This window comes from Zingiber officinale, chromosome 5A, assembly GCF_018446385.1.
Source record: "Zingiber officinale cultivar Zhangliang chromosome 5A, Zo_v1.1, whole genome shotgun sequence".
Classification (NCBI taxonomy): domain Eukaryota; kingdom Viridiplantae; phylum Streptophyta; class Magnoliopsida; order Zingiberales; family Zingiberaceae; genus Zingiber; species Zingiber officinale.
The window spans coordinates 138254147-138398325 of NC_055994.1; the positions used below are offsets into that span (position 1 = coordinate 138254147).

The 144179-nt window shown below is 38.6% G+C and overlaps 8 protein-coding genes across 15 annotated transcripts in view; 5 read left to right on the top strand and 3 right to left on the bottom strand.

Moving 5' to 3' along the window:
* The first annotated feature begins 18936 nt into the window (after positions 1-18936).
* LOC121982065 lies at positions 18937-22799 on the top strand. Its single transcript, XM_042534940.1, has 3 exons — positions 18937-19249; positions 21013-21093; positions 22180-22799. The coding sequence occupies exons 1-3, from the start codon at positions 19091-19093 to the stop codon at positions 22540-22542; spliced, it is 603 nt and encodes a 200-aa protein (XP_042390874.1). The 5' UTR covers positions 18937-19090; the 3' UTR covers positions 22543-22799.
* Positions 22800-24573: 1774 nt separating this feature from the next.
* On the top strand, positions 24574-50448 carry LOC121982066 (protein PHOTOPERIOD-INDEPENDENT EARLY FLOWERING 1-like). 3 transcript variants are annotated; one of them, XM_042534942.1, is made up of 21 exons: positions 24574-24723; positions 26513-26615; positions 29553-29633; positions 29741-29848; positions 29960-30040; positions 30138-30226; positions 30344-30459; positions 30544-30605; positions 33043-33178; positions 33277-33348; positions 33440-33573; positions 33846-33983; positions 36193-36228; positions 36958-37026; positions 37569-37631; positions 37711-40822; positions 41600-41664; positions 41748-41815; positions 46742-47507; positions 48327-48835; positions 49670-50448. In XM_042534942.1, exons 2-21 carry the CDS (start codon positions 26556-26558, stop codon positions 50049-50051), a joined length of 6147 nt encoding a protein of 2048 aa, XP_042390876.1. In that variant the 5' UTR covers positions 24574-24723; positions 26513-26555; the 3' UTR covers positions 50052-50448. The 3 variants fall into 3 exon arrangements, with proteins under 3 accessions (XP_042390876.1, XP_042390875.1, XP_042390877.1); XM_042534941.1 differs by lacking the exon at positions 24574-24723 and adding an exon at positions 25264-25568; XM_042534943.1 differs by lacking the exon at positions 24574-24723 and adding an exon at positions 25264-25568 and having other exon boundaries at positions 33277-33342.
* Positions 50449-65819: 15371 nt separating this feature from the next.
* On the bottom strand, positions 65820-67688 carry LOC121982067 (3-ketoacyl-CoA synthase 17-like). The gene is made up of 3 exons (XM_042534944.1): positions 66901-67688; positions 66370-66819; positions 65820-66246 (listed from the first exon to the last, which is right to left on the bottom strand). The coding sequence occupies exons 1-3, from the start codon at positions 67605-67607 to the stop codon at positions 65934-65936; spliced, it is 1470 nt and encodes a 489-aa protein (XP_042390878.1). The 5' UTR covers positions 67608-67688; the 3' UTR covers positions 65820-65933.
* Positions 67689-67803: 115 nt separating this feature from the next.
* Positions 67804-94757, bottom strand: LOC121982068. The gene is made up of 3 exons (XM_042534946.1): positions 94554-94757; positions 69612-69789; positions 67804-67918 (listed from the first exon to the last, which is right to left on the bottom strand). The coding sequence occupies exons 1-3, from the start codon at positions 94719-94721 to the stop codon at positions 67908-67910; spliced, it is 357 nt and encodes a 118-aa protein (XP_042390880.1). The 5' UTR covers positions 94722-94757; the 3' UTR covers positions 67804-67907.
* A 2586-nt stretch (positions 94758-97343) lies between these two features.
* LOC121980078 lies at positions 97344-99879 on the top strand. The gene is made up of 3 exons (XM_042532045.1): positions 97344-97689; positions 97982-98355; positions 98887-99879. The coding sequence occupies exons 1-3, from the start codon at positions 97344-97346 to the stop codon at positions 99877-99879; spliced, it is 1713 nt and encodes a 570-aa protein (XP_042387979.1).
* Positions 99880-128129: 28250 nt separating this feature from the next.
* Positions 128130-134911, top strand: LOC121982070 (serine/threonine-protein kinase PBL34-like). Of its 5 annotated transcripts, none has more exons than XR_006111992.1 (10): positions 128781-128918; positions 129976-130096; positions 130173-130495; positions 130748-130883; positions 131440-131576; positions 131668-131791; positions 131989-132568; positions 132728-133169; positions 133269-133336; positions 134851-134911. XR_006111992.1 is itself a non-coding variant. In XM_042534947.1 (6 exons), exons 1-6 carry the CDS (start codon positions 128729-128731, stop codon positions 132378-132380), a joined length of 1317 nt encoding a protein of 438 aa, XP_042390881.1. In that variant the 5' UTR covers positions 128130-128728; the 3' UTR covers positions 132381-132618. The 5 variants fall into 5 exon arrangements, 1 of the variants encoding a protein (XP_042390881.1); XR_006111993.1 differs by having other exon boundaries at positions 129976-130034; positions 130158-130495; XR_006111990.1 differs by lacking the exon at positions 129976-130096 and having other exon boundaries at positions 128130-128918; positions 130158-130495.
* LOC121982071 (mitochondrial outer membrane protein porin 1-like) lies at positions 133009-136286 on the top strand. Its single transcript, XM_042534948.1, has 6 exons — positions 133009-133169; positions 133269-133336; positions 134851-134961; positions 135181-135270; positions 135373-135581; positions 135691-136286. The coding sequence occupies exons 1-6, from the start codon at positions 133010-133012 to the stop codon at positions 135995-135997; spliced, it is 945 nt and encodes a 314-aa protein (XP_042390882.1). The 5' UTR covers position 133009; the 3' UTR covers positions 135998-136286.
* Positions 136287-136948: 662 nt separating this feature from the next.
* LOC121982072 (alpha-amylase 3, chloroplastic-like) overlaps positions 136949-144179 on the bottom strand; it is a 9993-nt gene continuing 2762 nt past the window's right edge. For both annotated transcript variants that reach the window (XM_042534949.1, XM_042534950.1), the window contains exons 6-13: positions 143325-143674; positions 142120-142790; positions 141261-141450; positions 139592-139698; positions 138551-138800; positions 138071-138193; positions 137617-137784; positions 136949-137417 (exon numbers count right to left, since the gene is read on the bottom strand). In XM_042534949.1, the coding sequence (XP_042390883.1) occupies positions 137259-137417; positions 137617-137784; positions 138071-138193; positions 138551-138800; positions 139592-139698; positions 141261-141450; positions 142120-142790; positions 143325-143674 (2018 nt within the window). In that variant the 3' untranslated portion in view covers positions 136949-137258. The remainder of the gene's footprint in view (positions 137418-137616; positions 137785-138070; positions 138194-138550; positions 138801-139591; positions 139699-141260; positions 141451-142119; positions 142791-143324; positions 143675-144179) is intronic.

Consider the following 144179-nt stretch of genomic DNA (forward strand, 5'->3'; position numbering starts at 1 on the left):
TCCCGTGCCAAGCTCCCTGCTTGGACTTTTCCGTGCCAAGTCTCCATACTTGGACTTTTCCCGTGCCAAGTCTCCATACTTGGACTTTTCACCAGATGTCTGGTCAACCTTGACCTATCTGGATTTCCCTTGCCTGGCTTCACTCACCAGGACTTTCCAACTGCCTGGCTTCACTCACCAGGACTTTCCCTTGCCTGGCTTCACTCACCAGGACTTTCCAACTGCCTGGCTTCACTCACCAGGACTTTCCAACTGCCTGACTTCACTCACCAGGACTTTCCCTTGCCTGGCTTCACTCACCAGGACTTTCACCTGGCTCCACTCACCAGGATTTTCCGAATCAGGTCGACTCACCTCGGGTCAACCAGGTCAACCTTGACCAAAGATTACACCCACAATCTCCCAAGTTTGTATTCTGTCAAACATCAGAATACAACTTTTCTACTCTCGTCAAACATCAGAATAGAGCTTTTCTATTCTCGTCAAACATCAAAATACAACTCGAGTCAGGTCAACTCGAGTCAGGTCAACCAGGTCAACCTTGACCTAAGGTTGCACCAACAATCTTCCCCTTTTTGATGTTTGACAAAATCATAAACAAGTTAGGTTAACCCGATAACCTAACTTAGGTTTCCCAATATTCTTCCTTGAACATTCTCCCCAAACTCTAATGTTCTTCCTTGAACATTCTTTGGATATTCTCTCATTCTCCCCCTTTTTGACACACATCAAAAAGAGTGAATCAAGGTCAAGAGTTTATTCCTAATGAAAGTCCTATACCTCTCATTGAAACCCTTAATTCCACCTTGATACTAAAGTCAACAATCAACTTAGTGATAATCCCATATCACTCAAGTCTTTAGAGTAAAAAACTCCCCCTAAAAATCAACTCCCCCTTGACTAATAGGTAAAACTCCCCCTAAAGGTCAACTCCCCCTTGACCATTGCACCAACAATGTCTTGGAGAGTTTCAAACCTTTAGAAATCCAAAACACAAACTGTGTTTTAACTTTCAGCTGAAATTTCAGACAACACAGTCGAAAATCAGCATTTTGGCATGCCCGATCAGTCACCAGACCGATCAGGAGCTCCCTGGATCGGTCCAGTGACCGATCCAGCATCCCCTGGACCGATCAGGGAACCTCCTGATCGGTCACACATCTGATTTCTGAATTTCTTCCTCCCGAAATTCAGAAATCCCTACAAAATTACAGAAAATTCCAAAAATTATAAAATTTTGAGGATACATTCCTCATAACATATACTATCATGGAAAAATAGTTTTCTATGAAAATAACTTCCATTTTCAAATCTTGATACAAAGTTCGAAAAGTTTTGAAATAGCTCAAAGTTTCAAAAACTTTGTATTAACTTGCTCAATGATGAATGCTATCACTAGAAAAGCTTCATCAAGGTTTTTCAAATCAATTTTGAAATGATTTTAAATCATTTAATTTAGGACCACAATCTTAGGGCTAAGTGTACATGACTTGTACACAAGCTTTCCCTATGATCCTCCATTTTGAATTAGGCTCATCTAGGTACAAGAACTATGCACATTGATCCTAACTCATGATCCTAATATCTCACACACATCTAAGGTGTATCAAACACATCCAAGTCAATTTTGATGTGAGATATGGTTTAGGTCATCTTAATCTAAGTTCTCATGCATTTTCTAAACAACAATTTGATCTCCATATCAAATTGAGTTTTTATCCTTAAATCAATTTAATTGATCATTAATGCAAGAGATGATGACATGACATACAATAATATCATAAGTGAAAACATGTGCCAATGTCATGATGGCATGTCATAAAGTATGAAACTTAAATAAAGCATGACATATAGCTAACCTAAGTATTATCATGACATTTCAAATGATAATAAATTAAATATGATGTCATGACATGGCATATGGCAAACAATATATGGCAAATAATATATAAAGGTATAGAAAATACCTAATTCTAGCCTTAGTTGCCATTTTTGATAATTTTGATCATTTTGTCATAAATTCCATATTCCTAAGTGTAATAGACCTAAAATCATATACTAAAGATTTTTAGATCACTATGTGCCAATTAGATTGACCCTAGAGAATTCCTCAAATATGATTGGCACATCCTAATCACCTTAGGAATAACTTTTAATTTCATTTTCAAGGCTTGATTACACCTTGAAAATTCCTAAAGTGCCACCTTTTGTCATGAATAGATTAACTACCTATTCAATTAAGGTTGGCACACTCTAATCCATCTAGCGTGATGGAATCATGCTCTTAGGAACCCAATACCTATTTGAGCTCATTGGGTTCACTAAATATTCACTAGGGATGACTTCCCTAGCAACCCTCCTAATGACCCTCTTAGGCTTTAAAGCCTTGGCCATTTGGGACTCATCAAGATCAACTCTAGGGGTGACTCCCCTTGTGACCTTGGTGATGGTCTTCCTAGCCCTAGGTCTTGTTCCATAATCGAATGGAACATTATGATAAGTGGGCTTGACCACTTGAGACTTAGGTTTGTGACTCAAACCTCTCATGTCCTTGGGCTTTTGCTTTTGACCCTTAGACCCTAGAGTTGACTTCTCCAAATTCTTAAGGGTCTTTTCTAAGGTGTCAAGTCTTGACCTCAAGACTTGATTTTCCTTTTCTAATACCTCAAGTTTTAATTTGTCATTTTTCTTTGAGGTATACCTAGGCATATGTCTAGTTGTTTTGGGATTCCTACCTAGGTTTTCCTTAACCTTAGATGAGTTAATTCTAGGGTTGGTTTTCCTAGTATTGTCCTTATCTAGGCTAATATGTTTGACACCTAAGCACGTGTATCGGTTACTATAGTTATCATGCTTATTATTATTGACAATAGCAATAAGGCTACTAGCATGCATCCTACTAGAATTGCAAGAATGTAGCCCTCAACTTCTAATTCCTTACCTCCATGATGTGAGCTACTTGGCTCACTTGACTCCTCTTCATGACTTGAATTGGAGCTCTCCTCATGGAACTTAGCCAAGTTGTTCCACAACTCCTTGGCATTGTTGTATCTACCTATCTTACACAAGATATCACTAGGTAATGAAAATTCAAGGATTTTCGTTACCTCGTCGTTGATTGTGGATTGGTGGATTTGTTCTTTCGCCCACTTCTTTTTCTTGAGAAGTTCTCCCTTTCTATCCACCAGAGGAATAAAACATACTTGTACACAATTCCAATTTGCTAGGTTGGTCATAAGAAAATACTTCATTCTTACCTTCCAATACGCGAAGTCGCAGCACTCGTAGAAGGGTGGAATCGTGATGTCTTCTCCGAGTCGATCCATTCTCTAGCTTGTGCTCCCCGGGTGTTAATCCGATGAAGAGCAACCTTGCTCTGATACCACTTGTTAGGACCTTCGGATAGCGGCTAGAGAGGGGGGTGTGAATAGCCGACCCCAAATTCACGTTTCTTTCTACAAATCAAGTTAGCGCAGCGGAAAAATAACAACAGAAACGTAAATGGAGAAATCAAACCTCAAGCACAGCGATGTAACGAGGTTCGGAGATGAAACTCCTACCCCTCGGCATGTCTGTAAGGTGGACGAAGCCTATCAATCCGTCAGTGGATGAAACCCCGGATAACCGGCTAATATGAACTCCTTCTGGGTGGAGAAACCTCACCACAAAGTCTTTGCAACAGCAAAACAGAGGAATACAACAATAGAGGAAACAAACAAGAACAATAGAAATTGTAAACACACTTGCTTGCCTTCTCGTCGGAGTCCGTTGATGAAGCAGCAGCTTCACGGCTCCAGCAGCTAGAAAACCAGCACGAAGCTCACGCGAAGCTTCAGCAAACCGAGAGCTCAGCAAAGCTCAAGTCGCAGTTAGGAGGAAGAAGCGTTGTTACTGTAGAGGCCCTCGACCTTGATATATAACCTGCGAAGAAGAAGACAGATAAACTAGCCGTTGTGTCGCAACGGCTGGGAACTGAACCGATCGGCACACTCCTGATCGGTCCAGAGTGTTCTGATCGGTCTTGGGACCAATCAGAACTTAGCGATCGGTCCCCAGACCGATTAGCCAACTCTCTGTGAGAGTTGGCTCGTCTCTGATCGGTCCATGGACCGATCAGGGACGGACAGAAGGGTTGCCCCTCTTCTTCTCCCGATCTTCTTCGCTCCTGACGGTCACCGATCGGTTAATTCCGAAACACCTGTTTGGTTCCGATCGGTCACCCGATCGATCAACCAACAGACTATCCGATCGGTCACGGACCAATCCGGTTTAGAGCTCCCCCTAAACCCTACCTAGTCCGGAGAACGAGCTACCGAGCCCTCTTCGACTTCGTCTGGTCCAGAGAACGAGCTGCCGAGCCCTCTCTGACCTAGTCCGGAGAACGAGCTGCCGAGCCCTCTCCTACTTCGTCTGGTCCAGAGAACGAGCTCCCGAGCCTTCTCTGATCTAGTCCGGAGAACGAGCTGCCAAGCCCTCTCCGACTTCCCATGCCAAGCTTCCATACTTGGACTTCTCCCGTGCCAAGTCTCCATACTTGGACTTTTCCTGTGCCAAGCTCCCTGCTTGGACTTTTCCGTGCCAAGTCTCCATACTTGGACTTTTCCCGTGCCAAGCTCCCTGCTTGGACTTTTCCATGCCAAGTCTCCATACTTGGACTTTTCCCGTGCAAAGTCTCCATACTTGGACTTTTCACCAGATGTCTGGTCAACCTTGACCTATCTGGATTTCCTTTACCTGACTTCACTCACCAGGACTTTCCAACTGCCTGGCTTCACTCACCAGGACTTTCCCTTGCCTGGCTTCACTCACTAAGACTTTCCAACTGCCTGGCTTCACTCACCAGGACTTTCCCTTGCCTGGCTTCACTCACCAGGACTTTCACCTGGCTTCACTCACCAGGATTTTTCGAATCAGGTCGACTCACCTCGGGTCAACCAGGTCAACCTTGACCAAAGATTACACCCACAATCTCCCAAGTTTGTATTCTGTCAAACATCAGAATACAACTTTTTTACTCTCGTCAAACATCAGAATAGAGCTTTTCTATTCTCGTCAAACATCAAAATACAACTCGAGTCAGGTTAACTCGAGTCAGGTCAACCAGGTCAACCTTGACCTAAGGTTGCACCAACAGTCTATACAATTAAAAATCATCCTGAAATTATGAGAGACTCTGAGATGCTTGAAAAGAATGATCAACACCTTGCACGCTTCTATAATCAAAATTTTGATAATCCATCCAATCCTGATTGTAGTGCTGAGGTGGGTCACAGTTCTGCTGCTGGGAAAATGATTGCTCACTCTGCTCTAGAAATAACTGAGGTTGAAGGTTCTGAATTTGATAATCTCCCCAGTCATAGCCATAAGTATCAGGAACTTGCTCATATGTATCTTGATGTTGAGATTGAACCAAACATTGAAGTTCCGGAGTTATAGCAGTCTTTTGGAAAAAAAATGGCAAATAGCAGCTGGATGAGATGTGCTACTACACACTCCACAAAAGAACTCAAATTGATCATCTTCTGAATCATAATATTCATCAATGGAAGATCTTGCGCTCATGGGTGTGAAAAATTCTCTTGAAGCCCTGCTTGACATGTTAGTGCTCAAGATATCTAAAAAAAATTATAAGAAAAACTAAAAATTCAGAATTAAAGACAAGAAATAAAATGCATAATGAAAAGCAAGAAGGAAAATGCAAAAAGAAAAAGAAAAATGTCTAGAGTAACTCATATGCTAACCAACTAATATTAATCGAAAATAGTCCCCGGCAACGGCGCCAAAAACTTGTTGACCTCCGCAAGTGTATGAAAATGTCGTAAGTAATAATAAAAGATATCGTATCCACATGGACTAAAATAAGCACTAAAGATGTCTCAACGCGAATTAGCTAAACAACTAATCAACTGGTTTACAGAATCTAATCGTAACTATGAAAAGTAAACAAAAAAATGAAAGAATAAGAAACACGAATAAGGGTGACGATAAAGGGTATGTTCTAGGAGTTTTGGTTTCTTTGTAAGGATTGTTCAATGTAAATGATCTACCAAATCTTATTCCTCAATTATCCATCATTTGTAGAAGGTTGCCGGTTCTCTCTTGCAATAGACAACCGGCCAAGGATTGAAATCTATACCTAAATGTGATCAATTAGGAATGAATCTATGTTGTCCTTACACGGGCTTGCCTGTCACGTGCATCCCTCGGAAAATCAACATAGAATCCATCACTCCTCGACCGCATTGAGATATAATATATAAACACATACAATCTATCCTACTCTCTTGAAATACTTAATTTCCCCTTCAAGATTACCCCTCAAACGTCCTTACATGGGCATGTTCCTGTCACGAAAGTCCCTCGAAAAATCGAATGAGGAATTACTTCTACAAGACCCACAAGTTATCCAAACATTCAATCAAGCATGGTAATTAAGCCCTAATCACAATAATCCACACATGAAAGAATAGATTAAACATGGCAAAATCATATAAATAGGAAATTGGCACATCCACAAGAGTTTTACATCAAATCATCCTTACAATTACTCCCTCCATCTTAGAACAAGAAATCTACTCCATAAAACAAGGAAAGAAATCCCAAGAAAAGAAGATTACAAGCATTCTTATCCCTCAAATCCAAGAAAAGAGAGAAAGAAAACTTATCTACAAATAAGAACGTCTTCGGATCCAATCCTTGCTTTCCCTGGGTCGATTCGGTGAAGATCCGCCCTTAGATTGCTAGAAATCCCTCTAAGAATGGTAAGGAATGCCCCAAATCTTATTTCCCCCCACCCCAAAGGGGAGAAGATCCCTTTTGAAATGAAGAAGAGACCTTTATATAGAGGGGGAAATTCGGACGCTACACGACCCCAGGACCCGCCCGTGTGTGGGACACGGCCTGGTTCACTCCCCTCTATGCCTGTCTCACACGACCGTGTGTGAGACACGACCGTGCCTCGCTTCTGCCAATGCTCCCCTTGCACGCCCGTGTAGATCTACATGGCATGCACTGCCTCCGCCTCTGGAAACCTGGCATGGTCATGTGGTGTACACGACTAGAGCCTTCTTGCTCATTGGAAACCCTGCACGGCCATGTGGTGTACACGGCCAGGGCCTCCTTGGTCTCTGGAAATCTTACATGGTCGTGTGATGTACACGGCCTAGCTCCATTTGGCTTCAAATCTTAGCATGATCGTGTGAGGTTCACACGGCCAAGTCATCTTCCTTTCCTGCTGCAGCTACACGGCCAAGGATCTCCACACGGCCTGAGCAACCCCCATGGCAGGGTCGTGTGAGGTACAAGAATGGTGCCTTCCTGCTTTGCTTCGCTTGTGGATTTGGCCTTGAACATGAAACCTTCACCAAATTCGACTCCTGTGTACAGAAAATGTACAAAAGCATATCTCCGAACAGAAAGATTAAATATGCTAAAAGAAAAGCTGGAAGTATGAAAATATGTAGACAAAGCATGTACAAAGTATGCTAATGTGCGTCAAAACATGCTAAACAAGTGTATACAATCTACGCACATCAGCTATCATGCCTCCTATTCTCATGATAAATAGCATTAAGATGTTAAAAATCATTTCTAGCATGTTTTTTTATCATGTGTCAAAGGAATGGATTCATTAAATGATACCTTGGTTTTTACCTTGGAAGCTCCCCCTAGACTTGTGCTTCCTCCTTTGACTTTGGTTGTTTTCTTCCCCTTTGGATATTAGCTTCGATAATGTCCATTTTGGTTGCACAAGAAACACACAATATGTTCCTTTATTTTCTTTGTTGTGGAGATTGTCTCCTTGGGCTTCTCCTTGCCCTTGGGTACTACTTGACCCTTTTTCTTGGCTAATTTGGGACACTTGCTCTTGTAGTACCCATGCTCCCTACACTCAAAGTGAATGATATGATTTTTATTTTTTACAATTGAAGTTTCTATACCTTTGCTTGTAGGGATGATATGCTCATCCACTTCTTGACATTTGGTGGGGTTCTCATGATAGGCAATGATTTTTTTTCAAAGATCACTTGCACTCGTGCATTCACCTACACTCAAAATTATGTTAGAGGGTAATAAATTTAACAAAAATTTTGTTACCTCCTTATCCGCCTCTGCTTGCTCTCTTTGTTCCTCGGTCCAATGTCGAGGTCAGAGGCGCTTATCCTTCTTATCCGTTGGAGCTTCAAATGGGTCCTCCAAAACAACCCATTGGTTCCAATCCATTTGGAACCATGTCTCCAACCGAGTTCTTCAAAAATTGAAGTCTTCTTTGTCATATGGTGGTGGAATCTGGATGTCCCATCTGAGCGGTCCTTCGGACTCCATCTTCTTCTTCCTCTAGCTTCTTGCTCTCTTGGCGGTTAGTCCGTAGAAGAGTGGCCTCGCTCTGATACAAATTGTTGAGACCTTTGTGCTCGCTAGAGGGGGTGAATAGCGTTTCGTTACGCACTTGTGCTTGCTTTGTCTTGATATGCAGCGGAAAATAAAATACAAACACACACAATACTAGCAACTAGGGTTTACTTGGTATCCACCTCAAGAAGAGATGACTAATCCAAGGATCCACACACCGACTCACTCCTCCACTATGAAATACTCCTTCTCGATCGTAGCCGGAGGCGGAGAAGCCTCATACAAACACACACAACACTACAACACTCACACAAGAAGAAAATACAAGAATACAACTGAAATACACCCTTCTTCTTGCTTACTTGTTGCTTGTTGTTGTTGCTTCTTGAATCTTGGAGATGCACTCCAAGAACCCTCAAGAACTGGCAAGAATCTTGGAGGAGATCGCTGGTGAAAATCATAGAAAACTGCAGGAGAAGAACGCAAAGTGCTAGCGAAGAAAACGTTCCGCCCAGGCTTTAAACAATGCTCCCAATCGATCGAATTCATCCTCAATCGATTGTCACATCAGCACCGCTCCATCGCAGCCGTCCATCACCTGCGTCCTGCGCAATGGTCACTTCCCAATCGATCGATCGATCGGGACTTCCTGAATCGATCGCCCGATTGATTCAGAACCTTTCTGTGCGCCCGCATCCGCGTGAGAGCTTCTGCTGCCCAATCAATCGACTGATCGATTGACATCTCCTAATCGATCGCCCGATCGATTGGGGAAGCCTCTGTGCTCGCGATTTCACATCCCAATCGATTGGTCGATCGATTGGGTCTTCCCACAATCGCAGCACAATCCAAATCAATCGACCGATCGATTTGGACCCTGTTCAATCGATCGCCCGATCGATTGAACACTCTGAACTTGACTCAAACTCAAGTCCAAAGTCTCAAACCCAACTTCCGGTCAACCTTGACCTGTTGGGTCTCCATGCCTAGTATTTGGCCACACCCGACCAACCTCGAACTAGCCTTCTAGCCTCCTCCATCAGCCTCGTGTCCCTCGGATATCTCCCCATCCTTCGCCTTGCCTTCAGGAGCTTCCTTCGGCCTCATCCTAGTTGTTGGGTCTTCCTTGCCAAGTCATACCAGGACTTACCTTGCCAAGACCGCATCCTTGGACTTATACTCTTTGCCAAGATCACACTTGGACTTTCCAATTGCTTGGCTCCTCACCAAGACTTTCTCCTTTGCCAAGATCACACTTGGACTTTCCAACTGCCTGGCTCCTCACCAGGACTTCCCAATTGCCTGACTCCTCACCAGGATTTCCAATTGCCTGGCTCCTCACTAGGACTTTCCACTTGCCTGGCTCCTCACTAGGACTTTCCAATTGCCTGGCTCTTCACCAGGACTTTCCCTTGCCTAGCTCCTCACTAGGACTTTCCAAATGCTTAACATCCAGTTAGGACTTTCTCAGTCAAGTCTCTTGTCAACCTTGACCTACTTGATTTGTATTCTCATCAACCTGGTCAACCTTTTGACCATCTCCATAACCGGACGATTGCTCCAGCAATCTCCTTATATTATCAAACATCAAAACTCAAATCCCGACTCAAGCTTGACTCAACTTAAGTTTAGTCAAACTGGTCAAACTTGACCTAGGGAAATTGCCCCAACAAATAATACGTACCTCCGTCGATGCATGAACTCCCTTTATATAATGCTCTAGTGTGTGACGTGTGCACTTCTCTCGAGACGTGGGTTCGTTCTCCAATTAATCGTGAGCATGTTCTCCAATTTGTCTTATGAAAGGATATGTCAGAAAAGTACCTCTGACACTATACATTAACAGGGCATGCATATCCCTAACAAGACAGTAAAAACTTTTGTCGTATGATCTGCCCATTGACCGTGTCTTGTGTCAGTGACACTATCTCCCCGAAGAATACGTCAGTGATCCATCTGCTCGGCCGAGTAGGATAGTCGCTCGGCTGAGTACTCCTCCGCTCGATCGAACTTGGCTGCTCTTCCGCATGGTGATAGCTTTCGATAGTTTGTTTTCGTCCGACCGGACTAACACTTCGGTCATACACACGCTCTTCTGCTTTGTGACAATCGTCTGATGGTCTTGGTTGAACGGGCGTTTCGCTTCGACCGACCCTTTGTCGATCGGGCAATACATGCTCGATCGGCCATTATTGGAGAGATGCGCTTGGCCCCTCAGCGTTCGACTCTTTGCCGTTGACCTCTTTGACTTGACCTTCACGTTGGTTGCTACCTTCGTCGTTTGACCGATATTTAGTGGGTCCCTCTTTATCTAGGTCAGATCCTCTGGACCACTTTTGTGGTCCAGAGGATGCTCCCTTATCATGCATTGGTAGGGATGCATGGTCCCCACATGTAAAATAGATGGGGACCATGCATCCTCACCAATGCATGATAAGGGAGCATCCTCTGGACCACAAAAAGTGGTCCAGAGGATCTCCTCTCCTCTTTATCATCGCATCAGGGCTAATGACGAAGATGAAAACCAAGCCGAAATTTTTTAGTATTGAATCCAAACTAAAACTTTGCAAAAACTATTTCGGTTTGGTTTGCAACCAAACCAAACTTTGTATTTTGCAGTGAGTTTCTATATGACCTAACTTTTAGGAGCAAGTTAAGCAGGGTAAGCACGATCGGGGACTCTTGTTTTTATAACATAAAATCCATTAGATACATACACTTGCTTTTGTATCTCCTTTGCACTAGCAGCTTTTGGAACACAAGCAACTTCGATAAGAAAGCTCATGATACCAAATCAATGGCACGCTTAGAAGGGCAACTGATTCCTAAGTACCTCCTGAAACCATCAAGCATCTTGTGATCTCCCTGTTTAGTTACATGATCAATGACCATCCAAATGAGCTTAGGCCTTCTATGGTTGCTGAGCTGCATCAGTGTTTTTAAATTTTATTTTTTGCTCTCTTTATGAAAAACCTTTTGACTAGCGGATGAAGTTTCCAGTTGAATGACAATTCTAGAATGTTCTCTGGATAAGTCTTATAAGCACTTCTTTTTGTAGGTAGTGAATAGAAAATTTTGGTAGGACGAAATTAATTACCTTCAAAATTAGACAGTTAAAAAAAATACTTAGATTATTAAAAAAAAATCTCTTTGAAAAACCCTGAGAATTGAAATTTGTGGACAGAAGCATTGAAGCAATGGAGTCAAGCTTATGTGATTTTTTTATTGGATTCTCAAAAGTTCAGAGAGATTTTTGTTGAATTTTCCTGTTAAAATTATTTGTAATATTACTTTTGCAGCTTAAGACTTGAGGAATATATTTATACACTGGGATGTGGAGATTTTGTAAACCATGACTGCAAAATCAATTTGGAATATTCACTTTTATTTTAGAAATAAATTTAGAATTTTTATTTTCTAGGAATATTTATCGTCTTTTCAACTTCGTTCTATTCTATAATAAATTTTAAAAATCTAATAATCAAATGTCTTACCCATTTAGGCTAAATTTAAATTACTAATAATTGAAATTCATAGATGGATAGAATTTAGATAGAAAATTTAGTATCAAATGGATATTTAATCTTAGTTTGGTTCGGGCCCTATGTTGGCCCGAAAGGAACAACTAAAAAACACAAGTAATTCACACACAATCCAAATGTGCAATCGGATTCCCCATAGCTGCTGGGAGCGCAGCGCCCAACCACTGACATGATGTTGTTCGCCCTGCCTGTTGTGAAAGCGGCGGTGCTGCATCGTAGTGCGCCATCTCACAACAACTGTCGGGATCGATTTCTAAGGACATGTTTGGTTCAGGGTTATTTTTCATAACCTTGATTATCCAATCAAGATTATATTATTTAACCTTGTTTGGTTTAGGTGATGAATGATTTCAAAGTTATATTTGATTCCTGCCACATCAGCAAAAAGGGGTTATATCCCGGAATCAAAAAACCTCCAAATCGTAAGGTTTTGGACGATTCCGGGGTTAAGTAAATTATTTTCTCAAATATAACCTTCCTTCTTCGCTGTTTATCTCGACACTTTTCTTCTTTTTTGGGGCAAAGCCTAGAGCAGCGGCGATAAACCAGCGGCGGCAGACTTCAGCTTCGTCTCCCACTTTGTTTTCTTCGAACCAACGGCGACAGACTTCTCCGCCTTCTTCATCGAAGCAGATCTCGCTGCCGCCGCCGACACAATCTATATATATTATAGAAGAAGATCTCAAAGCAGATCTCGCTGCAGATCTCGCTGCCGACACAATCAGCCTTCTTCGCCTTCTTCATCGAAGCAGATCTCGCTGTCACCGACGACGCAATCTATATATATTATAGAAGAAGATCTCGAAGCAGATCTTGTTGCCGCTGCAGAGTTGTCCTTCCGCCTTCTTCATCGAAGCAGATCTCGCTGCCACCACCTTCTTCACTTTTTCATCTTTCAATTGTAGGAGATGAAATCGACACCTTACCCAAAAAAACAAAAATGCTTGTGAAAAGAAATTTACGATTTTTGCTACTTGTTTCCATTGCTGAAATCATCTTCCTAAGCTGTGTTTGGAATTGGAAGTGATCCGTCGATGCCTTATTCTTGGCCGTTTAGTTTAGTTTGGGGAAGATAACTAAATATTAATATTAATAATTTATTTTATTTTAAAAACATTAATCAAATATTAAATTAATTTAACTATAAAAATATCTATTCAGGGTATTAAAGTAAATGTTGAATTAGGTGATACACTAAAACCTCCAACCAAACAAATTTTTATTACATTATCTAGGATTGAACCAAACAATATTAGGTTATGTTGTATTCCCTATAACCTTGGTTATGTGATTACCTAGTAATCACATAACTAAGGTTATAAATGATGACTTGAAACAAACGCACCCTAAGTGGCATCCTTCAACACCTGGGCAGAATGGTAGCATATCTATGCTGAGATTTAATGTTGATTATTTTAATAATACTTTAATATTTTTAGATAAATCAAAATGAGTAATAAAGGTTATTATTTGACTTTTTACTACTTGAGAAATCCACATAATTTAAAATAAGTTTAATCGGACTTATCTAAGTCTATCAGTGAATTTCAGTCAAAATTCACTGATGAATCTAGACAAATTCGATTAGACCCATTTTAGATATTGTAAATTTCTAAGATTGTAAAAAGTCTAATGATATCATCTATGACTTATTTTGATTTATCTAAAGGTGTTAAAATATTCTTTGAACAATCAGCTAAAATATTTCAACGTGTGCATGATATAATTCATATCAGGTAGGATCAACTACACGTTGTACATTGTAAATTTTAAAATATCATAACTTTTGATTCAGTTTGAATCATGAAACACGTAATATATAAAATCGAAGCTCATTCAAATATCTTCGATTTGATATATTGTACATCTTGTGTATCAATCTGAGTCAAAAGTTGTGACTGTTGGTGCATTCTTCCTTGGGTCAAGGTTAACCAGGATGACTGCGTTTGGGTTGGCTTGAGCTCTAGTTTCGGTGTTTGGACAATATGTGTGAATGAGAAGTCAAGCAAGTCAAGATTGACCGGAGACTTGACGAGCAAAATCCTAACTGGAAGTTAGGCAAACAAGAAGTCTTAACTGAAGGTTAGACAAATGGAAGTCCTAGTGAGACTAGGCAAACCTAGTTGGGATCTAGGTTAAGTCTATACTAGGTTAGCTGGGAGTTAAATACTTGGCATAAGTGAAGTCCTAGTGGGGCTAGGCAAACCTAGTTAAGAACTAGTTTAAGTCTAATGTAAGTTAGCTGGGAGCTAAACACTTGGAACAAAGGAAGTCTTAGTGGGACTTGGCAAACCTAGTTTGTTACTAGGTTACGTCTAAGCTGGGTTAGCTGAGAGCTAAACACTTGGTACAAGTGAAGTCTTAGTGGGACTAGACAAACCTAGTTGGGAACTAGGTTAAGTCCAAGGTGGGTTAGCTGGAAGCTAAACACTTGACACAAGGGAAGTCCTAGTGGGACTAGACAAACTTAGTTGGAAACTAGGTTAAGTCTAAGTTGGGTTAGTTAGGAGCTAAACATTTGGCACAAGTGAAGTTCTAGTGGGATTAGAAAAATCTAGTTGGGAACTAAGTTAAGTCCAAGGTGGGTTAGTTAAGAGTTAAACACTTGACACAAGAGAAGTCCTTGTTGGGAACTACATAAAGGAAAATCTAAGTTGGTTAAGGGTTGACTGGACATTTGGTAAAGAAGTCCTAACATGTCCATGTTGACTGTATGCTAGGTAACAGGAGTCCCAACAAGTCATGGAAAGCTTTGAGTTGGATAAAAGAACCCTAAAACCAAGGATTAGAGTTGGACAATTGATTGATCCAAAGTCAATCGATTTGGTGATCGATTGAGAACTTTCCTCGTGAAATAAAAGGGCTCTAGATCAATTGGGTAATCGATCAAGAGCATCTCCAAACTATTGAGTAATCAATTGAGAGGAGTTTTTCATGAAACAAAAGGTTTATGGATTGATTGGATAATCGATCAAGAGTATCTCCAATCGATGGGGAGAAATCACGAATAAATAGTAGCTTCCCAGATCGATCGGGAAGGAGTTTCTTTACGAATAGAAGCCTCTTAATCAATCAGCTAATCGATTGAAAGTTATTCAATTGATTTCTGTAGGGCTTAATCGATTGGGAAAAATGGAAAAGAGTCGTTCAAAGGTTTAGACAACTGGATTCAATCTGATCTGATGTGGTAATTGATTAGGAGTAAGGTCAATCGATTGGGAACCCTAAATCAGCGCGATATAAAAGGATTTTGTGAAGGAATGAAGCCAACTCTTCTCCGCCAGTTCTTGAGATGTTGAGAAAGAAGTGATGCTGCATTTCCAACCGATCAAGAGACATTTTCAAGCAATAAGATAGCAAGATAAGCAAAATCTTAATGTAAAGTGGTTACTTTCATTTTCGCTTGTATTTTTGTTATATTTCTCGTGTTCGGGATTGTACGAGGTTTCTCTACCTTTGAATTGTTTCTAAGAATGAGTGTATTCATAGTGGAGTAGTGTCCATTGTATGGATCCTTGGATTAGTCACCTTAAGAAGTTGGAGACCAAGTTATTCAGAGGTGTTAGTACTGTGGAGTCTTCACTTCGAGTATCTGCTGCAAAATCATCATCGAAAAAGTGAACGAAATATTCCCCCCCCCCCCCCCCCCCTCTGGCTCTCAAAGTATCATAACAATGACCTTTTAAAGTTGAACTTATAGTTGTAGCAGCTATAGTTTTGTAGTTGCTAGAACGTGTATGCTAGGTAAATTTTGAGAGACTATTATTTTTGACCGGGTTGATCCATAAGACACACAATACATCAAAGTGAAGATATTTGAATGAGTTTCGATTTGATATATTGTGTGTTTCATGATTCAACCTGAATTAAAAGTTATGACCTTTTAAAGTTTACAACGTGCATATTACTAATCTTAGAGGACCAGCAATAAGCTATTGCTGACACGTTGTCGATCCTTTAAGATCAGCACCATGTTATAAACTTTAAAAAGTCATAACTTTTAATTCAGATTGAACTACAAGATGCATACTATATCATATCGAAGGTCTCTTAAAGAATTTCGATTTGATACATTATGTATTTCATGATTCAATCCGAATAAAAAATTATGACATCTCAAAGTTTACGATTTAACACATTATTATTAGTCTTTGTTGCTGATCTTCTGAAGACCAATAACACGTTGTTGTTAATTTTTTAAAGACTAACAACACATTGTTGTTGGTCATCTAAAGATCAATAACATATTGTTGTCAGTCTTCTAAAAATCAGCGACACATTGCAGTAGCCGAGAAATCATAATTGTTATAACTATAAGTTTTAACTTTTGATTTGGGTTGAACTAGGGGACGCATAATATATTAAACTGAAAATCTCTGAATGAACTTTGATTTGATAATTTTTTTTATTTTTGAATGTCCCAGGTTCATTAGTTGGTTTCATCCCAAAAATTGACTAATAGATCTAGAGAACTCAAAATGATATAAAATCATGATCTATGTGCTCTATTTCTCAAGACTAGAGAGCCATATCCTTAACCATAGATGTAATATACCGTATTAAGAGCAACTTTTTTTTTAAAAAAACCAATAATACAAATTCATTCCTTAATATGCCATACTCAATATCATTTTATAGAAAAAGTCATATGAGAAAGTATTATCAATAATTTAATTACCAATATATATTAAAATAATAATATTTTTAAGTACAAGTACAAGATTATTTTATAATATACTAAATAATAATTTACAATAAATAAACTAGTAACTATAATATATCAACAATAATAATAATCTAATAAAAAATAATTATCATACTAACATTAATTTACAACTGCTATACCATAAAATAGCAACAATAGTTTTATTTAATTTTATAACAACATCACACATTACAACAAATACACAAACAAGAGCACAATAAGTTAGAAAAAATAACAATTAGCTATATATATATATCAATAACAATTATGTAAACAGCAATAACAATAAAATATTATGAATATTTCTCTTCAAAATTTATAGTAAATCAGTCATGTTTGCGATTTTATTGTCTAAGAAGAGCAAAGTTCTACATATCACTCAATAAAAAAAATCAAATTCTCTAGTATTTTCAAATAATCTAGATGATTTTTTTGTAGTAAGATAACTCAAGTAGTCATCCTTGGTATGACTCTTACTTCAAATCTTTTATTATACTTACTCATTTGTAAGAAGAGATAAATATTATGCAAATAAAAGTTAAAGAGGTTTATGCTAATTCAGAAGAAAAAAAAGAATTAAGTAGGATTAGTGTTACTATAATTATAAGAATAAATAATCTCTTAGTATTATTATATAAATTTAGCACAAGATTATAACATTTTATAACATAATTTATTCCATGATTAACAATTAAAGAGGTTCTGATTAATTAAAGAGGTTCCTCTCTGGTATGTCATTTTTTCTCTATATTGTTTTCAAAAGGTAGAATATTTGAATAACAACAATAAAATATAAGAATAAAAAAAGAGTTAAACAATCGATATATTGTTAATGAGACTTTTACATATGTTAAGAAAATCAGTTTAATTCAAATAATTAGCTTGAAAGTTAAAGTTCTGTTACTGGACTTCATTAGCTTTGTTACCAAACTCCATCAACTCAGTCACCCTCGGTTGGGACAACTTGGACACTCGACTCCTTCAACTTGATTACCAAACTCCATCAGCTCAGTCACCCTCAGTTCGGGCAACTTGGTCATCTGGTCGACTCCTTCAGCTCGATTACCAGACTCCATCAACCTAGTCTCTTCAGTTCAACTATTCTCAATTGGGGCTATACATCCTACGTGGCTCACTGAGAACGCGGGGTGTATGGATAAGGAAGCAACAAAATCCTAGTCATGTAGCCATTTCTCCCGGAGGACGTTGACAGTGTAATCATTTTTCCCAGAGGACATGAGCAATGGAGTCGTTTCTCTCAGAAGACGTGGACAACATAAGTGCATAATGTAAGAGAGCACACTCATAGTCATAGCCCTTTAAAAAATCGCCTGCTTCTACGAGCACAGGTGCACATAGACATTCAAATTCTTCTCCTCAACCACTTGTTTTCCTTCTCCAACCCTAGTGTTAATTTTAGCGTTAGAGTGGCTATGTCGAGTTCAACCTTTCAACTGTGTACCTGTATTTACCTCCCTGAGACGTACGAAGGGAGCTGCTGACATGATGTGATAGTTTAATATTTTTTTGATGTTCATTTAAACCTTTTACTGAGTATTTATAGGAACCCGTCGCCACCGTGGTCTCTATAGTTTTTTTTACTCACAAAATCACGATTTTAAATAGGAACAATCTAAATCTACCGAAAGAAAAAGAACAACAGGATAAGAAAAAGGAAGAAATGCGAATTTTCAATTATAATACAGAAACTTCATGCATGTTTCCTGTTATCAGAGTCCTCAAGATCATCGTTCCACCAAAATATCTTCACATAATTCTATCAGAAAAACGTGAAATGAGATACCATTCCAAGTCACTCCTTCGAATTGGTTTTTTGTGCAGATTGCTTTGTCATGCATCTATCTATCAGCGTCTTGATTGTTGACGTAAAGCGAAACTTATTTTTCAGGCACAATGTCTTGATTGTTGACTAAGCAATAATCATATGTCTTCTATTTCTCAAGAGAATAATAACTTACGTCAAAGATTGAACATGTTCTCTGTATATAAATACATTGTTCTTATAATTAAGCTGACGATCAGTCTCAAGACATAGTCGAGTTGACATAAGTCGATGAAAATAATGACTATGGATCCACGTAGAATGTTCGGGATCAGCGCATGACTGTGCGCAGAAATACAGAAATTATAAGCTATCGATCGGACATTGAGACTTGAGAGAGAGAGAGAGAGAGAGAGAGAGAGAGAGAGAGAGAGAGATGGGCTGACGGCCGCAACGAGGGAATTTAACGTGGTTACGGGCTTGTATGGGCTTGAGCCGGCCCAAAATGTGATAGATGCTAGGGAGCGGCACCTAATTAAGGTTTCTTTAGTTGGCGGTTTGGTTTACCTTTCTTGCGAGGGGAAAAGGGACAGCGAGCATCGGCGTCCACGGGATAAGGTTGAGGGTTGTTTCCTAGGGTTTCTTCGTCGACGGAGACTCTCTCTGCTCTTTCTCCATCTTCGTCTCCATCTGGATCTCCTTGGAATCATGTCTAGGAAGCGGAAAACGGAGGCGACGCGGCTCGACGAGGTGGATCGGACGATGTATTCCACCTTCTGCAGCGCTGCCAACTCGCTCTCGCAACTCTATACGCAAGCCATGAATCAACAGAAGGTCTCCTTCCAGGCCGGCGAGCGCCACGCTCTGGTTAGACCTCTTTCTTGCCCGGCTCTATATTATTTTCATTCATGTCATGTATCATCAAATTACTTTGATTTCAGTTTATTATTAGATATCTTCATCTGATAAAATAAAGAGGCAAAGATGTTTAATCTCAGTGCGCATCCCTTTGCCAATGCGATAAGAACACGCTACTCTAAAATTGTCGAGGACACGCTTGACTGTAGGTGCTTTTATTTGTCTGTGACATTACTTTGCATATAGGCGTATGCCACGGACACCTATATACCTTCTATGATAACTTAAAGGATCGCATTGTGCATATAGCGGTACACCTGTTCTCTTTCTTCCAATAACGACCTTTCCATGGCTTGAGAAGATAGACTCGTTTCGATTGTAAATTACATAAGCAATACAGGAACAGTGCAACTCCTTTAAATTTAGTGCAAACTGTTTTGTTTTTGTTATGATGTCAAACACGAACTTTCACTTTGTTACTTCTCCATTTCTCTTTCTTTCTCTGCATGCATATCATCGTGATTTCAATTTTTGTGCTTGCCTCAACTATATGAATTTTATTTTAACATTGAGCTCTATACAAGGTTGTGACTAGTGATACTCCCATCAATTAAATCATTGTTACACTGATTAATATTTTCTCTCTCAGCGTTTTTATAATGTATATGTTTCTTATCTCCCTCTGGACTCTTCTTCCATTGTCATCAAAGTCATTCTGAAAGATGATGGTCAACCCACATCATCACACATCTATCCTTTCTCTAGGGTATTAGTCTACGCAAGGTGAGGCAACAAATTTTACTACTTGCACTGCACATGACTAATGCACATCCCCTTTCTAGTGGCACGCAAGGGAGATGTTAAGGTTGGAGTTGTCTGGTTAAAGGAAAGGAAAGGAAAGAGAAGTTATAGAAAGAGGGCTAAGAATGAATGATGGAACAGAAAACAAAAGGATTAAAAAGGAAGAGATTTGATGCTGACTTGTTTTACTTAAAAAAAGGTTTTTTTTCTTACTTAAAAATGTTGATTTAGTGCATGAATTAGCTTTCCAGGCAAGAGAAGAAAAGGAAGCAATTTGATGGAGAAAATTTGAAAAAAAATAATGTATTTTTGATAAACATGTCCTCATTATGGTGTCCAACTAGATTTCCATTTGATGTCAAATTTTTTGGAATGACTGAACTTGCACCATAATGAAAGTTTATATATGACATTATCACGTCACAAATACAATTATTTGAATACCATAATTAATTGTGACAACATAGTTTGTGTATCATTCATAAAATTGTTTTGCTTTAATACTGGTAAGTGCGAAATATCTCGAAATTATAGTTCTGTTGAAATGCTAACTCTTTTAAGATATAAGAGGAGTGAAACATAGTCCATATTTATTTTTAGCCATTGATGTGCTTGGCCTCTCACCTAGTCTTGGTTTTTGTTGTTGTTGATGTGCTTAGCTTTGCCTACTCAATTACTTGTTATTGTTTAGTGAGATTGTAATCTAATATATTTGGTGTTTTCAGTTGGAGATCTACTTATTATTCTCTTATCTTATATAAATAACAAAAATAATCTAATTTGATTAACTTGTTAGATCACTTTCCCCCTTCCCCAATTTACTCATGCTTTATTATAACTTTCATTGACAATAACCACATTTGAGCCTTTCTATTTCTTTAGTATATTCTTCTTTATCTGAAGCCTCGTGCAGTTTTTCAAAACTTGCATTGGTTAATTACTTAAGTATTGCTTCAATTCTTGTTGCGCAGGAAAAGCTTTATCAGTGGATGATGAGGAAGCAAGAGGAAGAGTCAAGGATTACCGTAGCTGATATTGTTGCCCATATTCAGGTTAATCATCTTTGAGATTTTTTTTTATCAGGTTCGATGAAGTTGCCTTTTTTCCATGCCAATTCTTTTAGTGTTTAATTTTCTGAACTTATATCACTACAATGGACCAACATGGAAATTGTTTCTGTTTTTGTGCTTGAATTTGATGGACCAACATGGAAATTGTTTCTGTTTTTGTGCTTGAATTTGATCCGTTTATGTTCATAATTGTTCACATTTTTTTCTTGATTTATTAGCTATAGTTGATGGGAGGTAACTATAAGTCCTTTAGTCTAATGAAGAATGATTTTACTCTGTTTGATCAAATTAATCATTAGAAAAAACCTTCTGTTACATGTTCCCTGAACTTAAAGTTAAGAAACTGAGGGGCATTCTTAGCATGGCTGGTTTATTTGTTAGTATTAGATGTTTCTAGAGTGTCTGATGTTATGCCTGCTTGGTTTCTACTGCTGTCGTTAGACTTTCATTCTTCACATTTTGAACTCCTAATGTTGCAGGAAGTGGACTTAAAGCGATGGTTTGATTCTTCAAAGTAGTGTTAGCTATAACTATAGGTTGCTTATGACCTGATTACATGTGAGCCAAGTATATAGAATTCTCAGAGTTGTATTGTCAGATCAATACCTATACTTTTTAAAATTGAGTTGCCCCTCAGAAATCATGAAGATTTTCATCAAAATCCTTTACCATGACACTTCCTACACATCTAAAGGAATTAATTGAAATATCTAATATTTGCAAGGACACAGTGAAAGCAAACGCATTCCTCAAACTAAATGACTTGATTGGTTTCTTAGTGTTGGATCCTGCATAAAGCTTCCTTAAAAAATTGAATAGTGGCTGTGATGCCTACATGTAACTATTCTAACTTGTATTGTCAGATATCATCCTCATAGCACATTCACCCGAATATAATTTTTCGTTGCAATTTTGGTTGCATGTGGCATCCTTTTATTCTGCTATGTGGTTGCGTCATCTTTTAGTTGCCTTTGCTAAATCCTTTTGTTGGAACCATTTTTCTACAAGCATTTCCCTTTATTAACTGTTAGAGGAGTTTGTTGTATTAATCGGATATTCTTTTGACAGAATGAGATGGATTATGCTGTAGATGACGCAATCGGTTCCAGGTCATCCCAAACAACAATGCAGATGACAAACTCAGGCATCCACCATCTGTCCGCTTTGTTTGGTCCGCCAACTGCAGGACTTGCCCCTCGAAGTGCTCATTCTGATTTCTCAAATGCTCTTTCCAGTCCTGTACGCAGAAGCCTTCAGCCATTTCACCCTGATCATGGAGGAGGATTCTATACCAATGGTGGTGGCCTAACAACCGCAAATACTGAATCGAGAAACCATGACCCTTGTCAAAACCGTGAAGCTAATTCTCTCGATTCAAACTATTCATCCATGGATATTCACACAGATAGTCCACCTCGGGGATCTTACTGAGGGATGAATGGTTTGATCATAACTAATGCAACCTTGGGCCCCCTGTTCTTCAATTTGAACCGAGGATATGGTTAAGGATAGAAATATATATACCTAGCAAACTCTGATTATTCTTTCTTAGCAATGCATGTGTCATACAATGCTAATCATATGTAATGAGAGTACTTATATCTTATTTTATTTAAGGGTAGTTTAGCTATTTGAATGGTTGGTGAGTACATGTTATATATGGAATTATTTATATTTGGTGATTTTTATATGGATCGTAGTTCATGGATGGCTTGAGCTTATCTAAAAAAGTGAGATGAAGTTTGTTGATACATTTTTACTGTCACACCTGCTAAAAAACATCATAAAGGTATACAAATGATTGTTTTATTTAATACAAATGTGATGATTGAATTTCTATTAATTCCCTTCAAACCATTCCTAGCAACAATGTCCTTCTACTGTTCTACTTAGGAGGCTGCTTGGTTACCTCCCTCCATTTCGATTGGGGCCGAAGGGGCGTTTTGGGAGAATGCAATTGAAATTTGGGTGTTGTTTTATGAATGGGGACAGTGTGGCTTTTATTTATGTGAAATTAATACTTTCAGCTTTAATTTTCCAAAGTTTTCACGCGTGTGTGACTTTGTGAAATTTCTTTAACCGTATTAAATTTTACCAATTAAAAAAAATACAGCTGTGTCAAAAATCTCTGTGTATCTAATTCTCATTTGAATTGGAAAATAAATAATGAATTAAATATCGAACATGGAATGATTGATAAAACTTTCTCATTGGCTATTCAAATAAATCGAAAATACTTATTATAGATGTCTAAAAAATTTAATATTTCATGGTTGCATATTCTATTTAAAGAAAAAATATTTACAAATATCCCATAGTTAGAAATAGAACCGTGAGTATTTGAGAAAATAAAATAAAATATATTTAACATAAGTAAACTCTTTGAAATTAATATGTAATTAACTGTAGAATTTTTTAAATGAGAAAATTATTATCATTATTTTTTAAAATTTCTATTACATTTAATTGAAGAGTTAAGGACAATATCACAAGATTTTTTTGACTACGTAAATATATTTTTTAATTAAATTTATTTTTAATCAGTCAATTTAAAATTTTAAGAGAAAATAACTAGATATTAATTTTAGTAAACTATATTCTATCTATTTTTTATCATTTGGTCGCGGATTTTAATAACCTCTTATCTATTATTTAAATTAAAATTTTGATAAAAAATAAGTATATAACAATTTTAGTCTAGTCCTCTTAAAAACATAGTTAAACTGTAATTGTCTCCTGGAATACATTTATATATTTAGATTCAAATTTTAATCAAAACTACTATATCTCTATTTTTTATATTTTCCCTTTAAAACTATTTATATTTAATATTTTTATCTATAATTTATCAAGTAGTTTTTTAAAAAAAATATAATATAATTTAAATAATTTAAAATTATTTTTTAAAAGATATATTTTAAATAATTTTTAGTTTTTTTTTAAATTTTAAACTCATGTACCAAAATTGTTACCCTAGTTTACTTAGAGTTAAATGACTGATGTAATTGCGTTAAATGGGTGGAGAAAGGTCTAATCGTTAGTTTAATTTACTATATCAGATTCCATTAGATATGCTTTAACTTAAAAAGATGTTTTTTTATTCTATTTTTTTTCAAAAAATGTTTGTGTTTATATTATTGGCATATATTAGTATTCAATCCAAATAAAAAAAATCACTTTGCAATAATTTCTGACAAATATGATAACATTATCATGATTTTTATTATGTTGTTTTTCATATAAATAGTTTTAAATCGCATGAACTTGTTTAAATATTAGGAAGTAAAAACTCCTAATATTCAATTTAAAATCCTCTAACCCTACACGCTTCGACTTCCTTCTTCGTATTGTTATGTTAACGGATCGGATTTTTCTATAACTATCGTTCATTGATATTCACACCCTATTTGACCGAGCGCTGATCCTTAAATTGTTCCAGCTACTGGATCGGACAATAAGCAAAAGGAGCGTTATTTTATCAAGTCCTTGTTAAAAGGTCGAAACCCTCCGTCGCCCCCGATATCCTTCTTCCTCTTCACTCACATTTCTCTCACGCCATCGCAGACGGCAGCTCCGCCCGCGACATCGCACCTCCGGTCCGCCATTTCACAGGTTCGGGTTCCTCCCTCTCCTTTCCCTCCTCTTCCTCTTCTCTCTTTCTCGTTTTCTCCTCAGCTCCGTCTTTCGTCGCCTCTCTTGCAGTCGTTTTACTTCTCGCCGTCTTATCTCTCTCTTTTTCCCGCTCTCCGATCGCGATCTGTTTTCTCTTGCTCCGGTTTTCTCTTGCTCGCGCGTTGTCATTGAGTAGACTTGGGATTTGGGGGAATCGAGAGGCTGGACTCTGGAGCTCGGGAAAGGGGGCGGCAGTGCTCGAGACCTGCTGGGTCGGTCGATTCCGGGTCGGATTTTTCAAGATTTTACCCGACAAGGGCTAATTGGATCCTTGCCTGGCATTGTCAAAATTGCCGGGTCCACCAACTCCTGAGGTGTAGATTTTATTAGCTGTTTTGGCCCCCGTAAGCTCCCCTTTTTCGTCAGTTAAACTCGCGATCCTGGCCGTCTGCTGCCGCGTGGACCGTTGATACGAGTTCGGTGACACAAGCTGCCTCGCGAATGCCCGACGCCTTCTTATCAAATCGGCTCTCTTTTCGACTTCTCGCTTTCTCGCTCTCGCCCATTCCCTCTCCCTTTTTCCGCCTTCGCACCCCGGAAACCCTAGCACTTTCCCCTCCTTTCGTCCTCGTCGTTTCGTCGTCGCCGGCGTAGCCTCTCCTCTTCTGGATCCGTGGCCCTCTTGCTTCTGGGCGCTTTCTGTGGTGGGTTCCTTCGAGGATCGGTATCTCACTAGCTCTCGGCGTCTGGTTGCAGTAGCGCTCGGCGACCCTGCCACAAGGCGCTGTTTCTTTGTCCTACGGTGCCTTGTCTCCGCGTCGGACCACTTTCGATTTGTTTATCTGGTACTGTTCTCTCGCACTGAATATTGAACTTACCATTCCTCGGTGTTTGGGCCTTTCGTCGTGTTTTACTTTTTCTATTTTTTATGGCGGGTGTTTCTTATTTTTGAAAATTGTTATAAGACGCCGAGTAAATGGTGAGATGTGTTTAGAACGTGTGGCATGCAGATTCAGATTATAGTTATCTAATATTCTTTCTACTGGGTTTTTTTTTCATGATCATTTGCAAATTCTTCTCTTATTGTTTGGGATTTACCTCTTTTTTTTTTCTGTGCGTGTTATTGGATTTTGGTTTGTTTTTCTTGTTCATATGCTTTCTTGATAGCTAAACTAGTTTTGGTGTATTCTTTTATTTTCATTTTATTCTTTTCCTCCTATATAATGTTAAATTTCAAAGCAATTGTTATTAGCGTTTTACACACTAGCAAGGCCCAAGCTTTTGGAGTGCATCAGTCGTAATTCTAATTGGATCGATGTTCTCTCTTATGATGTGGCTGTTTTGTTACTACCTGGCATCATTTGTTGAGACCACTTCCTGGTAGTGGTAGATGAATTGCACTGCTTTTGGTTTAATCCTCTTTGATTCACAGTAATAAAGATCTCTATTTCTACCTTTCTTCTTGAGCTTATTCTTAAAACTTTTGATCTTCTACAGGATTGTTGCATCAGCTTCTTTCTCATTCTGATTTGAACATCCTATTCACGAGTAATTTTCATATAAGCATGAAAGCGGTCATGTTAGTTGTGATTATGCATTTTTCATTTAAATTGTACTATTTACATGAAATTCAATGTTTAAATTTTATAACATGATTTGAAGGAATATTAATATTTCAGTTAATGTACTATTAACTTTTCTCACAGGAATGTTTTTCTGTTTTAATATCGCTTGTTAAACTTTTCTTTCAGTTAATGTTCTATTAATTTTCTGAATTATGCTTTCGCAGATTTCTTACATAATGAGGTAGTTACCTGCAAGAAAATATTATCATGGCCTCAAAGGGTCCCAGATCAAAGTTGGATCACGAAACAAGAGCAAGGCGTCAGAAGGTTATACTTAAAATTTCTCAGCCATTAGCATTCATGCTTGTGTTTTATCCATTCTTATCATTATATGGTATTTTTGATGGAAATCTTTCCAGAAGCTTTTCACATTGCATACACTTACAAGTATCAACTTACTATAAATGCCAAAAATGATGATAGTTAGTTGCCTACTTTATTTTCAGGATAAAATTTAGTTCAAAAATCATGTAGATTCTTATGTGTTTGTGTGTCTCTGACATGACTAACTTTATTCATACAAAGTAATCATCTTAAACTCTTAACTATTAAATAAGTAAATAACATTTGAAATTTGGAAGATGCATTAACTCTTATCTATAATCTACTAGACATTTCTGTTCAAAATTTGTTATGTTATTGAAATCTCTATCCTATATGTGTCACTTACAAACATCTACCCAAGCTTTAAAGTGTTATGTGCTAATCTCTTGTTATCCTGTACTGCTTCATACCCCCTTCCTGCTATTGCATCTTTCCAGTGGTCACCCTCTTTGTTTTTGTAATTTTTTTCCCTGAAAGATGTTGCCAACCAGGGACAACTAGTTGTTCTTCTCCTTCCTCATTTCTAGCGGACCAAAGTCAAATCATCCTTTAAACCAACAAGATAAGAATTATTCACTTCCCTCTTCATCCGACTGCAAGCGTTGTGATCTGCAGTGTGCATTCGTCATCAAGATCCTGTACACCTCCATTTACCTAAGTGATCAAAAGATTTTATAGAGTTATTCAATTTTGCGCTTTAGGAAGAACACACTTTCCAAAAGGATATTAATCTTATGTACTTATCATGTCAATGATGATCTACATGAGAAGTAAAGAAGAATAAACAATTATTTTACTGCTAATTAGATTTTGAATTACTGTAATGAAATTTAGTATGGAGTCTTTACGCTATGGACCAGAGTATTAGGAAAGTTTCTTTTATTGGGCATGGTTCAAATAAAGCGTCTTATAGATTGTGTGTATTTGGAAACCGCCTCTTGCAAAGCAGGGTAAGGCTGCGTAACCCTTCTCCTGGACCCACATTGGCAGGAGCATTGTATGCTGGGCTGCCCTTTATAGACCATGCGTATAGAATTAGACCAAGTTTTAAAAAGAGCTTAAGGGGGCGTTTGGTTCTTTCCTAGGAATAGGAATCGGAATGGGAATCATTGTATTGTGGAATGGGAATGGGTATGAGCATGGATATCACTCTTAAAAATAATGTTTGGTTAGTTGTATATCTTCTATCGGAATAAATCAAAGTTTCCTTTTTTACCCTTAAAGGAAAATAAGAGAAAAAATTAGATGTGAGAGAAAGATGAATGTGAGAGAAAAATATGATGAAAGAGAATGATGAGAGAGAAAGTATTATGAGAGAGAAAGTGTGGTAAGAAAGAATGAAGAGAGAGAAAGTGTGATGAGAGAAAATGAAAAAAAAAGAGTATGATTGGAGAGAGCATGATGAGAGAAAATATGATGTGAGAGAAAGTATGATAGGAGAGGATGAAGAGAGAGAAAATATAGTGAGAAAAAAATGAGGAGAGAGAGTGTGATGAGAGAGATTGAGGAGAGAGAAAGTATGGTGAGAGAAAAAAGAACAGTGAATATGAAAAAATGTGGAACCGCCACATCAGCGGCCCCCCTAGAGCCGGTCCCACGGATATGGAGGGAGGTAAATGCAGGTACACAGGTGGAAAGTGCATGGCGGAGACGTTAACCCCAGGATCGACCCCTGGACCTTTCAGCCACAGAACCATGCACTCCCCATCTGTGCTACGCCCTGGGGACAAAAAAAAAAAAGAACAGTGAATATGATGGAAGAGATTGAGGAGAGAGAAAGTATGATGAGAGAGAAAGTGTGTTGAGGAAAAAAGGAGTAAGTGTGATAAGAGAGATTGAGGAGAGAGAAAGTATGATGAGAGAGAAAGTGTGTTGAGGAAAAAAGAGGAAGTGTGATAAGAGAGATTGAGGAGAGAGAAAGTGTGATGAGAAAAAAGAGAAAAGAGAGTGTGATGGGAGAGATTGAGGAGAGAGAAAGTGTAATGAGAAAAAAAGAGGAAAGAGAGTGTGATAGGAGAGATTAAGGAGAGAGAAAGTGTGTGATAAAATGATGAGAGATAAACTATGATGAGAGAGAAAATATAATGAGAGAGAATAAGGAGAGATAAGTGATATGAAAGAAAAAATAAATAAATATATTTTGATATTTGATATTAATGGAGAAAATTTTAGTTTTAAGTCAAGGGTATTTTTGGAATAATGGAATATTTTGATTGATGAAAATAGGGTAATGGCTCATTGAAGGGGAGGTACATGGGAATGAGTCATTACCCAATTTCAAGGATTCATTCCCTTATTTGTATTCCTATTCCTATAATCCAAACATTAACAATGGGAATCAATGATTCCCATTCCCATTCCCCATTCCTATTACCCTAAACCAAACGCCCCCTAAGTTTATGTGTAGTGTATTTCCATCAATGGTGCACCAAGCAAGTCTGATCTCAAACACTTCTTTTATCCTATTGTATCCTTTATGTGGATTGCCAAAAAAAATCATCAATATTTTTTGTAATGCTAAAAGGCAAAAAATTCTCAATATAGAAAATTTTCTCAAGTGAGATGATCTGTTGGAATGAAAAAGAGTGTTTTTGTAATGCTAAAAGGCAAAAAATTCTCAATATAGAAAATTTTCTCAAGTGAGATGATCTGTTGGAATGAAAAAGAGTGTTCTATGAAACTTCTTTTCTTCCATTTCAAAATTTTTGCAAACAACATTGTCTTCTCTTAAAAAATACTTGATCTTGATGGATGCTTGTTCCTGAAAAAAAGGAATACAATTTTTAGATTATGTTAACTAGTTGCATCAAAATCTCTAACTACGCAGCATAGTTTTGATGTACTTCTAAATGTTAATTGTCTTTCTTGCCTATTTTGTAGGCGCTTGATGCGCCAAAGGAGCCTCCTCGACCAAAGGCCCATTGGGATCATGTTTTAGAGGAGATGGTTTGGTTATCCAAGGTAAGCTTATAACTTTTAATGTTTGTATTCTATCACACAACACTTTTTTTCCCCTTCAGGAACCTATATCTTTATTATTTCCTGCATTATTGTTTCATTCTTAATAGGATTTTGAATCAGAAAGGAAGTGGAAATTGGCTCAGGCAAAGAGGGTTGCAATAAGAGCTAGTAAGAATGTTGTGGATTATGCCACTAGGGAAGAGAAAAAAGTGAAGGTTAGATTTGTTATTACATATATTTCAATAAATGATGTGCAGTTTTCATTTATTCATTTTATTCCTTTTAAGATTTGCATGTAGCCTGATAATATCATTTCTTAAATTCAGGAAGAAGAGCAACGTCTGAAGAAAGTTGCACTCAATATATCAAAGGATGTAAAAAAATTTTGGACAAAAATAGAGAAACTAGTAAGTTTGTTTTTTCTATTTTATAAATAATTTAGTCTTGGCTCTTTTTCTTTCTTTGTTCTCTGACAAATTAATGAATTATGGGTGTTTGATTTAGGTTCTCTATAAGTATCAATTGGAAGCAGAGGAAAGAAAGAAGAAAGCGCTTGATAGGCAGCTTGATTTTCTTCTTGGTCAAACTGAAAGGTTGTATATATATATTTCTGTGCACATTCTACTGCTTTATGAATTTTTGCATACAACTTCTCTGCACACCACAATATGATAACTTTGAGGTATGTGTATTTCTACCTTATCTCACAGGTACTCCACAATGCTAGCAGAAAATCTTGTGGATATGCACTATTCTAAAACAGTAGATGTAGACTCAAAAATCAAGGATGATGAAACTGTGAACAATCAAATGGTCAATACAATTGGTACATCAAATCTTGATATTTGATTGTTTATCACGTATGTTTACTTTCTTTTTATCACAGTAAAGTTTACAGTTTGTTTAACAGCAACTCAGTTGGATAAGGTGGAGAGTGACATTGACTTTAGTATCAGATCTGCGGATGATATTGTAAGTTTCTTTGGTGATGAGTTGACTATGTGTATTTATTCTGCTAGAATGTGACTACTTCATGTAGTATTTTAGGTAATGTTCTATTTATTTTTTGGGTAGCAAGGCTTATCAGTGATGTAGGTCAATTTTGCTGGATGAGATACATTTAGTCTTTCCCGATTGTTAGGGATCTATCTAGGACTTGTAATATTTTTGCTGTTCTATTGAGATCTTTCTCTTCTTGAAGATAACAGTAAGACAATGGGTTTATGCCAATGAAGTTAATGCCTAAGTTAAAGACATTATCGTAGATAAGATGAGGTTGCTCTGTGGTAGTGAGTAGCTGCTGAATTTTTGTAACTATGGGCTGTGGAGGAATGTGATGATGGCAATAAAGTTGTGGACATATATATACTTTTTAAATTTGACTAAGGTCTGGGTGCAACCATAATAGCACTGATGCATCATATCCCAACCTAATTTTAAAGAAAAAGCATTTATTGGTTGAGATTTGTGCTAGGATGAGTGACTCCCTCAAAGATGTTTTGTTGCTAAACAGAAACGGAACGTATCTACAGTTTAGGTGCTTATGAAAGTGTCACTGAGCTAGAATTCTGGGCCATAGATTAGTTTGATGGCTAAAAGGATTCCACATCATAAATCCTCAATATAATCACATTGACTAGAGTCTATCACAGGTCAACTATATAAAAAATTACATGCTCCAAATTGATTTGATGACCCTTTCACTATGTGCAGCTATCAGCCTATCATGAGTCGCCTAGTATGCCATACCATAGATTTTTGTGTGACAGATGGATCATGTCAAGTAATATGTTCACGTATCATCATCATTCATATATTTAGCATGCAACTCTAATCTACATAGTTATGATAGTATGAGTTCGATATATGTACATAACTAATTATAACGATAGAGATAAATGGTGTTAGAGCAAAGCAAAGAAGAAAGTCAAAATGGTAATATCTGTTTTCTAATTAGGGGTGGTATCTGCAATTTGCAGCCCTTCTCAGACATGTGGATCAAACCCTAATCTATAAACTTCGTGATATAGACTTGAATCTTAGATTAAATTACACACAATATGTGGCTTACCGATAATGTTTCTTTGGACACCTTTGAACTGCTGATCTTGATTAGAATAGATACACAAATACAACTGCTAACTTGCTGTTGGAATCAGCCTTCACAGGTCTACTGATCTGTGTTACATATGGGCAACTATATCAATCCAGATCAACCATGTTAAACATGGCTGGTACCATATCCAACTAGGATGTTAAGAATAAGCCACAATATCCAAATATAACATTACATTCTGGGTCCATTTCAGACAAACAACTGATCCCCCACTGGCAGTGTCATCATAGCTTGTTGGTGACAATGTAAGCACATCTTACTTCCTTAAAAGTGTACATTCTTAGTGTCCATTTCGGACAAACAATCAATCCCCAGTAGCAGCATCATTGTAGCTTGTTGGTGACAACGTGAACACACCGTACTATCCTAGGAGTTGAGTGACTTGGTGTTGTAGATCGTTTCCTGCATTACCAATACTTGATCCCTTTTGAAATGAGGTAGTATCGATCACCTACCATGTAGCGACAAAGGATTTTATTTACATACTTGTTTGATCTCCACGATGGCCAAACTACCTATTCTGACCAAGTTTACCCCCATCACCATAACAGTACAAATAAAAAAAATAGTCAATCTTCTATCTCCCATTCGCACTGCTGTTAAACCTTTTGAATTAGGGTTTGTGCATGGATAATCATGCTAATAACCACCTTTGGTGGAAGAGATCTTATTTCGAAGGAGCCCATATGTAGGAGAAACTTGGCAAACACTGCTGCAACTAGGATCTTCCAGAAATGTAGATCCATCGTAGATTTACTGCTAACTGTGCGGTCAGTACTGAAGCTAGCCTGCTAAATCTTGACTTCACTGTTAATCAGATCTTGTTGAAGGGTTCACAAGTTAGGGGGATTGAGATGCAGTGAAATCTGTTCAAGCCAGTCTAGTTTGTTTCCAGTTAAACCTGTTCAAGCCTTAAGCAGCACATTTGAACCCCTAATAACACACTATTTAGTTCTAAATTATCCCTAGGTGTCCAAACCCACATACCAAAGTCAGTTCATTAGCATTACGTCTAAACTTTGATCAAGCCAATTTCCAATAAACCCCCAGGTTGGCTAGGTATAAGCCTCAACTATGTTTAATAAACTCAAATTATAATCAAAGTATCAATCAAATTTAGACATAGCACTATATTTCCTTTTCCTACCTTAAATGTACTAAAATTTGTTTTATCTGAAACACAGGATATTTGTGCTATTTGCTTATTACCTGAATTTTGTGTTATTATTAATTTAAGTGAAAAGTCTTTATTTCTTTGATCATTGTGCTCTGGTCCATTTTTTGCTATCACAGGAAGATGATGACCATGCTATTGTGGTAGATGAAGCTCATATTAATGAGGAAGAGAAGAGAGAGGAACTAGAGGCCTTGAAGGTTGAAGCTGATCTTTCATTTGAGGACCTTCACGAATTTCACTCAATAAATAACTGTAAGCACAAACTTGAAGTTTACTACGTGACAACGCTAATTAATTGCTGCCTTTTGCCTATTAATTCCTAATTTGTTGATGAACATAAATTTTCTCAGTTAGCACGAAAAGGAGTCCCGATTTCGATAAAAGCTCAACTATGTTTGTTGAGCAAAAAGATCAGAGTAAGGGTGAGATGTCAGTAAGTTGAATGATCATCAATAAATTAAACCAAATCTCTATCACTGAAGCAATTAATTCTGTTTGTTAGTGATTCTGCAGAATACTGGAACCATGTTAATGGGTCCAAAAATGTTTCAGAGAGTTTGTTGCGTAATTCTTATTGTTCAGAAAATGTGGATCATCCTACACCTGGAATCAATCATGCACAATACTTTATAAGTCAGCTCTCGCATGTGAGTTGCATTGACTCTTTTCTGCTTCTAAATCATGGTTTCGTATTTGGGTCAGACTGGTTATCATCTGCTAAATTGTAAGGGGTTTGATTATTCATATATAACCTGCAACTTCGTGATCTATTATTTTTTTATTTTAATTATTTTTTGTGATTTTGACAAATTAGTACCCCACTCACACATTATACTTCCCATCAAGCAACTTGTTAAAATTGACATCATCATTGTCTCCTTATGATAATTAATCTATTTAACTTACAAATTTATGGCAGAGAGAAAGTAATGGTAATGAAGACATTTCCTCCTTTGAAGGACAGTTAACTATCAAGAAATCACATTCAAATCCTTGTTCAGAAAATGTCGACTCATGTGAAGAGGGACATCCAAATCTCGATGTCAGTGATGATGTGGTGAGACAATTTACTTATTGTTAATGTGTAATTGCTGCTTTCTTTGTGTAAAACTATTTTATTCTTTTTCTGCTTTAACTACTGCAAAAATACATTGACACGGAGACTGTTCTTTCAATAATATTTCCATTATTGTAAATTATTAATATTTCAGTTTTTTCTGTAAGCTTTTTGAAATGCATATTTTGGTGGAGTACACTCACAACAGCAAACATTGGTGGAAATGACTTGAGTTCTTAGTTTTCTTTGAGAAAAATTGACCTGGCCTGAGTTTATTCATCTCATCCTGCAAAATAATCCTGAACTCGAACCTATGGGAATAATTCGGGTTGGTTTTTGTTTCAATTTTTATTCCTAATTTCATAGTGTTTTTACTCTTTTTCTCTCTCCATATTCAATTTTGCTTTTCATATATCATATAACTATTAAACTCATGCATATATAATATATGTAGAATCAGGTCGAGTTCATTTTTTAGGTTTTGTAAACCAATACTGGACTCTAGTCTGATTTCAACTTTTCAAGATCCAAAACCCTAAAATAGTGGGCTACTTTGGATCAATTTTCTGGCCTATTCAGTGTCACTGGATTTTCTGCCCACTCCTAGATATTGTGTAGTACACCAGTAAGTTGCTTAAGGTGGCGTTTGGTTTAGAGGTTTGGGAATGAGGTAATGAATTCATTCCCAAACCTTGTGTTTGGTTGATGGGAATGGAATCAAGATTTTGGAATGAAACCCAAAAATTTGGGTATGGATGAAATCCACCCCCTCCCTTGGGTTTTGATGGAATGAGAATAAAAATTAAGTTTTGGATGAAAATATCCTTAGTATATTTGTTTAATTTTTCTTTCATTTCACTCTCTCTCCTTGTTCTCTCTCCTCATTCTATCATCATATTTTCTCTCTCAATATACTTTCTCTCTTCTTATTTTCTCTCTGTATTCTCTCTCATCACACATACTCTCTCTTCATTCACTCCTCATTTTTCATCATACTTTCTCTCTCTTCAATCTCTCTTACCATACTCTCTCTTCATATTTTATCTCATCACATTTTCTCTCTCTTAATTCTCTTCCATCACACTTTCTCTCCTCATTCTCTCTCATCACATATTCTCTACCATTTTCTCTCTGTATTCTCTCTCATCACACACACTCTCTCATTATTTTCTTTCTCTTCATTCTCTCCTCATTTTTTTATCATACTTTCTCTCTCCTTAATCTCTCTTATCATACTCTCTCTCTATATTTTCCCTCATCACACTTTCTCTCTCTTTATTCTCTTCCATGACACTCTCTCTCTTCATTTTTCCCATCACACTTTCTCTCTCATCACATTTTCTCATCATACTTTTTCTTCTCAATCTCTCATTTTCTTTTATCACATTTTTTCTCTTTTTCATTTTTTCCCATCACTCTTTCTCTCTCAACACACTTTCTCTCTCATCATACTTTTTCTCTTCTCAATCTCTTGTTTCATGCTCTCTCTTCTCATTTTCTCTCATAACATTTTTTCTCTCTTCATTTTTCCCATCACACTTTCTCTCTCATCAAACTTTCTCTCTCATCATATGTTTCTCTCACATTCAACTTTATCTTCCATCTAATTTTTTCTCTTATTTTCCTCTAGGGTAAAAAAGAAAATTTAAGTTCATTCCGATTGAAAATATTCAACTAACCAAACATTATTTTTAGGAATGATACTCAAGCTCATACCCATTTCCATTCCACAATACTATGATACCCATTCCCATTCCAATTCCTAGGAGAGAACCAAACGCCACCTAAGTGTCCATTTTAAAAATTTACTATCCTTTGGCACTACCAATAGTGGAGAATTGGGTTCCCATACAGAAGGTTGCAAAGATTGATAAGGAGAATGATTATAAGTAGAAATTCATTTAAGATTTTTAGTTTTAACACATTCGTTCCATACTTGTTTTATTTATTCTTTAAATTGAAGATAATTTTGATCAAATTCTTCATCTTTGACAAAGAAACCTTTTTTAAGCTATCTGCTTGTATGATGTTGACCTAGATCCACTGGTTTGTGCATGCTCAAAATAAGGGTGCTTTTCTTTTTCAAGGCATATTTTACTTATTTACTTAGATTCATTCTTTTCTAATTATCAAATGTGCAGTTATGGATTGTCGATGATACTTTCTCTTTGCTGATGCAATCCTGAAAAATTAACATAGTTTTTTACAGGATGATATGGATTACAATCTTGTAGGAGAAGAGAAGGTATGATAACTTGTGTATGCAAAATTAATATATTGCAAAGTTCATTTGCTTCAAAATATTGTTTTGTTTATCTAAGCAAAATTTATAGTAGTATTTTGTTCATGCTCATTCATAGTAAGCTGTATAGGATCTATGTGCATGTTATGGTTTGAAATACTGGTTTCTGTGATTCATGTGGGGCAAGATTATTTTTACTATTTTTATTTTTTAAAATATCTTCTTGGTGACTTGTGATCTATGCATTAGTTTGCTACTGGAATATCAATTTCACATATTTACAAAGTTGGCTAGAGAGCGGTATTGAAACACTAGTAATTCACATTTGGATTAAAATAGACTTTGATATACTTTTTAATGTGCTGAGGACATTTTGGAGTGGTAACTCTGAGAATAACAAAATATTATGTGTTTTGGCGATTTGCGCAGTTCTGTTTTACAAATTTGCTGGAGAGAATACTGGTGAATGAGCTAAAAAAATCAAAATATGGCATGTTTCTGGGTTATCAGAAACTTAGAATGCGCAGATGATCAGTCTCTTGATCAATTAATAAAATATAATAGATCTATTACAGTTTGTCAAATCCGATAGGTGTTCTATACTGTAAGAAATGATGCATCTGATTATTTACTTTTTTTTTTTTCCATTTTCTGTCTCTGCCTATTAGCAAACACATCAACTCTTGTTTCCTATTTGTTTGATTTAGCTTTGGTTGTATTACTTGTGTCTAGGATGATGAGGTGACAATATCTGAAGAGGAAAACTTGGCAAAGAAAGAAGTTGCTAACCATCTTGAGGAGGTACAAGTTCCTTTTGGGATTTTGTTGTGCTTTTGTTCTATTTTCAAGATACCTGCAGCAACTTTGCCAACTAGTCAAATAATTTCATTGATCAAACCAAATTACATGATGTGCTATACTGGCCTATTATATAAGAAACATGGATGATTCTGATATTTCTCTAGGTTCGTGTAATTAATAATTCTGCAAAAATCATTGTATGTAATTAATCTCTGCAAAAGCAGGTTGAATTTTCATGAATATCGACACATCTCTTCCCTGCTATCTGATCTGTGTGGCAGATGTGTCCCTTTAATTTACTGGTAGGTCAGTATTAGAGGATCTTGTTGCTGCTTTAGTTCTATTCCATGAATTTAAAACTTATAAATATTGGTGACTTTAAACGGTGGCTATGCTATTTCTCCGCTGTCTATAATCTTCCAATGTTTAAAGAGTATAATTTCTTTTCATAAAAAACAAAAAACTTCCATCACTTTTTTTGTGGCATTGGCTGCTATGTTTCATTATCTGCTGATAGTTCTCAAGCAGCCTGCTTTTCACAGATAAAATTACTGCAAGAAGAGAGTGAAATCCCTATTGAAGAGCTGCTTGCAAGGTACAAGAAGGTATGATTTTTTTTAATGGTCTTTGTGAGTTAGTAATGCTTTTCGACAAACTGATGTCACTTCCTGATTGCTGGTTTAGGTTTCATGCATTGATGATGGTACAGAGAAGTCCGAATGTTCTTCCTCTGGTTCTGATGATCAACAAGATTGCTCAGTGAATGAGGACGTTCATTACAAAACCAAATTGATTGATGGTGCACAACAACAGGACAATCACCCAGATCTTGACGAATCAGAATCTGTTTTGGAAGAGATGAAGATAAATCATGGTAGCATAGTAGAAGGGAAGGAGAGTGAAATTATAATTTCTGATGCTGCAGCTGCTGCAAGATCAGCTCAACCAACTGGAAACACTTTCTTAACTACAAAAGTGCGGACAAAGTTCCCTTTCCTTATTAAGCATCCTCTTCGTGAGTATCAACATATTGGCCTAGATTGGCTCGTAACAATGTATGAAAAGAGGTTAAATGGAATTCTAGCAGATGAAATGGGTTTAGGTAAGACAATCATGACAATTGCTCTTCTTGCACACCTGGCCTGTGAGAAAGGAATTTGGGGTCCTCATCTCATTGTGGTACCAACCAGTGTCATGCTCAACTGGGAAACTGAATTTCTCAAATGGTGCCCTGCGTTTAAGATACTAACCTACTTTGGGAGTGCAAAAGAAAGGAAGCATAAACGGCAGGGTTGGTTAAAACCTAATTACTTTCATATATGTATAACTACCTACAGGCTTGTTATACAGGATTCAAAAGTATTTAAGCGAAAGAAATGGAAATATCTTATTCTGGATGAAGCTCACCTGATTAAGAACTGGAAATCTCAAAGGTGGCAGACTTTACTAAATTTTAACTCTAAACGAAGAATGCTGTTGACTGGAACACCATTGCAGAATGATCTTATGGAACTTTGGTCCTTGATGCATTTCTTAATGCCTCATGTTTTTCAGTCTCATCAAGAATTCAAAGATTGGTTTTGCAATCCTATATCTGGCATGGTGGAGGGCCAGGAAAAAGTTAACAAAGAAGTCATTGATAGATTGCATAATGTACTTCGTCCGTTCATTTTAAGGCGCTTAAAAAGAGATGTTGAAAAACAACTGCCAAAGAAGCATGAGCATGTGATTTATTGCAGGCTTTCTAGAAGGCAAAGAAATTTGTACGAGGATTTTGTTGCCAGCTCAGAAACTCAAGCAACATTGGCAAGTGCTAACTTTTTTGCAATGATCAGTGTTATAATGCAGCTACGCAAAGTTTGTAATCATCCAGACCTTTTTGAAGGCCGCCCAATTGTGAGTTCATTTGACATGCCTGGTATTGACATGCAATTGAGCTCTGCTATTTGTACCATATTTTCTAGTAGCCCATTTTCTCAAGTAGATCTCTGTGGTTTGAATTTTGTGTTCACCAGAAATGAACTTTGCATGACTTCATGGTTAACCAGTGAAGTGACCGCTATTGCTTGCTCTTCGAATATGATACAGGACGCTTGGCTTGAAACTTCAGGCTGTTTTTCATTTATCCAGAGTAGTTATGACTGGAAGAAGAATAATCATGGGAGTAATATATTTGAAAAGATTCAGAAGGCCCTCCTTGAGGAAAGAGTTAAACAAGTTAAAGAAAGAGCAGCTTCAATTGCATGGTGGAATTCCTTGCGGTGTGAGAAGAAGCCAGTCTATGGAACTAATTTGAGGAAGCTTGTAACTGTAAAACATCCAGTCTTTGACATTCACGAGCAGAAGAACAGCACTTCATGCTACTTAAATTTTTCATCAAAACTGGCAGACATAACTCTCTCACCACTTGAGCGTTTTCAGAAAATACATGACTTAATAGAGTGTTTTATGTTTGCAATTCCTGCTTCACGTTCCTCTTCTCCAGTTTGCTGGTGCAGTAAAGTTAGATCCCCTGTTTTTCTGGATCCAGCATATAAGGAAGAATGCACTGAGATCATTTCGCCTTTATTATCACCAATTAGACCTGCCATTGTTCGGCAACAAGTTTATTTTCCTGATAGGCGCCTGATTCAATTTGACTGTGGGAAGCTACAGGAGCTTGCAGTTCTGCTAAGACGTCTTAAAATTGAAGGACACAGAGCTTTGATCTTTACTCAAATGACTAAGATGCTTGATATCTTGGAGGCTTTCATTAATTTGTATGGGTATACTTACATGCGACTAGACGGATCTACATCACCTGAAGATAGACAGACATTGATGCAGCGTTTTAATACAAATCCCAAATTTTTTTTATTTATTTTATCCACACGTAGTGGTGGTGTAGGGATTAATCTAGTTGGTGCAGATACAGTCATTTTTTATGACAGTGACTGGAATCCTGCAATGGACCAACAAGCACAAGATAGGTGCCATAGAATTGGACAGACAAGAGAAGTGCACATCTACCGATTTATTAGTGAGTCTACAATTGAGGAGAATATATTGAAGAAGGCAAACCAGAAGCGTGCACTTGATGATTTGGTAATTCAGAGTGGCAGCTATAATATGGAGTTCTTCAAGAAACTTGATCCTATGGAACTATTTTCTGGTCATGGAAGTCTGGGTCTGGAAAATTTGCAGAAAGGGAACTCAAGCACCATTGATTATTCTGTTAATCAAGTGGAAACACTTTTTTCTAATGTAGATGTTGAAGCAGCTATCAAACACGCTGAAGATGAAGCAGATTATATGGCCCTTAAAAAGTTAGAAGAGGAAGAGGCTGTTGATAACCAAGAATTTACTGAAGATGTCACTGGTAGATCAGAGGACGATGAGCCGGCTAATTGGGATGACATTAAACTTGATGAAAGAGTTGCAGAAGAGCAGAACTGCTTGAGTTCTGCTGTAAAAAATGATAATGATGTTGTCTTATCCAGTTGTAATATGAATGAACAAAAGAGTATCACATTAACAATGGAAGATGATGATATTGATATGCTTGCTGATGTTAAGCAGATGGCAGCGGCAGCAGCAGCTGCTGGGCAAGCAAGTTCATCGTTTGAGAACCAGCTTCGTCCAATTGATAGATACGCAATGCGATTTCTGGAACTCTGGGATCCAGTAGTTGACAAATCTGCTATAATATATCAGGCAAATGTTGAAGAGCAAGAATGGGAGCTTGATCGTATTGAGAAATTTAAGGATGATCTAGAAGCTGAGATTGATGAAGATCAGGAACCATTTAAATATGAAAGTAAGAACTTTTTACTGAATTACAAGTCTTCAGTTTTGTGGTGCATGAGCTAAGATTCTTTTTTCCCCCACTCCTTGTAAGCTTTGATATTCATCTTTCTTCTAAATGGACTCTGATTTAAATCGTGATTATTGGCTGTTCGGATTGAATTTTCTGTTGTCTGAAACTGCTGCGGTATACGACAGCCCACTTCTACGTTTGTTAATATGTTTTGATGTTGTGCACGGAATGCTTACCCATGCTGATATAACCTAGATTTAGTTGAGCAATTATAGCCTACTTCAACCATGACATGACAGACTGTTTTCTAAACATTTTTCACAGTTTGCTCTGGTGTTGGATTTGGTTCTCTTATAGCTCATACACTTTGATGATCACACACTTTTGCTCTTAATTTATATTTTCAGTTCATTTTGGCCCTTTTGAATTATAAGCTTGTGGACAAGAACAGCAACCTACTTTAATAGTAGGGAATTTTAAATTCTTATCCTTTCACATTTATCCACAAATTTATGCTTCTATTATTTGATGTGAAAATGTGCAAATTTTGATTTGAAACATTAAATTAAGAAAGTTATGAGGAGCTGTATAGAGAATCAGACTAAATTTTATCATGGCAAATGAAACTTTTCTTAACTCTTTTATAGAAAAACTTTGTCTAGCATCTCTAATAAAAGTCTCCTCTATCCTGATTTTTTACTTGTCATTTTCCGCATAATGTCATCTCTGCTACTCTTGATCAGTGAATGTCAATTTTTACTTGCATTTTTTCTCCAGGATGGGATGCTGAGTTTGCAACCACGGCATACCGTCAGCATGTTGAAGCTTTGGCTCAACAGCAGGTTTGGTTCTCCAAATTGAGGTTGTCTCTATTATTCTTTTTATTATGTGTGAACTGATTTTATCTTAATTGTGTAATCTTTAGTTGTTGGAAGAACGAGAGTCTGAAGCTCAATTTGCTGAGGATGCAGATGATGAGAATGGCACTATCAAGTAAGTCTGTTGATATTTGATATTATGTTTTTAATGACTTTTCACTAATTCCTGACCTGTCAATTTTATTTATATTTAAGAAAAGAGAGCAAGAAATGGACAAGTTAATTTAAATTTTGTTATAAACTGACACCAAAAAGTGTAGGAGAAATAGGAGGTAACACAAGGCAAAACTCTATACTCACTACTCTCAGAAATCCACCAAATAGTTTAGAGAAATACAAGAAGATAAAGCTTCTAACAAGTTTAAGAGCTCAAAATATGTTTTCATTGTTTTTTTAATATCAAAAAAAGTATCCTCTCCCATAATACAAAAGATGGCCTTTATAGGCAAGACTTGGAACATTTTTCCAAGATAAGTCAAAAGCATTAAATGAGATTTGATGTTTCCTAAGGCCTTGAGAATGAAAAAGTGAGACTAACAATGGTAGAGTTTTCAAGTACCAAGAAGAAAATCACTAAGAATACCAAAAGTTGGTTGGGCATTTCAAATTTCCAAGTAGCAGCACCATCCTTGCAGACTTTAAAAGGACCATAACTTTCTGTAGGAAGATTGTTTTTGTTTTTTTTTTTAAAAAATTAGACATCTGTGACTTTCAAATGATATATGGCTTATTGAATTTTTCTATGTCATTTTCACTCGGTTGGAAAAAGATTCGCCCTTGAATTTGGATTAGGTTCAATATCAATGTAAGGAGAAAGTTCTGCCACATTGAAAGTTGCTGAAACACCATATTCACTAGGCAACCCAACTTCGTAAGCATATCATCGATCTTTTTCAAAATTCTTAAAGGACCATCTCTAGGCTACAACTTCCATGTCGACCACGAGGAAAACACTCTTTTCTCAAGTGAATCCAAATCAAATCTCCTTCCTTGAAAACTGATTGCTTCCTATGCTTATTAGCATCTTTTTTGATATTTCTCATTCTTCTCAACAATCTCTTGTCGAACTTGTTCATGTAATTTCTTAATGTATTTAGCATGCTCTTGTTCGTTACCATTAAAATGATAAGTGATAGGAAGGAGACCCAAACCCAATGGAGTGATTGGATTATTACCATGTACAATCTCAAATGGACTTTGACCAGTAGTTTGACTAGTCGACCGATGATAAGTAAACTCTTCTTGAGCCAAAACCATATCCCATTGGTGTGGATTTTTGCCGACTAAACTGCTTAGAAGATTTCCTAAATTCCTACACTTGACTACCTCCGTCTGTTTGTCAGTTTGAGGATGGTGTGAGGAACTATATTGGAGAGTTCCAAGCTTTCTCCAAAGTGTGTGCCAAAAATAACTTATAAACTTTGAATCCCGATCAGATGTGTTGGTTTTTGGAATACCATGAAGTCAAATGATTTCTTTGAAATAAAGATCAGCTACAAGTGTAGCATCCAAGGTCATGGCGCAAGAAACAAAATGCGCCATTTTGGAGAATCAATCAAAAACCACTATGACTGAATCCTTTGAGCGCGAGGCAATCCAATCACAAAGTCCATACTTAAATCTTTCCATGGACCCGTGGGTACCGATAATGGAGTGTATAAACTGGTATTTTGGCCACGACTTTTGGCAATGTGATAAGTTCTACACATTTTTTGACATCTTGGTCCATTCGTGGCAAATAAAAATTTTGCTGAACAAGTTAAATCTTCCTCCATCCACTTGAAGCTGCCACCTTTTAAACATTTCGTTATAGGTGCAATAATAGTGTTGAAATTTTTAATAAACCTGCGATAGAAGGAAGTTAAGCCATGAAAACTTCGAATATTATGGAGATGCTTAGGGGTTGGCCAGCTTAGAATAGCTTCAGTTTTATTCTCATCCATCCCGATGCCATCCGAGGAAATAACATTGCCTAACACAACCAGATTCTGTTTCTTTGAATTAGCATACAACTTTTGCTCCTGTAGTACTTCAAAAACTTGCCGAAGATGTTCCAAGTGTTTTTTCAAGTTAGAACTATACACAATAATGTCACCAAAGCAGACAACAATAAATTTTCCAATGAATGGTTTAAAGACATGATTCATAAGCCACATAAAAGTGAAAGGAGCATCATCCCTTGTTTTGAAGGCTACTTTCCATTCATCTCCTTGTCTCATATGAATATGATGATAGTCACTTTGAAGATCAATTTTGGAACTAATCTTGAAATCATGAAGTTGATCGAAAAGATCATCAAGGTGGGGGATAAGAAACTGATATTCAATAGTGATTTTGTTCACTGCTCTACTATCAATAAACATGCACCACAAACCATCTTCCTTTGGCACAAGGGTCAGGACAGCGCAAGGAATTTTAATTGGACAAGACCTTTAGTCAAAGGTCCTCAATTTGTCCTTGCAACTCTTTATGCTTGGACTCATTCTATTGGCTGCCTTGTTTGGAATTGAAGCACCGTGGAATAAATCAATGCAATGTTAAATATTGTGCATTGGAGGGACTCTTGGGGGGATTTCTTCAGGTACCACATCTTGAAATTCTTGGAGACGAGACTGAACTTGTAAAGGGACAACTTGACCTTCATTTTCTTCCAAAGCTACAAATACAAATCCCTTCGTGGATTCACAAATCACCTTTTCAACTTAAGACTTGGAGAATAAAGTACTTTCATCCCCTTTTGATGGTTAAGCATGTTTTCCACCATAGCTGGCCCCAAAATAATCTTCTTACCATCTTTAACAAAAGTTAAGTATTCTTGAAGCCGATATAATGAGTTTTCCTATCAAATTGTCAAGGTCTACCAAGACAAGCATCCATAGGAATAACATCGCACCAAACTTGATCTTTATGCTTATTGCCAATAAAAATTGATCAAATCTTCTTTTAGTTACCTTCAACTCATTACCTTTATGAAACCATGATTGCTTGTAAGGTTGAGGATGATGTTGGGTCTTTAGTTTCAGCTTCTTCACCATCGTAGTAGCTACAATATTCTTGCAACTTCCTCCATTAATGATGACATTGCACAACTTACCATGAGAAGTGCATCTAGTGTAAAAGATATTGTCGTGAAGTCATCGCTCATCTTCAACGTAAGTAGCATTGAGGCTACGTTGTACCACCAAAAATTCTCCATGATTTTCATAAATAATCTCTTCTTTTTCATCGGATCTATCGTAGATAGGTACTGCCTTGTCTTCTTCCTCGACAAGAATAATAATCTTGTGATTTGGACAATCTATAGCAAAGTGTCTAAAACTTCTGCATTTGAACCATGTTTTTTGATTGTTAGGACCATACGATTTAACAAAATGTGCATTGTTCTCCTTGCTCACAATGATCTTTTGTTTTGCCTCGTTGGATGTTGATGTGTTCTTTGAAGTAGATGCATTCCCTTGGTTAGGAGCACCATCACTTGAAGAGAAATCACTACCAAATTGGCTTGAATCTTTTTGTTGTTTTAAACCTTGAGAGCCAACTTGCATACATTTATAAGTCCAATATGGTTGTAATTGGGTAACATTTCCAATCTCATATCTAAGTCCTCCGAGAAAACGATCGATAGTTTGCTCCTCCAGCTCTAAAATATCATATCTCATCATGAGATTCTTAAATTCATCAATGTACTCTTCCACATATAGATCTTTTTGTTTGAGATTGTGATATTTGAGAAAAATATCTTGATGATAAATCATTCGGCAAAAATTTCGTACATAATTTCTTTTTCATTTTGTCCCACGTCTTAATCTTTTGCTTGCCATTACGAACTCGTTACTTCTTTAGATGCCCCCACCAAATGGATGCATATTTCTTCAACTTGAGAGCAACAAACTTCACTTTATGATCTTCTGAAATTTCTTTGAATTCATACTCTTTCAACGGAGTTGAGCTAATCTATGATTTCATTAGGATTATTTCTTCGATCAAAATCTGGAGTGTCAACTTTAAAGTCAAAATTTCTCACGAACATTGTTCCTTCGACACCTTGGACCCCGAAATGCATTATCACTTGAATCATTATTTCCATTACCATGTAATGGATTAAAACTCATTTCATAATTATAGAATCGGCCTCCGAACCATGACCCTCAACATCATGTTCCAAAGGTTTGCCATGGGCGAGATGTTGCTCGAGTTGTTGCACTTGTCGCCTTAAGTCGTCTAACTCAATATCGCGAAGGTCTTGTTGACGAGCTGCAAGATCATCAATATTTGGTTCATGTCTTCTACGACCAGCCATTGAAAACCTCGCTCTGATACTAACTTGGCATTGGAAAGTGTTGGAGAAATAAGAGCTAATACAAAGCAAGACTTTATGCTCATTACTCTCCGAAATCCACCAAAGAGTTTAGAGAAATACAAGAAAATAAGGCTTCTAACAAGCTTAAGAACTCAAAATATGTTTTCTTTGGTCTTTTAATCTCCAAAAAAAAAAAAAAAAATCCCTTCCCACAATACAAAAGATGACCTTTATAGGCAGACTCGGAACAACCTTCCAAGACGAGTCAAAAGCATTAAATTAGATTTGATGTTTCCAAAGGCCTTGAGAATGAAAAAAAAAGAGTAACAATGGCAGAGTTATTAAAGACTTGTTGACTTTCAAGTACCAAGAAGAAAATCACCAAGAATACCATAAGTTGGTTGAACATTCCAAATTTCCGAGTAGCAGCACCATCCACAGACTTCAGTAAAAGGGCCATAATTTTCTTTAGGAAGATTATGTTTTTCTTTAAAAAAAACTAGATATCCGCTTTCCAATGATATATGGCTTCTGGAACTTTTCTGTGTCATAAACAAATGGACATCATCAGTCTTCAATAATATTTACTGATTATGATGAAAAAAAATAGTTGATACAAATCATATGTTTGGTGTATCAAGAGATGATTTTTCTTAAATGGCATTTCTTCCATATCATATTTTTTGCAGTGCATTAAAAGTAGAAATTCCATTTTGAGTGAAAAAGTTAATTTTTCTTCAGGAATGCAACACCTAATCAGAGGAAGCCTACCACGAAAAAGAAGATGAAAAAGACAAAGTTCAAGTCTTTGAAGAAAGGATCTCTATCATCTGATATGGAAGTTGTCAATGAAGAACTAGAACTAGATGCCATGTCTATTGATGATAAAGTTTTTTCACCAGAGATTAGTTTTGTTGAATCTCCACCTTGCTCACCAGTCAGAAGAAAGCGTAAGAAGGTTTCTCTGTCAGAAGATGACGAAAATAGCTTGAGAAAAAGCAAAAAGAAAGTTAAGAAAGCTTCTCGCTGTAATCATGCTGTCGACTCTGACAGCTTTGCTAAGTATACCATTGAAACTACGGAATTGAACCTTGGAGAAGGTGCCATAGAGTCAGGAGTAGCAAACAGATTGAAGTCTGATGGTAGGATTTCTATTGCATCTGCTGCAGGGAAACGTGTTTTGGTGGTGAAGCCGGAAAAGTTAAGAAAGAGGGGTCACGTTTGGTCCAGAGAATGTTTTCCTTCTCCAGACAGTTGGTCATCTCTGGAAGATGCGTTATTGTGTGCAATTGTTCATGAGTATGGAATTAATTGGAGTTTTGCGAGTGACATACTTTATGGTGTACCTGGTGGTGGGTCTTACAGAGGGCGGTATCGCCATCCTGTCCATTGTTGTGAGAGATTCCGAGAACTGTTTTTCAAGTATGTTCTATCTGCTGTGGACATTACTAACACTGAAAAGAATAGCTCCTCTGGTTCTGGAAAGGCACTTTTAAAAGTGACTGAGGTACCTTTTTTCAATCTTTTAGTTTCTTCTGATTGATTGGTTTGCATTCTAGATTTTGAACTAACCAACAAGTTTTAGAACATACTAAATTTCTTAGTGTAAGCTGCTTTTACAAGAAATTATGTGCTAATGCTGCCAGCAATTTTGTGATTGTCTCGTAGTTTCAGGTTGATGCTTGAATCTTTTTACTACACCTATAAAACTCAGTTTACAGTGGGGATTCATGATAGAACTAAGAAATTAGTGCAGATTAAATCTCAAAGATACCCTGCTTTTTTTCCCTTTTTATTTTTTAATCTTCATTTGATCCATCCATGAACCAGTGGATGTAGTTTATTGCAAACCTCCATTTCACAAGATGGGCAAGACTTAATCTGCACTTAAAGGAACTACCAGAGCAGTTTGTTTTTTAATGAAATATATTTGGAAATCTTTTGTATTTTTGTTTACCAACAGCTCACCGAGTTGCATGGTTTTAATATATCGAGATCTAGTTTCTCTTGAGCTTGTTATCAAGATTGAGATCTGCCATATTTAGATGACCTTTTGTTCCGTAGAGCAACTCTCATGGCTGTAATGGCAGGGACTGTCACATGTGCATTCGTTTACACCTTAAACTATAACCAATGAACACCAGAAGGTTAATTATTCAAACATCTACTCTAGCTTGATTTTCATTCCTTGTTTGTTACCTCTATTTGTTAGATTGGCTGTTGTTTTGTTCTTGCTCTCATGAGAGGCACATGTCCTTAAATAGACATGTTCTTATCTTACTATCATTATATTCTTTCACTATTACTAACATCATAAAATTGCCAGGACCAAATACGTGCATTGCTCAATGTTACAAGTGAGTTACCTGATAATGAGTTACTCCTCCAGAAACATTTTGTAGCTATTATTTCTTCTGTTTGGAGAGCGAAATGTCGTGTCAACGTGCGTCAAAGCATGGCATATTCTAAAGTTGGCTTTTATCTGAATAAGAATTTTTCTGCCTCATCTCTGAAGAAGTCTCCAAGACTTACGGAAAAGATGAGTTTAACAAACTTGAGAGAATGTAGCAAGTTGGTATCGAGGGCCCTTGTTGATGTTCATAATAGTCATGAAGATCCAATGATTGTTACCAACAAGCTCAACTCTAATTCTAACTTCGAACATATGGATTTGATATTGGGTTTTCCCAGAATACCTGTGGAATCTGAGAGTGCTTTCCCGTTGGCTATTAGTGTTTCAATACATAGCCCTGTACTTCTGGAAGAAGCAAAGGAACCTCCTTGTCAATCTTTACTGGCAGAACCATCATGTATGATTGCTGAAAATCGTTTCAGGTGAGCTTGTTTTACATCTTTGATTTCTTAAGTTAGAGGTAGTTGGCATTTTTGTTACTCCAAAAGTGATAAATCAAATCAATTCATGATATCACAACATTTAGCTCCTAACCAAGCAGTAAAATGGCTAGAATGTTAGTATAGTGGTTTTGCACTTTCAAAGCTACATTATTGAATTTACATGACCCAATTCTGAGAGTTACTTATTGCACGTGTTAAATTTTTTACATATGAGTCTCTTAGTTTCAGTTGTTTAAGTTAATGGTACTAAGAATCAAACAAAAGAATATTATGTTTGTTCTTGAAGTACAGTCAGATATGTTGTTGAATTACTTAAAAAGTGACTACGCATTAATTTTGTTCATAAGAACAAAGAGAAGTAATATCTACTCTATACCCAATGACTATCACTACACAATGGGTCAATCTTCCATAAAGGAGCCCCAATAAAATAAAATTTGAAAATTTCTAGTCTTTCCTAAAGAGGTTATATTTTGAGTTATTTTTTGCATACTAGATCATTTATTTCTTGATTTTTTTTCTTTTTAAAAAAATCTCATATATGTCTAATGTCATGCCCATTTGTTATGTTTGTAGTAGTCAAGTAGTTGTAATTTAGAGGGTAAGTTTTATGGTCTTCGATATGTTATATTTGGACAACTCATATGTTTCTCCTCTGTTAAATCAAAAAGAGACTCCATTGTAGCTTCTATAAATGTTGACAGTCATTTTGTTTGATTCTGATAACATGTCATGAAGTTTGTGGATTTATTGTTTTATACTTAATGAAATTATTAAAAAGAACGTGATTGATGATTAATTTTTTTGACATAGGTTGGCATCTGAAGCCTGTTTTGAGGGTGATGGTTATGGATGGGCCTTATCTACTTTTCCATCATATGATCACAACAAAAAACGATTTGGAACGAAGTCTCAATTGTTAGGCAAACACAAATCCGGAGCTGATTTTGTAAAGCCTAGGAAATTGAAATCTCAATTGACTTCAGAAACACAGGATGACGCTAGCAACCATATTCCACTACCACCATCGACCACAGAATACGCCATGTCTGACAGTGATTATGATATTTTTCATCTGGATGCACTTCTTGAAGAGCCAGAGCAATTAGAACATCTCTCGCACTTTGACGATCCTTCTTTTCATGGTGACCTTGAGGAGTTGGATATGCTGCCGGATATTACTGATATTGGATGATCCATCTTTGATGTGTTCCAACATTTAAGCCAATCAGAGACCTCCAAATAGTGGTTCTCTCAGCACTGGCAATATTTAATGAAATCATGCAACATTTGCCTGAGGCACCACCAAAACAGGAGAGGGCTGACCGAGCAGTTTGGCCTCCGGGAGGGCGGATGGCCATGGTAAAAGATTGGGGTGGTTAGGTTTAGAGAGCAGTGGTGGGTTTTTTCGGCACTTGCATGTATAGTGAAGCTAGGTCTCATTTCTTGCATGTGGACAAGAAATGATATGTGTATTTAACCACAAAGGGATCTTTTTTCCGTTTGGAAAAATTTTGGGTCGATGGATACCCATGGAAAGAATAGATGCTGTTCCCTCGATTATTTAAATGAAAATTTCACTGCATTTACTAGTCTGCTTTTCATTGACTATCTGGTGTAATACAACTTAAAATTTATGTGGATGCTTTCTTACATAGTTGCTGTGGCTTAAAAGTGACTACTATTGTGGCTTAAAAGTGACTTAGTTGTCGATTACAACTTAAAATTTTTATGTGGATGCTTTCTTACATAGTTGCTGTAGCTTAAAAGTGGCTTAGTTGTCGATTAGAAGCCTTCAAAAATAATAATAATAATAATAAATAAATATATATAGATATGTTAATTAATAATTACCGTTGATATCACTCTAATTTCTCGAAAACCGCTCAAATATTCTTTCATTAATATAGGGTACATTCCATCGTATCCCATAATTATACTTTTTGCTTTACCATTGATATCACTTTAATTTCTCAAAAACCGCTCAAATATTCTTTTATTAATATAGAGTACACTCCGTCATACCCCATAATTATACTTTTTGCTTTACCATTAGTGTCACCTATAGTAGAATGCCACATGACGTCCTTGCATGTCGCCGCGTGCGTGATGTGACAGACGACTATTTAAGTTTGATATTGTTAGTGCTCCGTGGTAGTTTTGATATGATCAACCAAGTCATGTTAGATCCTGTTGGTAACCCCGTGTCTAAGTGTGCAGGAGCTTAGGGACACAGGAAGTCGAGCGAAAGACGCGTCTAATGAGAAGGACGACACGGGATAGAGCTAATGGGCTCGGTACGTCTGAGGGATGAGGTGCTGCAGAAGAGTACACCGGCAGACGAGAAGGACGCACACAGCGGTTCAAGAGACAAGAAGCTGGGAGGAAGTCTGCTCGAGGAGAAAGCTAAAAAATGGGTTCGGATGAGCCCTATTCCGGTTGACCGAAATCACCCTAGCAAACGGAGCAACAGAAGAGCCAAAAAAGAGTTGTGGAGCTGTTGGAGGCGCCTTTATTGGAGTTAAAGGCGCCTCCGCGTCTTTTAGTGTAAAGACGCCTTCGATAGTTTTGAAAGCGCCTTCAACCCACATGGAAGGCGGCTTTAACCTTGATTGAAGGCGCATTCAATCTGGCAGATTTGAATGTTGTCGAGGATAATGCTTTATCCTCGACAGATAAAGTTCAATCCCTTAAAGGCGCCTTGAACCTCTATTGATGGCGCCTTCAAGCTGCGGATAAGATTTACAGGAGTTATAAAAAGACCTCTGGACCTACGAAATAGGTAACAACTTCTGTATTCATTTCCTAGCTACTTTCTAAACTTCCAACAAGTGTAAGATGTTTCTCCGCCTTCGAAGAAGGAGATCTTTAGTGCATTTACTTACCTTGGATTAACAACCTCCCCAGTTGTAACCAAGTAACTCTTTTGACCTCATTTTTTTTGTTGTTCATTTATTCTTTTTTTTTTTTTTGCACTAGTAATCAGAGTTAAAAGTCAAGGAACGTTTTTCTTAACAACCAGTTCACCTCCCCTCCAGCCTACCTGAGCCAACAAGTGGTATCAGAGTGAGGTTCGCTTTAGGAGAACTAACCGCTGAATGAAGCATACGAGATGATCGGATCAAGCATCTACCCACCGAAATTCGAGGGGGATTTCGCCAACTGGAAGAAGAAGATGGAGGTATTTTTCAAAACTGATTTTGATTTACTTTTAATAATAGAATTTGGTTTTGTAGCATCTAAAAGCAAAGAAAAATACCATTGGACCAAAAATGAGCAGGTCAATTTCGTGGCTAACGACAAAGTAGAGTTTCATCTGCTAAGCGTCTTAGTGCCACAAGAAGTCAACCGGATCGAAGCCTACGAGTCTGCAAAAGAGCTCTGGGAGGAATTCTTGGAACTACATGATAGAACCTCGGAGGCGAGACTCGCGAGACGGGTTCTGCTCAAAAACCATATCAGCAATATCAAATTGGAAGAAGGCGAAACCGTTGCACACCTTCACTCAAGGATCAAGGAGCTCATCACCGGACTCACAAATCTCGGAGAAAATGTAAGTAACCGAGATTTACTAAGGTACGCTCTTAACATATTCGCTAGAAATACTGAATGGACATCATTAGTAGATGCTTATTATATATCTAAGGATTTAGATTCAACTACTTTAGAAGAATTATTTTCAACTTTTAAAGCCCATGAAATGAGATGTGCAGGTCCGAAGAAGGAGCATAACATTGCCTTAAAGGCAAAGATGGATGAACAAGATTCAGAATCTTCTCTCGATGATAATGAAACAACACTGATGGTACGTAAATTTAAAAAGTTATTTAAAACAAAAAAATTTTAATCAAATGCAGGGTAAAAAAGAAGGATAAGATGCTACCACTGTAATGAAGAAAGGCATGTGAAAGATAATTGCCCTAAATTGAAAGACAAGGACAAGAGCAAGAACAAGAAGTCAACCCAAGCGAACAGGTACAAGAATATGAAGGCGACGTGGGAAGAAACGCCGTCCGAATTGGAAATTGAAGTTATCGCCGGACTTGCGATAGTGACAAGTCACCAAGAAAGAGACGAAGTAAGCTCGCCCAAAATTAGCATCAAAAGCATCGATGAAGGGGGAGCAACATCGAAAAAAAGCAATACTTCATGGGGAGCTTCGGATCACGGGATTGATAAGGTAAGTCAGGTATGGTCTCTTTCTCCTGACAAGTTATTTCAGTTTGTAAAACTATTAACAAAAAATTATTGTAAATTAGAAAAAAAATAAAGAATTGAAATTAACTCTATCTAAATCTTGTCGATTAAAAGAATTTGATAAAATAAAAAATAAAAATGAAAGCTTTAAAAATGAAATAGAAAATTTGAAAAATCGTGCATGCTCAAATATTCAATATATTAGAAAATTTAGTGGATTGAATTGGTACCTTAAATACCATAAGGACCAGATTAAGAAAATTTCACAGAAATATATACCTAAGAAACTTTTAATTAACCCAATAGGAAGGAACCTATATTGAGTTCCAAAATCATATTTGGATTGAATGTTTTAATAATAGCTTTCAAACTAAATTAAATATTAAATTTCTTTAAGAGGGTTTGTCTAAAAAGTGGTTGTTGTCCCAATATCCAAGAAAGTCCAGTAGCTCGCAATAACCTGGAAGTCAATTATTGAAATAAGTATTTAATTGACTAACTATTAAGCATTTAGAACTTATAAAAATATCTTAATTTTTTGTTAAAAAAATAATTAAATATTTTTTAATTAATTCTTATCTTTTAAAATAATTAAAATTTTTTAATAGTTTTATTATTTTTTTACTCTTAGACTTTTACATGAACCTCATTTTTAATGTGATAAAAAAGGAGAGTAGGGAAGAAGTCTAGAGGGTACTTGTAATTTTTTTTTTTCAAAAAGGTTAAAAAATTTTGCTTGGAAAATTTTTTAGTAAATTTTTTTTGTAAAATATTTTTAGCAAGTTTTACTTAGAAAAATTTCTTACTTGCAATTTTTTTTACTTGCAAAAATTAGAAATTATTTTTACCTTAACTTAACTTGGGTTTGATCATATCAAAAAAGGAGAGACTGTTGGTTACTCGTGGTAGTTTTGATGTGATCAACCAAGTCAGGTTAGGTCCTGTTGGTGTTTAACCCTGTGTCTAAGTGTGCAGGATCTTAGGAGCACAGGAAGTCGAGTGGAAGACGCGACTAGCGAAAAGGAAGACAGGGGAGAGATCCGACGGGCTCGGTGCATCTGAGGGACGAGGTGCTGCGGAAGAGTACACCGACGGACAAAAAGGATGCACACGGTGGTCTGAGGGACGAGAAGCCGAGGAGGAAGTCTGCTCAAGGAGAAGGCCGGAAAATGAGTTCGGCTGAACCCTATTCCAGTTGACCGAAATCACCCTAGCAAACAGAGCAACAGAAGAGCCAAAAAGGAGTTGCGGAGCTGCTGAAGGCACTTTCATTGGAGTTAAAGGCGCCTTCGCGCCTTTTAGTGGGAATGCGCCTTCGACAGCTTTGAATGCGCCTTCAACCCACATGGAAGGCGCCTTCAACCTTGATTGAAGGCGCATTCAATCTGGCAGATTTGAACGTTGTCGAGGATAATAATAATAACAATAAAACAAGAACAACAATACAATAATAATAACAATAAAACAACAACAACAACAATAAATAATAATATAATAACAATATTAATAAATAATAATATAATAACAATATAAAATAATAATATAACAATAATAAAATAAAACAACTATAACAAAGTAATAATAAATAATACTAAACAATAATAAATAATAATAATATGACTTGTTTAAATTTGCTATGATCAAATATATACCATGTCATGCATTTTTTTATGCTACTATTTTAGAATGGTTAGTTAAAAAGGTTTACCAAATCCTAACAACATAGCATCGGAATTGATTGGGATGATAGTACGTCAAAGAAACTTTGTCGAAGGCATGTCTAGGATGAATATGGAATTCTACCTGGTGCACTAGACTTAGTGGATCTGACCGAAGCTACCCCAGTCAAACATGGGCTAGTTAGACCAAAATTTAATATTAAATTTTTTGGACGGGAACCGTTTGGAAAGTCTTCAGCAAGTAGTCCACCGTTGATACACAAAAAGGTCATATGTTTCGCCACTGAACTGAAAGCTTATCTTTCAGACGCCTGCTTAATTAACCCAAAGCTAAGTTTGAATTTAACATGGGTTCAATAACTTTTTTCAAGTTCAATCTTAAAAAAAATATTAAACAATCAATTATTTTAAAACTTATTAAAAATTATTTTAAAATTTAATTAAAATTATTCAAATTTAATTCAAATATTAAACCTAATTATAATAACCTAATAAAATTTAAATGTAAAATTAAAAACACCTAAAATTAGTTAAAATCCAAAATTAATCAAAATTTAATTCAAACATCATTAAAACTCAAATTAAATTAATAAAAAAATAAAATTAAAATAAACTTAATTTAAACTAAACTTAAACTTGAATTACCTTAAGTGTATTTTAAAAAAATAAACCAAAACAACTTCAAATTAAAACTAAATTAATCAATAACTATTTACCTTAATAGACATATTTAATCTTTAATGACTTTAATTAATTATTAATTAATAATTTTAACTTAATCATTAACATAACTTAATACACTTAATTAATTCTTAATGAATTTCAATTTGAAATCTTAACTTTAATCATCAAATAAAGTACTTTAATCTTAAACAAAAATTAATTAAAATTAATTCTAAAATTTTACCTAATTAATTCCTAAGAAACTAATTAATAATTCATAATTAATTGATCCATAACTATTAATTATGAAACTTACAATCAACCTTAATAGAAATAAGCAATAATCAATCTAACAATTATAAATCAAATTAAACTTAATTGAAACTAACTTTGAATTATTACAAATTAAGTTTACCTGGATCATTAATCTAAAAATTCAATGTTATCATAAAATTAATTAAGAAATTCATTTTAACCCCAAATTAATTTAACATAATCAAAGTTCAACTAAAACTCAATTTTAACTTAATTACAATTAAACTCACAATCAATAAAGTCATCTCACGCAACTATAGGATTACCATACTTGAAAATTTAAAATGTGTGAGAAGCTAAGAAAATTAAATTTTAAAATATCTTTAAACATGTTTTGAAAACTTATATATCTATTTTCTTAAGAAATATTTTCAAATTTTGATTGATAATTGATTGGGTGTATTATATTTATATTCACCATCTAAGTTTTTAGATCTTTAAGTTAACCATGATCCTTAGACACATTTAGGAATATTTTCCTTGTAGGTAACAAGGATATCTATAAAGAGTGTCTGGTTAAGGGGGAGCGACTTTATTGAAGGACATATTTTTAAATATGTTTCATGAATTATTCAAAATCTTACTTTTGAAAACATATTTTGAAAAATGTTTCAAAACACTCTTTGAAAATTGCTTGATAAAACTTTTTTACAATTTTTTTTGAAAATTATCTTAAAATCTCTTAATCAAATATTATTTTTTTTTTAAAAAAAATTATTACTTTTACAAAATTATTCTTCAAGCATTATCTTTTCAAAATCATATTTTTCAAACTCATACTTTTTGAAAAATCATAGTTTGAAAAATACTTTGAATATTCCTCTAAAACTTTATGTTTCATACTTTGAAATATTCTTTGCAAATCTTTTTGAATATTATGACATTCATATCTTGGTTTTGAATATATATATATATATATATATATATATATATATATATATATATATATATATATATATATATATATATATATATATATATATATATATATATATATAGGAATATCTTAGTAAAATCCTTAAAATATTTTTTTAAAATGATATTGAAAGCTTCTTAATTTTTTTTTTTTGACACAAAGAATCAATATTTTTCAAAATATAATTGATGCATGTTCAATTTGAAAATCCAATCACATCTTATTATTGTCCTTTAAAAGGGTGAGAGAATTCCTTAGAAAATATCTATGAATGTTTAAAGGGTTCTACATCATTGTTAGTGCAAAACTTAAGGATACATTATCAATCAATGCCATTTATAAAGGGTTCTTTTTGTTGTATGACAAAAGGGGGAGAAGAGGGGTTTAAGTTAGAAATCTAAATCTTTTTGAATTGACTTAACTTAAACATATTTGTCAAACATCAAAAAGGGAAGATTGATGGTGCAATCGACCTCCAAGGTTTTAATGTCAGACAAATATGTTTAAGTATGCTTAAGTATGGAGCTTGATCAAAGGAAGTCCTAGTTGTAGACTAGGCAAGGGGAGAAATCTCGGTAGATCGTGGAAGCCAGGTGGATAGGTCTGGAGGACTTGATCCCTGAGTAGCCGAATACTAAGTTCTAGTTGTAGGCTAGGTAAGAGAAATCTTGGTATATCATGGAAGCCAGGTGGATAGGTATGGAGGACTTGATCCCTGGGTAGCCGAATACTGAGTCTTGGTGAGTGAAGCCATGTGAAGAAAATCCTAAAGGGTGGTAACCTTAGGTTCTGGTGAGTGAAGTCAGATGGAGAAAATCCTAGGGGGTGGTAAACTTAGTAATGAGAAGTCTTGGAGGAGTGAACTCCAAGCAAGGTTGATTGGATGGTTTCCGATCGATCGCGCGCGGTCAACCGGACCAGCGAATCTCGATAAATCTAGGTTTAGATTTACCATTGTTTTCTGTATTATTATTGCTGTTAGCTATTATAATATTGCAGGAAAAGTTTTAGTGGATCAGGCGATCAGACATTGAGCAGGCAAAAGTCCAAACAGGTCTGAAGGGCCATGTTTAGCAGGTAAGTTGAGGTAAGCAACTAGAGGAGCGACAGTGAGGTAGAGTTCCTGAAGGGAACAACCTAAGCTCGTTGATCCAATTGAAGAAACCGGGTAGGTTTCCAAGTTGATATCAAGACAGTTCTACTGTCTTATATTATTATTCATGTATTTTATATTACTGTGCTAATATCTATTTTGCAGGATTATTGTCTAACACTGTTTTGCAGGTTCGACCCGATCAGTCGACCGAACAGGAGGATCGGTCGACCAAACCAGGTCAACTCAAAGCAGGTATCAGTTCAGACCAAAACAAAGCTTGACCGGTCAACCGAACCCTTATGACTCAGCACACACAGCAACAATCAGGAACAGAAGGAAATTGAGCCGATCAGTCGACCGAACCCATGGATCGGTCGACCGAACCAATCAGCATTAAAGGCGCATTAACTGTTGATCTCGACAAATCACGACGAACAGGGAAGGAAGCTGTTCGGTCGACCGAAAAAAGGGTTCGGTCGATTGAATCCTTGAAGAGCATTGATTGCCGAAGATCAAGCCAGCGTCAGACTCCAGCCAGAAAGGAGGGGAGTGTGTTCAGTCGACCGAACAGGAGGATCGGTCGATCGAACGCCCATTACACGTATAAAAGGAGGCTCGAAGTCTGAGGTTGTATATACTTCTGATCATCTAAAAAGCCCTTCTTTACGTATGGATTGTGCTACACGTCTTCATCAGCTCAGCAAGCCACTCCGTCCGGAAGTACCGACCAAGCTACATTCTACGAATACTTCTGTCTGTATAACTTTTGTATTGCACTCATTTTTAAATAAGATAGTAGGGTTGTTACTATCTTATACTTTCTGTATCTGTACGATCTGCTTCTTTCCAAAAGTTTCGGAAAGAAGAGTCATAGTGATTGCCCATCGGTGCGATCAAGGACGAGTAGGAGTCGAACTAGGCTCTGAACGAAGTAAATGAACTTGTCCCTTTATATTTTCCGCTGCTTACTCAAATTGTTTTGAAATACGAAAAGAAAAGTTTTAAAAAGAGCGCGATATTCACCCCCACCCCCACCCCCCACCCCCTCTATCGCTCGCATCCGATCTATCACCTTCTTCATCTTCACTTGAGCTCTTTCCCTCTTCATTTTTAGATGAGGTGGAGGCTACATCATCAATTCCCATTAGAGCAAAATGGGACACATTGTGTTCTTCTTCCTCCGATGAAGATGGATCTGTTGGAACCCCAAGATTGTTTTGGTGTGATCAACAAGTTAATTTAAGTCCTGTGTGTTTCTAACCTTGTGTCTAAGTGTGCAGGAGCTTAGAAGCACAGGTACTCGAGCGGAAGATGCAGCTAGCGAGAAGGGTGGCACGCGGTGCGTCCGAGGGACAAGGTGCTGCGGAAGAGTACACCGGCGGACGAGAAGGAAGCGTGCGGTGGTTCCGAGGGACGAAAGCCGGAGCGGAAGATTGCTCGGGGAGAAAGAGACGCAGCTAGCGAGAAGGTCGGCACGGTGTGCGACCAAGGGACGAAGACTGCGGATGAGTACGCTGGTGGACGAGAAGGAAATACGTGACGATTCCGAGGGACGAGAAGCCGGAGGGAAGCCTGCTCGAGAAGACAGGAAGTTGGGTTCGGGTGAGCCCTTTTCCGGATGGCAGAAATCACCCAAGTGAGCGGATCTGGAGTAGAAGACCCGGGCCGAGGTGGACCGAACCGAAGCAAAGGTCCCGACGGAGAAAAGTCAACTTCTGTTGACTTGGGGGGTCCGGGGCGCCCGGAACAGTCCGGGGCGCCCGGAACAGTCCGGGGCGCCCGGACCAGCCCGGAACCCTTCCGGGCGTCCGGACCGTGAAATTTGACTAGATTGAGTCAATCTCGATCTGAACATTGGGGGATAAAGTTTTATCCCCCCAGGGCGCCCGGAACCCTTCCAGGCGCCCTGACCAAGACTATAAATATAGCCTTGGTCTAGAAGCATTTCAACGAACTCACGAATTGTAATTCCAACACTTGTACGCTTTAGTTTAGAGTTAAGCTTCTGTTTCTGCGCTTTAATGTTGTAAGAGGTTTCTCCACCTGAAGGAGTATTCAGTACTACATTTGCCTTAGATTAACAATCTCCTCGGTTGTAACCAAGTAAATATCGTGTGTCTCGTTTTTATGATTTACTTTCTGCTTACTTTATGTTATAAGTGTTAGCTTAAAGAGTTCGAGGAAGGGTTGTTTGTTTTTGTAGGCTATCCAACCCCCCTTCTAGCCGGCCGCAATGGTCCTACAAGTGGTATCAGAGCCGAGACGCCTCAGAAGGACTAACTGTCATCTGAACCAACAAAACGATGGCCGGAGATAGCATCTATCCACTAGCATTCAAGGGGGAGTTTTCTTTATGAAAGAAACAAACGGAGGTATATCTATACTCTGATTTCGATATTCTCTTAATAATGAAAACTGGTTTTGAAGCACCTAAGACAACGAATGGAGAAGAACTCGATAAACGCCTCTGGAACGAGAAGCAACGTAACTAGGATATGGCAAACGGTCGGGCGGAATTTCATCTTCTAACCGTAATACCAGATGAAGATCTCGACCGAATCGGAGAATACAAAAGCGCAAAAGAACTTTGAGAAAAGTTCTTGAAGATTCATGAAGAATCAGAAGAAGTCGAAACTGAGACCAAGGAAATTGCCGAAACAACAATCATAGCGGAAGACCCACCTAAAGATGAAGAAAGCTCATCCGCGATGAGCATCGAGAAAGGGGGAGAGTCTTCTAAAGAAAGCAATTCAATAGGGAGAGAATCAACAGCTGACAAGGTAAGTCAGGTATGGTCTCCACCTTCTAAATAATTAGTTAAATCAATCGAAATATCGCCAAAAGAATTTTGCGAATTAAAAATTGAATCATCGAAAGAGTTTTTCAGATTAGAAAATCTTCTATCGAATAAATTTTGCAAAGTACAAAATATTTTCTCGAACGAATTTTGCAAATTAGAGATATTATCGAAAGAGTTTTTCGGATTAAAAAATCTTCTATCGAATAAATTTTGCAAATTATGAAATATTTTCTCAAACGAATTTTGCAAATTAGAGATACTATCGAAAGAAGTTTTTCGGATTAGAAAATCCATTATCAACAGATTTTTGCAAATTAAAATTTATGTTGTCAAAATATTTTTGCAAATTATAAAATATTTTGTCGAACGAATTTTGCAAATTAGAAATATTGTCGAAAAACTTTTTCAAGTTAGAACTTATCTTATCAAAATATTTTTGTGAATTAGAAATTCAAAATGTAATAAAAAGTATTAAGTTAAAAGAAATAGTTTGTCGATTAAAGAATTTCGACAAACTAATAATAGAAATTAACATGATATAATTTTTTGCATGTTTAATATTGGTTGCTTTAAATCTGAAAAAGTGTGATTTAAGAAGTTATGATAAATTAAAATGAAAATTTAAAACTTTATGATAAAAGCATTAGAATTAAAATATATACATATATAAAATAAATGCATAGAAATTTGTCTTAATTTTTTTTAAATATTCTCAAATTATTTTCATAAAGTTTTCGGCTTGTAAAGTTCTTAATTCTTGATGACGAAAACTTAGAAAATTTTCAAAAGTTATGTTTGACTTAGAAATTTTCCTTGACTTAGAAAATTTTTTCAGAAAATCATTGAAATAGAGTTTTATAATTTTTCTAAGTGTCAACTTTTAGATTTTTCTTGCAACCCCAATTTTTTATGTAATCAAAGGGGGAGAAGAAAAAATATTAGTCTAGAGGGAGGTAGAAATTAAAAATTAAAAATTTTTGAAACTTAATGTTTCTATCATGTTGCACGTTATGGCAATATAATTGTTTAATTTTCATGTCTATTTTGACCCTAGCTTAACTTGGGTTGATCACATTAAAAAGGGGGAGATTGTTGGAACCCCAAGGTTGTTTTGGTGTGATCAACAAGTTAAGTTAGGTCCTGTGTGTTTCTAAACTTTTGTTTAAGTGTGCAGGAGTTTAGGAGCACAGGTACTCGAGCGGAAGACGCAGCTAGCGAGAAGGACGGCACGCGGTGCGTCCGAGGGATGAGGTGTTGCGGAAGAGTACACCGGCGGACGAGAAGGAAGCGTGCGGTGGTTCCGAGGGACGAAAGACGGAGCGGAAGATTGCTCGGGGAGCAAGAGACGCAGCTAGCGAGAAGGTCGGCACGGGGTGCGACCGAGGGACGAACACTGCGGATGAGTACGCTGGTGGACGAGAAGGAAACACGCGGTGATTCCGAGGGACGAGAAGCCGGAGGGAAGCCTGCTCGAGAAGACCGGAAGTTGGGTTCGAGTGAGCCCTTTTTCGGATGGCAGAAATCACCCAAGTGAGCGGATCCGGAGTAGAAGACCCGGACCGAGGCGGACCGAACCGGAGCAAAGGTCCCGACGGAGAAAAGTCAACATCTGTTGACTTGGGGTCCGGGGTGCCCGGACCAGCCCGGAACCCTTCCGAGCGCCCGGACCGTGAAGTTTGACCAGATCGAGTCAATCTCGATCTGAACGTTGGGGGATAAAGTTTTATCCCCCCAGGGCGGCCGGAACCCTTCCAGGCGCCCCGACCAAGGCTATAAATATAGCCTTGGTCCAGAAGCATTTCAACGAACTCACGAATTGTAATTCCAACGCTTGTACGCTTTAGTTTAGAGTTAAGCTTCTGTTTCTGCACTTCAACGTTGTAAGAGGCTTCTCCGTCTGAAGAAGTATTCAGTACTATATTTGTCTTGGATTAACAATCTCCCCGGTTGTAACCAAGTAAATATCGTGTGCCTCATTTTTATGATTTACTTTCTGCTTACTTTATGTTATAAGTGTTAGTTTAAAGAATTCGAGGAAGGGTTGTTTATTTTTGCAGGCTATCCAATCCCCCTTCTAGCCGGTTGCAACGGTCCTACAGGATCATCCCATGTTGCCTTTAGGTTTTTAACCTTCTTTCCCTTTTCTTTTGTCTTCTTCTTCTCTTCCTTCTTCTTTTCTTCTTTCTTCTTCAAGAGGGGGCATTCATCCTCATGTGCCCTTCTCCTGGGTAATTGTAGCAAATTCCCCTCCTTGTTCTACTTTTGCTTCTTGAGCTCTTCCTAGCATGAGATTTGTTAGTTGAAAACTATTTAAATGCCCTTCTCATTTTCCTTACCATATATGTCTCTTGATTGCTATCCATTGAGGCGCTTGATTCTTCGGAGTCGAAGGATGGTGGGGATAAAGACTTCTTCTTCTTACCCTTTCTCTTGTTTGCCACAAGAGCTACTCCTCTTGATCTATGAGCTTCTCCATCTAACCCTTCAACTCGAGTCACGTGAAGCTCCATGGTTGAGAAGAACTCATCTAGAGTGCACTTCTCTAGATCCTTTGAGATGTAGAATGAGTCTATTATTGGCATCCAAGTTGTGGTTCTTGGGAAGACATTGAAGGCTTTCATCATCATGTCTTGATTTGTAAGTGACTCACCTAGACTTGTTAGTCCATTAATAATTTTCTTAATTCTAGAATGTAAAATTGATACCTTTTCTCCTTTCTCAAGTTTGATGTTGTTGAGTTGAGATCGGAGAAGGTCTCTTTTTGTCAATTTTGCTTCCGATGTCCCTTCATGAAACTCCACTAGCTTTTCCCACAAGTCTTTGGCGCTTGTATAGTTTTCAATCCTTGTTAGTTCTTGTTGGGGAAGAACACTTAGAAGATTATGCAATGCTCTTGAGTTTGCTACGTGTTCTTCTCTTTGCTTCTTATTCCATCTTATCTTCTCAATTAACTTATTGTCTTGGTCCCTAGGCATCTCAAAACCATTTTCTATAATTAGCATTATATCGAAATCAGTTTCGAATAATACCTCCATTCTTTTCTTCCACCAAGAGAAGTCTCCTTTGAATTTGGGTGGATGGATGCTTAAATCGACCATTTTGATGAAGTGCTCTTCTCGGCGATTAGTCTGTTGAAGGGCGTCCTCGCTCTAATACCACTTGTAGGAGATCAGTGGCCGGTTAGAAAGGGGGGTTGGATAGCTAGGTCACCCCAACTTCGATTTCTTCTCTACAAAAGATTAGTGCGTAGCGGAAATATGAAGACAAATAATGAAAGCAAACAAGAGAAAATACAAACGCTAACACAATTCTTTTACGTGGTTCGGAGATTACTTGCTCCTACCCCACGACGTGCCCTTGAGATGGACGAACCCTTGATCCTTCGGTGGATCAGTCCCCAGCAATCTCCGGAAAGATCTTACTCCTTCTCGGTGGAGTACAACCTCTCACAAAACTTTCTTCCTCTTACAAGATGGAACTTAGGTTTGGAGAGGAAAAGTGGACTTGGAAGCTTTGGGCAAAGACTTAGGAGTTATTCAACAAGCATGAGTAATCTTCTTCATGCCCCAAAGCTACGTATAAATAAGAGGAGAGAGTTGATCATCATATCAACTCAACCCCGACACCAATCGACTGATCCATGCATCAGTCGACTGGTGTGACCGTTGGACACAGCCAACGACACTTCGCAAAATCCGTGATCCTGCTAACAGTTATACCAGTCAATTGGTCTTCGCAGCTGACAAGCACAGAAGCATTCTGTGCTCTTCGTGAATTCGGATCAGTCGACTGGTCCAAGTACCAGTTGACTGATACCTTACATTTCCTCACACTCATCCTTTCTGGAGTCACCTTTGAAGCCCTCTTCCTCGGCCTTCGTCCCTCAGATGCACCCGAGCCCACAACTCCTCTGCGTGCCATCCAGGATTTTTACCTAAAGTCCTTGACTCTAGAATTTTGCCTGACGTCCTCGACCTGCCAAAACTTTGTCCAATCCCCCGGACGAGGACTTCGTTGCCTCACCGCAGCTAGGACTTTCCATAACCTAGGGTTACCTCCTCCTAAGACCTAGGATTACCTCACCCTCGAATTCTCCACCTGCATAGAATCCACTAAGACCTTTTTCTAAGAACCCTTAGGATTTTCTTGCATGCTCAGTCACACTTGTTAGATCAACAAGACAACTTAACTTTGAACATTTTTCCATTATTAAAACACAGGTTAGATCATCTAGTGCTCCTTGCACCAACACAATGATCACTCACTGTTATGAGCATGCAAGACTTAGTCGTGAGAGCATACTCACTTATAACTCAGCCGAGTAGCACGAGAGTCTGGGACGTGGTCGTGAGAGCAAACTCACTTATAACTTAGATGATCGACTCGAGAGTCTAGGACTTGGCCATCAAAGCAAGCTCACTTATAACTCGACCGATTGGCTCAAGAGTCTGGGACTTGGCCGTGAGAGCAAACTCACTTATAACTTGGCTGATCAACTCGAGAGAGAACTTGGTCGTGAGAGCAAGATCACTTATAACTCAGTCGATCGGCTCGAGAATCTGGGACTTGATCGTGAGAGCAAGCTCACTTATAACTCAGTCGCTCGGCTTGAGAGGCTCGAACTTGATCATGAGAGCAAGCTCACTTATAACTCGGTCGATCGTCTCAAGAGTCTTAGACTTGGTCGGAGGATAAGCTCACTTATAACTCAGGCGATCGGCTTGAGAGTCTGGGACTTGGTTGTGAGGGCAAGCTCACTTATAACTCGGTCGATCGATTTAAGAATCTGGAACTTGGTTGTGAGAAAAAGCTCACTTACAACTCACCAATCGGCTTGAAAATCTGGGACTTGATCATGAGAGAAAGTTCACTTATAACTTGACTGATCGGCTCGAGAGTTGCTCGTGTTTTAACGGGGACTTGTCCTTTGCTCAATCGTTTCAGTCGAACCAAGTGTCCAATTTGTCAGGTCGGACCATAGGTCCGATCGGATGGATTACTTGTCCAAAATAACTAGCCGTGCTATCCTCAAGTGATGAAGAGGACCTGGATCTAGATGGTACTGACTCGGCTTGAGAGTTTCATCAATACTAAGGGACTCGATGTCAGATCAACACAAGGATCCGGTCGATAACCTTTTGGCTTAGATGATCGACTATGATGGCCCAAATACTAACTCCTTGATTTTCACGGCCATATCAATCGGCCTCCTAAACTTGGATCCGACTCAGGAGCCCATCTTATTCACCGACATCACTGGAAATAAATTTAACAAAAAAACCACACCAACAAACACGTTTGAAAAGAGAATTCGATACATTCTATCGTTTTTCATAGGTACCACCACAAATCTAATGATTTAAATTATTCTTTATTACAGCTAGAACACAACTCAAGTAGCCGGTTTTGTGCTAATCGATTATTTTTTGGGGGAGGGGAGTCGCAGTTTCGTTAGGGTTGGCACGACGAGGAGGGTAGACCGGATAGCGATGGATGCAGTGGATCCAAGGGTTGTCCGAGTCCATGGTCGAGTCTTTTAGTGCTCGCCATACGACGCTACACGCCTTAAACCCTGTCCCGAACGCTAACATCCACACTTTGTCTCCTTTCTTTATCCTCCTCTTCGCCTCGAAATAGGCCAACTCGTAGAACACTAAACTGCTCGATGTATTGCCGAACCGATGCAAGCACATTCTTGCCGGTTCCACCACCTCCTCTTCGAACCTATATTGCAATAGAATTTAGATAAATGTTCTACTTTTTTCAGATTTAGCTATGAATTTAAAAGGTTGCTCTGGTTCGGCTTTAAAGAATAGTATTTGAATCCAGGAAGTACGCTGTACGCACCTCATCAAGCGCCTGACGGCGTCGATCACGGCCTTCCCGCCGGCGTGGATGCACATGTGGTCGAACGCGCGCTTGAAGTCCGGCACGTGCGCCATCGCCGCCTTCTGGTCGCCGCCCAGGTACAGCTTCGCCACGTGGTAGGCGTAGCAAAGCATCTCCGACACCGGCAGCACGCGGGGAGCGAGGGTGGTGATGTGGGACTTGAGGCCGGCGCCGGCGACGCGGACGAGGTCCTTGGTGAGGGCGACGCCCACGTGGCCTTCCTCGTCTTCCATCTGGATGGCCGCGTTGTAGGCCGCGTCGTCGGCGCCGTGGTGCGTCCGCAGCGACCGCACCAGCTCCATCTTGGCCCGGCCACGCGCCGCCGAGTCGCTGCTCACCAGCGCCGCCGCCGTGCCCACGCGGAAGATGCAGTTGGTCACCAGCATGTGCCGGTTGTCGCCGAAGTACCTGTTCGATCTCGATTAATGAAAGCGGAGCATGGTCCACGAATCGAATATATTAAAACTGCAGCGAACGATCAATCAGTACCAATTGAGGCTGATGCTCTCGGTGACGACGATGAGGCCGTAGCCCTTTCTCCGCCGTAGCACCTTCGCCGCGAGATCAAACGCCACGGTGCCGGCGCTACACCCCATCCCGGCCAAGTTGAACGTCTTCACCCCCTCCTTCATCCCGAAGCGGCGGACGAGCATGGAGGAAAAGGACGGCGCGGGGCTGAACATGCTGCAGGCGGAGATGACGAGATCAATCTGGGAGGGATGGGTATCGGTCTTGGCGAGCAGGTGCTGGACGGCGCCGAACATCCCCTCCTCTGCCTCCTGGACGGCGCACTTCAGCTTGTTGCCGAGGTCGTCGGAGTGGAACACGAAAGGCGGCATGTAGGTCTCGTCCCCGAGGCCGGCCTTGCTGTAGATGGCGCGCATGAACGCCTCGCTCTCCGCCGAGTGCCGCTGGTTGCGGCGGCCGAAGAACTCGCACATCTCGTAGCTGCCGCGGGACTCGGCCTCGGGCTTGTGGCAGCTGTAGTCTAGGAGGAAGACGGGGAGGGGGCGGCATCGGAGGAAGGCGACGAGGGAAACGAGAGAGCACCAGACGAGGCAGAGGAGCGCAGGGCGGCGGGACAGGAAGAGGAGGGGCGGTTCGGAGAGGCGAGGAGAATGGACGAGGGTGAAGGCTATGGCTGAGAGGAAGAAGACGACGAAATGCCACGGCCTGCCATTGCTGCTGCTCATCATATCATGTGGCAATGAGAGATGACGGGAGGTGGCTGCTCTGTTCCCGTTGAATTAACGGGATGGATTCTATGCACAATTTATATAGCGGAAAATCAAAAATAAATAAATAGATTCACCTTGTTTTACCTTTAAATAATTGCACCGAATTGTGGGTCTCTCTCAAGTCGTTGAATATAATTGTGATCAAATGCTATTTGGAAGGCTCAGATCTTCATAAGAAGGGAAGTGAAGTGATGGCAAGCCATAAGAGTTTACAGACTGAAGAGTGTAAATATCTTTAACCAACCTCTAGTGTCCCCATTAATTCATTTCTGGATACAAAGAGGATAAATTATGGATATTTACTAACTATTAATATAGATAGCCAAAGTATAAAAAAAAAGACATGAGATATGTCAAATTTCATATAATAACATCTATTTAAACCACCGCCCGATGAAATAAACCAACTTCGATTCACGTAGCATCCGGAAGATTGCCCTCCATAATTTATGTAGTATATGGAGACCCATAAGTAGGTCGCCTCGGCGTAGTGCTGCACCCATACAGCTAATCGACTAGGACTACTGTAGAGTTTTTGATAGGTGAACCATCATTGTCGGCAAAAACATTTAATTAGTTTGTGTTTCTCGCGAGGGAAAGTGAAAAAAAAAATTCAAATGACATGAAAATTAATTTGAAAATCATACGTTGAATATAATATATAACTAGGGCAGACGTCGAAGACAAGCGAATTATCTTTGACACATGAGTTGGCTAGCATACGTTAATATTGTTGTAATAGGCATGGATAAATTTTGATAAAAATTGTATATAATACTCTTCCGTACGTTGATTACCTTTTCCTCCAATAATATATAACTAATTGAGTTAATTCTTAATCCATGTAAAATATCTCATTAAATATTTATTTTTTTTACATATTAAATATTTTTTTTTTTACATATAAATGGTGTGGTAGGACAAAATATCCCTCATAATTTATTTACCTATTTCTTAGCAGGACTGAAGATACCAAATTGTTTAGATGAGCGATATAACAATTGCTCCAATAATATATAACTAATTAATTAAATGATAATATATAATGTAATTTTGTATATTTATATATTATACTATTGAGTTTTGAAACCATAATATATAATTAATGGTGCATTGACAAATAAATAAGAGAACAAAAATTTAAATCTAATAAGAACGAATATTCTAGAATTAGCAACAGGGATCCTCTGATCCCAGATCCCTGGACCAGTTCTGATCCCTTGCTCATTCATTAGTTGAATAGGCTGGATCTCATCTATTTAACAGATGAAATCCAATCCTTCCATTCAATGAATGAATAGAGTTTTTTTTTGTCCAGAAAATTCTGGACCAGAGGATCTGGTCTCTAGAATTAGACCTCTAAATAAATTATGTTTCAAATTTATTTGATAAATGAATAAAAAAACTCCAAAATTAATCCGTTGAAATAAAAACCCCTGAATTATCAAAATGCAGTACATGAGAATATATTATATCCCACGGTTCCATACCTTCTATATTATAATTTTAACTTTAGTATGCTAGAAATAAAAATATTTTTAGATGAGTGTTAATTGTATATACTTACGGAGGCCCTCCATAGAATTCGAATCCAAGGATAGATACATGTTACTAACCTATCTAACTTATCCTCATTATATCTAATATATTCGAGTGTACCAAGATTTAAGTTAATTTCAGCGTGATAATTTTCATATAAAACATCATAAACAATTTGATAAATTAAAATTTTATTGATTTTATATCAACTGAACAAATTTAGATATAATTTTACTACAAAACATTACGTATCAAACTAAAATATAGCCTTTCGGAATAGAACTCGGGAGCCGAATGCTGTCCGATCGGAATACTTCAAAGCAGGTATTTCGATATTTTTAGCATTTAAATTCGGGGTGAAGGTCTCTTATCTAAGATAGGAAATAGCAGTACTTTAGACACATGAAAGCAAGTAGGCATTACCTTTTTGTTTTACTCTTGTTTGGAAAAACATATGAGCGAAGCCACGTTCACTGAGAGATGTCATCGGTTGAGCTGAACGGAAGCAGATGATCATATAGGCCCACTCCATTGATGAACAAAATAGGAGGGGCAAACCACCATCCGCTGGCTTGCAGCAAGGAACAACAAATTTTAGGAGCTGTTTACAATAATAACCGAAAACAAGTGAGACGAGCGCGATACAAACTGTAGACAACTTAATGATTTCAATCGCAACAAAGCAATATGACTGGCTATCCGAAAGCCATGAAAACAGAGATGAAGTTTCCAAGAGTGCATTGACCAACAACGAGACTGCAAGAGGCATGCAAATTTTACCCAGCATGTTAAGACGTCAAAGTTAGACTGAAGTGAAAATGTGCATAGTATTACTGGGGCACATAAATGCAGCGATGGTAACAGTGGTGCACAAAACCCGGAGGCACATTAAATTTGTACAGATGGGAGAAAAAGTTTAATAATTATGAGACTAAAGATTTTGGATGGGTTCTCCAACCCTATTTATAGCTAATTAAAGTATTCTGGACCCTCAAGTGGGAATACATCCTCGTTACTCGAGAAAATAATTTGTCTACTTGTTTTCCTAATGTTTTCACTGATCGATGGATGTCTCTTATGCTAAACTAACATGTTAACAATCAGGAACTAGAGTTATTAGAACCATGGAAGAATTTTGAGGTGATGTTTTCTTCCGTAGAGGAAGCACAGTCAGCCAAAAGAAAAGAAGTCCGGTCAGTGCACCTGTCTAACAAATGACTACTTCTAGTTATAAGACAATAGTTTGATCAGTAGGAAAGAAGAATAACAACAGACGGAGAATAACGAGGCTTGTCAGATAATTTTAAACTTTATATCATCGATGAAAAAGTTTTTATAAAAAAAAACTACTATATTTTACAAAATGCAAAAAAAATTTAATTTTACTAAATACCCAAAAGGCACGCACTACTTTATATCAAAGGGTGCAACACTCTTTGCTCGCCCAGAGCACTGTCCGCCTGACCAAACTGAATCATAAAGCAAGAAGAAAAAGCATCAATTTTTTGGTCAAATATTTTTGCCCAAAAATATTTGATAATCTTAAAAGGCTTTGAACTCACATTAAATAGGAATCGTTGCACTTCAATGTTATATATATATATAAGTTTTTGAGCCATTTAGGGTCATCAAGTATTTTTAGTTAAAAGTGTTTAATGATCGTAAAGATCTCATATTCATGTCAAATGGACACCATTGTACTCCTACCAATCCTCTAAGTTTGCCAATATTCTGTTTCCAATTTTTACCTTCATAGTCATCAAATATTTTTTGTTAAATTCTTTTAATACTTCTAAAGGCTTCAAATTTATGCCATATAGGAATCGTTGAACTCCTAATTATCTTCTGAGTCTTCCATGTTCTGTTTTTTCACCCAAATTTGGAGTCCTTTAGGAGGGTGATCAAACACTTTTAAAAACAAAAAAAAAAGTATTTGGCAGTCCTAAAGAGCTCAAAATCGTGTTAATTTGACACTATTGCACCCCTAGTGCTTCCTTGAGTTTGTTTATGTTTTTGTTTTCAGATTTAACTGCTAAGGGTTTAATAGTACTCCATCAAACACTTTTGAACAACAGGATTTGATGACCTTAGATAGTACTTCCACACAGATCAGGACATGATCATTTATATTCGTACACCAATCCACCATGCAGTTTCCGACTGAAAAGAAAAAAGCTGCTAGCTAGCAAATGCATCTAACTCTTAGAAACAAAATAAATGCTATCCAAATCTTACTTGATTAAGATCAACCTTTCTATTTGCTATTGTATCACTCAACGTTTGAGTTTATGTTGAACAACTAGATATCATACACCTTCCTGAAAACTAGTGAGCATCTCCCATGCAAGATTTTTAAAAAGTTTGTAAAATTAAAAAAACTAAATAAAAAATTTGAATGACTATGAAGATGAGGTTTGAAGTTTTTAGTTCAAGAGCATATTTAAAAAATTAAACTTGTTTTTTCTCTGGAAGATGAAGCTAATAATTAATGATAAAATAATATTATATGTTTGACCTTTCAAAATAATTAAAAATTAAATTATTAAATAAAACATAATAAATAGAGAGATGTGATTTATAATGTAGGTACCTTGAATTTAATCAGTTGGAGGTACCTTGAATTTAACATAATAAAACATAAAACTAATTGAGAGATTTAATCAGTTGGAGGTACCTTGAATTTTTTTCAGTCTGTGGATACCACTCAATGAGGACACGCTGCCAGTTAAGCCGGTCCCAAGTAAGGAAATCCTTAATATTTTGCATTTCCAAAGCTTGTTCCGGAAAATTGATTGATGGCACATGGCAGGCTTTACCAGTACGTGTATTTAATGATTTAACGTCCATGCTCACCGTCACCATCGTCTATTTAAAAAAGAAGAATATAAAAAAGTGAAAAGTTGTTGACGCAGACTTAGGTAAATGAACTTAAAAACAGAGACGGAAGGTTGAGAATTTAGTGAGTGCACAGATCGTACATTAAAGAAGCCACCATGTCTTGCTTCCCACTCCCTAGACCGATTGTAGGTGTTTGTCATTTTGACATAAATTAGGATTGGTGTTGTTATTCAATTTGGTTGCATACTTGCATCCCATATTTTTACATGCATGTAATACAGAGTTAGATTCAGCTATTGAAATGTCATTCATATCGAGCGGCACGGGCGATTTCTACTATTCCACTAGAGAAGCGAAATAGACACCGTTTGCGCCGCCATTTTGAGCGCACGTTGTGAGGGCGTTCTAAATGCGTCGTCGAATGCTTCTGGTGCCGTTGGAGGCGTCGCCAGATGCCTCCGGAGGCATTGCGGGGCGCCTGAAGTAGAGACGGATATATTAGGGCTATAGTGGGCTATAGCCCAACCCTATAATCTAGTAAAAAAGAATAGAGAAAGATCTAAGAGCACCCACATCAAATATCCTATTTAAAGATTTTACCCTAAATTTTAAATAGGGTAGCTAAAAGACCTTACATCAGCTACCCTATTCATTCTCTAAATTATGCACTTATAAACGGTACTTCTCTAAATTTAGAGAATGGATTTCATTCCCTAAACATTATAGAAGAGAGAGAAGAAATAGGAAAACTGATATATGATATATTGAAAACTGGATATCTAACTTTAATAAAGTAATTTTTTTACCTTAAATTATACATTTTGGATAGAGAAACTAGTGTGGATGCATTAACATATCTCTCCTCTTTTGTTTTACAACGTATCTCTTCAAGGAAAGGGCCAACACTATCACTCTTGATCTCCAACACGTAGCATGCTATCCGACGACACCGACGAAGGCGCATCGCCCGGCATCCAACCTCTCACATTCCACTTCGACAGCATAGGCAAACTCAGGAGTACAGGGACATGTAACCCTAATATTTTCTTGTCTTATTTGTTATTCGCAATCACCTCCCGCTGTCATGGTCGTCGTCATTGTCGCTGCACAACCGCGAGCCTTCCAGAATCTGACGGTTGTGGCGCACTGAGATCGAGATTCAAGATAAGATTATTTTGGGTAAAATTTGTTCCTTTTTTGTGTACTCTGTATGAATTCTTCAATAGCTACCTCAATCCCCAAATCCGGTGGCGGTGGCACATCGAGATTGGGATGAGATTTGCGTTTTATTTTTGAGTAAAGATTGCTTTGGTTTTTTGTTTATTGCCTTCTAACTCTTGGATGAACAAGCTATGTAATTGTTTTAAAAGGAAGAAGAGTTCGTTTGTTCTTCAAGATCGTTCTTAAAGATCAGTTTCCCTTTTCTATTTTGTTGTTAAAATAAAACTCAATTTATTATTTGTTATAAAACTTGTTAGTTTCATTGTTCTGCTACAGATCTCAATAAGACTAACTAGAATAGAAGAGCTCAAGTTTAATTAGGGCTTCATAGTCTGATGAAACTTAACTGTTCCAATCTCGATTGTGAGCAATTGACATAGGATCAGTCTCGGATGTGTAGAGGTGTTTCAAGTAGTTGATCTGCAACTTAGTCATTCACCTCTACTAGTTTCACTTGCAAATCTGTGATCTCTGAGATGCTAAAGCTCAAGAAATCATAGGCTTGTTTCGATTGGCCTGGTCGAAACAATAGTGTATCTATTGATATATTTAACCGTGAAAACACAATAACTAATCTATAGGTTTAGTTGGATTGGGTTAATGATGAAACATGAGATTTCTTCATCCAAAAAGGGGAAGAAGTCAACTGGTAGGGCCTACAATTTCTACTCTTTCTTTGTGACCAATTTAAAAGTGTGAAAAAAACTTCACTTCGGACTTTATTGATGCCTCTTTACTCACCATTGTGGTGGTTTTCATGGTATGCATCCGGAGCTTTACTTTATGATTCCGGAGATAAATCAAACTAATTGAATAGTAAAATTACATCTTAAGTCCAGCCCAATCTACATTTAATTTCTGGATCCATCCCTGGCATGAAGCGCTGCAGGGCGACATAGGCATCGCGTCAACATCACGATGTGACGCTTCTAACGAAGTTAAAAACGTAACGGGACACTTCCGGCATCATTGGAACTATCATCGGACACCTTCGATGCCGATCAAGGCGTGCAGGGCTTCGGAGGCATCAATAGTGTGTATTGTGCAAAACTAATATTATAATTTAAAAAATTTAAACAATTCCAAATTAATTGTGATATTTTGAAAAGACTTTTATATACACTAATTAAATTATCTCAATAAAATATAAAAGATATATTGAAATTTTTTTTAAAAATAACATTTTTATTAAATGATATTATGAAATCGTTTTTAAGTTTTAAATTTTATTTAAAAATTCTAAAAAATCTAAATTTTTTTATAAAAATTCTAATAAATTAAATTTATATTATGATATTTTTTAATTATTTTATTTTTTTTACTATTTTAATATTTAATTGATATTTTATTTTTTTATTATTTTAAATATATATTATTTAAAATAATAATTAAATAAATAAATAGTTAATTTATATAATTATTATATATAAAATAGCATCTTTATATTAATTTATATAATTAAAATTATTTAATCTGGGCATGAGAGAATTATAGAAGTTAATTAAGTAAAATGTTACAAGAATTAATATTTCCATCTGATTCATGACACTCCTTTTAGTATTAGCAAAGTGATCCCGTTCGGAAGCTGAGAAAAGTGGGTCACTAGTGATGCGGTGTTATGTACAATTCCCAAGTGTATTATTGTCGTCAAATAATAAAAATATTGATCCCACATGGATTTTTAATTAAGAATTAATTGACTTCATACGGTGAGTTATCTAGACAATCGAAAATAATTTATGGTCATTTGTACAAGAAAGAGGTTGAGAAGAGAGAGAAGGAAAGAGAGAATAGACAAAGAAAAGAAACGTAGAGAGAGAGCATAAGTGAGTGAAATGTGATATATTCTTGGACTTCAGTTACATCACGATATTAGTAAATGTGCCTCTATGAATTGTTCATCGACCTAACTCCATGCTTACACTCATGTAGGGATTCTAACTAAAGCCCGGCTCAATCCTGTGTAGGTCGCACCGCAGAGTTTATCTAAGTTTTAACACTATTAAGTAAAAAAGTAACTCTAGAAAGTCATGTTAAAGGGATACCCAAGAACCCCCTAGTCATACAATCTCTAGAGTTACTGATTCACTTTATAACGGTAGATTAATGCAATTAGGTAGAAGAGGTAACCTAGAAAATCCGGTTAAAGGGATACTCTCTGTCATAGGGCCCCCAATCATACAATCGCTAGATTACACAAATCACTTCCTAATATTAATTTGGGAGAAACCTTCAAAACTCTAAATAGTTTCCCTTGTAGGAAATTGCCCTCCGTTTCAAGGATGATATTCTAGAGAGTAAGGGATACCCTCTGTCATAGGGTCCTCGGTTAAACAAACTAGAGTATCTCCTCTACATGATGTACAAAACTCTAAATCTACATAAATTGACCTCACACATATTTCATCAAACACATACAAGACACAACACACATAGAACATGGTATAATCATATCATAGCACAAGAAAATGTCCAAATACATAGTTTATACATTAACATTACATCACAACTACTTCCTACATCCTAGATTTGGAGATCTACTCCATTGCGTATGAAATACAACTAAGAGACAGGAAGAATAAGAATTTATAACTCAATACACAAGATAAAAAGAGGAGAATGCTTATCTATACGTCACCGGTCTTCTTGGATGAAATCCTAGCTCCGAAGGTGGATGGATCGGCAAAGATGAAGCTTTTAGGGTTCCCCCAAGGGGGGAGAACCCTTTCCAAGGAATGGGGCGGAGCTCCAAGCCAAAGATGTAAGAAAATAGGAGAAAACCCCCTTTTATAGCAAAACGGCACAACCCCTTTGTTTTCTCCACCACGGTCGTGCCTTTTGGCACGACCTGGGTGTGAATCGCCACGGCTGGAGAGGCACGGCCAGGGTGCGAAGCCGCTCTAGTGGAGAGGTATTGTCGTTCCAATTAGCACAGCCAACCTTTGAATCGCCTTTGGAAACCTGGCACGGCCGAAACACGATTCTGCTCTAGAGGGGGGCACGACCGTGTGGTTTCACACGATCGCCCCGTGTTGGCTGCAACTGAGATGGGTGACCATGCCTTTAGGCATGACTACCCCTGCTTCTTTACTATTGTTGGAACACAACCATGCTGTGTGACATGGCCTACCTGTGTGTGGCGTTGATGGAGTCACACGATCGTGCCAAGGGGCACGGCTAAGTTGCTAGATTTTCACAAGTTGCTTTAATGCGTGCCTTTGCTCCATTTTTCACTCTAAATGGCATCCTATCAATCAAACCATGCAAAAAATAGATCTCCGAACAAAATGGAATGGAAGTATGATATAATAATGAAATATAATGCAACAAACAAAAATTATATTCATGAAATATAAGTAGATGTGCATTAAAGAATGTCTAGAAACATATATAACCTATGCACATCATGTGGCTGGAATGCTGACCAAGTTCCCATGACCCAGAGGGGGAGGGTGATGAGGTGTCTTCTATGTTGACTAAGTCGTTGGACCCCCAAAAAAGAGAAGGGCCGAAGGTGTTCAAAAGTTTTCGGTCAATAATGTCTGCAAGGTTGTTAGAAAATAAACCGGGGGCTACCCCGATCTGACACTCCAACGTTCGAGTCAGCCTCCGATAATAGAAATGAAGAAAATAAACAAATAAAATGATTGAATGTAAAGCATATCAGGCCCACAAGAGCGGACCGAAAGTGACACGGAATCGGAGGCGATGGCACGGAGCCGGAGTTGGAGGCACGGAGCCGGAGTTGGAGGCATAGAGCCGGAGACAACGACACAGAGCTGGATGTGACATAGAACCAGAAGGTAACAACACAGAGCTAGAGACGATGACATGGAGCTGGATGCGGCATGGATCTGAAAGGCGACGGCACGGAGTCGGATGAGGCATGGATCCGAAAGCGACGGCGTGGAGCTAGATGCGGCAGCAGCACGCAGGCCGAAATATGACAGTCGCACACAGGCCGAAATACAACAGTGGCACGCAGGCCGATTTACGACACAGGCTGAAATGCAACACCGGCACGAAGGCTGGAAACATGGGACATAGGCCGGAACACAACAATGACACAAAAGCCAAAAACACGACACACAAGCATGAACACAACAACGACGCGAAGGCCAAGAAAAAAACAATGGTGAATCGAAGGTCGGGTGGTGTCGACCGCATGTGATAGTGCAGAAGGTGATCGGCCCATTGTGGCGTAAAGACGGTGCTCTCGACGCTGGAGAGGGCCGAGGGTAGCCGACGGCGACCAATGAAGGTCACTGGAGTTGGTGTCGCTCAGTACAACGAATTAGAGGGTGGTAGCCACTGGAGGCGGCAACGACGACGACGTAGTGCGTTCGAGGAAGAAAAGGAGGAAAAGGGAGGGGGTCGATGATGAGAGGCGTGGTCTGGCAACTGGCTAAGGTGACAAGAGGGGGATGACTATGGCGTGCATCACAAAGCGACTGAGGCGGCATCATCCATCAGGGGCTGCTGCTCGCGTGAGGTGAGGCGACGGCGATGTTGCTGTGGCTAAAGGAGATCCGACAATGGGGGTTGCTGCTCGCATGGGGGGAGGCGACGGTGATGCCTCCGGTGAAGGCAGTGGCGGGCCAATGAAGTAGGCGGTGCGTGCCACAACAATATGCGTAAGGCAAAGAAAAATCCACAAGAAAAGTCCCCCCTCTTTCTTGGCCTCGTCGCACCCTAACACACTGTTTGGGAGGAGGTGAGGGAAAGGTAAAGAAGGAGAAGGGAAACTTAAAACCTTATTTGGGTGGAAGTGAGCTATGGAAAGGAAAGGTAAAGAAGGGTAAGTTTTAACCTTATTACTCATGAAACTAAAGAATTTCTTACATCTCGATTTGGGATGTAAGGAAGGATAAGGGGAACTAACAAAATTTATGTTCCAATTTTATCCCTGTTTAATTATATTAATTTCAAAGATTATTGTTTTAACTATTCTTTGTGTGGCGACGAAAAATATTCGCACTGCCCGACTCGCACCGCCCGACACTCGCACTCTGCCGACGTTGACGTTGAGGTCGAGGTCGACACCGACGACGATGACAACGCCGACTTCGATGCCCACATCAATTTCGACACCAACACTGACTTTGATGCCGCACTAGGTTCTTGAACACATAAATCTTTAACAAAAGTGAGGGTAATTTTGTAACTTTATATATTTAATCTTTATTATCCTCACTTTCCTCCTAAACACGGTAATACATGTTACGTTAATGAACCTTCCCTCTCTCCCAAATAAGGAGAATATAAATACTTTAGTTCCCCTCCCTTCCCCTATCATTAATGAACCTTCGCTCATCCCATCTAAACAGAGGGTAAAGGGAAAAAAAGGAATCGATGAAATGATAGAAATATCCTCCCCCCTCCATGTGTCCATCCTTCTCTATTTACCGCATCACAAGGTAACATATTATGATATATTAATTTAAATTTAAATTATTGATATATCAATTTTCTTTAAAGGAAACTATATTTAATTATTTTTTCTAACAATATTAGGTTGTTTAATAATGAAGAACTCATATAAAATCAATATATAATTTATTTTTAAATTATACACAATAAATATATTTATCTAATAATTAATATATGATTCTGTCTAAAAATCGTGGATATGGCAAGCAGGGGATGTGGCTGCTACGTTGGCTGGATGTAGGCTCCGCTCCGTTCTGCAACACAAAAAACGTCAGTGTCAAGTCAGGGAAGAGGCCCCCGGTGTTGACCCTCCGACGCTCAAGACAATCACCAAAAAGAAGAAAAAGATGGAGCAACAGTAAACACAGGTGTGAATAGTGAATAGCGTATACCACCGTCGGTGTGTGGACCCCCTTTATATAGTGCTTTGGTGGACGACGTGCAAGCTCCTTCAGGCATGGGCACGTTCTCCAATTTATCCTGGGCACATTCTCCAATTTGTCCTATGAAAGGGCATGTAAGGAAAGTGCCTCTGACACCATATTTTAACATGTCATGCACATCCCTGACAAGATAGTAGAAGTTTCTATCGTATGATCTGCCTGTTGACCATGCCACGTGTCAGCGACACTATCTCCCAAAATGATATTAAGAGATACGACAATGATCCCACCGTTCGACTGAGCGAGGTGACCAATCGACTAGGACTTTGCCGATCAGTTGGCCTCTGATGATCTTCCATGGAATGGCTGGGTATACTAGTTTGTTATCGCCCAACCGGAACAACGCTCCGGTCGTCACAATGGTCCTCTGCTTCGTGACGAGTGCCGCAGCTTGGACCAACCCTTTGCCGGTCAAAAGCTTTTCGCCCAATCGGCTACTGTAGTAGAGCTCCGCTTGGCCTATTTTGGTGAGCCCGTTGGTCCTCTGACGTTGACCTCCTTGACTTTGACCTCCATGTCAGCTGCTATCTCCATCCTTGACCCACACTTAGTGGCCTCTCTTTATCATCACATTACAAGTCTTCCCCTCAAGTCTAGTCGAAGGAGACTACAAGTCCGACTGACTGGATGAATGCATCGGGTGACCTCCGATCGGACGCTCTCTTTGCTTTGGATGTTGGTCGGCTCATATCTTCTAATCGTTGTTCGACTTTTAGTTTATTAACTTGAGCCTAAGCGTCGTTCGGATATTCTGAGCATCGAAGTTCTATCGTCGATTTAGAGATCTAATTCATCGACTGGCCATTTCTCTCTCTGTCCCGAGCTCCTCATAAGCCTGGTGATGGGGTCGCCCACTTGGCTATATTATAGTAAGATATCTATGTCGATCGGGATCATTGACGCCGGCACTTAAGCGAATTTTTTCATTTCTCTGCACTTTCCTAGATGAGTGCCCTTTCATAGCGGCTGACGTCATCTAAATTTCTAGAAAACTATGCAAATTTTTGTGCATTATGGTCGAGCATGCGCCCATGCCTTTTAATTAAGTCTCATTAATGCTCTCTCGTAGCCGACTGCAACGTGTCCTATCTTTTGTCGCCACACGTTTGATGTGACAGACGAATATCTGTTGATGATGTGACATACGTCTTTTCAAATTCCAAGGCCAAATTTCTTCCTAATTTTGTGCAACTCTTGATCGAACGACTCTAGGCGATCGACCGCGAGGTTTATAAACCTTCATTTGCTCGTCGTCGTCTTCACCTTGCGCTTTCGTCTTCGAGCACTCTCTGCGACGCTTCTCCTCCTTATCTTCCCCAACGAGCGATCTTTCTCAGTAAGGTCCTCTTTCTTTTCTTCGTTGAATCTGTGTTTCGCTTCTTCTCGATTTTTTTGCTTTCGATGGCTAGTTCTTCACAACCTCCTAAGTCCATCCCCGGGCTCTGGTATACTTTCACTGAGTCCAGATTTAACGAGGATGAGATAGACCAGATGAAATCCACATACAATTTTCCATCTGATTATCAAATTATCATTCCCTCGGCTTACAACCGGTCACACAAACCACCAGCTAGCTTCCTGCTCTTCTTTAAGGACCAGTTTTGTACAGGCCTTCAGTTTTCCGTTCATCTCTTCATTTCCGCCGTTAGTAAATATTTTCACATCTCCTTACATCAATTAGTATCGAACTCCTTTAGGTTGATGTTCGGGGTAGTAGTTTTGATCCGCCAGCATGACATTCCCTTGATGTCTCGGGTCTTTTATTACTTCGATCACCCTAAACTGTCCGAGTCGGAGACCTTGTTTCAAACCCGAGTGAGCTCAGTCTTCTTTAACAAAAGATCGTCCTCTAATAAGCATTGGAGGTAATACTATTTCTTTGTTCGTTTTCCCGAGTGGCCTGACTTCCCGATCAGCTGACAGATGGAAGTAATGACGCCTCCGTTGCTCGGGAGATACCGAAGCCGATCAAACTATCTCCAAGCAACGTCTAGTTTGGTCGGTCGGAAGTATCACATCCACCGGCCGCTGTTGGGCGGCGTCCTGTATGTGTTCAGCTTGAGCCCGATCTGAACACAACTGTCGTCCAGCCTAGGTATGCTCTTTTTCTCCTTTGAATCTAACTGATTTTTCTTTCTATTTTGTAGCCCGAATCATGCTGAGGGCACGTCTAGCCGGCAAGAGCAGGCTTGTGGACGTAGAACTCAATGCAACGGTCGTGGCCGAGTTGGAGAGTCGTGGCCTAGCGCCGGTCACCCACTCCGACAATTCGCTCGGCGAGGCTGGAGTGGCGGACGTGCCGACCAATGAGGGTGGAGCAAGTCAGACAGCGGCTAGCAGAGTCGCGGGTGCTGCGGCTTACCTACCTCCCGAACGACCTTCCATGCCGCCGATCGCAGTGGCCTCAAAGTCAGCTACCTCCGGTGAGCCTCTGATATGACGCAAGAGGCACCGTGGGGAAGCTTCTTCCCGCTCCACCACTTCTTCCTTGCAAACCCCCGCCTGTACCGGTTCTCGCCCATCATCCGAGCGGGGTGAGACATCAACGCCTGCTCTTCCCGAGCAAGGAGCCGCAGCGCTCCACACTTCACTATCATCCGACCGGATGCCTTCGCTGTCTGAGCTACCGTCAGGGACAATTTGTGTGCTGCCGATCGCCTATATGCCACCTCAATTCTCACCGGCAGCACAAGTATTCATCATCCGGGCATCCTTGACGTCCAAATCCATGGGCCAGGCGACTTCTGAGCCTTCCGGTCCGAGCGGCCAAAGGCAAATAACGACCATCATCCACTTGCCCACTGATAAATGGCATCGTCAAGACGACGTCGCGTCCCGCACCCCCGAGCACCATATTCGGATTCAAGGACACTAACACAAGTATGGACCGATGTCAAGGCTCGCGTGGCGGTCATCTCACAGGGGAAGCTTGCGAACAGCCATACCCAGATAGCCACTGCCTTTATATTTACTTGCTTTTATCCGTTCGGTACTTACAATCTTATTGCCGTTGTAGTATTGGGTCGAGAGTCTGGTCATGTGCCGAAGGCTAGCCTTTATGGAGTATGAAGTCCAATAGTTGCGCTCCGAGCGGCCAATCAAAGGCTGCTCGGGCACGTTCGGAGCAACCGATTGCCGAGGTGGGCCAACTGAAGGCCGATCTACAGAAGAACTCCAAGCTGCTGTAAGTGGAGAAGGCCAAGAGTGTCGAGCAAGCTACACAACTGACGAGGCACAACAAGCAGGCCAACTCCTTTGAGTTAAAGATCAACTCCACCAACGCCAGGAAGCTCCGAGCCATTGAGGACATAGATATTAAGAACATAGAGGCTTAGATCTTGGCTCAGAATTTAAAGGAGGTTGAGGCTGTGCTAAGTGCTGAGCGGGAAAGTCGATCAGCAGAGCAAGCCGCGGCGAAGGTCCAGCTCGCCGTCAAGGATGCTGACTTGGCCTCGCTGAAGGCCAAATTGGAGGCGTCTCGATCGGCCCTCCAAATTTATTAAGATGCAGGGCCTGATCGCTTTGAAGTCCTCAAGCGGGATTATCTCCGCTCGAACACCTTCAACAACCGGTTCACAGACTGCGCGCTCCGCCTCTTCAACTTCGACATCGATGGGACCCTCGACTAGCTGAAGGACGGCGGTTATCTCCCTTTACAGTGATCAACAAGATCATCAATCGGGAGAAGCTAATCGAGTTGTTGCCAGATAGCGTGTTGGATTATCTTGAATGATCCCCCTTTCCACTTCATAGGCCTTCTCTTGTACTCCCTCTGGATGTTATGTATAAAATTTTCTAAGTATTAATGCATGATCGCCCGTTCGACGCATCTTTCTTCTGCTATTTTTTTCAAGATTCCCTTATGTATCGTTGTTCGGCGTTCCTTCACTTTGTTAGATTTTTTTTCAAACATTCCTTCACGCCTCACCGTTCGGCTCAAGTGGGTTGTGTCTACTTAATGTTTTGTGAAATTTCTCCAAGTATAATTCACTACTTTCCCGATTATCAATATAACTAGTCTCAAAGACGTCCGAATGCTCATTCCAGCATAAGTCGAACGGTAAATCATAGCGATGCGTCTCTGCTTTGATCACTACTCGACCTGTTAAGTTTACTGTCAAGCTTTGTGAAGTCGCTCGACCCTATTCATCGCCGACTCGATTTCTGAGCCGTCGCTCGGCTGCTATTTGACATAAACTCGACTTTATAGCCTCGCTTGGCTGTCGATGCGTAGAATTGGGTTATAGTCGTCGCTCGGCTGTTGATGCGTAAACTTGAGTTTATAGTCGTCGCTCGACTGTATACGAAGACTAGAATTTATAATCACCGCTCGAGTGTATACAAAGACCAGGGTTTATAGTCGTCGCTCAACTGTTGACGAAAACTTGGGTTTATAGTCGTCGCTCGACTGTTAACGTAAACTAAGATTTATAGTCATCGCTCGACTATTGATGAAGACAAGAGTTTATAGTCGCCGCTCAACTTTTAACTTAGCCGATCAACGCAAGAGTCTAGAATACTTGGAATTTTTATTCATTGTCTTCCTGCATTCACAAGACACACACTTATACAAGTATATCTGGATTTAACCACGCACCTCACACCTGATTCTATAGGGTTGGAGATGGTTCACGCTCCAGGGTCGCTTGAGCCTTCAGCCGTCTTCGTCCTATAGGTAGTAAGCTCCCAAGCGGAGCTTCTGGACGACTTTGAAAGGTCCTCCCCAAGGAGACTCCAGTTTGGTAACGTCGCTGACCGACTTTATTCTTTTCCACATCAGGTTGTCAACCTAGAATGACCTTGAGATCACCTTCCGGTTGTAGTTTTGCTTCATTCGTTGCTTGTACGCCATCAGCCGAACAGCGGCCTTATCCCGCACTTCGTCCACTAAGTCAAGCTCCACGAGTCTCCGCTCGGCGTTCCCCTCGTCGTAGAGCTGCACTCGATCAGATTCTACTCCGATCTCCACTAGAACCACCGCTTCTCCTTCGTACACCAGATGAAACGGTGTGGCGCCGGTCACCTCTCTTGGTGTAGTGCGATAGGCCCACAAGGCGCTGGGAAGTTCCTCCCAGCTGACCCAGAGTGGTCGAGCCGAACTCGTAATCCTCTAAGGATCTCCCGATTGATGACTTTCGCTTGACGGTTGCTTTGGGGGTAGGCCACCGAGGTGAAAGCCAGCATAATGTTATAGCCTTTGCACCACTCCCTGAGCCACTGTCCTGTAAACTGTCGTTCGTTGTCAGAAACGAGTCGGCGAGGGATGTCGAACCTACACAAGATACTCTGTCATATAAACTTGATGACCATGTGTTCGGTTATCTTGACTAACGGCTCGGCCTCCACCCACTTTGAAAAATAATACAATGTGATAAGTTAAACTTTGCGCTGGCCGGTGGCCATTGGAAATAGTCCCACGATATTTATTCCCCATTGGTCGAATGGACAAGACATCGTGGATGCCTTCATCTCCTCGATCGGTCAGTGTGGGATGTTGTGATATTTTTGACACGACAGGCAGGTGGTCATTGTCCGAACGACATCATCTTACAGAGTGGGCCAAAAATATCCCGCCAACAAGATCTTTCGGGCCAGCGATCGACCACTCGGATGGCTTCCTCAAGAGTCTTGATGCACTTCTTGAAGGATATATTCTACGTCCTCCGATTTGACACACTTGAGCAGCGGCCTTGAAAAAACTCTTTTATATAGCTAGTGTCTGATCAGAGTGAACCGTCCGGCTCTCTTTTTCAACAGGCGAGCTTCTTCCTGATCGGCTGAAGTGCTACCCGATCGGAGGAAATCTATCAGTGGGATCCTCCAATCGCTCGGAAAAGTTATTTCATCCATCCTATCGACGTGCGCCACCAGTGAGACCTGCTCGATCAGCTGCTCTATCACGATCGGCGACAATGAACACGCTAACTTAGCCAACTCATCTACGACTTGATTGTTCGACCGGAGGATCTTATGGATAACCACTTCTTGAAAATCGACTTTCAACTTCTCAAAAGCTTCGGCATACAGCTTAAGCCGCACGTTGCTTATCTCAAAGGTGCCCATTAGCTGTTGCGCGGTCAGTTGAAAATCCGAGTGGATGAGGACCTTTGCAACTCCGACATGTCGAGCCACCTGCAAGCCGGCTATCATGACCTCGTACTCGGCTTCACTATTAATAGCCCGATAATCTAACCGCACGGACAATTGCATCATGTCCTCCCATGGCAAAATCAAGAGAATGTCGATCCCGCTACCTTGCTGAGTGGGTAATCCGTCTACATATATTTTTCAAGCCGCGTCCGGCTCGACGTTTTGGATCTCAGTGACAAAATCAGCTAAAGCCTAGACCTTGATTGTTGTCCAGGGCTGATATTGTATGTCGAACTTGCGTAGCTCGGTTGTCCATTTTATCAACCGTCCGGATGCCACTGGGTTAAGGAGGACACTTCCCAAGGCGTTGTTGGTCATCACGACGATCAAATGTGATATGAAGTATGGACGGAGTCTCCGAACGGTGAGTACAAGCACGTATGCCAATTTTTCAGGACTGATGTAGCAGGATAATGCATCTTTTAATATATGACTCGGAAAATATACAGACTGTTGCTTAGAGCCATTCTGGCGCACCAATGCCGAGCCAACCGCATACTTGGTGGATGACAAGTAAATCCATAGTGGCTTGCCAGTAATGGGATTGGCCAATACAGGCAAGGAGGTAAGTTACTTCTTGAGCTCTTCCAGCGCTTTGTCGCATTCCGTGTCCCACTGGAACTTAGTCACTCGGCGCAATATCTTGAAAAACGGATGACTCCGGTCAGACGATTTGGAGATGAATCTTGATAGTGCAATAATTCGTTCGGTCAGCCGTTGGGCCTCCTTCAAGTTGTGAGGCGGGGGCATATCTTGTAGTGCCTTCACCTTGCTTGGATTCGCCTCGATTCCCTGTTCAGTGACGATGTGTCCGAGGAAGCGGCCGCTCTTTGCTCCGAACAGACACTTGTACGGGTTCAGCTTAATCTCATATGCCCTCAAAGTTTGGCAAGTTTCTTCGATGTCTGTACAAAGGTCAGCAGCTCGAAGGAATTTTATTAATATGTCATCGACATATACCTCCATGTTGCGACTGATCTGCCATTGGAACACTTTGTTCATCAGTCTCTGTTAGGTGGCGTCGGCATTCTTCAATCCGAACAGGATGACGTTATAACAGTATGTCATGTCAGTCGTGATGAAGCCGACCTTCTCTTGATCCTCTCGGACGAGCGGCACTTGATGGTAACCTTGGTATATGTCAAGCATGCAGATTAGCTCGCAACCCGTCGTAGAGTCCACCATCTGATCTATCCTAGGCTGGGGATACAAGTCCTTCGGACAAGCCTTGTCCAGATCATGAAAGTCGATGTAGACTCGTCATTTGTTTCCTGGCTTGGAGACCAGCATGACGTTGGCGAGCCAGTTCAGAAATTGAACCTCACGGTGTGCCCAGCTTCTAGCAGTTTTTCTATCTCCACTTAGATAATCTGGTTCTGCTCTGCACTGAAGTCCCTCTTCTGCTGCTTCACCGGCCGAGCGTCTGGTCGATCGTGAAGCTCGTGCTGAGCTACCCTTGGCGAGATGCCCAAGAGCTCGTGGGTCGACTAGGCAAACGCATCGTGATTTCGCCTGAGTCAGGTGACAAACTCTGTCTTCTTCTCCTCTGTTAGATCGGCGACGATGAAGGTGATGGCTTCCGACTGACTAGGATAGATCTGGATTTCCTCCTTTTCCTCAAAGACCAGTGCGGGAGGCTCTTCCCTGATGGCATTTACTTCCATGCGCGGGATCTTCCTCGCGGCTCTTGCTTCAGACTTGACTATCTTGACGTAGCATCGACGAACGGCCAGCTGATCGCCTTTAAGTTCGCCCACCTTGTTGTCCACCAGAAACTTGATCTTCTGGCAGAAAGTGAACACCACCGCTCGGAACTACAATGAAGTTTGTGGTCCTTGTCCTCTTAAGCGGCTCCTCTCCGAGCAATATGGTCAACCAAGCATGGTCGATCGACAATACTTCATTGCCTGTGAACTCGTAGAGTGGGGGTCATCATTGGCTACAATTCGCATCAGTTAATTTGTAGCTGGTCGAACGCCTTCTTGAATATAATATTCACTGAACTTCCTGTATCAACAAAGATTCGGTGAATAATATAATTAGCTATTACCGCTCGGATGATCAATGCGTCATCGTGAGAGATCTCCACCCCCCCAGGTCTCGAGGGTTGAAACTAATCTCAGGGTCCTCAGCCTTCTCCTTGCTACATCCAACAGCATGTATTTCTAAGCGTCGGACGTGTGACTTCCTCGCTCGATTGGAATCACCATCGGTCGGCCCTCTGGCGATCATTCCAATCTCTCCCCAAGTGACGTTATTTCAGTTCTCTTCCTCCCGAGCTGAGGCCCTAGTCCGTTCAACAGAAGCTCGGGCGAGACTTATGTTATTTCTCCTTTGAGGCTGATGCTGACGCCGCTCTATCGTCATCTTGCCACCCCGCTGATTGGCGCCTCTGATGCCGATCCGGTGATGGTGACCGACATCGATATCCTCGAGGAGCCAGTCGGTTCACGATTGGCGTCAAATCGTAGCAATCACGCATGTTGTGAGTTGCCGACTGATGGAACGAGCAAAATATTGGCGTCCATAACTTTCCCTTTGCCACCTTTGGGCGACCGGTTGACACATGCTGCATGGCCTATGTTCGGGGCTCCTGGTGTAGCTGCGCTCCTCTCGATCGGGGCCCCTTGGGTGGTTGATGGCTGCTTAGTGGTCGCCGCTTGGGCGCTGATGTGTGCTCGGCAGGCGCCTCCTTTCTTCTTTCCGCTTGGGCTTCTTCTACGTTTATGTACTCCGTAGCCCTCCTGAGTATGTGGTCGAAGTCCTTCGGTGTCTTCCGGATAAGTGAATGGAAGAACTCTCATTCGGTGAGCCCCTAGGCGAAAGCATTCACCAATATTTCCAAGGAGACCGATGGAATATCCATGGTCACCTGGTTGAAGCGCTTGATGTAAGCCCTCAATGCATCCTTAGGCCTTTGCTTCAACGAAAATAGGTTAATGCTCGTCTTCTGATAGCGGCGGCTGTTGGCGAAGTGGTGCAAGAATGCCGCTCGGAAGTCTTTAAAGCTATGAATTGATCTATTCGACAATCTCCTGAACTAGCGTTGTGCCGATCCAGAGAGGGTAGTGAGAAGACTCGACACTTCACCCCGTCGGTGTACTGATGAAGTGTGACCACGTTATCAAACTGGGCTAAGTGGTCGTCCGGAACGGTCGTTCCGTTGTACTCCCCAATCGTCAATGGGGTGTAGTGTTTTGGCAGAGGATCATCCAAGATCCCCTGAGAGAATTGTTGATTGATCCGCTCGAGCGAATCATCATTCCTTGGTGCTTTCCCTTTACGCGCATCCTGAACGACCACGTCGTCCAAGGAGGATTCTCGTTCCTTATCTGCTCGGTCTAGCTCCTCTGATGGAGTGTGGAACAGTGCTCAATAGAAGGGGATCGGCGTATTGGGTGCATCTCCGTATGTGCTAGTCAGCTTCTTACCTGAACAGGTGTATGATCCACTCGGTCTCCATATTCGGCTTGATGACCCACTGCTGAGGTTACGGGCTCTTGTACCTAGCGCTCGGCCAGCGCCTGTTGCAGTTGTTGCTTCACTATCTTTGCCGCTCGGGCTTGTACTAGCATGTCCAGTTCCTCCTTTGTCAACGTCACCGTGGTGAGTCATCCAGCGTCCTCCATCTTCGCGTTTCGAATGCAGGCTACGTTCCCATAGACAACGCCAATATGATGCTGTCCGAAAATCATGGAGATGGCAAGCTGGGGATGTGGATACTACGTTGATTGGATGTAGACTCCGCTTCGCTCTGCAGCACAAGAAACGTCACTGCCGAGCCAAGGAAGGGGTCCCCGGCGTTGACCCTCCGATGCTCAAATCAGTCATCGGAAAGAGGAAAAAGTTGGAGCAACAGTAGACGCGGCGTGAATAGTGAATAACGCATACCTCCGTCGATGTGTGAACCCCCTTTATATAGTGCCCTGGTGGGCGACGTGCATGCTCCTCGAGGCATGGGCACGTTCTCCAATTGGTTGTGGGCACGTTCTCCAATTGGTCGTGGGCACATTCTCCAATTTGTCCTATGAAAGGGTCTGTCAGGGAAGTGCCTCTGACATTATATCTTAACAAAGCATGTATATCTCTTACAAGATAGTAGAAGTCTTCGTCGTATGATCCGCCTGTTGACCATGCCGCGTGTCAGCGGCACTATCTCCTAAAAGGTTATTAAGAGATACAACAATGATCTCGTCATTCCGCCGAGCGGGGTGACCGATCAGCTGGGACTCTACCGATCGGTCGACCTCTGCTGTTCTTCCATGGAATGGCTAGGTATAGTAGTTTGTTATCGTCTGACCGGACCAACGCTCTAGTCGTCCCAAGGGTCCTCTACTTTGTGACGAGCGCCTCTGGACCAGCCCTTTGTCGGTCAGAAGTTTTTCAACCGATCGGCCACTATAGTAAAGCTCAGCTCAGCCTATTTTGTGAGCTCGTTGGTCCTCTAACGTTGACCTCCTTAACTTTGACCTCCACATCGGCTGTTATCTCCATTCTTGACCCACACTAAGTGGGTCCCTCTTTATCACTGCATCACTATATATAAATAAAAAAATAATGAAATCATATCAACACGGTATAATACGATATGATATCGAAACCATATAGTCCCGCTCTAAGACCGAAACCTCAGCACAGATCGAAATTTTAAACCTTGGTTAGATCACATATTCAAATCTTTTTTATTTTTTTTTGGTTGTCGTCTATGTTTAGAATATCCCACTAAAAATGCTAAATTCTCTTTAAACCTACAAAAATTCGTCACTCGTGTGCCCATAAATCTGACTGCCCACACATCTATAATGTGCGCCTAATCAGAGACCTCCCAATTTTAGTAACTGAAACTACTAGTTTCATCCAACAGTTACCCTAAATTGGTATAGTTATAAATTTTTTGAAATAACTTAAAATTAATTTTAAGAAATAATAAAAAATTGGTGGCATAAGGGAGTTATCAATTTTGTAGTTTGGGCCAAATATGCTGCATGTAGATTATCCTCTCAAATCTTCAATCTGAATAAAAAAGGTGCACTCTAGGGGACCATTAGAATTACACATGCTTTCAAAATAACCAAATAACTTAAAGATGATTAGTCAAATTATTAGATTGATCTAGCAAATTTGATCTAAATTGTTAGATGGTCAAAAATGTTAATGGTCATGTAGCAATTTTAGTAAAAAAATGTTAGTTTTGGCCAAACCTATTAGATAAACATACTTTTAGCTAAAACAACTACATGGGATTCTCTATGCAAACTTTGAATATGAATAGATAGGTACCCCTAAGAGGTTATTTAAAATGACCAAATGATTCAAAAATACTCATATAGAATTTCTATCTACTAGTGTCCAACTACAATTTCAAAGTGATCGAACAACTAAAAAATGATTATATAATACTTTTAACCAATTTTGCTACATAGATCTAGCAGTAATAATTTTGATCCATGCCGTTAGATGATCATATATCAATTTTTACCAAAATTGCTAAATTTACTTATCATTTTTTACCAAAACTTTTGTGATTTTTTAGCCACGTTGACTAAAATTATCACAACATTTTTTTTTATCTATATTTCACTTCTCTGTTAATAAAATAATTTACTCCTACACTTACAAAATTTATCGCACGTATATGCCACTTTAGTGTGTATTATTATTTTTTTAAAAAAAATATGTTCTAAAATAATGTATTTTAATTTATAATTCATGTAGAAGTTTGACTTAACTTGCTAGATGTCCTCTCTTTAAGGGCACCTTTCTAATTTTGTGGATTTAGAGAGCAGTTAGAGAACACTTAAAAGTGTCCTTCAGCTGATAAATCAAAAATGACACCCCTTTGATATTTTAGATAAAAAAGGGGAGCCCTTTTGACTTTTTCTCATAAATTTTCATGATAAAAATTATAAATATAAACATCCTTTCCAAATAAAAAGAGTATCTCACAATCTTAAAGGAAATACTACCACCTTATTATTCAGAGCTAGCCAAACTACAGAGAACCAACTAAACTGAGTTCTTCCAAGAATTATAATGGAAAAGGGGATGGACGGTAGCCAGGGAAGGCTTATCAGAGCAGCAGCCTAACGTCCATTATATGAAAGAGTAAAAACCATAACAGATTCTCTATGTTAATTCTAAAATTGGCAACCTCTTTTAAGTTCACAAATTCATAAATATTTGTAACATATTTCTCTAGCGGGAAACAGATGAACCTATCGTCATAAAGCAAACAAATGTCAAGAGACAAGTTTTGCTCAACAATTGTATTTTATATGCCATTTAAGCATATTAATCAAAAAGCTTTAAAAAGATAACTAGAGTAAAATAAAAATGAAATTATATTTCATAAACTTTTATACAAGAAAGCTGGTAGAATGAATGCAAACTGCTAATAATAGAAAATGAATGTATACCAAAAATTTCAAGACGAATCTAGTATCTAATGTTTATTCACATACAATCAAACTAAACTGTACAATGTTTGTTGATAATCATACAGAATAAATGCAACACTTTATCACAATTCCAGAATTTAGTGTACTCACTTGCCAGCAGTCATTGATAATGATTGTTTAATTCTCACCAATGTAGTTAAATCTCAGTAAAGTGAATACAAAAGCTTCTGCAAAGGCATCATCCTCCTAATTGATTGGGCTATATTATGGCGACTTCCAAGGTTCAAAAGTTGTTAACAAATGATGCAGATCTTTATCTTAGATAAAGCGTCTGTTGTTCAAAAAGACCTAAAAAAGGCAGGGAACCTTGTTTGAGCGTTTTTAAAAATAAGAGCCGTTTTGGGGCTTTTTCTTTCACTTTTAATTTCTGAAATTTTTATGGATCTTGTCTTCCAATTGCTCCTTTGCTATCAGTTTACCGATTCCTTGTGCTACAGAACAGGACCTCACTTTTTTTATTTCTCAAGTGCATGGTTCTTGGAGGGGAATGAATTTGACAACTGTCGTCACCCATTACCACCTAACTACTACAGTTGACAATAACTATTCTCTAGAAATACCATAATAACTATTGCTATCAAATTCCCAAGTATCATGGGTTCTTTGATGCCATATTCAAGATAAGACAGTCAATTCACAAATATCTGCAAGATTTTCCTTTTATACGATTATTATTCTTTTGCAGCAATATCAAGTGACCCTTTAATTTTAAGATTTTAGAAATGATATTATTTTAAAGAAATTAATGTAATTATTTTATTAACTAATTCAAAAGGATAGAATGTTACAGTCAAATGTTATATGTTTCCAGACACCTCACTTTTTCATGCAAAAAAACCAGGATACTCATGCTCCTCCAGTTTTCTCAGTCGGTTATTTACTCTAATTGGGGCAATCTCATTAATATTTGAGAAGGATTCCTGTTCCATGTGGGACAGTAAATGGTGTTGGTTATTGTACGTAACTTTACAGCTTTCCCACACATAATTGAGTCAGCTTTATGGCTCATAATTGAGTGCGCATGTAGAAACAAGGAATATGACTCCAAAGTTCACTTACTAGCTTCTTTTTGTTTTGGGCCAACTCTTCATTAGACCACTTCGGACCTAAGGCTCCGTACAACAATCTGACCAGATTCCTGCTTAGAAAGAAACATTTTTGCTAGTATAATATAGAAAATACTTGACAAAACTGATCAAATTCACATTTCAAATTGAGCCACCTTTACTCAAAATCACTATGATTCAAGTTAAGGATATAAGATGATGCTTCCCGATTCAAGCTATTATTTATCTGCACCTAGGACACTGTTTTAAGTTCCAAGTCATTAAAATAGTATACTTGATAAAATACTAGTGTGGAACTGTCAGTTCACAGAATTTATGATAACTTTTAATGATTTGATCGTTAATGCAATCTATTTGATTGTTTAGTGGTATGGAATTCTTCATCATTGACTCTTCATGTGCATCTATATAGATTTTTCTGAGGTTGTTTGAAAAAAGAACACCTGAAGATGATAGGATTGCAAAATTCATGAATGAACATAAAATTCATGGGCAGTCAGCAGATAGATGAATATGGGTATTACAACATTTCCCCATCCCAAACCCTTTTTTTTTTAATCAAGATTTCATCCCTCATACAACAGTTTCCTAACCCAAGTAATCAGCAAAAAGGGATTGAAAGTAAAGAATCCTTCCTCTCCTCTCCTCTCCTCTCATTACCCTAGTTAAGTTTTTAAATCTCTACTTTTCCTCTCCCTTCCACTTCCTCCTTCACCTACCTCATCTCTGAGTGTAATCATAGTCTAAAGAAAGGGATTGATGTGGTTTTGAAGCGGCAACAATAACAGACTAAAGATGGAGGATGCTACATTCTAAGAGTATGTATGCATATATAATAGTATCTTAAAAATGCAGTCTAAATTGCTGCCTATACCTGTTTTAGAAAAGGGACCAGATCCAGATGATCCCATATGTGATATATAACCCTTTAGGCTATTTGAGAGCAAGGAAGGTGGTTTACTAGTCAAATTAAAAAAATAAAGATCAATTCAATTGATGATCAAGAACTTCATGAAGAATATTTAGTAATTTTTCTTTACTAATGAAAACTAATGTTTGTGATTGTGAAATACTAAATTAAGTTTTTGATGCAACAGCATATAACTTGTATGTATGAACTTAATTATTTATACTAATACATATTATGTGTTTTGCACCGATATATTTTTTTGAGGCAAAATTATATATATATATATTGCATATATCCTGTATACTATATATGTTTTACGAAAAAAGTCTTGGCCAGCCACCTAAAAATTTCCTTATAAATTCTTGATATATATCCTTATAATAAAAATAATTCAATTTATTTGGGAACGGTAGCCAACTATTCAAATCCAAAACTATCTTATTGGGCACCTGAAGCTATCAAGGATATTAGACAAAACTCGTTGCAATGCCATCACTAAATGTGGCGGGGATGAAAGTTTAATCATGGCCCAACATCATCGCTGAATACTGAATAGGGTTTTTTTTTTCCCTTCCTTAAATCGCCGTAAATCAAGAGTATTAGCACGAGCTATCTAGGGATTCTCAGATTGTTAAACATACACGAGTATCATAAAGTTATCGCAATATATTTTCTTTAAATTCTCTAACTCTATTGACGACCGACATTGAAAATATCGTACTTCTATGTCGAATCGAACTTAGTACCGAGATGCATTGTCCTCTCTAGCCTCGTCCGTACTCCCCCATTACTATTAACCAGATAACTCGGCAAGAATGGAAAAGAAAAAAACGAATCGAATAATGTACCTGAGGATTGTAGCATTCCTGAGCGTTTGGACGATATTGAAGCCGCCGGTCGTCGATTCGGGTGATATTTCGGCTCTCTTCTTCCGATGAAATAGAAGTAAGAGGAGGAAGGGAATCGAAGGAACGAAGCGCTCCCGTACGAACCTCTTCGACCTCGGTTGCTTCCATTGATTTCGATAGGTAAGAATGGAAAACGAGAGACCGCATCGGCGGAGTTGTGACTTTGGAAACGAGAAATGAAAATTTATAATTAATTTTTTAATGTGAGATAAAAAGATTTTTAATAGAAAAATCTAATATATTTTATTTTTAAACATCTAAATACTCATAATAATTAAAATAAAGATTTTAAAATGTACAAATTGATTAGCAGCAGATCAACTTGTATTTAAAAAACTAGAAATGTTCGTTTAAAACATTATTGAAAATTGAATTCATTTACCATATTTTAGAAATGTTCATTTTAGTTTCAGAAAATGCGCTAGAAATTTAAAAACAATGTTTATGATAATTAAATTAATAAATTTATATTGATTAAAAACAAATATTATTTGAAATTATAAATTTAACTAAATGATGTTAAAAATGCAAGCTAACGCCCGATTTGGAAATAGATAGAGATATGTAATTTAATTATTCCACGTGAGTATTAAACATAAACTATCTTGTAAGATGACATTTAAATTTATTAAAAGTGAATACTATAGTAAATATTTATTTGTTTTTAAAATCTTCAATTGCCTTAGTTTTGCACACTTATACACATAAAAAAAAATTCAATTTAAAAAAAAAAATTATGCTTAATACTATAATTCAATATCTAAATCCTAAACATAAAATCTTATTGGCACAACGGAAAACCTAAAAAAAATTGATTGAGATACCTCGGATCATCCTAGGGGCCTCGACCTATACGTCACACACTCTGTGAGTACCTAATTTTTTCATTTTAAAAATTATTTATACTTAATAGTAATCTAATCTCTAAATCCTAAAGGTAAAATCTGATTAGCGTAATCGAGAGATAATAAAACAAACAGAAAATAAAAAAATAAAATAAAAATTCTAATGATATGGTGGGCACACACTGCTCCAGCCGCGCATCTTGTGTGTGTGTGCAAGCGCACGCGCACGTGTGTGTATATATATATTGTTGGATAATCCGTTGTCGAAGATTTTGAAAAAAATACTAAATTTATAAATTAAATTTAGACTTATCTGTTGAGATGACTTGAACAGATAATTTCAGTCTGTCAACCTTAAAAGTCAAGTCGAGCTGCTAGGTTGTCAGGAAGATTGATGCTTCATAACGCCGAGTCCAAATGCAGAGTCATTGAGTCAAGAGTCGAAAGCCGAGTCGGGAAAGGAATTTGCTAAGGGAGATGTCGAGGCCTATGCTCAACATAGTTTCCTTGAAACAGATTCGCCTCACTTATGACTGTGCTTTGAGGTTCTCTCAAGTCATATGTTTCCCAGAATACAATGGCAAAATCATGCACACAACCAAGCACTAGTTGTTTGTGGCGAATTGAGAGTCCACCTAAGTGCTATCACGAGTAGTTCAACCGAGCGGATGCACACTGATAGAAAAAAATCAGGGAACAAAGGTGAAGGAATTCTTTTGTTTTTGCTTTTGCTTTCACTTTCATTTTTGCTTATCTTCCTCTCAGGGCTGCTCCTTGCATGAGGCTGCAGAGTCAATGGAATCATGCCTCATATTTTTAGGGCCCAATTTTTAGAATTTGTATTAATGAGAATTAGTAACCTAATAGACCCATATTCCATAATCCACTTAACTAATTTACCTATATGTTTTATTTTTAAAAAATCGTGACTTTTCCAATTCTCCTCTGCTGAAACGGAGAACCCCTTTAGTTTGCAGAAAAAGCTTGTAATTTCTCTCTTTGTGTTTCTACTTCCAATTTCGAGAATCTTCAACAACTACACAGCGGTGAGTTTTCCTCCATCCCTCCATGTTAATTAATGTGCAAAAAATTATTTTGATGATTTATTTATTAGGTTGTCAAGTGTACAAAGTTTTTGCTTCGTATGCCCTAGCATATCGAAGATCTATATGGTTGAAATTTCAACAAGATTGGTTTTTAGAACGACACAAATATATGCTAGCTTTAAGTGATGACGATTTTCATGTTGCCATGTTGGATTAGGTTATTAGGTATTTAGGTTGTCAGGTTGGGTTTTTTTTGTGTAGTTTAATTTTCCTTTTAACTTGAAGGATTGATTATTGGTCTTTGAAGTAAAATAGTAAATATTTAGCTATTTCTTATTGATTTTTTCATTATTGATGGTTGCTTCATATGAATCCTTGTCAGGTGAAGACAATTCTCCTGTGTTCGGTTTTCTATGAATTGTTTTTTATTTAATTTGCTACTTTGAGTGTTTTAGCTTTTCATCATAAATTTAGAATTAGTGTAGAGAACTTTATCACAATTGTAAAACCTATCGTCTACACTTTATAGGTTAGTATATATAATATATGAAATCTTTCTTTGTACCTCTTGCTTAAATTATGATACTGAAATTAATTTCTAGATTTTAGAATTGAGAAATTTTACAGTGAATTAATATTCTGAAATTAATTTTTAGATTTTGGAATTGGATAACCACCAACTTAGTATTGTGTAGAATATGTGAATTTTAATTTGTTGTGTTATAGGAAATTTGTGTATTTATATCAATGTGAATATATGTCTTAACTTAACTAAACTTGAGCATGTATCTGTAACTTGAAATTATATTTTCTTTATTTGTTAAGCAAATTCATATACCATGCCTCCCAAGTACATGTCTGGATATCAAAAGAAGAAAAGAAAGCTGAGAATAAAATCATTAATTCAAAGTCAAGCTGGAGATATCAATAAGTACTTTACTCCCAATCTTGTAGAGAGTAAAAATGTGGCTGAAAATTTGCTGAATAACGAAGAGGATATGGGATTAAATGATGATGATAAAATGCTTGAACCTATCAATATGGATGAAATGGGTAACAATAATAATGAAGAAGTTCTTGAACCTCTCATTGTAGATGAATCCAATTTTTTTAAGAAAGATGGTGAACTAGTTCAACATGAAACTTTAAGTCAAGAGACTTGTTATGATGATCCAGGAAAGTGGGGTAATATTGATAAAAAAAATTAGAGACTTTTTGATGGAGAGAGGTCCAAAGAGAGATGTTTGTACGTTGTTTCCAAGAGATAGTACCAACAGACATTTTAATGTATTGCATTATAAAAGAATTTTGTCAAACGGGGAGGAAAATGGTAGAAGATGGCTATTATATTCAATTTCTTTGGACAAGATTTTTTGCTTTTGTTGTAAACTGTTCAAAAAGCAAAAGAACAAGATTGGTACTCAGTTAGCTAATGAAGGATACAACGACTGGCATAATTTGAGTCGTTGTCTTACAGCCCATGAAGCGAGTAAGGAGCATATGGAGTGTATGACTGATTGGCTTGAATTAGAAAGAAGGTTGCAAAAGAATCAGACAATTGATCCAAGAGCACAGGTACAATTAAACAAAGAAAAAGAACACTGGAAACATGTGTTACATAGGATAATTGCTATTGTGCAAAGACTAGCCAAAAATAACTTGGCCTTTAGAGGAAGTTGTGAGAAGCTTTATGTTGAAAACAATGGTCTCTTTCTGCAAATGGTTGAAATGATTGCTAAGTTTGATCCAATAATGAATGAGCACCTTTGGCGTATTAAAGACCATGAAACTTATACTACGTATCTTGGTAGCAGAATTCAAAATGAATTGATACAAATGTTGGCAGGTGAGGTAAGAAAGAAATTACTTGCAAAAGTCAAAAAGGCAAAATACTTTTCAATCATCTTAGATTGTACTCCAGATATTAGTCATAAGGAGCAGATGTCTCTTGTCATACGGTGTTTGGATGAGTCAGAAAATTCAACAAAAGTGAAAGAATACTGGATAGAATTTTTAGAGGTGGATGACACTTCTGGGCTTGGACTTTTTATGCATCTTAAGGATGCTTTAATCCGTCTTGAGCTTGATATTGATGATATACGAGGTCAAGGATATGACAACGGATCTAACATGAAAGGGAAACACAAAGGTGTACAAAGAAGGTTGCTTGAAATAAATCCCAGAGCCTTTTATACTCCTTGTGGTTGTCATAGTTTTAATTTGGCATTATGTGATATGGTGAACTGTTGTCCTCAAGCTATGTCATTTTTTGGAGTGATACAACGCATTTATACATTATTCTCCTCTTCTACGAAGAGATGGAGAATTTTTAAAGATCATGTAAAGGGTTTGACAGTTAAGCCATTGTCACAAACACGCTAGGAAAGTCATGTTGAGAGCGTGAAACTTATAAAAGAACAAACTGCACAAATTAGAGATGTTTTACTTGACTTGACAAATGATACAGAAGATCCCAAAACAAAAAGTGAAGCAGAGTCCTTAGCATTATATGAACTTGAGAAGTTTGAATTCTTACTTGGTGTGGTAATTTGGTATAAGTTGTTATTCGCAATTAACACTGCGAGTAAATTACTTCAATCCGAAAATATGGATATTGATGTTGCTATCAAACTGTTACAAGGAATTATTATATTTCTCGAAGAGTATAGAGAATCTGGTTTTGATAAGGCAATGGTTAAAGCTAAAGAAATGGCAAGTGAAATGGGCATTGAAGCAGTATTTCGAGAAAAGCAAGTTGTTCGTAGAAAAAAACAATTTGATGAAAGTAGTAGTACAGAAATAGCATTGTCAGCAGAGGAGTCCTTTAGAGTTAACTACTTTCTCTTTATAGTTGATCAAGCTCATTCATCTATAGAGTCTCGATTTGCACAGTTTAAAAAATATCAAGAAATATTTGGTTTTCTATTCAATGTGGAGAGGTTACAATGTTCTGATGATGAAAGCTTATTGAGGTCTTGCAGGAATCTTGAAAGTTCTCTTGCACATAATGGTTGTTCTGACGTTAATGGAGATGATTTGTTTTCAGAGTTAACATTTTTAAAGTGCTCTTTACCAAAGGAATCAAAATCAGCTATTGATGTACTGGATTATTTGAAAAAGATGGATGGTTGTTTTCCAAATGCTCATGTTGCTTACAAAATCTTGTTGACAATACCAGTTACAGTAGCAACTGCAGAAAGAAGTTTCTCAAAGTTGAAGCTCATCAAAACTTTTTTTCGATCGACCATGTCACAAGAAAGATTGAATGGGCTAGCTATGTTATCAATTGAAAAAGAAATTATTGAACAACTTGATTATACAGACTTGATTAATATTTTTGCTGCCAAAACTGTAAGACGAGTTGTCTTTAACTGACCATTTTCAATATATTTGTCATTGCTATTTAGTTATAATTGAAATATTCAAACTATTGTATATTGTATTGTATTATATATTGTCTTTAAATTTGTTGATTTAATTCAAAAAAAATTACTATAAAGTAGCATAATTAATATAGGGGCCCTGTTTTGTAAGTTAGACTCAGACCAAAAAACTAGTAGGATCGACCCTGCTTCCTCTACACTTTCTCACGACTTCCTTTTATAGGATGACTCACCCATGGCTACAATACATGGCCAAGTTATGGTCATTCAATACTAGGTTTAATATTGATCATTATTATTGAGACGTTACGGAATCGACATTAATGGGTTTAATGTCAAACATTATTGTTGAGACGTTATAGAATCAATGTTAATGAGTCTAATGTCATATATTATTACTGAAACGTTACAGATCTCACCATTAATGGATTTTGATCCTATTTAAATCCGACGAGATGAAGCGCTGGTGTTTTGGTGGATGAAGATGGTGAAGAATATGAGTCCCGAGGATCTAAAGAAGCTCCAGTGCGGTGGATCTCCGGCGAGACTCCGAGGGATGACTAGGAAGGTTGATGAAGAAAATCCCGATGCTGCGGATCTGAAGAATGAAACCCCCGATGAAGTAGATTTGAAGAGGATGAAGTCCGGCGAAGTAGATCCGGTGAAGAAGAACTCCGGCGAAGCAGATCTGCAAGAGAGAGAACCTTGCCTGCGCACCATGAGATCCGCCAACAAAACGTTAGTGACCCAAGTCCGGGGTGGAAATCCCTGGCTAGGCCTTCCGACACTCAAGTCAGTTTTCTCCTTGAAAGATGAAAGAAGAGGAAGAGGAAGAAGAAGAAGAACAGTAAAAGAGTTTTTCTCTAGAGTTTGCTTATTGATCCTCCGATGATCAGGTGAGATGAGATCAGATGAGATGCCTTGCCCTCGGACAGAATTAACCTTTTTATACCACCTCATATAACATCCGTAGTCATGAGGTAGACCCCGGTTCATTAGAATTTGTTAGGAGATGACATCATCTGCAATAATAGTTCAAGGAATCTTTTTTGTACCCAGATGTACTTTCTTTGTCGTTTAGTTCACCTGCAGAAGTTTCTAGAAAATATTTCCCGCCAAATGAAATAGGTTGTCATATGATCACATATTGTTCATATATCATTAATATAACAAATATATTTGTATATTGAGAATATTTTCTGTTAAGCTAATTCTGATCAGGTATATGTAAAGGATGTAACAAGGTTGTTTATGCCCGATCGGGATTTACCAGGTCGATCTTATACTAATAGCCTTAGAAAAGTGTGTGTCTATATGCCCGCCCAGAATTCTATTATCGAGCGTATTATGCATATGTTCGGTCGGGCTTCTACTACCGAGTGTGTTATATTTATATTGTGTTTATGCTCGACCGGGCTTTGTCTGCCGAGCATGTTTGAGCCTTGTTATGTTCAATCAGCTTTCATTAGACCGATCATATGCTAGAGATTACTTAAGCCTAAATGCCTTTTAAGCTCCTCCAAGCTTTGCCTGCCGAGCACCCCTAGGTTCCTTGGCACTCTGATGCTTTAGTTTGACTTGTACTTTATGCTCGGTCGGACCTTGACTATCGAACGCATCTAAGCGTGATAGCCCTTTGTCTGTTTTAGTTCAGTCGGGCTTATATTCTCGATCGAGCTTATATTCTCGGTCGGGATTACATGCTCGACCGAGGCTCGCCTGTCGGGCATACGTGCACGTGCTAATATTTCACCTATTTCGATTCGTCCGGTACTCCATGCGCGGTCAAGCTTTGCCTGCCGAGCATATCTACATGCGTCGTGCCCCTTAGTCGGTTTTAGCCCGGCTGGTCCTACATTCTCGGCCGGGATTTGCTTACCAAGCGTATCTATCTCACCCAAGCCTCCCTACTTCTTCTTTCTTCTCCTTATATCTCTTTTCACATTATTGTACAAGATCCGCTCTTTATAACCTGTATCAGATTTAATGTCGGCCATTAATTTCAAATTAATGCTTCTGTTACACTCTTGAGCAAGTAGGAAAATAAGATTTAGGTGATAAAATATTGGTTGATTCACTTAGACAAATTTTGCCTCAACTGGTCCAACATTCAACGGGCGCAGGTCGTGCTCACACATGAGTCAACTTAATTCAATACAAATCTGGGCCCTAGAATTACACCCCCCCTGTGCACCCACGCGTGAGAGAGAGTCTCTCCCCATGCACTTGTTCACATTATCAATGCATGCGCAACAATATAAACCAACCATAGTGTCTTAAAACTTCCAATGTCATACTAAACCATACATAAAGGAATCTCCTTCCTTTCCATTTCATTTTCCATTCACATTTCTAATAATCCACACATAAATGGAAACAGGGTATGTGATAGTATTCAATAGTTGAATCTAGTGTAGGATAGATAGGTTTTACCCTTCAAACATTCCCTTATGAAGATGTGTTTGCTTACTGGCTGATAATAAACATGATGTCCTTGAACTATTCTACCATCTATACAAGCATTTACATATATCACCTAGGATTCTTCTTCATATAATTCAGTTCTCATGAATGTGTTCGTTCTTGGCCATGAATACTCATGGTTATGTGAGAAGCTTTAAGAATTGTGCCTACAATTCTCTTCGAAGCGACCCCACTTCTTTCTCAGATAGTTGATCTTTTAAGAGTATTCCACATTACTTCACTGGATCATTAAAAGTCATATGCTTAACCTCCATCCTTCACTGATTTATTGGGTCATTCCCCCACAGTGAGAAACTTTGTTTGTGTAGTTAGATTATCCCTTTGAACCTAATTCTTGGATCTCCAGTCTATATAGGTTGGGTTCCTTTTGCACCAACATTTCTCATTGACATCAATCCCACCCCTCGCAATTAACTCTCTATTTAACCCTTTGGTTAACGTTGTTGGTGCAATATCCCTTAGGTCAAGGTTAACTTGGTTGACCAAGCTTGAGTCTTGGTTTGGATTTCGATGTTTGACAATGAAAGGTTGATTGTAAAAGAGTCAAGTAGGTCAAGGTTGACTGGATACTTGACTATGGAAATCCTGGTGAGTGAAGCCAGGTGAAAGTCCTAGTGAGTGAAGCTAGGCAGATGAAAAATCCTAGTGAGTGGAGCTAGGTGAAAGTCCTAGTGAGTGAAGCTAGGCAGAAGGAAATCCTGGTGAGTGAAGCCAGGTGAAAGTCCTAGTGAGTGAAGCTAGGCAGATGGAAAATCCTAGTGAGTGGAGCTAGGTGGAAGTCCTGGTGAGTGAAGCCAGGCAAGGGAAAATCCAGATGGATCAAGAATGATCGGGCATCTGGTATTGGGAAGTCCAAGTAGGTCAAATGATTGACTGGATACTTGGCATGAGGAAATCCAGATGGGTCAAGGTTGACCAGACATCTGGTAGAAGTCCAAGTAGGTCAAGGGAGTGACCGGATACTTGGCACGAAGAGAAAAGTCCAAGTGGGTCAAAGGGATTGACCGAACACTTGGTGGGGAGTCCTGGCAGGTCAAGGGAGTGACCAGATGCTAGGCATGATGTACCAACAGGTCAAGGTTGACCGAATGTTAGTTTGAGAGGCTTGGGACTTGGTTTTGGGCAAAAACCAAGAGCTGGATCGATCAGTGGATCGATCCAAGAGCTGGATCGATCAGTGGATCAATCCAAGAGCTGGATCGATCAGTGGATCGATCCAAGAGCTGGATCGATCAGTGGATCGATCCAGGTTTTTCCCAGCGAACAGAGAGCCTCTGGATCGATCAGTGGAACGATCTAGAGGTCCCAATCGATCAGCCGATCGATTGGGACGCTACTGGTTCGCGCGATAAGCGCTGGATCGATCCGTGGATCGATCCAGGCGTTTTCCCAGAGCACAGAGGTGCTCTGGATCGATCCGTGGATCGATCCAAAGCCTCCCCGATCGATTGGGACCTTTCGAATCGATCGGGATCCGACCGTTGCATCGCATTTGAGCTGCAGGCGTGCGATGGCTGCGGCAGAACTTCAACCGATTCATCTCAGCTCTCTCGCCAGCTCCTCCAGATCGCCAGTTCTTGAAGGATCTTGGAGGTGTTCCAAGTCAAGAGGCGGATCTATTGCAAGAAGAGAAGCTAGGGTTAGGGTTTACTGTACTCATTGTAAGCCTTGAGCTTGTATTTTGTTTCCCTTTCCTTTATTCTTGTATTGAGAGTCTTGTAGAGCTTCTCCGCCTTCGGTAGTTACCGAAAAGGAGGGTTTCATTAGTGGAGGGTGCGTGAGTAGGTGTGGATCCTTGGACTAGTCACCTCTTGTGAGGTGGATACAAAGTAAACCAACCTTGTTAGCGTTGTGTGATTTTATTTCTTATATTTCCGCTGCATATCTCTGAAGAAACGAGCAACGCCGACGACGAAGATCGCGAAGAGCTATTCACCCCCCCTCTAGCTACTTTTCGGTCCTAACAAGTGGTATCAGAGCAAGGCCGCTCTTCACCGGAATCATCGCCGGAAGGGGCAAACAAAACAAGCAAAGTTAGAGGGTGAAGAAGTTGGAGCAAATTCATCAAAGTTGAAGAATCCAAGAGGCTCAACTTCAAGATGCAATTCCAATATGGACTTGGATTTGACACAAGGGTGGCTCCACCATACACATCCACAAGCTTCGATTCTTGGAAATCAAGAATCAAAAATTTTCTTATGATGGAGATATAGCAATGGTTTGCTCTTATGGAAGGCTTCAAGACTCCAACAAACTCAAAGGGCAAAGTTCTCAAGAGGAGCAAGTGGAGCCAAAAGCAAGTCCAAAGGTGCGAGGCAAATGACAAAGTGACCAAGCTTTTGGTCAATCTATTGCCAAGCACCATCCTTTGCAAAATTGGAGAATTTGAAGATGCAAAGGAATTATGGAGTAAATTGGCCAAGCTTCATGAAGAGATCCCCTCCACTGTACAAGAGCAAGAAGAATCCAGAGAGGGTGACTCTTTGGAGCAAGACCAAGAGGAAGACTCCGAGGTTGAGAGATGCTCAATCTCCGAAGAAGAAGTCCAAGAAAGAGCTCCATCTTCAAGGGAGTGCAATGAAGAGAACAAGGAGGGAGCATACTCCTTGTTCCATGTACAAGATGATGAAGCCTCCACCTCTAGGATTGAGGGGGAGCAATCTTCATTGACACCGGATCAAGAGCAAGAAGGATCCTCCACATCCGGGTCAAGAGAAGAAGAGGATGAAGAAGCTTCCACCTCCACGAGTCAAGTCAAATCTATTGGAGGAGTATCATCTTCGGATCAAGAGGAAGTTTCTACCTCCGGATCCAAAGGAGCAAGTGTCACCCCTACACAAGAAGGTATAAATGTTTCAATTAAAAATAAAAATCATATAATATGTTTTGAGTGTAGAGAAAGTGGGCACTACAAGAGCAAGTGTCCCAACTTGGCCAAGAAGAAGGGTCAAGTGACACAAAAGGGCAAGGAGAAGCCCAAGGAGACCACCCCCGGGACAAAGAAGAGAAAGGAGCACATTGTGTGCTTCTTGTGTCAACAAAAAGGGCATTACCGAAGTCAATGCCCCAAGGGGAAGAAGATAGTCAAGGCTCAAGGAGGCACTAGTCAAGGGGGAGTCTCCAAGGTAAAGAATAAGGTAACATTTATTGAGCTTACCCCTTTACGTTATGGTAAAAAGCATGATAGTTCTAATTTTTATCATTTTAATACAATTTACCATAAAAATAGAAAGCATGAGAGCATTAAGGAAAAACATGTGGTCCTACATGCCAAGACTACCCAACCTAAGGTTATGAAGGTAGATAGACATTTAGGCAAGAACACTAAGGAAAATAAATACAAGCCCAAGAATAAAAATGCTCATGGATCAAATAAAAAATCAAATACTAAGGACTTAGTGAGGGAAAACCAAGTCTTGAGGTCAATACTTGATAAATTAGAAAAGACCCTAAAAGGATTGGAAAATATCCTATTAGGGCAAAATGAGCATAACCTAGGTTTAGGGGTACAAAAACCATCCAATGGTCATAGAGGTTTGGGATACAAACCCAAAGCTAAAAAGGATGTGCCTAGTTATCATAGGGTTCCATATAGTTATGGAACAAACCCTAAGTCTAGAGGTCAAGTCAAGGATACAAGGGAAGTTATCCCTAGAAGTATATTTGCAACGACAAACGTGACTAAGACTTCCAAGAAGTCTAAGAAAGTCACGCACAAGGTTACAAGGGAAGCAATCCCTAGGGTTGACCTAGAAAATGTGACCAAGGCTTCTAAGAAGCCAAACAAGGTCACTAGGAAGGTATCTAGAGAAGTTATCCCTAATAAATACCTAGAACATCCAAGGAGCACCAATAGGTTTTGGGTTCCTAGGAGCATCTTCTCTACTCCATAGATGGGTTAGAGAGTGTCAACTCCTATTAGAATGATAGTTAACCCAACTTTGAGGAAATTGACACTCAAGGAGCATTTTCAGGGTTTTTGTTAACCTTTGAAAATGAAATGGAATTATTATTTACTCCTTGAAAGAGTAAAATGTGCCTAAATGGTTGAAAATTGATCTTATCTTAAAATGACATATATTGGGAAAACCTAGATAAATACCAAGTTGGGATTTTGGTATTCTCTTAGAAATTTAAGGCAATCCGAGCCTTGATTTATGTGATTACTCTTGAGGGAAAATGGAATATGCCAACATTTGAGGATATGCTTAATTTTTAAGTGGCATAAACAAATCAAGAGAAATAGAAATGTCAATTTAGGTTTTGGCATTTCTTTGAAGCCTTTAGGGCAATCTAGGTTTAACGTTTTAAGTTAAAACAAGTGGTAGTTAGCTAAGTGGTTAAGGATACTTAGATAAGTAATCTAGGTATATTATTATTTATGTCAAACTCTGTCATGATTGTTTACCCATTATATGCCATGACATCATATTTAGTTTTGTATTTTGCATTCATGATTTATTATGAAAAATACAAAAATACCATGTCATGTCATACATACATCATGTAGCTACATGAATCTTTTTTTTTGAAAGCTATTTCTTTTTGATGTATGCCATAACATCATCATGCATCGCTTTATTTCCCTAAAATTAAGGATAAAAGGCATTTATCAACATTTGGTTACCAACAAGTGGTACCAACAATTGATCATCAACAAGTAACATCCTTGGTGGATGTTCATCACTCAAAATGCCTAGATAGATATACATGCTCCCTAGAATAAGGTAAAACCAAAATCTCACATCTCACAAGGACTATAAGGTGACTTGTATGTGTTTTAGTGCACATTAGATACAAGTGAGATGTTAGGAAGATGAATAAAACTCATGATGTTGATTTAGTGCATTCCTTTGAGTTTTAGGTTCATCAAAACACATAGTTATGTGTTTTCTCACCATTGGGAAAGCTAATGTATAAGTCATGTGCATTAAGCCCAAGAAATGTGATGGGATATTGGTTTTGAAAATTATTTTAAAAGGCTTTTGGAAAACCTTGGTGAAAGTTATCTTTTGATAGTAATCATCATTGAATAGTTAGACACAAACTTGAAGAAAACGCTAAAGTTTTAGCAAGTTTTCAAGCTTGTGTCAATCTTTGAAAATATGATGTATTTTCATAGAAAACTATTTCCATGATAAAGTATGCCCTAAATAATGTCTACACGAAATTTCATAATTTTTAGATTTTTGTAGAATTTTCTAGGGGTTTATGAAGTTGGCTGAATTTGAAATTCAGCAACTATCAGAGCTTCGATCGATCCATGGATCGATTGGAGATCTGGATCGATCAGTGGATCGATTCAGAAGGCAATTCTCGCGAGCAGAAGCTCGCTGGATCGATCAGCCGATTGATCTACACATCATGAATCGATCAGTGGATCGATTCAGCAAGGTTCAATCGATTGGAACTCAACTCCAATCGATCGAAGATGCTGATTTTGGCTGGGAAGGCCTGATTTCAGCACTCTAAACCTATTTTAGTCAATGTAACCATTCCTAACCCCTCAAGACACGTTTGTATACCTTTAGAGGGTGTTTTCATGTTGAAAACAAGGATAGATTGGTTAAGGAAGACTAAATTGAAGTTTAGGTTGAGGTTTGCTTCAAGTTTTGAATATTTGAACCTCAAAACTTCTAAATTTGGGTTTCCTAAAGGTTTAGGAATTCCAAGTCATTGTTGGTGCAATGACAGAAGTTACCATCATGTCTTTAGGGGGAGGGACTCCTTACAGACATGAAAATTATTTTTCATAAACCTTGGAAGGTGGTTAACCTTCTGTTAAGACCATGCTCAAGGTTGAGCGTTTGAACTTTAATGGGGAGTGGATATCCTCATTGTTCAGGTGGTTTCAAGTGGATAATGCTCAAGGATGGGCATGTGCCTACATTGGGGGAGAATGTAGGGTTAAGGATAAATGTGTTGGTGCAATATCCCTCAGTCAAGGTTGACCTGGGTAACCAAGCTGAGTCTTGGTTTGAGTTTAGATGTTTGACAATAAGATATTGATTGAAGAAGAGTCAAGTAGGTCAAGGTTGACTGGATACTTGACTGGGAAGTCCTAACTGGGATGTTAGGCAAAAGAAAAGTCCTGGTGAGTGAAGCCAGGCAGAAGGAAGTCCTGGTGAGTGAAGCCAGGCAGAAGAAAAGTCCTGGTGAGTGAAGCCAGGCAGAAGAAAAGTCCTGGTGAGTGAAGCCAGGCAGAAGGAAGTCCTGGTGAGTGAAGCCAGGCAGAAGGAAGTCCTAGTGAGTGAAGCTAGGCAGATGGAAAACCCTAGTGAGTGAAGCTAGGTGAAAGTCCTAGTAAGTGAAGCTAGGCAGATGGAAATCCTGGTGAGTGAAGTCAGGTGAAAGTCCTAGTGAGTGAAGCTAGGCAGATGGAAAACCCTAGTGAGTGAAGCTAGGTGAAAGTCCTGGTGAGTGAAGCCAGGCAAGGGAAAATCCAGATGGATCAAGGATGATCGGACATCTGGTGCTGGGAAGTCCAAGTAGGTCAAAGGATTGACTGGATACTTGGCATGAAAGAAAAGTCCAAGTAGGTCAAAGGGATTGACCGGATACTTGGCACAGAGAAAAGTCCAAGTGGGTCAAAGGGATTGACCGGACACTTGGTAAGGGAGTCCTAGCAGGTCAAGGGAGTGACTAGATGCTAGGCATGACATACCAACAGGTCAAGGTTGACCGGATGTTGGTTTGGGAGGTTTGGGACTTGGTTTTGGACAAAAATCAAGTGCTGGATCGATCAGTGGATCGATCCAGACCTGTCCCAGCGAACAGAGAGCCTCTGGATCGATCCGTGGATCGATCCAGAGGTCCCAATCGATCAGTGGATCGATTGGGACGCGGCTGCTTCACGCGATAAGCGCTGGATCGATCCGTGGATCGATCTAGGCGCGTTTCCAGAGCACAGAGGCGCTCTGGATCGATCCAAAGCCTCCCCGATCAATTGGGAACATTCGAATCGATCAGGATCCGACCGTTGACATCGTTTATAGCTGCAGGCGTTCGATGGCTGCGGCAATCTCTTCACTGATTCACTCCAGAGCTCTCGCCAACTCCTCCACAGCGCTCACAAAGCTCAGATCGCCAGTTATTGAAGGATCTTGGAAGCTCTCCAAGTCAAGAGGCGGATCAAAGCCAAGAAGAGAAGCCAGGGTTAGGGTTTTGTACTCATTGTAAGCTTGTAAGCTTGTATTTCTTGTATCCTTTCCCTCTCTTCTTGTATTGAGTCTTGTAGGGCTTCTCCGCCCTTGGTAGTTACCATAAAGGAGAGTTTTATTTAGTGGAGGGTGTGTGTGTTGGTGTGGATCCTTGGATTAGTCACCTCTTGTGAGGTGGATACCAAGTAAAACCAACCGTGTTAGCGTTGTGTGTTTGTTTCTGTATTTTCCGCTGCACATCTTTGAAGGAACAAGCAACGCCGAGCACCGAGCGAACGCGACGAGCTATTCACCCCCCCTAGCTACTTTTGGTCCTAACAAAATGAAGGGTATGAGACCTTCATTTAGGTCATTGGACCTTATTAATGCTCAAGGGTGAGCATTGATGATAATGAAAGGTATGGAACCTTCATTATCGTGTTGTTCACAACGAGTGAAGTTGTGAACAACGATGAGCAACTCTTCAGGGGGAGAGTTTTCAACAAGTGGATTTGTTGATGTGTGCCCAAGAATGGGGCATGGTTTGATGTGTGCCAATAGGGGGAGAATGAAAGGACTTGTGAAAGGGGGTAAGTTAGGCTTTCATTATCTAAGAGAGAGTTTGCCCTCTTAGGGGAGAATTGTTGGTTGCTACTCGGAAAACCTATAGGTTCCACTGTACAAAAATTTTGTACAAAGGTCTGAACCTTTTCCTAGCTACCATGTGTTCTTTTAAATTAAATTTTGAATCGCCTGCGGAACTTAACACGTTTGATCCAAAACTTAATCTATTTGTTCTTTTAGGTTTTGACTTGGATCTCCTGCGGAACTTAACACGTTCGACCCAAATCACCTTAAGTTATTAATTCCATTAAATATTAATTTCCATAATTGGTTCCCAGTACTGACGTGGCGAGGCACACGGCCTTCTTGGATATGGGAGCAACCACCACCGACTAGACAAAACCTTTTATAGAAAGCTAATATTTAATTTCCTAAAATAACTTTAGGTTAACCAAAAAGAACAATCAAATCACAAGGAAAAGAAAAAGAAACAAAAGAACACAACATCGAAAAACACATTCGAAATTCTAGAATCGTAAGCCTCTTGTATTTGGTATTATTTCCATAAATAACTAGTATGTTGCGGAAAGAAAAATTACTAGTTATACCTTGTAGAAAAACCTCTTGATCTTCTACCGTATTCCTCTTCTAACCTCGGACGTTGTGTGGGCAACGATCTTCCGAGATGAGAAACCACCAAGCACCTTCTTCTTCTCCTAGCTAGGTTCGGCCAACACAAAGAAGCTTCACCAAGGACGAAGAACAAAACACCAACCAAGCTCCAAGGGATACAAGCTTTCTCTCCTTCTTCTTCTTCTTCTCCAAGTAGTATCCGGCCACCACAAGAACTCCAAGCAAGAGATAAGTTTCGGCCACCACAAAAGAGGAAGAAAGGAAGAGGATGATGATGGCCGGCCATAATAAATTTCAAGGATGAAGTAATTCGGTCACCACCAATGCTCCAAGGATGCTAGAGACGAGACTTGCTTTCTCTCCTTCTTCTCCTTCCTTGATCCGGCCACAAACAAGAGCTCCACCAAGAAGATAGGTTTCGGCCAACAAGAGGAGAGGAGAGAAAGAGAAGGGCCGGCCACCACACCAAGGAAAAGAGGGAGAAAAATAATAGAGGTTGTTCACCATGAAGGCACCCCTACCCCTTCTTTTATATTCCTTGGCTTTGGCAAATAAGGAAATTTATTTATAATAAAATTTCCTTAACTTTCCTTGACAACAATTAATTAAGAAAAAAATTAAATAAATTTTCCTAATTAATTGTATGTGGCCGGCCACCTCATGTAGAGCAAATAGGATAATTTTAATCAACAATTAAAACTTCCTTTTTTGTCTTTGGAAATTTTAAAAAATAAAATTTCCTTTTAAAATCCCTTCATGGTTGATAAAAAGAAATTTCTATAATTTTAATTTTCAACATGTGAATAATTTTTCAGAGAGAAAAAATAAAATATCTTTCCAATCTACAAATAAGGAAAGAGATCTAATATCTTTCTTTTAATCTTTTGTAGATCTTTTAAAGAGAGATATTTTAATTTTAATTCTCTGTAATAAATTATATCTTCCACATAATAAAAATTAAAATTAAAATTCTTTTTAATTTAATGGGGGCCGGCCACTTAAGCTTGGGTTCAAGCTAGGGCCACCCACAGGCTTGGTCGGCCCTAGCTTGAACCACAAGCTAGCTTGGCCGGCCCCTTTCTCATGGGTATGAAGGTGGGTATAGGTGGGTATAGTACTCTATAAATAAGAGGCTACGATAGGGACCGAGAGGAGGAATTGGTTTTGGTCTCCCGATAAAATTAAGCATCCCGTGTTCGCCCCGAACACACAACTTAATTTTATCAATAATAATTCATTCCACTAGAGAACTATTATTGAACTACCGCACCAATCCCAAATTACATTTTTGGGCTCCTTCTTATTATGAGTGTGTTAGTCTCCCTGTGTTTAAGATAACAAATGTCCACTAATTAAGTAAGTTACTGACAACTCACTTAATTAATATCTAGTTCCAAGAGTAGTACCACTCAACCTTATCATCATGTCGGACTAAGTCCACCTGCAGGGTTTAACATGACAATCCTTATGAGCTCCTCTTGAGGACATTATCAACCTAGTATCTCTAGGACACAGTTTCCTTTTATAATCAACAACACACACTACAAGTGATACCATTTCCCAACTTATCGGGCTTATTGATTTATCGAACTAAATCTCACCCATTGATAAATTAAAGAAATAAATATCAAATATATGTGCTTGTTATTATATTAGGATTAAGAGCACACACTTCCATAATAACCGAGGTCTTTGTTTCTTTATAAAGTCAGTATAAAAGAAACGACCTCAAATGGTCCTACTCAATACACTCTGAGTGTACTAGTGTAATTATACAGTCAAGATAAACTGATACCTAATTACACTACGACCTTCCAATGGTTTGTTCCTTTCCATTATGGTCGTGAGCTACTGTTTATAATTTATAAGATACTGATAACATGATCCTCTGTGTGTGACACCACACACCATGTTATCTACAATATAAATTAATTGAACAACTACATTTATCACAAATGTAGACATTTGACCAATGTGATTCTTATTTCTAGATAAATGTTTATACCAAAAGCTAGGCTTTTAGTATACACTCTAACAATCTCCCACTTATACTAAAAGACTAAGCTGTCATATCTGCTGCCATACATCTGATTCCCATCCCTTTAACATGCCCATCAAAAGCTCTTGCCTTAAGGACCTTAGTGAAAGGATCTATAGTTCATCACCTGATGCAATCTAGGCGGCAACAACTTCTCCTCGTTTATACGATTCCTCGTATTGGGTGGTACTTGCGCTCTATTGTGTTTACTTGCCTTATAGACTTATGGTTTCTTCAAGTTTGCTACTGCACCAACATTATTACAATAAATTGTAATAATTTTTGGACAAACCAGAAATCATATCTAAGTCTATCTTGAGGTTATTGAGTCATTCAGCTTTTATGGCTACCTCAGAGGCTTGCCATATACTAAGCCTCTATGGTGGAGTCCAGAAAAACACCTATGCTTATCACTCTTCCATAGTTATGACTTTACCTCCTAAAGTAAACACAAAACCCCGAGGTTGACTTATTATTGTCCCTATCCGATTGGAAGTCAAAATCCATGCAACCCACAAGGACCAAATTAACTGCCTTGTAAGCTAGCATATAATCTAGAGTGCCTCTAAGGTACTACAATATATGCTTTACTGCAGTCCACTGTCCTTGTCCAGGGTTATCTGCTAACTATGCCCTTGGCAAAACAGATTTCTGATCTCGTGCATAGCATACATTAGGCTTCTGACAGCCGAAGCATAAAGAACTGCCTTTATTTCCTTTATCTCCTTTGATGTCTACAGAGACATATCTTTAGATAAAGTTACTCCATCCTGAAAAGGTAAGAAACCTTTCTTGGAGTTTTGCATGCTTTAAAACGAACAAGGATTTTTCCGATGTATGAAGCTTGGGATAAGTAAAATATTCTTTTCTTGCGATCCCTTATTACTTTGATCTCAAGAATATATTTATTCTCCCAAGTCTTTTATATCGAATTGTTTGGACAACCATACCCTTACTTCTGACAACATTTTGATATTGTTTCCAACTACCAAAAAAAATGTTATCTACGTATAGTACAAGAAATACCACCACGCTTCCATCACACCTTTTGTATACACAAGACTTACCCGGTTACTAAATAAATCCATAGGTCTGAATTACTTTGATAAACCGGATGTTCCAAGACCTTGAAGCTTTGCCTCAGTCCATAGACTGATTGAGCTTTACACAAGATGCTCTTAGCCCTTTGCAATGAACCCTTCTGGTTGCTTTATATGGATGCTTTCTTCAAGACTTCCATTAAAGAATGTTGTCTTGACATCCACTTGCCAAATAGATAAAAGAATCCGGATAGACTTAAGCATGGTTACCAGTGAAAAAAGTTTCCTTTTTCATCAAGCCTTGCTTTGAAGGTTTCTACCTCCCTGTCTATCCCTCTTTTCCTATTATAGACCTTTTTATACCCAAAGGCTTTTACACCACTTGGTGGTTCTACAAGCTTCCAGATTTTATTAGAATACATATATTCTAATTCTATTATTCATTACTCTTTGCCAAGATGCTGCATATTTATCTTGGAGTGCTTCGTCATATGTCCGGAGATCAGGTTCATGTCCTTCAGGGATCGAGTTAAAAAACTCTCCCAAAACATGAATCTTTTAAGGTTGCTTAACAACCCTCCCACTACGACAAGGCATTTTCTACAATTGTGTATCATTTGTGATACGTGTTGCAGTTTTCTTGTGGTATCTCATCTTGTACAGTTGGTACTAGTTTAGACATGTCTTTTATTATTTCCTTAAGAACAAATTTTCTTATGGGCACATGATTTATTACATAGTCCTTTTCTAAAAATCGATCATTGATGCTAATAATGACCTTCTGATTTTTAAGACTATAAATCTACTTTTGTTTATCTAGGATAACTTACAAACAAGTGAACTCCTATCCAACTTATTATTATCTCTCTTTAACATATGTGCTGGATTACCCGAATCCGAATATGCTTCAAAATAGGCTTACGCCTATTCAGCAATTCTATATGAGTAGAGAGTTCTAGCTTGGAAGGTACTATGTTCACTTTCGTTTTCAGAGTTTTATCCTTAAAACAAATTTGGTAATTTTCTGAATAACTCATCATCTATCTAATTATTCCATAAGAGTCCTTTACCTTCTTTCTACTACACCATTCTGTTGGGGTGTACCAGATGCAGTTAGTTGGGATTGAAATCCAACTACTGATAAGTGACTCCTAAAATCTCTCAAGAGGTACTTGCCACTACGATCTTCCATAGTGACTTTTTACTTTAACATTTCTCCGCATCAACCTTGTACTCTTTGAACTAATCAAAGTACTTAGTCTTAGTACATTAAGTAAATTTATTTGTATCTTGAATAGTTGTCTATAAAATAGACAAAATATTCAATACTACCTCTTGTCTGGATAGTCATAGGATCACACAAATCAGAATGAACCGTTTTCAACATATCTTTGACTCCATACCCCTTGGACTTAAAAGCTTCTTGGTTATTTTCCTTCCAAGTAAGACTCGCAGGTTGGAAATATTTCCACTACCAATGAACCCAAAAGTTCATTAGCTACCAATGAATCCTACTCAAGTATAACCTAGCTTTTAGATGCCAAAGATATAATTGGTTCATTTCCGAAGGTTGCTTTCTCTTAAAATTAGAAGATGTGTTACTAATTTCCATTTGTTGCATCGTGGGAGTTATTGGATTATAAATTGTCAACCATCATACCAGAATAGATAACTTCCCTATTTTTCTTGATAACAACTTTGTTATCAAAATAGACACAATATCTATAATAGTTTAGAAACTGAAATCAGGTTCTTTCTAAACTTGGTACGTAAAGACAATTACTTAAAATCCAAATTTTATTCTTATCAAAAGATAAACATCTCCCACTGCAACAGCTACCACTATTACAGTAGTGCCCACGTGGATGGTGATTTACCTTTCATTTAGTTGTCGGGTTTCCTGGAACCCTGCAATGAATTGCAGACATGATTAATGGCATCTTGTATCTACACTCCAGGTTCTGGTAGATAACACCACTAGACATGTTTCAACTAATGAATTAAATACACCTAAATTGTTCTTAGTTCTAAGAAGACAGTCTACCTTAATGTTCAAGTCCTATTTCCAATCATTACAATTAGGACTACTAAGTCTTTTTCTATAGTATGACTACTAGGGATTGACAAACATCCTAAGAATCACAAAAATATTTGGACAAGATCAACTCCTTAAAATCTCCATGAATTTTGTGTATACAAAATCGAAGAGAAGATTTTATTCATTAATTTTATTATCTCGTCAACTTTACTTTATGACGAATAAAATTAATAGTTGATCGGTCTTTGATCAAATATTTGGTCAAAACTCTTTAAATTTAAAATAACATTGATTCCTCAAACAATATTATTTAAATTCACCAACACCTCAAACACCGTGAATTTTGCATGCCACGTTAGTGTGAACGTATACAAATTCATCATTCGTAAGAGGAGGGTTTTACCCATTGACTATCTTGTCAATATAACTTTTTGACAAATAAAATTACCTCAAACACCATGAATCTTGTATGCCACGTTAGTGTGGACGTATACAAATTCAAACATTTGTAAGAGGGGTTTATTAATTTTATTATATTGCCAATCTAGTTTTATGACAAATCAATAGTTGGTTTCCCTTTGGTCACACAAGTGATAGTAGTGACTCCGTTGGGGAGGATACTATAAAATGTGTCTAAGTGTATACCATTACTTGACACTAAGTCCATTAATAAGATTATGCCCCTTCCGTTGGGGAAGATCACACGCTCTTAATTAACTTCCTATAGTCATCCAAAAATGGAAGTCTGTTCTAGTGATCCACAAACAAGCTCATCCGTTATGGAGGAAGGCACTCAGATCCAACGCGCAAGCTTATTTGCATCACTTACAAACCAGTAATGGAGACCATGGGATTTACTTAAAAATCCCTCTCCCACTTAGTTATTTATAAATGAGGAATTTTAACTATGCTAGCCTACTAAACTTGTAAACTAACATGCACACACAGCACAATATAAAAGCAATAAATAGAAAATCTAATTTTCAACTATTATGACTTTTATCTCTAGTTGTCCTCCGTGTGTTGTCATCCCAAGCTGCTACCATATTTGGCCATCGCCACCGGGTCTAGTTGTCGCATCCATCTTGCTCCTAGTTCCGCTGCGCCTCTGGTCCTTAGAAGGTTCCACGCTTTGCAAGATTTGATCCGCGACATAAATAGAATTTTACATTTTTGATCCTATATTCCATAAAAGGAATGTACATGTATCTAGATCAAAAATAAAATCCTAATAAAACTAAATACAGCTCCTGCTGTATTTTAATACAATCATGCACACACATATAAATGCCCTTGACATGTCCAAGGGTCCAATCACACACATAATAACAAAAAGCCATAATAGTTGGATCCTGCATCCACAAAGTTAGCACATCCTACTATTAACCTGCCTAAATTATGTATGACATGTGCATAATTAAACTAATACCAAATACACAGAGGCAAAACCCTAGCTCTGATACCAATTGTTGGTTGCTACTCGGAAAACCTATAGGTTCCACTGTACAAAAATTTTGTACAAAGGTCTGAACCTTTTCCTAGCTACCATGTGTTCTTTTAAATTAAATTTTGAATCGCCTGCGGAACTTAACACGTTTGATCCAAAACTTAATCTATTTGTTCTTTTAGGTTTTGACTTGGATCTCCTGCGGAACTTAACACATTCGACCCAAATCACCTTAAGTTATTAATTCCATTAAATATTAATTTCCATAATTGGTTCCCAGTACTGACGTGGCGAGGCACACGACCTTCTTGGATATGGGAGCAACCACCACCGACTAGACAAAACCTTTTATAGAAAGCTAATATTTAATTTCCTAAAATAACTTTAGGTTAACCAAAAAGAACAATCAAATCACAAGGAAAAGAAAAAGAAACAAAAGAACACAACATCGAAAAACACATTCGAAATTCTAGAATCGTAAGCCTCTTGTATTTGGTATTATTTCCATAAATAACTAGTATGATGCGGAAAGAAAAATTACTAGTTATACCTTGTAGAAAAACCTCTTGATCTTCTACCGTATTCCTCTTCTAACCTCGGACGTTGTGTGGGCAACGATCTTCCGAGATGAGAAACCACCAAGCACCTTCTTCTTCTCCTAGCTAGGTTCGGCCAACACAAAGAAGCTTCACCAAGGATGAAGAACAAAACACCAACCAAGCTCCAAGGGATACAAGCTTTCTCTCCTTCTTCTTCTTCTTCTCCAAGTAGTATCCGGCCACCACAAGAACTCCAAGCAAGAGATAAGTTTCGGCCACCACAAAAGAGGAAGAAAGGAGGAGGATGATGATGGCCGGCCATAATAAATTTCAAGGATGAAGTAATTCGGTCACCACCAATGCTCCAAGGATGCTAGAGACGAGACTTGCTTTCTCTCCTTCTTCTCCTTCCTTGATCCGGCCACAAACAAGAGCTCCACCAAGAAGATAGGTTTCGGCCAACAAGAGGAGAGGAGAGAAAGAGAAGGGCCGGCCACCACACCAAGGAAAAGAGGGAGAAAAATAATAGAGGTTGTTCACCATGAAGGCACCCCTACCCCTTCTTTTATATTCCTTGGCTTTGGCAAATAAGGAAATTTATTTATAATAAAATTTCCTTAACTTTCCTTGACAACAATTAATTAAGAAAAAAAAAATAAATAAATTTTCCTAATTAATTGTATGTGGCCGACCACCTCATGTAGAGCAAATAGGATAATTTTAATCAACAATTAAAACTTCCTTTTTTGTCTTTAGAAATTTTAAAAAATAAAATTTCCTTTTTAAAATCCCTTCATGGTTGATAAAAAGAAATTTCTATAATTTTAATTTTCAACATGTGAATAATTTTTCAGAGAGAAAAAATAAAATATCTTTCCAATCTACAAATAAGGAAAGAGATCTAATCTCTTTCTTTTAATCTTTTTGTAGATCTTTTTAAAGAGAGATATTTTAATTTTAATTCTCTGTAATAAATTATATCTTCCACATAATAAAAATTAAAATTAAAATTCTTTTTAATTTAATGGGGGCCGGCCACCTAAGCTTGGGTTCAAGCTAGGGCCGGCCACCCATGAACCAAGGCTTGGTCGGCCCTAGCTTGAACCACAAGCTAGCTTGGCCGGCCCCTTTCTCATGGGTATGAAGGTGGGTATAGGTGGGTATAGTACTCTATAAATAAGAGGCTACGATAGGGACCGAGAGGAGGAATTGGTTTTGGTCTCCCGATAAAATTAAGCATCCCGTGTTCGCCCCGAACACACAACTTAATTTTATCAATAATAATTCATTCCACTAGAGAACTATTATTGAATTACCGCACCAATCCCAAATTATATTTTTGGGCTCCTTCTTATTATGAGTGTGTTAGTCTCCCTGTGTTTAAGATAACAAATGTCCACTAATTAAGTAAGTTACTGACAACTCACTTAATTAATATCTAGTTCCAAGAGTAGTACCACTCAACCTTATCATCATGTCGGACTAAGTCCACCTGCAGGGTTTAACATGACAATCCTTATGAGCTCCTCTTGAGGACATTATCAACCTAGTATCTCTAGGACACAGTTTCCTTTTATAATCAACAACACACACTATAAGTGATACCATTTCCCAACTTATCGGGCTTATTGATTTATCGAACTAAATCTCACCCATTGATAAATTAAAGAAATAAATATCAAATATATGTGCTTGTTATTATATTAGGATTAAGAGCACACACTTCCATAATAACCGAGGTCTTTGTTTCTTTATAAAGTCAGTATAAAAGAAACGACCTCAAATGGTCCTACTCAACACACTCTGAGTGTAATAGTGTAATTATACAGTCAAGATAAACTGATACCTAATTACACTACGACCTTCCAATGGTTTGTTCCTTTCCATTATGGTCGTGAGCTACTGTTTATAATTTATAAGATACTGATAACATGATCCTCTGTGTGTGACACCACACACCATGTTATCTACAATATAAATTAATTGAACAACTACATTTATCACAAATGTAGACATTTGACCAATGTGATTCTTATTTCTAGATAAATGTTTATACCAAAAGCTAGGCTTTTAGTATACACTCTAACAAGAATGAAGAGCTTAACTTATGTATTCATTACCTAGTGGCATGAAGAAGGAGGCTATGGGATTAGCCTAACTTACATATGGTATTGTAAGTGTTATTGTGGTATTGTCAAACATCAAAAAGGGGGAGATTGTTGATGCAATATCCCTTAGGTCAAGGTTGACCTGGTTGACCAAGCTTGAGTCTTGGTTTGGATTTCGATGTTTGACAATGAAAGGTTGATTGTAAAAGAGTCAAGTAGGTCAAGGTTGACTGGATACTTGACTATGGAAATCCTGGTGAGTGAAGCCAGGTGAAAGTCCTAGTGAGTGAAGCTAGGCAGATGAAAAATTCTAGTGAGTGGAGCTAGGTGAAAGTCCTAGTGAGTGAAGCTAGGCAAAAGGAAATCCCGGTGAGTGAAGCCAGGTGAAAGTCCTAGTGAGTGAAGCTAGGCAGAAGGAAATCCTGGTGAGTGAAGTCAGGTGAAAGTCCTAGTGAGTGAAGCTAGGCAGATGGAAAATCTTAGTGAGTGGAGCTAAGTGGAAGTCCTGGTGAGTGAAGCCAGGCAAGGGAAAATCCAGATGGATCAAGAATGATCGGACATCTGGTGTTGGGAAGTCCAAGTAAGTCAAAAGATTGACTGGATACTTGGCATGAGGAAATCCAGATGGGTCAAGGTTGACCAGACATCTGGTGGAAGTCCAAGTAGGTCAAGGGAGTGACCGGATACTTGACACGAAGAGAAAAGTCCAAGTGGGTCAAAGGGATTGATCGGACACTTGGTGGGGAGTCCTGGCAGGTCAAGAGAGTGACCAGATGCTAGGCATGATGTACCAACAGGTCAAGGTTGACCGAATGTTTGTTTGAGAGGCTTGGGACTTGGTTTTGTGCAAAAACCAAGAGCTGGATCGATCAGTGGATCGATTCAATAGCTGGATCGATCAGTGGATCGATCCAAGAGCTGGATCGATCAGTGAATCGATCCAGGTTTTTCCCAGCGAACAGAGAGCCTCTGGATCGATCAGTGGATCGATCTAGAGGTCCCAATCGATCAGCCGATCGATTGGGACGCTACTGGTTCACGCGATAAGCGCTGGATCGATCCGTGGATCGATCCAGGCATTTTCCCAGAGCACAGAGGCGCTCTGGATCGATCCGTGGATCGATCCAAAGCCTCCCCGATCGATTGGGACCTTTCGAATCGATCGGGATCCAACCGTTGCGTCGTATTTGAGCTGCAGGCGTGCGATGGCTGCGGCAGAACTTCAACCGATTCATCTCAGCTCTCTCGCCAGCTCCTCCACAGCGCACTCAAAGCTCAGATCGCCAGTTCTTGAAGGATCTTGGAGGTGTTCCAAGTCAAGAGGCGGATCTATTGCAAGAAGAGAAGCTAGGGTTAGAGTTTACTGTACTCATTGTAAGCCTTGAGCTTGTATTTTGTTTCCCTTTCCTTTATTCTTGTATTGAGAGTCTTGTAGAGCTTCTCCGCCTTCGGTAGTTACCGAAAAGGAGGGTTTCATTAGTGGAGGGTGCGTGAGTAGGTGTGGATCCTTGGACTAGTCACCTCTTGTGAGGTGGATACCAAGTAAACCAACCTTGTTAGCGTTGTGTGATTTTGTTTCTTATATTTCCGCTGCATATCTCTGAAGAAACGAGCAACGCCGATGACGAAGATCGCGAAGAGCTATTCACCCCCCCTCTAGCTACTTTTCAATCCTAACAAACGTATCTGCTAGGTTATCCTTTGTCTTCACATAGTCAATAGTGATAACTCCCTTTTAGAATAGTTGCCTAATAATATTATGTCTATGATGTATATGCCCATACTTACAATTATACAGATGATTTTGTGCACAACAAAATGTTAATTGACTATTGCAATATATGCAAATTGTTGGTATTGGATTTAGTCATTTAAGAACATCTTCTAAGAATTGTCATAATCATTCAGTCTCTTCACTATATTTGTCAAGAGCTACAAACTCAGATTCTATCGTAAATCTAGTTATTACGGTTTACTTAAAATATTTCTATGAAATGACTCCACCTCTGATAAACCCAAATTTTATCATGAAATGGATATCAAAAGAATTAAGTGACTTAATTCATTCTACAGTAATGTAGTATAGAGATGACTCATGCCATCTCCCAATGAATGTAGCAATGGTGGCATCTCATGATTGATTTGTTATTGCTTTGAATTTTTATATAAAAATGGGGCTTTTGGATTTTGTTGAGTTATTAACCTATAAAATGAAAAGTAAAGCAAATAATGAAACTAAACCTAAAGTAATAGAAGGAAATCCTAACTAATCATCAACAACGAATCCACAACGTATTGTTACCATACGCTATGAAAATCATCATCAACGGAATTAAATTAAGGAATGCAATAGCAAAACAAGTATGAAACTAAACTAACCTAACTTTGACATATTGAATTGAACAGAGCTAAACATAACAGAATTAAAACAAGAACAAAACCAGAGCAAAACATAATTAACTCCTCTTGCTACCAAGAACATGTAATAAATCCAACCATTCGTCACATGTAATCTATCCAGGTCCGTGAAGATGAATGCCACAGAAATAAACAATACTAAACAAGAACAAAATCTAATTAGATTCAATTAATTACTAAAATAGGGAATTTGAATCTCTCAAGGAATTAGCAAATATTCAAATGAATTGAAGATAAGGAAAATAGATTTAAACTTCATCTAACCCTACCAATTTAGATCTACAAAATCGAATAGCTAAGAAAATAAAACTAAGCTGGAAATTGGAAAAACAGAAATGTAGGAATCAAATATGGGAGAAGTGATGAACCAACGTAAGTTGGAGGAAACCCCAAGCACTCACAGATCAGTGAAGAACCGATCAATTTAGATGATCAATTCTTATCTAGTGACATAGTTGAAACTAGAAATTGATGCAGAAATCAGAGGGATCAGAATTAAACACTTCTGATCGTTCAGATGAGTGCAGAGCTTCAAGGAAGCAGATTGTCGGCTGAAAGACGAAGAAACCAGATCAAATCCTCTTGCTTCTTCGCTTCTTCTTCTTCCTCTCAGAATCGCGACAAAGTTCGTGATCAGATCTGGATCAGATAATTGAAGTGGCATTACCGGCTTGAAGATGGATGATGACCGGAGAAAGGGAAGCGCCCTTGACCTCCATTAGTTGCCAGCGGTGGAAGGTGGATCGAGGAAGAAGATTGTCCCCTCCTCTGTTTCGTGCGATCGCACTCTGTAGCAATTTTGACAAACGAAACATTATAGCTTCTCCCCTTTAAAATCATATCTTAGATCTGAATCAACGGTTGAGATTTCTCTGGATTGATCCAATGGTGGAAGTTACTCAAAATCTGATCAAAATGTGTTGATCTTCATCAAGGGTCTTGATCTATTCTCTCCTAGCTCGGATAGTTCAGATCTCTCTTGATCCTGATGAATGGTTTAGATGGCTTCAAAGCTTGATCTTTTTATTTAAAACTTCAAAAATTTTACAGGGAGGAACTCTCAACCTCACTCAAGGTAATCTAAGGCGTCATCAGGCAGCGACGCGGTAAGTTTATCCCGGCTAATGATGTTACTGGTCAGAGCTGCTGACAGGTAGCCTCCATCTCTGTTGAGCCGAGCTAGCACAGTGGCTTGCTCTGCGCTTTTTCCCCGCTCGACTTCTAGCAGCCGGTTACTCTTCTCCAGGTCGACCCTCAGCTTAGTCACTGCAGCATTCATCTACAGCTGAGAGGAGGATGACTGGCCACTCGACGCTTTCAGTTTCTTCACTTCTTCCTCAAAAAATGCGAACCTTTGGCACATAACCAAACTCTCCACCCAATACTGCAACCAACAAAGAGAATATAAGCGCTGATCAGAAATAAGCTATAAAAATGCAACACTTACCCAGTAGACATCTGGGCGTGGTTGTCCGCGAGTGCCCCCGGAGTCATCATCGCTGCACGGGCCCGGGCATCATCCCATATTTGGACGAACGACCCTTGGATGATTATTTGGTGCTTGGGAGCTCGGGATTCAATGCTAGATTTGCGCCACTCCTCAGTTTGCAGATGCAATACCGTCGTTATATAGCGCTAGCCGCTTGGAGCTGATTGTGTAGAGGTTGCTCTCCCAGACGGTCGAGACAAGGACACCCGACAGATACCAGATTTTTTGGCCTTCGATTTTGGTGGCATGAAGGACACTGGCGGCGCACATGCAGACTATTCCATGGGGTAGACTGGATAGGGAGGGAGTTCGATTAGATGACGTAGGAGTTGTCGTTTCTTGAACTGGAGTGGGGGTTGAAGTCTCAACCCGCTCGGCGGACCGCATCGTTGAGGAAGCGGAGCGCGACGATGTCTCTGCCCGACGCCTCTTGCGCCTGATCAATGGCTCTCCTGAGGAGGTCGAGCCTGACACCCCCTCAATTTGAACGATCGGTTGTCGTTCAGAGGGAGAGCGTGATCCACTAGCCGCTCCACCACTCGCCAAGACTGGAGCCGCATCGCTCTCATCTTGGGGGTCTTCTTGAGAGCTGATCGGCTGAAGGCTGTGGCTCTCCAACTCCTCCGCAGCATCCGCATTGATCGCGGCGTCTGCAAGTTTAGTCTTGCCGGTCAGACGAGCGCGTAGCATGACTTCGGCTGTAAAAGAAGAAGAAAAATCAGTTAGAATCAAAGGAAGGAGTACAGAAATCACATACCTAGGTTGAACGGAAGCCGGGTACGAATCAGACTCAGGCCGAAGATATAGAGGGCACCCTCCAACAGCAACTTGTGGATGTCGTACTTCTTATCGGCCAACATTGAAGCTGCGTTGAGGTAGTCCGATCGACTCTTATACTGTTTCAAGGGAGGATGGGTCGCCACTTCGAGTTGCCAGTGGGTCTGAAAGTTCGGCCGCTCGGGAAGACGTACAAAAAGAAATATTCCCTCCAATGTTTATTGGAGATCGACATCTTGTCGAAGAAAACTAAGCCCACTCGGGCTTAGAAAAGAAAAGTCCCCTACTCGGACAATTTCAGATAATAAAAGCAATGAAAAATTCGGGGAGTGAGAGGAATGTTGTGCAGACGGAACATGGTCACTACCCCGCACAACAGCTAAAAGGAGTTCGACACTAGTTGATGAAGGGAGATACGAAAGTACTTACATACTGCGGGAAATAAGGGGCGAATAGGAAACCGCAGACCGACGGTAAACTGATCCCTAAAGAAACAAATGCAACCGGGCGGCGGAGAAGTTGGCCGATCAGAAGGAGAAGGGAGGATAACTTTGAAGCCAGGAGGAAACTCAAATGTGGCTGTCAAACTCTAAGTGTCGCCGGCGTCAAATCGGGACTCAGTAGAGGTATACCAGAGCCCAGGGACGTCGATAGGCGACTGTGAAGAGCTTGCCATCGAAAATAAAGTTCAACAGAAAATAGGGAAGAAAGCCGACTCAGAAAAAGGACTCTACAAGCAACGAACAACTTCAATCGAAGGAAGATGAGGGCTTACGAGAGATCACAGAGATTGCCAGAGAAAGGGCAATGGAGCAAAATACTGCAAAGACGGTGACGACGAGAGGCTTGCAGATGAAGACGACGACACAGAGTGAAGAAGACATAGGCAGGCGATGCTTATAAACCCCAGGGCTGGCCGACCGGAGCCGTCCGATCAAGGTCGCAGAAACCCAGGCATAAATCAGACCTTTGAATTTAAATCGCCAAACGTTACATCGATATCCTATCACATTAGGCGTGCGGAGGCAACGGGTGTGACATGTGGCGCATCACCACGGGTCGACATTTAATGAGGGTAATTAATTAAAAAGCATGAAGGTGTGCTCATCATTAATGCGAAGAGATTTGTACGATTTCCTAGAAATCTGGGTGGCATGAGCTAGAATCGCGCTCACCTAGAGAAGTCCAAGAGAAGATTTCACAAGTGTAAATGTTCGTTGTGCCGATTGGCTTAAGGAGCATACCTACGACCGAACGACAAGATTCAACAAGTCGACTGGCAGAGAGCGGTCGCATTGCTGACCGTTGCGCCATGTTATCCCGATCAGAAACCAAGGAGTCTCGAAGCCGATCGGGTGGCAAGCTTCATAGATAATTTTGTCCAGTCAGTCGGACTTGCAACCTCCTTTGACTAGATTTGAGGGGGAGACACGTGATGTGATGATGAGGAGAGGCCCCACCCCACGAAAGATAGCTGCCATGGTGGAGGTCAAAGTCAAGATGGTCAACGCTCAGACATCATCGATTGGTCGGGCGACCATACCACGACCGGAGGGAGAAGGTCATGATCCGCTGCTGCCTTCGACATGAGGAGGAGTCAAATGATCGACGCTCAATAGAGTATGAGACGATGTACAAAAGCCTAGCCGAGCGGCTTCCCCGCTCGACGAGGCAGCAGGACTTGGCATGAGCAGAGGGGAACTTCTGCCGAGCGACTAACCTGATCGGCGAGACAACTCGACTTAGCATTGGCAGAGTGGAACTTTTGCCGAGCGACTACCTCGCTCGGCCTAGCAGCAGGACGCGACAAACATAGTGAAATACGACCGAGCGGACGTGGCACAAACACGGTCGGGTTCCGACCGAGTGGACGAGATGCCGGAACAGTGAAGTGTCGACCGCTGGCCGCTCGGCCTAGCAATATATTCTCTTGGGTATCCATCGACATCCCTTTGGGAGTTAGTGTCGCCAACGTCGGGCATGGGCAGCCAAAAGATTGTACGACGAAAGTTTCCACTGTCACTTTAGATATATGCTCGGCCTGTTAAGGTACTGTGTCAGAGACACTTTACTGACAAATCTTTTCAGGGAGAAACTTTGGGAAGTGTGCTCATCTTGGGGAGCATGCATGCATGGTACAGGAGCTCTATATAAAGGGGGTTCAAGCATCGGTGGAGGTATGCGATATTCACTGTTTGCGTTACAGTCTTCTTGTTGCTCTGCTTTATACTTCATCGTCGGGGACTGACTTGAGCGTCGGAGGGCCAACGTCGGAGACTCTTTCCCTGGCTTGACACTGATGTTATCTGTGTTGCAGGTCAGAGCGGAGTCTACATGCTTACCCCGCACACTTTGTTAGCACCTAATTTTTTTATACTTAATATTATAATTCAACCCCTAAATTTTAAAGATAAAACCCCTAGATGATGTACCTGCAAAACAAAAGAATTAAAATCAATTTTTTTGTCACGCTGGGCACACATGCGCATAGCATTGGCGCCCAACACTATGTGCGGTAGGACCCAACGCTGATGACCCGTGTAACTTTTATGTATGTGTCTATAGAGAGAGAGTTTTGATATGTTGCATCCCTTATGTCGCACACCCCATGAAAACCTAATTGTTTTTCATTTGGATTTTTTTTTATTTAATATTATAATCCAACTGTTATACCCTAAAGGGGTAACCGAGAGCTAAAAATAGCAACTAGAAAATAAACTATATATATATTATTTTTGATGCGCCTCAATTATTATGAGTGTTTTTTTAATTTTTTAATCCGAATTAAAACAATTAGATTTTATTTTTACGATTTCAGAAATTCGATTATAATATTTAAGCTAAAAAAAATTAAAACAAAATAAATTTCAGATGCTTACCGGATATACATATAGTATTTAGGATGCATTTTTTTTTAATTTTTTTTTTAAAGATTTGGATTTATTAAATTTTATTTTCAGGTTTAGGAATTCGTATTTAAGTTAAAAAAATTAAAATAAAATAAATTTTAGATGCTTACTAGATTTAGTACGGATACATAATTTTTTTTTAAAAAAAATTAAGCTTTGATTTAGGATTTTAAATTTGGGATTTAGTATTTAGTGTTTAATTTTTTATTTTTTTTTAAGATTTACTATTTAAAATTTGGGGTTTAGGATTTAAAAATTTTAAGATTTTTTTAAAAAAAAAAACAGAAAAAGTAACGGTCCTCGTCGAACACCTGTGAAGTCATCGGAGGGACGGCCATGGTCGCGCCAAGGCTGGATCGGACGGCCAATACGGTGGCTTATAGAAAGTGGTACGGTGGCGTCGGCATGAGGTGTAGCAAAAAGCAGCGCGATCCGCTTGACGCACATTTCCTCCGTCGGGCTTCGCTGCCAAATTCCCAGTGGCGCTTCTGCTCGTGCTTTTCCTCCATTAATTTCGATACTAGACTCAATAAACCCACAGAGATACCTGCAACTCATTCGAAGATAGCGGGTCCAGGTCATGATTGATTTCTTGTAAATTATCGCTGAGGACATGGGTCGGAAGTTTTTGTCGTGAACAGGTGAGGGGAAGCGATGTTCTTCCGCTTGTCATTCCTCTGCCAATGCTCTCCTGCTTCGTCCTCCTTCAGACTCTTCGTCGCCTCTCTCACTCACTCTCTTCTGCCGTTTGCTTCTTCGGTTTCCTTGTTCTCATTTCTTCCCTCCAAATCGAGATGCGGAGTAACGCCGTCTGTTTGGGCGCTTCCTGTTCCGATCCCCTCCGCACTCCACGCAACTGTTCTGGCTGGGAAAGCGCATCCTTTCCATTTTTCAGCGGCGACGTCGGCCGTTTTACCCGTTTTTAGCCGTGTGTTTCTTCTTAAACAGATTCCTTGTACGGTTGCGGAGGCTTCTTCAAAATAAACGTTCGGCCTTATGCATGTCAAAGCATCGTCTGTTTGCCTCATTTTGCTAGTTTTTTCGGCGTCTAGAGTTATACGGTCGGCTTCGCAGAAGCGAATTCTGAGCGATGATGCTCTTTCACAGAAAGTGTTTGAAGTTTTGGTTCGCTGTATGTAGTCGTGATACAATATTTTGAGCGGATATTTGGGTCGTGAGTTCGGATGGATTTTGAGGCGTACGGAGAGCATTTGAAGGATGGAGTTGGCCTCTAAGGAGGTTCAGTTGGAGGCGTGGGCAACTGGTGGGAGGCCAAAGAAGGATCACGAGAAGGAAAATAAGAAGGGCGAGGACATTGGCTGCTGGACTAAGTTTCGGGCCATGGGGAATTGTATTTTGGCGAGATCCAAAGTTGATGCATCTCTCAGCAGCATCGGCACTCAGGGCGGTGAGCTCTTGTTGGCCCGCGAGTTTAACTTCGGTTTTGCGTTTCTTACAAAGCCCTTAGGATATTGCTATGGCAATGTTCTGTCTGAGTCTCTCTCCTTGTCACTCTGTTGTGCTATAGTTGCTCATAACCTTTTTAGTTATCACAATATGGTTTTTCGGCAATCCACAAAAATGAGTATTTCATGCTCTGCGATGATTATCGTTGATTCATATTGGATTTCAACTTTTATTATTTCTTTGACTGTTTCTTCCTGACACTAGTTTTTATTACTTGGTAATTACTGTCAACATCTAATGTATTTGTTATAGTTGTTGATATTATCTCCCCTTGTTATTGTTTACCCAGATTCCCAAGGCGCTTTTTTCATCGCCTTGTATGTTCTTATTGCTCGATAATCACTGGTCAACACGTTTTGATTTTCTAGAAATGATAGTTTTTAAAATTTTACATGGTTGTGGAGTTTGTCCTTCAAATAGTTATGTGGCTAGACCAAAGACTTTAGCTATCTTGAGGCTAGAATAGTGTTGAATTACTGAGGGAAACATGCATGTTGAGTAGCAAATTGGACTTTCTGATGAAATTTGTAGGTGACTAGAAATCTTCCATTGATGGTCTCTTAAGCGTGATAAAGTGACCATGCCAAAAACTATCCTATTCTCTCACTAGATACTAAGTTCATGTTTCATCTTCTGAAACAAATGATTTAATTTTTTGTTCTTTTAGCTGATATAATTTAAGTTCATGATCTTCCATGATTCATGAAGATAAATGACAGAAATGGAATAATAGCAATCCAGAATAACAGCATCACTGAAATTGCTAGTGTTAAGTGGTTGACCTATTGGAAACCTATTTGATAAAATGCTTGGGTGGTAGTTCAATTTGGAAGCTTAGGATTATGATAAGTTAATTTAAGAGTTAGACATTTGACTTCTTGGTGCTGTGAAATCTATGTTTTGAATTCATTTATTTTATTTGAATCCTCAAATTTAGTCTCCAGTAAGTGTTTCAAATTTGTCATAGATGACATATGTTTTCTTTTTGTTGTTCCAAGGCTTTTGTATGATTAGTAGACCCTATTTCTCTGGCGGGAGGAGAAGCAAAAGGGCAAATGTGTGAAATGATCAAATCCTCTCCCTCCCCTCTTCTTCATCTATTCTCTCTTCTCCTACCTGGTAAACTGTCCCTTAATCTTATTATACTTTTACTGACTAGTTTTTGTGTTCTGATTACCAGAAATTAAATCAACAGTTCATGGTAGCAGCAATGATAAGTCAGCTACAGTAGTATCTGGTTCAATGACTGCGAGTAGTTCTTGTAGTAATTCATCTGCTTCTAAAGTAGGTGAAGATATAAAAGTTGCTTCGCAGTTGCGCAAATTTACCTACAATGACTTGAAGTCTGCCACAAGAAACTTCAGGCCAGAGAGCCTTCTGGGAAAGGGAGGATTTGGTTGCGTGTTCAAGGGATGGATTGAAGAGAATGGTATAGCTCCTGTTAAACCTGGTACAGGACTTACAGTCGCCGTCAAGACACTTAACCATGATGGACTTCAAGGGCATAAAGAGTGGCTGGTATAGTCATTCAACATGGTTATGTTATAGTTTCACTAGCTAATAGTGACCTTATATTCATTCAATTAATTTATAATTTCAACTCTTTCAACATGGTTATAGTTTCACTAGCTAATAGTGACCTTATATTCATTCACTTAATTTATAATTTCAACTCTTTCAACATGGCTATGTTATAGTTTCACTAGCTCATAGTGACCTTATATTCATTTACTTAATTTATAATTTTTCAACCGTCATTTCGACATGCAGGCTGAAGTTAATTTTCTTGGTGATCTTCGGCATCCAAATTTGGTAAAGTTGATTGGGTATTGTATCGAGGATGATCAGAGATTGCTAGTATATGAGTTTATGCCACGAGGAAGTTTGGAAAATCATCTTTTCAGAAGTATGAAGCTGTTTTTTCCCTGACTTATCTGACAGTTGTTTAAAGTTTTCTGTTTATTGTCCTTTCGGAAAGAATTGCTGTAGGACTGTTTCTTTATCAATATTAAATTGATTATCCAAATCGTTATGCTTATTTTTTATGTTACTTTGTTTCTATCTTTATTGCAGATAAAAGGCATAATTCTAATCAATATTAGGCCAAAGCATGGTCCTTAATCATGTTTTCTCATCGTCTTCTGCTGTTCTATCGCTGTTAGCTTTTGGAACTCCATGATTCAAAACCTTGCATCGAACAAGTACTGCCTCTTTATTTTTATTTTATGGAAGCCAATCCTTGTTTGGATCAATCGATTGACCGTGCAATACATAAGATCCTTGCCATATGTTGCCAATGACACTTCTGATTGTGATTGATTGGGTGCTGTGTGCTTTGTAGTCCTTTGGAATGTCTTAGCTGTCGTTACTTGGTGACATTGGAAATTCAATTTTTGTTGCAATAGGATCATTTATAATCTTACAGTTACTATTATTGATAAAGTGTGTTCCATCTTATACAGGATCCCTTCCTTTGCCATGGTCAATTAGAATGAAAATTGCATTTGGTGCAGCGAAGGGTCTTGCTTTTCTTCACGAGGAGGCAGAAAGACCAGTAATATATCGTGATTTCAAAACATCAAACATTCTTCTAGATGTGGTATATTGATTGTAAATGCCTTTCTACAACATCCATCCCATTATGTTTTTCCTGTTTCTTTGTATCAATTTGACTCAAAGTTTTGCTCCAGGATTATGAGGCTAAGCTTTCAGATTTTGGGCTCGCCAAAGATGGTCCTGAGGGTGACAAGACTCATGTATCAACAAGAGTGATGGGAACGTATGGGTATGCAGCTCCAGAATATGTCATGACAGGTAGATTCATTCTTGTTAGAACCTCGCCGTGCATCTTTAATCAAGCTATTGATTATTTTTTTCTAATGCCACTAATCTTTCATAGTATTCTTGCCTTTTTTTTTTCCAAAGTAATTTATGCAAAAAAATTCGGTATGCTATAATACTAGGTCATTCCTAGCACTTAATTTGACTAGTTTTCAACTCCTTTTGTCTAGGTCACTTAACATCCAAAAGTGATGTCTATAGTTTCGGCGTCGTGCTACTCGAAATGATGACAGGTCGGAGATCAATGGACAAAAATCAACCAAATGGGGAGCACAACCTGGTGGAATGGGCACGCTATTATCTAGGAGAAAGACGACGCTTCTACAAACTTGTTGATCCTCGTCTGGAAGGCAACTTCTCAATCAAAGGTGCACAGAAGGTAGCTCAACTCGCACATGCCTGCCTCAGTCGAGACCCCAAGATGCGCCCGCCCATGAGCGAGGTGGTTGATTCGCTCAGACCATTGCTCAACCTCAAAGACATCGCTAGCTCTTCCTACTTTTTCCAGACTATGCATGCGGAACGATCTGCTTCCTACTCAAACGGTAGACTCAAGCGGTAGACCAGGAGCCTTTAGCGCGGTGTTTATGCTTCTCGACAACATCTGCCAATGAAACCAAATGGCAACCAATCAAAGTGGTGCTACTTTTGCAGTTTGCTTTGCTGAACTGCAAAATCGACTGTACAATCTCGAGGAATATGGTTTGTGCTGAAGCATTCCATATTTGTGCTATCATTTCTTGGTCACAGGTTCTCTAAATTGCTACTTCGATGAGTAATCTAGTTTGATTCTTCATAGTCGCAGCTGTTTTAGGAATTTCATTATGTATGTATATATATATTATATTGTCTATTATAGAATTAATTAGTCTATTATGAGAATTAATTAACTTATAATTTAAATAACAGCAACTTAACGAGGCCAGAGGAATAAACCAGGTAGACGCCCACGCCTCGCTCGCCCTTTTGTCCACGTATCAAAATAGCCACTCACTTTACCATTTACCTTATGCGAATGCACACATAACGCCCAGTTTCCGATATCCCAACCTCATCTCATCTAAGCCACACAATTAGATGATCGAACGGACACAGTTCCATCTAGACGAGAATCAAGCTTGCCAGCCCCATCTGTATCGTAAGTGGATAACGGAATGAGATTGGTTACGCTTTCGAATATAACGGGAATAAATGAAAACCTATTCCAACACTGTCGGGTTTCTTTATAGTCATCGAGGAGCTGCTTTGTTCCGTTGCCTTTGGTTCAACGCTGCGCCGCCTCCGCTGATATCCCGATCGAGTAAGGCGATGGCTCCGGGTCTATACTCCGATATCGGCAAGAGGACTAGGGGTGATCATTTCCTCTCTCCCTTTCTACTGATTTTTTTTTTTATGATTATCGTTTTTTGTCGATCATTTTGATTCTCTTTTGTCTTATTTGTTGGCGCAGATCTTCTATATAAGGATTACCAGACAGATCATAAGTTTACAGTCACGACATACTCCTCTACCGGCGTTGTGAGTGATTAGACCTGTTGATTCTTACTTATTCCTTTTTGTGCTTGGTTGTTCTTTGGTAGATTCCTCTATGACCTTTTAATGATTTTTGAAGTCCCAAAACTCAGGAAAGCTCCTCTGTGTTGGTCTTTCGTTGGATGTAATCAGAACATGCTTTTGTTGTATTTAGGACAATCTTCTGGTTCTTCTGTGCAGCTAATTTTGCAAATTAAAGGTTCTAAAATAAAATAAATGCGGTAGGAAGTTTCATTTTGGCCCTAATGCCTTTGTGTTTTTAGCCGGCAATAATTTTTTTTTTCTTTTTCTGTCTATCCTTTTATTTTATTTCACTGATTGAATGATGCTATTTTTGCAAATGCAGCACTTCAAATTAACACTGGCATGACAGGTTTTCCAAAATCTGGAAAATTTCTTTATGTAGGCCTTCAATTAGATTTATGGATTCAATCAAGACATGGTTTTGTCTTGTATTTAGGACAATCTGCTGGTTCTTCTGTGCTGCTATTTATTTTATTTTATTTTATTTTAATTTTTTGCAAATAAAAAGCTTTAAGAATGGAACATGTGTGGAAGTTTCATTTTGCAATTTGTTCCTATTTTATGTGTAAAAATTAAAAGGGAACCCCCATTATCTTCATTATCATCAAAAGAGTGTTTCAACAATAATAACAACCAAGCCTATCCTACTAAGTGGGGTTAGCATCAAAAGAGTGCTCCGTGATGAAAAAATATCAAAGGGGCGCCCCATCCTATTTTTCATCCCAAAGATACCCTTAGTCCAATACTATTATAGTAATTTTAGTCAAAACTGCTACATCATGGAGCAAAACTACTCTAAATAATTTTGGTGAAAAGTGTTTCAATAGTGGTCGAAATTGCTCTAACGTTAGTTAAAACTGCTCTAGCTTATTTAAAATTGATCCAGCTTGGTCAAAAAAATGACATTGTTTGGAGCAATTTTGGATATCTTTGGGATGCAAAATAGAATGGATGTAGTTTTGATATTTTTTCAACATGGTGCACCCTTTTGACAATAATGAAAATAAAGGGCACCCTTTTGACTTGTGCCTTTTGTCAGTTTTGTTTTTATTTTAATTTTATTTTGAATTCATGATAATGCATCTCTCATATTAATACTACAGGTTTACCATTTTTGTGTTAAGCACCTTTTTTGGTTCTTGAATGGAGGAGGCCATACATATGCATATTAAAATAAAAGGAAACATTATAACATTATAAGTTTGTCTATAAATGTTTAATTAGGTCTCCAATCTTAAGAAAATATGAGATTTCATGCCAAGGGAGATGAAACAATTATGTTTATGCTACTGATTATTTCTTGACTTATTGATCTAACAATAAGAAAATTATATTAGACACCATCTAGTAATGGCATCTTCTAAACATTGTACAACCTCCCTTGATAATTGTTTGGGTACTGATCCCTGATTCTTTTTTGTACTTTATTAGTGTTCCCTGTGTTTCCTAACTAATTCTTTTCTATTTTGTTACAGGCAATTACTGCTTCGGGAACAAAGAAAAGTGATTTGATTTTTGGGGAGATCCAGTCTGTGATAAAGAACAATAATATTACGTTTGATGTGAAGGCAAAGTCAGACTCAAATGTAACACTTCTTGCTGACATATTTTTCCCTTAATTCATCAGTTATTACTGCTTTCCTTCAGTTGATTGTCTTTTGAGAATGTGTAGAATTGGCCATCTACTGGTTAATGTCTGTTCTTTTAATTCAAGTTTTTCTTGGCTATACAATTTTTTGAATCCTTTCTAACGAGAAATATCTCTTTCCACTTGACGTTAGTGCTTATTTTGCGATTTGTGTTAGGTTACAACAACAGTTACCGTTGATGAATTCACAGTACCCGGTTTAAAGACAATTTTTAGTTTTGTTGTCCCAGATCAAAGGTCTGGAAAGGTAACGAAATGCCTCCTCTGTCTTGTTGTATGCAGCGTTGAATTGATTTTCAAACTTGGCATTTGCCATTTCAACCAAGTTTTCATTTCGGTTTCATTGCAGATCGAACTTCAATATCTGCATGCTTATACTGGGGTTAATGCCAGCATTGGATTGACTGCCAATCCTGTTGTCAATCTGTCCAGTGTAGTTGGTACTAAAACTTTTGCTGTTGGTGCTGATGTAGCATATGATACAGCATCAGGTAATTTCACCAAGTACAATGCTGGGTTTAGCGTCATCAATGCCGACCTTATTGCTGCATTGAATTTGTGAGTAGTTTCTCTGAGCTGAGGCTCGTATGACATTGAAAGAATTTCAACTTTTTCGATGTCCTAAAGCTTTGATCTGAGCATGATTTGAGACATGATCTGCACTCAGGAACAACAAGGGCGATAGCTTGAGCGCATCATACTACCACTTGGTCAGTCCATTGTCGAACACAGCAGTCGGCGCAGAGTTCACTCACAACTTTCCGACTAATGAGAACACCCTCACCTTTGGGACACAGCATGCCTTGGACCCTCTGACCTTGGTGAAGGCACGCTTCAACAGTTACGGTAAGGCTAGCGCTCTCATTCAGCATGAATGGAGGCCAAAATCATTCCTAACCATCTCCGGGGAGGTGGACACCAAGGCCATCGAGAAGAGCTCGAAGGTTGGCTTGGCCCTGGTGCTCAAGCCTTGACACGGGGACTCCTGATCTGCTTGCTCCAATTTCGAAGTTCCATGCAGCGAATGGAGTTTTGACAACTCATGATGGTGGTTTCATCGTGACTCGGTCAGATTTTGCTTGCAAATTGTTTTTAGCTGCTACTCATGGTGCATTTTGGCTTTCCACTAATGCAATTTGGCATGTAATAATGAAATTCTTGTGGGGTGATTAGAAACTGAGATGGCGACCACCCTTATGACTTTTTTTTATCCTTTTAAACTCGTTCTGAGCACAGGTAATGCTAAACTGTGTTTTCTCTTTATTTGTTGCCTCGAACTTATTTGGATGCTCGTTGGTAGAGTTCAAAATTCTGTGATTTCATAAGCTCGTGTTAAGCCTTGTAATTCTGGAGATTTTAGCAAAATTTACTTATTTATAATATCCATTAATGCGATGCGGAGTAGGGAGAGAAAAAGAGGAAGAAGGGTACTTAAATGTGTTTATTTAAAAGGGAAAATATGAAAATTTTGAGTTTTTAGGTTGTTTTCTAGTAAAAAAAAATGCAAATACCTATGTTATAAAATTGTAATAATAGAACCGAAACTACATTAACCATGAGATAGCTAGTTACTCTAGCCATGGCACATGCATAATCATAAGCTACATCATCAAAAAATGTTATGCTCTTCAGATTTTTATAGAGAAACTGTCTCAATTTGACTTCATTTGTTATATGTAAAAATTGTCAAATCCAAATTGGAGTTAGAACTCTTTTAGTCTGGATCAAACTCTGGATTTTTTATAAAAATATTGGTTTGCCGATTTTTTTTTGGGGGGGTTTTACATTTGTGAAAATGAAAAAACTAATCATTTTATTATATAAATAAAATACTATCTAACAAATCCTATTTTCTTATTCCTCAACGCTATGTCGTGCCTTTGATCAAGGACTTGTGAAGGGCACAAGAAGAAAGAGGCCAGTAATGAAAATAAAAATCACAATAATTTTTTTTTACATACACAATAGAACCTTAAGCCATTGTTGCTTTACAAGAAAAAAAATAGTACAAAGACGAAGAACAATTCTATAAAATGATGATGTGTGTTTTCTCTTATTTTGGGAAAAGGAAAAACTATACGACTTTAGCTCTGCAGGAGTGCTGGGATAAAAAATAGGATCCACACCTCGTGCTATTTGATTCTTCAAGGTATTCTTCTCAAATATGTTCTTTTCTGAAACCTCTAACAAATCTAATGACATGAATTCACATGATATAGGTGATGGCTATAGAGTTCATGATGTCTCCCATACTCTGTAATTTACACCTTCAGCAGCAACATTCCATCTCTTGGAGCCATTTGGTGGTTCATAATGTCCAGGCCCAATTTTGACTGCTACCTTTTCGTCAATCACAGCTGCGTAGACATCCCTCTCAGCTTTGGTAATCTTGAGCTGAGTCAATGCCAAGCAAACATGCCATGTGTAAAAGGTGAAGCGAACAAAACAAGATCTAGCTATCAACATGTACTGACACATCTCCACATGTAAAAACCCAGTCACAATTTAAGTTTTCATTCTAATGAATCTAAATCTTCGTTGGATACTCAACACAATGCAATAGAACAATATTGGAATGGAGAGTGATACATACCATACTCCGGCAATTGATCTTGTTCCGGTTTCTAATTGAGATCAGTTTAGAAATATCATGTTGGCAATGAGAGAAGATGTGGTCATAGAAGACTGCTGGTGTGCCAGGATGTGTGAGGATGTAAGCATATCCTTGCATCTCCTTTCCGGAAGGGAATCGCCAGTGACCCTGAGAAAGAATTGCAGCAAACCGTCACTGGGTTTTCGGTACAAGATGATACAAACATTGAGAATGTGAATAGAAGGATTATATTTTCTTCTCTTTATTAATAAGCTCTAAGGAAAATAATGATTCCATTTGACCCACGTACAAATGACTTGGCAATTTGTAATGGTTAATACCAGACGTCAACATACATCAGAAAATATTTATCAAATGTAATTTAAATATTTAAGTCAATGTCAGGATTAAATAAGATAATATTCCATGTGAAGTACTGGATCAAACTTCATACCTGAGTAGAACCCGTGTCATGGTTTTCTATAAAAGTAACAGCGCGAGATGGCCACCAACCTACAACTCCAGGTGGTTTTCCATGTTCATCGCACAATCGCCAGTACTCGCATCTCTCTAGAGCCTATAAGCAAAACATTAGAATTATGTGTAATTTCTTCAACAGCAATGTAAACACAGGGATGGAGGTGTGGATCAACAAAGTTGCAACTTAAACTTTTGTCATGTTTGAGAGGAATGCAGCAGGAAGCTGTAATATGAAATGTGATGCTGATGTAGGAACAAACATGCATAACCAACAACGGTAGATATTATTTGTTTAAGTTGCTATATCTCACGAGGTACGTATTTGTTCAAAATATCTACACTCATCAAGTTACATGAGAACCTAAATTGACATAAAATTGTCAAACAAGGGAATGGGGGAAAGGAATGAAATATGGAGAGAAAAAAATCTGAAAAAGTAAAGATGTGATCTTACCGTGTGAAGTATTCCTTTTGTTGTGACATCAAAGGCACCTGCAGTACCATTTGTAGCATTTATCCAGTCAATTATTCTCTGTCTATGAGCATCTTGATTGTGGTCCATCTCCCCATATGTATAACTTAGAGAGTCCCAGTACTCGCCCACAGCAAAATAAGGTTCAGATGCTTCTATGTAGTCCTTAACATAGCCACCCCAAAACCCACGAACAAAATCCAATCTCCAACCATCATATCCAACTTCTTTTCTGACAGTTTTAGAAAGAGCAAAATGAGAAAATAAGAACTACTTAATCTAATGCAAGATATGTTCCCCCCGTCTCCTTGTGTCAAAGAAGCATCAACTAGGTAACGGTAACATCTAAACACCTGTTCTACCATAGAACACATAAAATACCTTATAACCAGCTAGAACAACAGCACCAAATGACTGGATGGAAGAGAAAATTATCAACCCAAATAATGGTCTTCCCAAGTGCAATATACAATAAACTAGTCATTTTTAAACTAAGAATACAGGACAAAAATACAAGATAATCAACAAAGCCAAGGTTCATAAAGTGTGTATAACTGTACTTTTTTCCACCAAAATCAGACGATGCCATTTTAGTGACTTGTTTAATAATGAACTACTAAGTATTCAAGGCATAATAATGTGTCTATTCCACTTCTTAGTCAGATAAAAATACACCAAATGATCAAGGCATTTAATTAGCTCACGTGATGTTTGCAACCTTTACCCTGTTATTTGATACCAGCTAATTTTAATGATAGAGATAAAAATGCAAACATGAAGCTTGAGTTGCAGAATATTTATTTAGGTAATGAAATAATTGGAACCTCATACAAGATATAGAAATGATGCTAGTATTTGTTTTTTTAAAGAAAAATAAAAGACTGGACCAGTCCATTAATTTCACTTGCAACTGTTATAGATCAAATTGCAGGAACGGGGCAATTTTGCATGGACAAACACTATAAACTGCAGTAGCAGGGATTACCAAGCAAAGTATGAAGATCAAATTATACATCAACAAACCTTAACCAGCAAAGCCATTCCTTTAGATCATTCCTCACAAAATCTTGAGAGTGGTCAATATTTGGTGCAGCATGAAAACTATCTCCACTGCTTTTGTTTCCCCTACCCTGGAAAAAGAGGAAAGATGTCATGAATAATATGTTGAATGTATGATGTTTGATTATAACCATTAATTGTACTCCAACTATAATTATTATTGATACATAAATGGAAAACAGGGCAAGATTTTTGCCATTTGAAGCGTGTAGGTGGGAATAGTTACCAAAAGCTGTGTGCAAAGCTCCCGTTCTTATTGTTAAATTTATTTTCAATTTCATTCAATATACTATCATATTTCAAATAATAAATTCTTTTTGTTTAATCTTTGTGCGTGAGATGTTGTCTGCATGCTTCATTAATTTTGATATCAATTTCCGTGTGAGTTTCATTCAATTTTGGTGTTCCGCCAATTTGGTGTTGCAGCTTAATAATTTCTAATTCGATATTTGATACTTCACCTTCTCCTATGCTTCTCACAAATCCCTTCCATCCGATTGCCTACAAAACCTCCCCTTTCAAGATCCATTAATCTCATTGGCTCTCAAACCCATTTGTGTCTTTGCCTCCTTCCCTGGGCTTGGTTCCACCAAACACCTCCCCAACTGATGTTGACTCACCAAATAAGGTAAGAAGGTCAATGCAAACAAAGTACATAGATTTTTCACACATTAGAAGAGATGTCTAAAGAAGAATAAAATGAAGATATTATGCTCCGTGAAGAACAAAATTCAAATGGAGTTTTTGTTATTCCGAACACATTAGAAAGGGCAGCCTAATCAAAGACGTTGACAACTCGAATGGAGACAAGTTTTCCTTAGTAGAGGAGAATAATGCAAATTAGGAATATAGTTTTTAAAAGATTGTTTTGGTAAGATCTCTCTAGAACATACATTTTTAAAGATGGTTCCCAAGTTAATTGTTGTCCTATTTAAGATAATAGGAGAGTTTTGGTAGAAATTTACTTAATATCATTTGTACCTTTTTTTTGTTAGTTGATTTATTACGTTGCTCAATTGACTACTTTTATGAATACAATTATTTCTATCCTTAACTGTATTTTAATTCAAGAATTTTTTGGAAATAAATCCAGCATGAATTGAAGTCTACATTAACCATGGTTCTGTGTGCTACAACAAAACAGACAACGATAAGCTATATGCCACAACTATTTAGGATTGGCTACAAGAGAACTTGTTCCCTAGATTTGTGTGGATGAAGAAGAAACTCTACCACAAAATGTTAGAAGACTACAGATTGATAATTGGAAAAACAAATGCAAATGCAAGTGAATTAAGAGGGAAAAATGGAAATCAGAGTTTAAAGTTACAAAATAAGGATTTTATGAAGAAACTGAATTGTTTATACAGCAAATAAGAGCATTTTAAACATACAAAACATACCAAACTATCACAGTCAAAAAGTGTAAATACACTACTATGCCAACATTACATGAGACAGAATCTGCCAAATTCATTTCTATGTAAAAATTAGATGCACAATCTAACACATCTTCCAAATGAAAAATGTGAACATAACAAGCATTCTAAAGTATCATAAGTTCAATGTGTAGATTTCAGTAAAAAATAGGCACTTGGCAAATTGTTTAGCAATAAGCACGACCTGCAATTACCTGGAAATGAGGATCATCAGCAACAACAGCCCGGTCATCCCAATTCAAACGGCCGCCAAAAATGTTCCATACTCCGTTCTTATTCTGGTAGTGGGCACATCGATGGTTTAAGACAACATCACCAAGAACTTTGACACCAACTTCATGGAACCTCTTCACAAGTTGCTTCAGCTCGTCAATGTTTCCATATCTGAATGTTTCCAGCATGTGTACAATCAGCAATGCTCATTCTTTATCTGGTATGTACAACACAAATGACAAACAAGGCCTATGTTTGACAGTATTTTGTTTTTTACTCAGAATAATGGGCTTGAATTTAGGAATGATCATTTGCTAATGGTTCAATATCTCTATTTTGTAGGCTGAAATATTATTTCATTATTTCATGTATAGTGGCGTGCTCACAAAAAAAAATTCTAGTTCCAGAGAAATCATCCATGATAAAACAAGTCTATGTTGTTCATTCTCATATGAAAGCAAAAACCCTATATCTACTAATATTCCATTTATCAAACTACCACTACTACCCACGCAACCAACCTAAGTGAGTTCAACGAGAACATTTTCATTTCAACTATAACACGGAAAGCATTTTTCCCTGGAATATATTATACCTGGAATTTAACAGAAACAATAACAAACAAAGCTAACAATAACAACAAGCTGTGTCCTAAATATCTAAGGTTGGTTGCATAGATCTTGTCCATTCAGTGTGCACAATGTAAGCTAATATCACCAGTGATGCTCAGGTCATCTAAATCACTTTTAAATATACTAATTAAAATCTTCTTTGGCCTCTCCTTTACGCTAATCTCTTCAACCAAATCTGACTACACTTTGCTTAGAGTTTAATTTGTACCTGGAATCTAAATTATATAAATCCTTAGGCATGTAGCCTTCGGGAGAGACCGACTCTGTAGGTGGTGGTAGCCAGACTACCGTAAAACCTAGTGAAGACAACTCCACAGTCTTTGCACTAAGCTCGGCATACCATTTTCCTGATCTGTGAGACTCCCAGTTGAATCCTTGACACAGAATTTCATACCCAGAGCCTGTCCCTGAAGTCAATTCTACAGCAGGCTTCAACAGATCAGAATCAGTAACAGGCTCTGCATAACTTGGAATAGAGCTCCGGAAGATACTGTAAGCTTCTGCAGCCAATTTCTCAATTTCTTGTAGAATGCTTTCCTGTGCTTCCTTACTCTTTGCTCCTTTACTTCTTTCTGATGATATATCGCTTACTAAATTCTTTATTTCCTTGATAATTTCATAACTATATGTAACAGAATTATCTTTCTCTGCAGTGACTTGAGCTTGCCCTGTACTATCATTTACTAGTTCAGAAGTCTCAGTCCCTAATGCACTACCAAATTCAGCAAGTGAATTAATCACATTTCCAGTAGGGACAAAAAAATCAGCTCCCATGTTATTCAACCAGGTGTATTCATTAAGCTTCAGCACGAAAACTACAGCAGAAGTTTCTTCATCAATTGGAAACAATCCCCAATTACCTTGACCATCTTCTTTTGGCTGCAAGATAAATGATAATGTTTCTGAGTCTAGTGTACAAAGAAAAAAAAAATGTTATGCTCACTAATATGTGAAAAAAAATTAAATGGATCATTAGACAAAGTGTGGATAAAATTATGATTGTGACAATGTAAAAAATAATGTACATATTTAAGAGACAGTTAAGTTACCTAATTGAAGGGATGATCTAGAAACTATATATCCTATGTGCAAGAGTTGCAAACAACAATAAAAACATATTCTTGATTGTAATTCTCTGTTGTGCATTTAGCATCACAAGTGGCATCTATGCAATGAAGCAAAAAAAAAACAGACCTAGATTTCAAGAGCAATCTTAAATCTCTTTTCAAGCTAAAGGAACCAAGCAATCAAAATGATGATGATGATGATAATATAAACTCTCACTTCATAGAATAAAAAACTCATAGGTTAAATGTGCATCAATTATCTCTGAATAACAAATATAATATTGGAATAGAAATCATAAAAGAAGCCTATCTGATTTTAGTAAACATCAAAAGTAACTATTTTTACCTGCAACACAGTTTGAAGAGCCTTTTGCCGAAATATTTTAGTCCTTGGTGGATGTGGTGTAGTTGGAATTTCCCATTTTCTTCCATCCGCCTTACAGACACCCCAATGAACAACAACATCACCAGGTAAATCTGTGTCAAATTGTACAAATTTTTGATGTGTGTCCTCACTTCTTGTCAAAGAGACTGTCATAAAATTGCTAACAAACTCTTCCTTTAAGATGGGAAATTCTTTATTAAACCGAGCAATAATCCTATCATGCTTCAAAATTTTAGTATCTTTAGAATATTTTTGCTTGGAAGTGGACCCTTCAGCTTTCAACAGCATGCCAGGTATCTGGTTAAGAGCCCCTGAAAACAGAAAAAAATTAACATTGCCATTTAGCAAAGAGACGAACTGTTCAGCATCATCCTGCTCAAAGTAAATGAGTAAGAAATCTTAGACATGGAACAGATTAAAAATGGAGCCGCATATGCTGAACACATCAATAAGAAATAGGGAGAAACAAACAATTATCAATAATACCATAATACAAATTCCATAGTGTCATAAGGTCACTAAGACCAGGCAAGCAGATATCTTATCAATGTATCTGCATTGAAAATTAAGTAAAGAAATTGCAAATTGGCTGTTGAGTCATTTCAACAGTGATTGTTGCATTCATTATTCTTGCTTTTCCCAATCAGATACTAGTTATAGTCATATGAGAATCTGGCAGAGACCAACATAGACATTTGAGAAACCATGTAGTACAAATAAATGGCTTTACAATGTTTTACTATAAATGTCTTTACCATGTTTTACCAAATCCCAATATACAACTTATTGAGACAACATAAATCTTAATGAAACCAA

What these genes read in the sequence shown, in the direction of transcription:
- LOC121982071 (XM_042534948.1), top strand. Translation starts at nt 133,010, where the DNA reads ATGAAAACCTATTCCAACACTGTCGGGTTTCTTTATAGTCATCGAGGA. An exon ending in CATACTCCTCTACCGGCGTT is followed by an intron (nt 133,337 to 134,850) that starts GTGAGTGATTAG and finishes ATTTTGTTACAG; the next exon opens with GCAATTACTGCTTCGGGAAC. An exon ending in CAGATCAAAGGTCTGGAAAG is followed by an intron (nt 135,271 to 135,372) that starts GTAACGAAATGC and finishes GTTTCATTGCAG; the next exon opens with ATCGAACTTCAATATCTGCA.
- LOC121980078 (XM_042532045.1), top strand. Translation starts at nt 97,344, where the DNA reads ATGCCTCCCAAGTACATGTCTGGATATCAAAAGAAGAAAAGAAAGCTG. An exon ending in TGATGATCCAGGAAAGTGGG is followed by an intron (nt 97,690 to 97,981) that starts GTAATATTGATA and finishes GTTGTCTTACAG; the next exon opens with CCCATGAAGCGAGTAAGGAG. An exon ending in TACAAATGTTGGCAGGTGAG is followed by an intron (nt 98,356 to 98,886) that starts GTAAGAAAGAAA and finishes CAAACACGCTAG; the next exon opens with GAAAGTCATGTTGAGAGCGT.
- LOC121982066 (XM_042534942.1), top strand. Translation starts at nt 26,556, where the DNA reads ATGGCCTCAAAGGGTCCCAGATCAAAGTTGGATCACGAAACAAGAGCA. An exon ending in TTATAAGTCAGCTCTCGCAT is followed by an intron (nt 33,574 to 33,845) that starts GTGAGTTGCATT and finishes AATTTATGGCAG; the next exon opens with AGAGAAAGTAATGGTAATGA. An exon ending in TTGCTAACCATCTTGAGGAG is followed by an intron (nt 37,027 to 37,568) that starts GTACAAGTTCCT and finishes TGCTTTTCACAG; the next exon opens with ATAAAATTACTGCAAGAAGA.
- LOC121982065 (XM_042534940.1), top strand. Translation starts at nt 19,091, where the DNA reads ATGTCTAGGAAGCGGAAAACGGAGGCGACGCGGCTCGACGAGGTGGAT. An exon ending in CCGGCGAGCGCCACGCTCTG is followed by an intron (nt 19,250 to 21,012) that starts GTTAGACCTCTT and finishes CTTGTTGCGCAG; the next exon opens with GAAAAGCTTTATCAGTGGAT. An exon ending in ATATTGTTGCCCATATTCAG is followed by an intron (nt 21,094 to 22,179) that starts GTTAATCATCTT and finishes TTCTTTTGACAG; the next exon opens with AATGAGATGGATTATGCTGT.
- LOC121982067 (XM_042534944.1), bottom strand. Translation starts at nt 67,607, where the DNA reads ATGATGAGCAGCAGCAATGGCAGGCCGTGGCATTTCGTCGTCTTCTTC. An exon ending in GAGAGCATCAGCCTCAATTG is followed by an intron (nt 66,820 to 66,900) that starts GTACTGATTGAT and finishes GAGATCGAACAG; the next exon opens with GTACTTCGGCGACAACCGGC. An exon ending in GCCGTCAGGCGCTTGATGAG is followed by an intron (nt 66,247 to 66,369) that starts GTGCGTACAGCG and finishes ATTGCAATATAG; the next exon opens with GTTCGAAGAGGAGGTGGTGG.
- LOC121982068 (XM_042534946.1), bottom strand. Translation starts at nt 94,721, where the DNA reads ATGGAAGCAACCGAGGTCGAAGAGGTTCGTACGGGAGCGCTTCGTTCC. An exon ending in AGGAATGCTACAATCCTCAG is followed by an intron (nt 69,790 to 94,553) that starts GTACATTATTCG and finishes TATTGTAAACAG; the next exon opens with CTCCTAAAATTTGTTGTTCC.
- LOC121982070 (XM_042534947.1), top strand. Translation starts at nt 128,729, where the DNA reads ATGGAGTTGGCCTCTAAGGAGGTTCAGTTGGAGGCGTGGGCAACTGGT. An exon ending in CAGCATCGGCACTCAGGGCG is followed by an intron (nt 128,919 to 130,157) that starts GTGAGCTCTTGT and finishes TCTGATTACCAG; the next exon opens with AAATTAAATCAACAGTTCAT. An exon ending in CAAACATTCTTCTAGATGTG is followed by an intron (nt 131,577 to 131,667) that starts GTATATTGATTG and finishes GTTTTGCTCCAG; the next exon opens with GATTATGAGGCTAAGCTTTC.